General features: G+C 40.9%; 3 protein-coding genes across 7 annotated transcripts; 2 read left to right on the forward strand and 1 right to left on the reverse strand.

Moving 5' to 3' along the window:
- Window positions 1-971: 971 nt before the first annotated feature.
- Window positions 972-57572, forward strand: LOC139634469 (voltage-dependent calcium channel subunit alpha-2/delta-1). Of its 3 annotated transcripts, XM_071500935.1 has the most exons (40): window positions 972-1250; window positions 7551-7632; window positions 7845-7961; window positions 20614-20673; window positions 21424-21459; window positions 22385-22514; window positions 28279-28410; window positions 29398-29467; window positions 29801-29851; window positions 30061-30160; window positions 33793-33951; window positions 34799-34903; window positions 35626-35704; window positions 35800-35849; window positions 35961-36050; window positions 36157-36231; window positions 36325-36405; window positions 36788-36862; window positions 38479-38538; window positions 41077-41133; window positions 41353-41424; window positions 42048-42109; window positions 42553-42629; window positions 45310-45370; window positions 45464-45555; window positions 46655-46736; window positions 47265-47327; window positions 47927-48030; window positions 48560-48649; window positions 48743-48810; window positions 48907-48945; window positions 49141-49212; window positions 50287-50439; window positions 50757-50809; window positions 51203-51258; window positions 51411-51540; window positions 52306-52418; window positions 53245-53327; window positions 53649-53728; window positions 55471-57572. In XM_071500935.1, exons 1-40 carry the CDS (start codon window positions 1123-1125, stop codon window positions 55505-55507), a joined length of 3324 nt encoding a protein of 1107 aa, XP_071357036.1. In that variant the 5' UTR covers window positions 972-1122; the 3' UTR covers window positions 55508-57572. The 3 variants fall into 3 exon arrangements, with proteins under 3 accessions (XP_071357036.1, XP_071357037.1, XP_071357038.1); XM_071500936.1 differs by lacking the exon at window positions 38479-38538 and having other exon boundaries at window positions 41062-41133; window positions 45289-45370; XM_071500937.1 differs by lacking the exon at window positions 38479-38538 and having other exon boundaries at window positions 41062-41133.
- A 9136-nt stretch (window positions 57573-66708) lies between these two features.
- On the forward strand, window positions 66709-85006 carry hgfb (hepatocyte growth factor b). 2 transcript variants are annotated; one of them, XM_071500938.1, is made up of 18 exons: window positions 66709-66867; window positions 68411-68573; window positions 68841-68953; window positions 69611-69725; window positions 71529-71677; window positions 73116-73236; window positions 74294-74412; window positions 76777-76942; window positions 77044-77177; window positions 78036-78129; window positions 79352-79482; window positions 80118-80147; window positions 80704-80809; window positions 81400-81474; window positions 81734-81883; window positions 81989-82095; window positions 82608-82750; window positions 83279-85006. In XM_071500938.1, the coding sequence occupies exons 1-18, from the start codon at window positions 66819-66821 to the stop codon at window positions 83456-83458; spliced, it is 2145 nt and encodes a 714-aa protein (XP_071357039.1). In that variant the 5' UTR covers window positions 66709-66818; the 3' UTR covers window positions 83459-85006. The 2 variants fall into 2 exon arrangements, with proteins under 2 accessions (XP_071357039.1, XP_071357041.1); XM_071500940.1 differs by having other exon boundaries at window positions 66711-66867; window positions 68414-68573; window positions 83279-83597.
- Window positions 85007-121768: 36762 nt separating this feature from the next.
- On the reverse strand, window positions 121769-127877 carry lrrc4.2 (leucine rich repeat containing 4.2). Of its 2 annotated transcripts, XM_071500962.1 has the most exons (3): window positions 126707-127877; window positions 126493-126619; window positions 121769-126356 (listed from the first exon to the last, which is right to left on the reverse strand). In XM_071500962.1, the coding sequence occupies exon 3, from the start codon at window positions 126233-126235 to the stop codon at window positions 124235-124237; it is 2001 nt and encodes a 666-aa protein (XP_071357063.1). In that variant the 5' UTR covers window positions 126236-126356; window positions 126493-126619; window positions 126707-127877; the 3' UTR covers window positions 121769-124234. The 2 variants fall into 2 exon arrangements, with proteins under 2 accessions (XP_071357063.1, XP_071357053.1); XM_071500952.1 differs by having other exon boundaries at window positions 126493-127877.
- Between the last annotated feature and the right edge of the window lie 16302 nt (window positions 127878-144179).

Consider the following 144179-nt stretch of genomic DNA (forward strand, 5'->3'; position numbering starts at 1 on the left):
GATAACCAAATCCCCAAGCATCGTGCTTGTGCTGCCCTGCCCTCCCTCCAGGCCTGAATTACACACACACACACACACACACACACGGAGGGAGAGGGCGAAGATTTTATGTTCTTGCTTTGTTATTCAGTTATTCAGTCAAAGTATTGATGCTCCTTTAATTCAAAATGATAACAGACAGTGACTTTATATCCTGCAGTGGTGCAGAAGCTTTTATATATTCTGTATATTGTATAATTTATACATTCATGTTAGGATGTGCAGCACATAGCCACCAATTCAATCTTATAAAACAGGTGTGATTGATGGTCCTGCGATTTATTGGGCTTTTACTCTACTTTGCTTCACACATGTGTGAAATCAATACATCTGTCACTCTGGCAGTGATTCCCATGTGGGACAGTTTCTCTGCTTGCTGCCACTCATGCTACCAGGATGACTGGCAAAGACTGTGCTATCAAAGCCAGTGAATTATCCCATAGCTCCAGGTTGTAGGCATTGCAAGGTTGTAGGGTATTTTAAAGAGCAAAACCTGCATCTGTATTCAGTGTGCGTGCACTTGCGTGGTACCTGTAGTCAGACCCTTCTTTCAGCAAGTGTTTCTTTATAGGGAGGTTAAAAAACAATGTATTGCTCCAAACATGCAATGCTGTACATATAAACTATATATATATATTTATATATAGTTGTTTTTTTTATGTTTATTTAGATTTTTTTTTTTAAATCACGTGGTCCATTGAAATATCACAGAAAACATTGACACTTTTAGTCCACATAATATAAAAATATGGATAGTTTAAATTGCATTAGATTAGTAAGGCAGAAATGAGTATCACACAGAAGTCCCCATGACAAGATCTGAGGAGCATATGCGTTTTTTTCTTCACTCGATTGAACAGGAGGGGAGGCAAGAAAGAGAGAGAGAGAGAGAGAGAGAGAGAGAGAGAGAGAGACTGAAATATCCAGCTCCAGTACCTGTTAGAGCGCTAGATTGCCGGGTGATCAGATTAGAGGTGTCAGGGCTCGTTAATCTGCGAGGGAGCGACAGACTGCCGCTCACGCCGCTGCTTCTCTACACCGCTCCCATTCATCGGCGGCGAAGGGGAGCGGAGCACATTTGGTATGGACGCGCGTCGGGGAATTTCCCCCCATTTTTTTACAATGGATACCTGCAGGGTACGAGCCTGGGTGTTTCTTGTCCTGTTATGGCAGGACGGGTCCTTGGCATCGCAGTTTCCGACACAGCTCATGTAAGTACAGCCCCTTTAATCCCATTTCGAGCACTAAATGTTGTGACTGGCAGACTCCTTGTTTCAAGTGCTCGTCGTTTAGAGACAAGTGTGACATCTAATGAGCCACTCGCGTGTAGGTTACACGGTAGGCGCACGCTTAGAGGTGTGAGAGTGGGGTGGGCAGGTTGTTTCATTCATGCACCGGTGGTCATCTCGGGGAAGATTCGCCCTGCGTTTAAAGGTGGACAGTATTTCATCTTTTCTCTGGCTGCCCGCCTCCACGCGGTGATTAATGTTAGCTCCCATAATCAGCAGTTTGTCACCGCTGGATGACTGTGGCCACCGGGCGCCGTGACAGCTCCTCTGTGAAGTTGTTGAGGAGTTGGGCGACGGTGGCCTCGCCTGGTCCTGTTCCTTTATGCAAAATGACAAAAGTTGAATTCTTCACTTGAACACACAATTCTGAGGCTCTCTGCAGCGTTAAAGGCCAAATACATTAGAGGTATATTCATTCAAGAGTTAGAGTCATAGATGGAAAATCAACATGCTGTGTTTAAAACCTGAACAGCATCAGAAAATATTAAACTGTTGTTAAAAGACCCATCAGCCCAAATGGAAATAATCGCAGGTTTTAGTCATGCCTTTAGAATTTTGATGGGGCTGCAGCTTTACATTCGGGTCAGTAATTAATGCATATAAACACATTACATCTTTTACAAAAGAGACCTAACCAGAATGGCAATGTAGGGTTAAACTGTGAATATTAATTAATTTGTTCTGTTTGTTTTCTACACACTATAGCATTTTAACACTATTTACCTGTAAGTAATTGTATTTGATTTTTACTTGAATTAAAAGTTTGATCACCAGATCAGAATATTGGCAGCTGTCACACATTTCCATTATTTTGCCCAACCACTGAGGACGAAATAAATATAAGAAATACTGCTCAGTATAATGCAGTTCAAGAAACACTCTTGCTGATATTCAAATCTAAAAATGACAAGTCACCAATTCAAGCCCAATCTCCAGTGTCTTGTCCTCTGTAGGTTGTAACATGAAGTCCTAAAATGCTTACTTCAGAATCAAGTGCTAAAAAAAACCCTATAGGCTCGAGTATCCATTATAATTGCGCATTAGCTGGCAGGGCTTGCTTTGGTGATCTTTCAACATCACCATCTTTATATCTCTCTGTCCTTTTTTCCTCTTTGAATTGTTGCTATTTTCAATTTCTATTAGAGGTAGAGGAGGTTGTTCAGGGCTATCCTTTTCAATCCTCAGCAGAGGAAGATCTACAGCCAAGATCATCCAGCATATACTGTAGTCCTTCTTCATTACTGCTGCAGCCCAGAAAAAAAAACACAAGATAATCCCTCTCGCCGAACAGATATTCATTAGAACTAACAAGCACTAAATATACATGATTGTGTCCAAATTAATCTTTTAAGTTAATGAGCCCGTATGCCGGTCTGCATGACTAGATACTGAGAGGGATATATCTAATCATGGCTGTAAAATGTCTCAAAGGAAAAAGGTTTTTTTTTGTTTGGAGTGTGCATGTGTGTTTGAACATAGACAAAATGAGTGAAAAGAAAGTGAAATTAACTAGTAACAACATTCAAGTTCATCGAGTGCACCCCTCTGGATTACACTGATCAAACCAATGGAGAGAAAAATTATTATGTAAGGGCTGTTTAGTGAACAGTAACCTGTTATTTTGTCTAGTTATAACCCTAAATACCTGTTGTGAATTGAAACACAAACTGAACAAGCATGCGATAAAAGCTTCCTTGAAAGTAAGGCGCCATATCATGTGGGATTTTTTTGAGTTTATCACTCATGTTGGCTGTGCCAGGAATACGTTAGAGTCAGATCACCGACAAGCTGTACTACATAGAGAGACAGACGGTACTGGGCTGGTCAGAGCTTCATCCAAAAACCCTACACTTCATATCAAGCCATTTTTTAGTATCTGAACCAGGCTGACAAAGAACTGAATTGGCAACTTGGGTGTTAGCATACAGGCTACAGAGCTTGAACAGAGCACTGTGGGTTGTTTTGGTGCATTACTGTTGGTGTTTCCGTGCCTCATTCGGCTTTGCTGTCTGCACTGGACCACTTCTGTCTTTGCCTCAGTAATGATGTGTAATTAGCCTGTAGTTTAACACGGCCTCCCACTGAGGTACACACTACGGGCCGGCTCATTACTTTCTCTACTTCCAAAGTGATGTTACCACAACATCTGCCTCTCTCTTTCTTGTATTGTCTCTCCACCTCTCTTTCTGTTTTGCTCTCATTTGCTCTTCCTGTGTCTGAAAAACAATGTAGGGCAGTGTCTGACCCAGTTGCCATTTGTATGTGCATTTGTGTGTGTGTGTGTGTTTAATTATCCAGTGTTGTACCAGAGGCTGCAGTAATCAAAGCCCAGCAACCAGAGCAGAAAAAATGTGCTACTTCAGCTCAACAACAATGACTTTATGACTGTAATGGCCTCTCTGAATCATCATGTTATTTTAGCCATTGATAAGAATTTACAATATAGTGTACATGTGATAACAGTGTGACAGATTGCCATTAAACCGGTTGGGACCTCAAGGAATGCTTGGAAATGCATGATTTAAGGCTGAGGAATTAACATGCAGAGATTTTCAATGCCTGGATAATACCTCCGATCACTTATCGCCTATTTAACAGGCAAACGTGACAGCGAATATTCATATAGAGCAACAAGCTTTTAGCTTTGGGGAATAGCATAAGTTTATATTTTATAGTCCTTTACTGTATGAGCAAAGTGAGCACTTTACAGCCAAAGCTTCTTTGTCTGAACATTGCAGTGTTTGGTATGTGCACTCACAGGCGCACACACACAAAGCAAATACACATACATGAGATTCAGTAACATGTGAGAAGTAGGTTGAGATATTCTGCAGATCAGACACTTCTCAGAAGACTTTAACAAAATATTCTGAATAGATTTTTTTTTTTTAAAGAGAAAAGTTTCCTGTCATCCATATGGGACACGCAGAAGAACACATGCACACATATTGCACCACAGCCTGGTTTGTCTCATCCATTTGCCAGCACCTAGGAGTTTTTGTTCTAGAGATTTACACTGGTTGCAGTAGATTTCACAGAAGTTAAACTCTGGAGAGATGGCCCTCTCTTTCTCTGACTGTCAAGCCCCTGGAATTGCACACACACACACACACACATACACACACACACACACTAACTCACAATTGACTTGTCAATGCTTGGGGCTTTGAGAGCTTAGGGGTCCCAGGGTCCACTAAAACACCTTACAATCAGCTTGCTGTTAGTAGAGTTGGGGACACAGGAGAGTGGGACAGAGGAGGAGAGGAGAGGCTCAAGAGTGGAGAATGGAAGAGAGTGAACTAGAGGCCAGAAGAGCACAAAAGAGGAGAGGCAGTTTCTCAACACTTCACTGTGTAGGAATAATCATAAAGACTTTGATTTATTGGACAAGTTCCCATGCAAGGAATCTGGATGATCAAATTCACATTGAACATACAGTACCTATATCCCCATGAGAATTAGAGATAGGAATTCACAAGATTATGTTCAAATATAAAACACTCTTCATACTTTGGCTTGGCTTAATACATGATAGTTATTTATTGAGATGGGCATCCGTATTGCCCACAGTGCCCAACTAATCAACATTTTAAATTCAATATTTAATTAGTAGTCAATGTCAATCCATCTTACATTAGTCCAGAGTTGTAACTAAACTCTGACTGAGAGACTTGATAGTCATTGTCTTGTTTTAAAATGATGTGCATAGACCGGTCTCCACAAGTTGCTGCTGCTGGAAAGCACCAGTTTCATTTGGTGCAGGTGCTTACGGACGCATGTTCACGCGCGACGTGGATATCCTTTCTGAGCTGCAGTTTATAAACGCCGTTGCTCGTCGATGTTCGCTCTAACTTTTGCCAGGCATTAAGTCACAAAAATGCTCTGGAAGTAGCAGGTAAGCAAGACACAGACAGAGATGCACCGCAGGCTGGTTTAGCTTTGCAGACAGATGCACTGCAAGTTAGCACTTTAACGTTAGAATACTTGGTGACATCAAACTTGGAAAGAACAGATTTTCCTGATTGCTGTTCCTGCAATTCACTCTTATGGTGGTTTTTTTTTTCCTCTTTTCATGACCAGAAGGATAGTTCTCATCAAAGTTGTAAACATTTACTCCCGCTTTCAGACAAGGAGGATTCGGGGACCTGGCGTAACTTGTGGAGGCCTACGCAACTTGCGTAGTGAGCATATAGGCCCTGAAAAATATGCGGGTTGATAAAAGGAACTGATTAGATTGGAGGGTTATGATTCCGATAATGTTAGCCTAAATACAAGTGTACAGTACTGGGTAAACTTTGACATATGGCAACGAGTGGAAAAGAATCAGTTCAGAAAACAATCTCACCACGTCTTTTTAGTAGCTTTTCTGTCATATCTGCCACATAATCTTTATCAGCAGAATTTGCTAAACAGGGCTCTCTTTAAGTCATTGGTGGTCTTCAACATCTTAGAAGAGTATCAGTGATTTAATATTATATTTCCATAAAGTGGGGGACTCGCAAGAGAAAATCAGAGCAGCAGAGGTGAAGATAGCCTGATCAGTATATCATTATTGGCTGATAAGTAACAAAAAAGTTGCTGTATAGAAATACCAAAGACTGTAAATTAAGAAAATGTTGACATTACACATTTTGTCCATTAGGGAGCACTGACAAGTTTATTTTTCAACTATAAAATGCCAGTATAATTTGGTCACGACTCTTCAATCAAATATAAAGCATTGAATTTTTGGAAGTATTCTCCACTTTTGTTTCTCAGATGTTTTTGAACTGGATAAACAGAATGAAAAACAAATCTGACACTGCTTTAACGGTTGCCAGTCTCCTGGTGGCCAGCTTCTGGTCATCTAGCACTACTGATGCCTTTGCATTGGTTGGCAGCTAAATACCCAAACAATAGGAATAGTGGCTCTGACGGTGGCTCCACAGCATACAATAGATGGATGACTGTTAATTTTCCTTCACATAGCCCTAAGGCTTTGCCAAGTCTGACTCTGCAGTGTTGTTCACAACCCCTGAACCATCTGGCTTTGGGAATTAAAGGATAGCAGCTGAAATATGCCTGACCCTGCTCTAATATCTCCACCTATCCTTTTTCCTAAACAGATTCACATTGTACATAACCCTCTGGTATTCTCTCCCTTGCAAAGTGTCTCATCTTTCTCCACAAATCCTCTGAATTTCCCTTATCCACTGTGGATTTTGTGTCCCTGATGCGTCTTTCCCACTTCCTTTCTGGCTTCTTAATCTTCTGTACCTTTCTCTTTTTGTTTGTATCTTATCAGCTCCCTCAGCTGGATAGATGTTTTGCATAACTTGCATGACTTTCATTGCACTTCTGCATTGACAATATTTGGGGAATATTTTCTGGGTATGCCATTTCTATGATTATTTCTTATGTGTATGTCTCTTTGCCAGTGTGACTACATGACAATGGCTGCATCCCATGCCCACCTGTTTCCATTCCACCATTCTCATGCAATATTAATGTCATTTTCTCAGTGTCCGTGTGTGTGTGTGTGCACATATGGCAGCATATATGGTGAATATATGCGGCTACATGCACACAGGTGTTTTGCCACTGCAAGCCTCTCAAGTCACTGTGTCACCTAATGTATAGTGTCTTAGGTCTTTGTCATTCTATTCTTATTGATCTCTCTCCAATGCCACTGTGTTCAGGAGTCAAGGACTATGTCAGTATATTGTAATGCATGCGTGAGCTTATTTTGCTGTGACGAGATGATTGGAGGAGGATGAGAGGAAGATATAATGCAGTGTGTGGCACCAGCAGGCTGGACCTGATGTCCCTGGAGCTCTTTGATACTCAGAGAAGCACGTCGGTCCTGGCCACCTCCTACCTCTCACCTGTCCACTCACATCACCGTCACCAGTCACAACACTGGCTGACACTTTGATTTGATTGGTTGACTTCATGTTTGAACTCTGAGAGAGTAATGGTATTGGTTGACACCTAGTGACACGCGTTGAATTAGAGGACATTGTATTTGTTCCTGGTGTGATTGGTTGACACTTTGCTTGACCTATCGGAGCGATTCTCTTTGGCCTTGTTTGTTCTGATGCCTTGTGACTGGGTGGTCTCTTTAGATGACAGATGTAAGATAACTTGATTGACAGTTTAATTGCACGGTGAAATGTCTGTGATGTGTCAACTAAACTACATCTGAGTTACAAGATTTATTGTGTGCGTTGCTTTGTCCCGTAGGATTAAAGAATGGGTTGATCAGATGCAGAAAGAACTTGTTACCCTGGCAGACACGGCCACAGCTGGGAAGAGCCTCACACAGGTATAAACACTACACTAACACACACGCACAAAGAAGGAGCATAATCCAAATTTAACACTGCATATATCAGTGCACAAATATATTCTGAGTTTTCAAGCAAAGTTTGAGTTATCATCTAACTAAAACAACTAAAAATCTGACACGTCAGAATTTAATACATCGTCAAATGCATGTCTGATTGTGTACTATGTCTACGCCCTGTATGTGTCTAGATTTTTCTGAGAAACCAGCACCTCTACACTGTGGAGCAAAACGACGCAGAGGAGCTGGTGGCCAGAGCAGCCAGGAACATTGAGCAGCTGCTGCGGAAGAGGTCTGCTGCCTTGAAGGTACGACTCACTCAGAGGAACCAACTGTCAGTTTGTTAGTTTGAAAGCTGAGCAGGATGGGAGATTTATTAACAGAGGCTACGAGAGAGAGAAGTTTTCCACCAGTTCTTGCTGTGGTGAAAACTCTGAAGAAGGAAATAAGGAAGCGCTGATGCAGCTACTAACTTTATTAAATTTGCATGATTAAATGTAACATATGACATATTTGTGGCATTTAATCATGCAAATTTAATAAAAGTTGTAACTGCATCAAGCTTGAATGTATACATATGGATTCTTGTATTGAAGAAATAATTTGCCATGATGCCTCCTTTATTGAAACAAGCTTAGTACATTTAGCTTACATGTGAAACTTGGTGGACAGACTGTATTAACTAAATCATGAACTCTGTTGTTAGGCTGACAATCCATCCAAAAGGCTCTTGGGGAGGTGGGATAAGGAAAACCAAGAAAAGTGATTTAACTGTTCAGACTTGCCACTGGAAAATAAGCCTGTTGCACTTGGCTGTTTGACTCGGAGAGGATTGGATTGAACCACAACACTGAGCCTGAAGGCTTTAGCTGCAGAGCACAACACCTTTTATAATTTAGTGTTGGTGGTACATTTAGAGGGCATATTCAACCCCCCCTATTTGGATTAGCTATATTCAGATACATTAAATAAATTTGAGTTGAATATCTGCAAGATATCTGATTATCTATGAAGATCCTCCATTAACTAACATAATAAGATTTAAGATATTTTGGAGATGAATTATATATATTATGCCCCTTTAGGCTAAATTGTTTTTGCCCAAAACATAAAGTATCCTATTGCACCATCATCTGGCTATTATTTATGTTCTTAAATATTCATCTCACTGAGGTTACACACTTAGTTTTTCAATTGTGATTGGTGCGAATTGGGTAGAAATTATCCTTAAAAAGTAGGAAGTGACATTCAAAACACGTTTTATTTAATTAACATTTTTATGAGCTTAGGAATTACTTGAGATCAAGCAACAGCCTTCTAGAGGCTTTTACATTGTCACAGGTTACTAAATATTGTGTATTATTTATTTGAAGCTGTGGCCATTTTGTAACAGCCCACTAATATTTCAGTGGTGACGTGATATGTATAGAATTGTATAGAAATGTAGAATTGTAGAATTGTATTGTATAGGAATGTACTTACTTGTGTGATGTTATAGGTGATAGATATAGATTGTATGTGGGTGAAGCATGCACACAGAAGAGTAGAAAGTGGGGACTGAGGTCTTTCTTTTGCAGGATTCAAAGTGCTAATGAGAGCTTTGACCCTGGGGAGGTTCTTCTTTCTCCCCCTCTCCATTCTTTTTTAGCCAGAAGTGGGTCAGAGATGCTCATTTATATCAGGAGATTGAACTGTTTTTATACATTCAGAGGGAGTTCACAGCATCCCGTACTTTGCCTTTATAAGGCCTCATCATTGTTGTCTTACTAGGAATGGAGAAGGAGTATTTACGAACGTTCATAAACACATCTCCTGCCAAGTGTCTGTCTTGTGTATGTTAAGTAAACACCCTGGTGTTCTTATCATTTTTCCGAGTACTGGTGCCATGAGATGCGTAAGCAACAAGGAGAAAATTGGCTTCAGCGTGATACCCAAGTGATAGAAGGAAGAGGTGGTTGTGAGTTAGAAGTGTGTTGGTGTGTGTGTGTTTACAGTATGCGTGTGTTAAGGGTAGATAGTGAGTGGTAGTGGGTGAAGGGTCAGCCAGCCCGACACTGACAGTCCATCCAACCTCCGGACATCCATCCCTTCTCGCTCTTTATTGCGTCTATATGTCTCATGATCTCCTGAGTAACCTCGGGGCACAATGATATTTGATTCTCTGTCCTGAGATGTATGGATGCAGAGATAAAGGGATGATGTGAAAGAAGGGCAAAGTTCATGAACATGTTGGATGACTGGATTGATAAACAGATGAGCAAAGGAAGATGGGTGTACAGGATGGTAGAATGATAGATGAAAGCGAAAAAAAGGCTTTGAGCTCAGAATGTAATATGTCTCCTATTCCGAGTATTACTCCATGTCTTTCTAAGGCTTTTAGGATAAACTGCAGTGACTATAAACCACATGAGAAACACCAGCAAAGTCAAATCAGAACTTGATATACATACACTGTCCCAGCAGACATAGTAGTTTTTCTTTGAGCTGATTTTTGCTGACCAATCCTCTAAGTTAAATGGAGTGATTTGGTTGTAAAGTTTATCAGACAGAATACAGGAAGAGAACCTTCATTGCAATTGGGACTTTTCTTGTTCAATGCCTTTGATATAAGATTGGGAGTGACTTTCAATGTCAATATATTTGGAGATAGCCCAAGGCACTTGAGCCACTTTCACTCAGTTGTTGACTGCTTTCAAACTTTCATCCTCCCTTTGCCTTTCTTTCTCTCTCTCTCTCCACGTCCTCTGTCTCTCCGTCTCTGATCTCTAACTCTGTGTGATGGAGGACCTTTGAAAGGCCACAGTTTACCTAGCCACAGGTGTGTGACACGAGTGTGTGTCTATGTGTGTCTACTCATGCTTCCATAAATAAGTGTGTGGCAGAGTGTAACATGCATTATTAATGAGTACTTGGCTGCACACTGTTAGGGAAAGATCACTTTATCAAAGGTTTTACAACTTATGCTGTGGCTTGATCTCAACAGGGAACACTCACACACTCCGACACAAAGACAAACATAACACTTTCTGTGAGATGTGCACGCATAGTGTCCATAGGGCATAGAGCCACTTCCCTTTTCACCTCTCAGACTGAAGTGTTCTTTTTGACCAAGTAAATAATTATCACCTAATATTTTCTTGAAGTTAGCAAGGGTAAGGTAGCTTTTTGTTAAGGAGACAGTAATGGTAAGTCTTTTAGCCCAGTAATACTAAACGAGTTCAAATAGCTCTGTTGCTTTGCCATTTAATTTAATTTAACTATCCACTTGTTGTTATTATAGACCACATATAGTATATGCACATCTACTTTACATTTCTGGAATGAAATCCATTTACCTGTGGGTCCTCTCTGATTCTCTGATCTGAATCACATTGATGTCTTCCAACTCAGCACGCTTACAGTACATTTCCAGAGGCCCCAAGCCTATATTACAGGTTTAATTAGACTGAATTAAGTTGCCAATGTTATTAAAGAGTATGAATAGGCAACGACAGTAGACAGTACAGTGCAAATCCCTATACTGATATACACACATACATTAACGTGGACATGTTTAATTGTCCAAAAAAAGCACAGAGCTATACAGGGGTGAAGAGTCAATATTTACTTCTACCCAGAGAGAGAGAGAGAGAGAGAGGGAGAGAGAGACAGACAGAAAGAGAGAGAGAGAATAACCAAAAATGTTTGTCAAAAGTAGTCGACCACATTGTGAATGTGTTTGATGTGCCTGAAGCTAGATCCAATTATTTCAACGCATCTCTCCCTTCCCTGTCCCCAGCCTGCTCTTTCTTTGTCTTGCTGTCTGTGTACACTGTAATTAAAAACTCAATTATTGATGCTGCAGAACTGTTAAAGCAAAAGGCGATCTGATAATACACCGAAGACAGACATACACAAGCTCACACATCAAGGTACCATCCACAGTCCACCTCTCTCTCTCCCCTTCTCTCTGTCTCTGTCTCTGTCTCTACTAACAACCAGCAGCCACATATCTGCTGCAGTTGTTTGCTTTTGTTGGAAGAGTCTGCATGAGATGAATGTGTGTGTGTGTGTGTGTGTGTGTGTGTGTGTGTTTGGGCGTGTGCGTGTGCATGCGGGTGTGCAGTTCCATTCTCCTCCTGAGGTGAAGAGCTGCTCTGTCCAGTGACTAATGAGCTGGTCTTCAACATTACTTAGAGTAATACCTCAGCCACTAAAGCCACTAAAACTCTACAGGACACGGTTGGCTCACTACTCTGTGTCTGTGTGTGTCTTGAAAATGGTGTATTTTCCTTTTCCTGTGCTCGCATCATGATTACTGGTATGCATGTTACATTCAGTATTGGAAATTATTGAAATTGTAGGCTTTTATGGTGTTGTGTCATTTATATACTAAACATTTTAATGGATGCAATCATCTGTGTATTGAAAACATCAACATCAAGTGATTACTATTATTTCATGATGCCAGTCTCAGATACTGGCAAGCCTGCCACATCTTGCAGACGTGTCCTGCAGGAGAATTCACTTCTCAGCTTGATTCTCTTCTGAGCTGACTCCTCATGAAATCAGTATGTTCCAAACAGTCTTATTCACCAGAATATACATCTGCATTGCACTCCTTAAAGCTCTGACACTCAAGTGGTAGTGCATTTAGAAAAATACCGGCCAGAAGATGGTTGCTCTTCATTGTTTGTCATCAGTTTCAATCATTTATTCAATTTCAGCGATTCATGTCAAAGTACCGTCAGTTACAAACCACAACAGCAAGGCTTTTGCTGCACTGTTGAGATCAGTCGCAGGTTCTGTTGTACTATGGTTTATTTATGCCTTTCTAAAAGGCTTTAGTTGCCACCATAGGTATTTCCACAGTAGTGTAATAGACACAGCATAGTTCCCTTATATATTATACATACATGTGCGTATATATGCAATTAGTGCAGGTAAGGTCTCATCATTCACAGTTATTGAAGGCAGGTTTACTGTATGTAATGTACTATTCTGTCATAGATCTCACTATTAACCAGTGTGGCAAGCGCGTCAGAGACAGTGATCAAACCATAATATTGTGCCAAAGGCTTTGCTAATACACAGCACATTTACAAGTTCCTTTTTACTGGAGAGAGTAAGGTCATTATCACAATAAAACTGCTTTAAATATCTTGCAAAAACAATTATTGTCAGAAATGTCTGCAATGAAATGTTAATGTTCTACTGAATTCCCTACTGTTACAGACAATCTCAATGCTGATGCCCCAGTTAGCGTTCATATAATAATATAATGATGACACACATAATGTTGTGAAATAGTGTCTCTCCTCCAGACGTTCGACCTTCGTTTTCACTACAGTAGCTGATCATGAAGCAATCTGTTTTATCACCAATAATGTCTTTTACATGCACATTACATGACACAACCAGACTCATATTTGTTGTCTTTCATTAGATGGCCTCTCCCCAGTGTTTTTTTCTTTTTCTTTGTACACACTCTACTTGGATTTCCATTCATGATGCTACCTTAAAGTCTACATTAAAAAGGAAAGTCAGGTGAAAAATCTACCACCAATGTGTATTGTGGTTCCATGTAAACAACACAGTAGGATGTAAGGCAGTTCTTCCAGTATATTTGGAAGAATTCTATAAATTAACTTATATAATAGTACTTATTAGTAATAATAGTACACCTGTCAGAACACTGACCTAGTATTGTAAACCAGATACAGTACAGTATTCGTTTATCTGCAAATTGTAAGTACGTCAACAACTTTTTCCTCTAGTAGTTTTATTTATAATGTTATCATGTTCAAGGCTCCAAATGTAATGCTAATTAGTCCCTTCCCCTTAATCGGAGGTGTGTGTTAAGTGTTTCGTGTGTTATTTGTGCATGTGTTTAATAGAGTTGTTGTGCCCCAGGTGTTGGGCCATATTTTTATTAATCTGTTGCCTGCTGTCACAATGTTATAATAATGAGCGCAAGATGTGACTTTATGACGTTTTCATGTGTGTGTGTATGTGTGCGTGCCAATGTAAGGCAGTAATGAGCAGAGGCTCTGATACGATCAGAGATATTCCAGTCTCTAGAGCAGATGTTACTCAACCTCCCATCTCCGCTCTGCGCTGATCATACTAAGCAGACAAGAGGTGTCTGTGTGTGTCTCTGTCTGTGTGTTTGCGTGTGTGTTTGTGTGTGTGTGTGTGTGTGATAGACAGAAAGAGAGAGAGTGGGAGGGAGCAGTGCAGATGGGGAATTCTAACTAGACTTATGGTAGGCCAGGGGCAAGTGTCCAATACATTCATAGAGAAGAAATCCAAACAGTGTTGGTGGATCAGGACATTCTCATGTTGAATACTTGATTTGGAGACAGCTACGACCTTTTGCTATCAAGAGATGCAGTTTTCTTTTCAGATCTGATAATAATCAACACAAATTAAATGTGACATCTAGCATTTTTCAGAATCAATATTTGGGTACTCTGTTATAATTACAGTACTTGAGATGTAACAAGATAATTAGTAGTTTCTGTCTTACACCACTTTGAGATAATGTTTCTAAACCACAATCCATGATAACTTTGTGGCTTTCTGACACTGTTTCTATGCATTTCCCTTCGACTGGTTACATTGTTTGACCACTGCAAGAACTGCAGATAGTCCAATAAAATGCATTAGAATAAATAAAAAAGCATTTATTCACACCTTGTTAGAACTTAAAATCGCAGTCATGATGATTAAAAGACTATTTCATAGTGGCCATAAGAAAACTTTTTTATAGTAAAGTTGTATAAAATGAATGTGTGATGGTCCTGGAGATGAACCAAAAGTGAGTTTCGGACAGTTTCAGTTGAGACAGTCTGGAGCTAAAAGCTAAAATGAAGCTGTTTTCAGTGAAACAAACCCACTGTACGCTACCTACAGCATCAAACTGTTGGCAGACAAACTTACCAGCTAGGGAGAAATCTCGCTGCGCCACCAGGAGATGTACTGGGGTTAAAGGAGGGAAACATCAATGATTGGTGATCCCCAGCTGATGACGTGATCAGGCCCATTGCCAATGCTAACGCCTTTTGAGAAAGTGGTCCCGACTTTTTCCGGTTTTACATCAGAAGAATGTTGCTCTTAGTGTGTCAGTGTTGTTAACAAAGACTCCCTGTGAAATTTGATCAGGTGACATACTATATAATATGCTGTTTGAACAGCAGGAGATACACACATTTCTGAAACACTCATGTGAGAGCAAAAGAGTCAAAGGGAGGGGATGAAACAGGGAGCAGCTGTAGATTTACTGTTCCCATCGGAGGGTTTGGCCTCTGAGAGAAGCCATGTGGAGCAGCACGGCTCTCCCCTGGGCTCTCACAGCTGCAGATACCTCTGCTCTTTCTCTCTGTCTGATGCACTCTCTACTCTCTCCCTCTCCCTTCACTCATCTCCCCTCCTTTTTCAGTCCTTGCATCCTTTATTTTCTGACGCCCTCCTTCTCCAGTCTCCTGTAACTCTCCTGTGTCCAGCTCTTGGCCTTTAGCCACGCTTCTCTGTCAAACTGGAATTTGAAATCAACCTTTCTTTATCTCTTCTGACCTCTGTCTCTCTTATCTTACTGCCTCCTTTCTCATACTGAATATATCTTCCTTCTCCCTGCAACTCTCCTCTTTACTCTTCTGTGCTCTTTTGTATTACTCCTCTCTTACATTTCTCACTACATTTCTTGTCTCACCCAGGTTTCCTCTTATTTCCTTTTTAATCTAACAGGAGGGTGCATTTGTTTGTCCTTTAAAAACCAAACTAATGCATTGCTGGATAAAGTCTCCATCATTCTTTTCGTTAAAAAAAACCCACCCACCTCTCCTTTACATATCTGTATCGCTCTCTTCATCATCCTACTGCTAATTCTTTTAAGCTAAGTCTTAATGAGAACTACGAACACTGCGATTATGCTGAGTCTGAGTATTGTTTTTTTTCTCTTTGGGTTGTCCTTTCCGTTAATCCATCCGCTCATAATTTATGTCTTTCCCTCTTTCTTTTTCAGACTCCTCTATCTTCTGTTCCTCATGCAGACCATTCAAACCTCCCCCATTTTTACTTCCTTGCTATCCCTTTCAGTTCTGACTTATTATTGTGAATAGTTAACCAGCATTCATGACTGTAGACCCCCTTTCAGAAATGAAGAAGGGAAAGATAAGACTGGATGTGGGTGTTAATGATCTTTTAGGCTGTTACAACTGTTGTGAGTATTGCTTTGTTGTCTGGGGGAGAAGGCTGTGTGCTCTGAATGGCCCATTGATTTCAGGTGTGTGGAGCCTTTAGGGGCACACACACACACACACACGCACACACACACACACAGGGAGTCTGGGAGGCTCTGTGAGGTTTAGCAGAGCCTGTCTCATCTTCCCTGTCTATCCTTTAAGCTGTGCTCTGCTTTCTTACTAAATGCATGGCGGGCTGCCCTGGCAGAATGAGCTAAGACTGGTGAGAGCAGGGCAGAAATATCTCTCTGTGGGGCTAGCAGGTAGGACTCCAATGGCATTCAACACTCAGGCCCACTCCAAATGTTTCTGTGCTCTCAGTGGCTGCAGCATAATGATCTCATACATCTGCGTGTGTGGAGAGTGGAAGGTGCACGAAATGAGAAATACTGCATTATGCGCCCTATTTGGCTCTTGGAATATTGATAGGCACAACAGTCGCTTCGGTCATCATTTGGCCATTTTTATGTCCAACTGGGATTAAGACATAGCTAACCAACATGTAACAGCAATGCTGCCTGCAGACTGTATTGTAGGTTTTCGCCTCCTAGTAGTAAATTTCATGATTCTTAATGAATGTCTTTTTCTCTTTGCTCCTTTTTCCTCACTCAAGCTTCTCATTCCTTTAAACACCACCTCCCTACCTCAACAGAGCCAATTCCCAGTCTGCGATCTATGAAGCCCTCTTTCCCCATTAAGGCTGCAGGGGAGTGGTTGCTCTCCTTGGGGCTCCAGTGGTCATTCAGTGACACAGTAGGCTTATTATGGTATGGAGCTGGGGCATCTATATTGTAGTAAAGGAAAGGAAGACTAATGAGCAGTTAGATCAAGCGTGCTACAGGGAGTGTGTTATGTACTCCCATTAAATAAACCACTGTAGTGCTAAATTTGTGTGTTTCAATAAGGCAGCGCTGCCTTCTAAACAACTGGCAAAGACACCAACTTGCAGTAGCTCTGTAATGAACTGGTGAACTGTCACTCAGGAAGCAGCCTCATCAAATCAAGACTCTGTAGTCTAGAGAGGATTTGATTGTGCTGTTGCTTTCTTTGGGTAGCCTGATAACCTCTCTGTGTGTATGTGTTTGACAAAGAGAAAGACAGAGAGGGATACAGAGAAAAAGAGAAGGGTAATTAGGTATCTTTCCTCACACACTAGTCCTTAGCCTCCCCCATATCTCCCAGAGGGGAGAGGAGCCTCGTCGAAGCCCTGTCATGAATTTTTAACAACCCTGTCGGTCTGCTCTCGTGTGTGTGTGCGTGTGTGTGTACGTGCAGATTTGCATGTGCATGCTCATATACAACAAGTGTGAAGGAGAAGGACATTATGACACAAAATACTGTGGGCCTTTGTTCTCCATTAATGTCTAGAAATGTTCTGATCCCATTTTTTCCTCACTGATGATAAACTTACACACACACATTACACTTACACACATTAAACACACAGCTGTAGACTACTCACCCTGTGTGGATGCAATGTGATTGCTGTCATTATTGTATGGCATGGCAAAGGTTAAATGCTTTTAAACACTTTTTACACTTGTTTTACAGCTGAAACTGAGTTACCTACAGTTACAGTGACCATACCACTGTTTATATGGATCAAAAAGCTTGGCACAGAATCATTCATATACAAATGCTGTTAAAATAATTAGTTTGTAGTAAACAAATATCCCACACTTACAGTGTTCATATTGGGTCTTTTCTAACTTGACAACATATGATTGAAGAATTTTTAAAATTGTTTTAAAGCTGTCATGTACTCTCCAACCTATTTCTCCAACTATCCCTCACCTCACTGTGTGTATCTCCCTCACTATCTATAGTTACAATAATTGGCTGAGCAGCATCACATGACCAATGCTGTAAAGGCCAGAAAAGCTGGACCAGGTAAAACAGACACGCTCCGTCAATATGTAATAATTATCAATAATAATCCAGATAGGACAGTATCTGGGTCTGGACCCAGACCATGGTCTGCCTATTAGTGACCTAGGCCAATGGCTAATGGTATGCTGTTTACCAGAAATCAATTCCTCTTCACCACTCTATAACAGCAGCTGCCAGTGGTAGCCTGTATAGGCTACTGTGTTTTAGAGAATTGAAGAAGAATTTATTTCTAGGGTAACTGCCATTTAATCTGGGCGTAAAACCATAAAGTTTATCAATACATGATAATGGATTGGTGTCTGGACTTATTTCACATATAAAGACGCATTTCCAATCCAAGTATTGGAATTGGAACAACTATATTAATATCACACAAATTGAGACTTTGATGTATGATATATAAAGTATTGAACAGCTGTTGCTAATGCTCATGTTTCATATTACAATATAACATAGTGTCAAGAGAGAAGTCCAGAAGACCAAAGGAGAGATCTGTAATCAATATCAATATGTTCATGCGCCTCTGTACGTCTGTGTTTCTACATGCATTTGCAGTGGTGCAGTACTTTCAACATGCATTTTAGCAAACTGAACATATTGCAAGAGGTGGGCTTGATTTATGCCCAAGTGATAACACTCAATGTGTGACATAAACATAACTTGATGTTACACTGACATAAGCTGACATTCGACATTAACTTAATGACAAGACCTCCTGCAATTGGCCTTTTCAGCATGGAACTGCTGCCCTCACTCTCCTTCAGGTGGCACATTATTCTAGTTTTAAATATTACCTTCTCTTTTGTCATGAAACCACTGTGAAATAACTGAAAAAAACATGAAGACCCAGGATTTTCTTGAGAAAGTTGTCAAACCTTTGGCGTATCTGCAGCTGAGGTGTCACTGAATTGAAATATTAACAAGAAAACATTGGGATTTTATATGACCTCACAGTTCTACCTGGGTTCTTCTTGAATACCTTGCAAAATGTAAGTATTGGTAAAGCAGTCTTGTACTGATACCAGTTTTTGCAAGGTTACATTTTGTTTGGTGCAAAGTTACCAGTAGCAAAGATGTGGAGAATCTTATGAAGAACAAGACACTAAATATCTTTTGGCATTATATGGCTCCAAATCACTTGTGTTTTCAGATTAGTTATGAAATTAAAGATTATTTATATATAAAATTTAAAAATATTTTTAATTACAGCAATAGATTTAGATCTCCAGACAAAAATAACTGAAATTGTTTTAACACCATCTGTGTCAGGTGAAAACAAACGTCATCACCGGGCATTTAATCGACACAGATTGTAAATGGAAATCATATGATTCAGCACTTGACGCAGTGATAGAACATGTTATTTTTGTGCATGGTGAATATGGTGCGTAATGATTGCATGATCAGTATTTTGTGTTAGGGTGCGTGTGTGTAAGTGTGTGTTTATGGCTGGAATAGGGTGTATATTTAGCTGCTGACAGCCAGTGCAGAGGAGGTGGAGACAGGTCTGGAACAGAGCCCAGCACTGGAGGCCAAAGGGATGGGACTGTTGATCAAGAATGGAACCATTGCCGACAGCAGACACATGGCCACAGACTCACACATACACATTCATACCCAAACTCAGTGAAAGCACAGTATTACATATACTAAAGGCATCTCATCCAGGGTTTGCTCATGCACAGATCTGGCACGCCTGATGTCATGCTTTCCTACTCTGGCAGTCCAGCAGATGGATATCAGAATGACATTCAGCTGTAAATACAGGTTATCTTCATTATTTCTAATTGCTTTGATTAATTCCTAATACATCCCTTAGTGGAGTTTCTCTGACACTATTGTAAGGTGTGAAAGAAGCCGGTGTGTCAGACAGGTTGATTTATTTAAGGGCAATCCTTTCCTCCACAGGCTTGTCATTACCCAGTAGAGTCTGAGCAGCGCAGGCCAGGGCCAGGCCAAGGTTTGATCAGTGTAGATTTGCCTGGGTGAACATATACACAGAGTTGTTCAAAAGGGTTTGTTTTGGTTTGCTTCTCTGCCTTGCTGTCTTCCTTGGGAACAGACTGTTCTTTTATTCAAATCCTCTTGCCTTTTCCATATCAATGTACCTGCCATAAAAAGTGAGATTTGAGAAGGAAATGTAAGCAATAGTGGTTAAATTATTTCACACACCAGACATGTGTCATTTTGTTCTTGTAAAGGTTGTTCTTAGTTTTTGCCTTAGTTCCGTCATTTGTTCCCACACTGATACGGTATGTGCAGTTTAGTTTGTGCTTTGTCCTTTTTATTGCTTATACTGTGTATGATATTTTCCATTGCAATAAAATTGTATTATTTCCCAGTATGTGTGCATTGTAGAGAGATGTGTAGAGCAAAGGTGAAGTTAATTACATTTATATCCCCTTGTTATTTAGTAGTGTCCAATTTGATGGACTGCCTCTCAGGTAGTAATCCACTTGCTCTTTATTCAATGATCTGCCATTTCTTACACTGTTGACCTGTTGACCTCCTTTTCTCTTAATTCCTCTCTCTTTCAAACTCTCCGTCACACACACACACACGCACACACGCACACACACACTCTTTTCCCATAGTACAACCTTTTCATTCTGACATTATGACACTCTGTGGTGTGGCCTTTAGCGAACAGTGCTGTAAGACCGTGATAGTCCTGTGGTTTGAGCTCTGCAAGTGAGATCATCATCATTTCTCTGTCTCCGGGATGGTCTCCATCGTGCCTTTAAACGTTTCTCTTTTGTTCAGGTTTTCTATAATTAGACTGATGCAGTGAAGGAGGCATGCCTTGTGCAGTTTCCAATCTAAATCCTTGTCATATTTCACTCCCCAGAAACTGGCCACAGCTGCTGAGGAATTCCAGATGGAGCATCAGTGGAAAGACGAGTTTGAGGTAACAGAGGGACACAAAAATACAGACACATGCTCACACACATGTAGGACTACCTACATAAGTATGTCTATTATACGTGCGTAAGTTTTATGTGTGTGTAATATATACCGTATGGTGGTGAAACAAAGGGAGATACACAGACACACAAACATTACAGAGGCACGTAGTCTGGATTTACTGCCAATAAATTCATTTGATTGTCTGAGTAGGTTTAATATGTTTGCGTTTGTCATCAGCAGTGATTACAGCTCCATTAGTAAATAGGTTTATTGCACATTATACACTGTGTTATGACACACTGCGCCTCTCATTTCGGATGACAGATACTCTGCTTTCCAAGAATCACTGTGGCAGACAATTGTAGCGGAGATGGTCAGGAAAAACACTTGTCAGAGAGACAGTTATATACGTATTTGAGATGTGAATTACTATATTGCTTTCTCAATGGCAGGGAAATGCTTCCCTGGAGCATTGCAAATGGCTCTAAGCACATAGACACAGATGTAAAAAGAGGAACACTCTGCACACTCAGCTTAACTCATAAAGTATTCATTCGACTGGTGATGCAGACCAGTGTCTTCATTAACATAAAACTGGAGAATTAACTAATGGAGTTGCCTGCCAACAAAATAAAGAACTCTTTAGAAATGGATTAAGCATTTTGTTATTACATAGATGTTATGCTTCTTTGTGCAACACCCTAAAGCATCCACAAAGTGATATTTGTGCTTGTGTGTGACTTGTTTACAGGATGATGAAATCGCCTACTACAACGCAAAGGACAATGTGAGCGTGCTTTTTTTTTTCCTTCTGCCTATTTGCTCTCCTTCCATTTAAGCCCTTGCAAACACACAGGTCACACTTGGACATGGGCCAGTAATATGATTTTGCTACAAAGCACCCTCCCTCTCGTGTCCTCCCTTTCACCTCCTCATCCTCTCCTCCATTTTTCTTCTTCCATTCACCACATTCATGTCTTATTTTTCTCACTCTCGGTTTGTATCAAGGGCTCAGCCTTTTACTGCAACCCCTCCCTCTTTTGCCTCTTCACCACGCTTTTCTTACATGTAGCTTCCTCTCTGTCATCCCTCCTCCTTCCCTTTCTCAGGTGAAGAGGTTTCCGCCATGTTCTTCTCTAATTGACAGATGAGATGTATGAGCTGGCTACACTGCTGCTTTATTAGGAAGTAACTGTTCACACTCTCTCCCTTCCCCCCTCTTGCTCTTTCCTCTCTCTCTCCATCTTGCTACCTCACTCCCTCTCTACCGTGCATTCTTTCCCCCATATCTCATCATGCTTTTCTTCATCCATCTCCTACATCTGTCTACGCTGCTCTCATTGATGTAAATTGGTGAATGCACAGCAGGAGTTATAAATCTCCACAAGGTGCACAGACAATCTGGTTGTCTCCTGCTTCTCCTCCCAAGTGGTGATGATAAAAAAAAAAGGGGAAAAAAAGCAAGATTTCATCAAGCATTCAGTTGATGACGCTATCTTTTCTTAAACAAGTTGTGAGGGTGTGAAAAGTGCAGCGATGACATTGTCACGTCAGACTATCATTAAGGTCCTCTGCTTTTAAAGAAACACAGAAATTGTGGGTACCTCATTGCATGCTTCAGCAAACAGACCAAAGGGGCTTTGTACGATATCTTAACTCACGGTCAGCGTTACTGTCTGCATCCTGATTTTTCTTTTTTTTTTTTTCCCCAGCTGGATGCAAATGAGACAGAAGGAAGAAAATACAGGATTCGACCAGACTTTAAAGAGGACCCAGCATTTAGGCGTTTGACTGATCACAATCACACAGCTGTCCACATCCCTACTGACATCTATGACGGCTGTGAGTACACACACACACCAACACAAACACACAACCCCAGTGGTAACCATGGATACAATTGACACACCGACCCATTATGAAATGTTGTTTACAGACTGCGCCTCTAGCAAATTTGCCTGTAGCTAAATGATGGTTTAAAAAAAGTGATGCAGCATAATTGGATCTTCTCCTGTACTCTACTGTCTCACAGCCAAGCTCTGTGTCCTTGGGATGTAAATTAACACCCTCTCATTTCTCATTTCTAATGAAATAGAATGATATATGCTTTTAACCTCTGTCTCAGCAAACATCCAAACATAAGTGTGGCAAGGCATTTTTTATTTTTTTTTTTTTTTCAGGAAAGGTTTTGATAATGAGTCTTTTGATTCGGCCTGTTCATGTGTTCTGAAGTTTGTAATTAACAGCTTTGAAGCATAATGTATTCATAAATAAAAGCTTTGGTTGATATGCCCTCTAGCCAGTGATTTATATATTTTACACAGTTTTGCAGGTTTCCTTCATCTTCCACGAGTACAGTAGTAAAGGTTTTATTTTGAAATGCGTCTTTTCTCCACAGTATAATGCAAATACACAGTTTTATACTTCGTCATGGGTAGTGCTTATACTTTATACTGTGAAATCAGACAAGGTGGCTGCAATATTTTTCCTTGCACTGTTAAGATTTTTATGTAGTATGTAATATTTTTATGAGTAATTTCACTGTACTGTTATAAAGCAGGATGTTGGCCATTATATGTCTGATGGCCGTGTGCATGTTTGTAAAACAATGTAAGATAATATGAAACATATGTGCATCTGTTAAAGAGAGTATTTGTCCAGTTTTTTGTAATAGTACCTTTCTGATCATTTCATCATCATGTGCTGACATTTACTTTGAGTGGTTCAGAATAATTTGATACTCCAGAGTCCCTCTGACATTAGCAAAGCTCAAGTTGAGTGTAAATGACTTAAGGATGGTCTGTTGAATATCTTAACTGTGGCCTGAATTATATATTATATTTGAATGGCTTTCTTTTCTTCTATTTTTTACATTTTAAGGGTGATTCATTTATCATAGTGGGACAGGAGAGAGAAATAAAGTGTTCAGTGCCTTGCTTATGGATACTTCACCAGGACAAGATTAGTTTGAACACCAGACCAATTACAGGATAGTTTCTGTAACCACCAGGCTGCCCGTTGCTGCTTAGTTTGGGCTTGTGTATTTATGATCTGTGTCTGTGTGATACTGGATATCTGTGTCTGTGTCTGTGTGTGTGTGTGTGTGTATGTGTTTAGATGTCCAGTAATTAGTGTGCAGTAGGATGTGGTGCGTCAGCAGTGACTTGGAGGGACAGCTGAATGGAGTGACGTCCTCAGCATGGCCCTCAGCCTGCTGGGGAACCGTCTGGCCCCAAGGTTATGCACTTCACCTTTCCTCTGACCCCAAACACAGTGGCAGAAATGAGGACTGGGGGTGGACACACACTGTTGTTATCTGTAAAAGTGCAAGCCTGGTTTATTAGCATGCTTTTGAACTCGTTGTGACTTTGTCATTTTTTCCCTGAGACACCTCTTTGGCCATATTCTGGGCTGGATGCCATGACTCCTCAGACTCCCTTTCTCTCAAGGATGCTGTTTATTGGTAGTCTGTAATGAGTATGCATAGATGTACTGAGCTGCTGGGACATATCCAGGGTTGAAGTCTGATGTGAGTGAGTTGAAAGAAAGTTTAAGTGTGTGTGTGTGTGTGTGTGTGTGTGTGTGTGTGTGTGTGTGTGTGTGTGTGTGTGTGTGTGTGTGTGAGTGAGTGAGTGAGAGAGAGAGAGAGAGAGAGAGAGAGAAAACACAAAGCTGGTAATATACTCATGTTGTGAGGAACAGTCTCCATAACAGGGACTGAAAATCCAGTCCCCACAAGTTTGTTTTGAGTTTGAGACGAGGTTTATGATTTAAGTTGGAATTAGCTGGCGCTACAGCACGAATCTTCAACCTCTTCAACCCCTCTGAGACCTACTTTGACAAAATGACGGTGACTGAGAGCCACTCATGTCTTATACTACTAGTTATATTTATTCACATATTTTATCAAAACACTGAAACTGATCTCCAAACAAAACCAGCCGCATAAGCTAATTTCTTTCTGTAACCGGTTATCAAATTTCCATATCCAGTCTCACATTTTGTACCAAAAACACCTTAAACTCACATAAGTGTCAAAAATTGGAGACATACTTTAGTCAAACCTGAACACACAGACACGATACACATATTTTTAGATTCAGTGTGACTTAGACTTCCCAAGAATGCAATTGATGTCTGATGTCCTTTGCAAATGAACGTCCATAAATCTGCTTAGAGATCAGAGAAAAAAGAAGCTGTTATAACTGCAGAACTTGCCTGGTAATCCTAATGTTGCAGTTTTCTTCAGTATCAAAGTAATCCAGTGATAGTTGTCAGTGCATCCAATGGTACATAGCAAACAAGAGCTTATAATAGTTAATTCAGCATGCTTGGTTCTCCAAACTGTAAAAAGCCATAGAATAAAAAAAAACAAACAAAAAACACAGGGCTTATGTTGTCGCCCACAACATAACTCACTTAATCCATGGCAACATATTTACTGTTTAGTTTATAACTGTACATATAAGTAACTTTTAACTTTTAATATAACATTATTCAAAAGAGTTTGTAACACTGCATATCAACTACCGTATACCTGACATAAGCACACTTGACAGCAGTGTAACGTATTTGATAACTGTTTAACAAATAATTGTTTGGTGTCAGGGTGCTGTGGGACATCTGTGTATTTGATGTGATGGTTTCTGGAACATATTTACTGAGTGAAGTTATGTTTTTTAATGTTTGTACTATACATCCATGGTTTGCACATACTGTGTTCTCCGAACCTCTGAGTGATCTACTCTAAGACAGGACGCAAGCTACTGGTGGTGTTGGAGACCCCTGGCTAGAGTTAGAGTAAGATCGGGCATATAGTGCTGATGAAAAATTAATGTGCTTCCCACATGAACAGAAAATGCCTGTGTCTTTGAGTGTGCATGCACTCATACATTGTGTCAGATATGGACACACATACAGGAGAATGTAATTTGTATTCCTGGAGAAAAAAAGAGACAGACGATTCATACGTTATTGAGGTTTCAACTCTTCAATTTGATCTCCACCCTATAAATGTTCCAGGAATAGCCTTTGCTCAGCTGGAGAAAATTGGATTTTCTGAGTAAAGTGGAAGGCAAGTTTATGAAATCGCCTTCTATAGGCAGCAGCACATCACGTGTGTGAGACGAGCATCGAATAGGAGACAGAAGTTCAGATGACAAGAAGATCACCACGAAAGCCACATCTGTTGGTCTAGTGAAGGACAGACTATATGAGACGGAGAGAGGGAGAGATACACTGTGTGACAGACACACAAGAAAATGTTTCAATTCAGTGATGTTGCATTTGGTTATAGGTGCCAAAAATGTATGTATACAATATATATGTCACCCCAGGGCTAGATACAGTTAAAAAAAGAATTTTGAAGAGTAGATATGATATATTTCTCACCTTCAGGATACCCTGCAAGCAGCAGTTTTTCTCTTCCAGATGAACAGAACAAAACGGCCGACAAAACAAGACAGCAACCCCCAAAGTGGCAGAAAGAGAGACAGACAGAGACAAAACATATGAAATCTAAAATTAATTTTATGTCTTGTTTTTAATATGGGAAGAATGCAGTTTTTAATATGTACTTTTGCTATATATTATTCAGGCTGAGACAATATGATATTTACCAAATATTTTTTATTGTTAAAATGTAATATAAGGCAAACGTCCAGGCTATTGCCCAGTATACTGTACACACCAGCCTGTGCTGTGTGTGTTTTGTCACAGTGACATCACCCTGCCCAGGCTCCACTCCTCTCTGGTTTCCTATCGTGACCTTCTTATCACAGTCATCTCACGCTTCTGTTGCTTTTTTAAATGGATTAAACAAACCAGCTATAACATGTTCACTCTGAACTTAAGAGGTGCTAGCACTCAGACACCATTACCTTTGGACAGGCCCAGGTTAAATGATTCCCATTTTCTGTTTCAATGCTAAGCTAAGCAAACAAGCTGCTGGCTCTCGCTACACAGTACAGATGTAAAGGTGTGAGAGTGGTATAGATCCCCTCATGTAACTCTTGGCAAGAAGGTGAATAAGGGTATTTGATGTGGTTGAAATTTTGAGGATCTAGTAACTAGTTGAACTCACTGTCACTTCTGGATGAATCACTAGATCAGAGTGAGTGTTTCTTTCTCAAAAAGTAATATGATGACTCTTTCAGTGTATCAGAGATGAACTACTAACTCCTTATTTAAAGCAGTGCAAATAATGTAATATTTATTATTCAAGAAGATCCATGTTGCATTTGTGAGTGAATTATACTGCACCTATGATGTCCCAATGAGATGAAGTCATCACTGGGTGTAGATTCAGTGTGGCATCAAAGCCGTGCCGAGTGCAGCCAGGGAATTCATTAGTGTCAGTGGCAATATGTGCTACTGGAAGATACAGTATCCCTTATGAAGCAGCAGTGGAGTTTAGCTTATTAAATATTATGACTAACTCAGGAGCGCTCAGAACCACTGGAAATATTAAAGAAAAAAACACAATATATTACTACTGGGTTCAGTGTTGGCATGCTTGTTTAGCACTGCATTTTGTACCTTTGTGTGTTTCTTCTGTGTCTATGTAGCTATGGCTGAATATCTATTATTGGGCCTGTGTGTAAGTAGCTATCTACCTGTCTGTCTTCATCAGTCTTCGCTTAAAAGCCACACGTACAGTTTGTAATTTTCTCATTACTTAACAAGGCTTGTGGTGTTATTTTCTCTCCCTCTCCCTTTAAAACTCTACACTTAATGAGGAAAACACATTAGTGTGCACACACACTGCATGTTCTCTCTTTCTCCCTCCCTTTCTGTAATAAAAAAACATGCACTCCTGGCAACCGAGGCTTCATTAACTCTCCCCTCTAGAGGCATGCATGCAAATGAACAGTGTTTGCTTTGCACATCAATGAGCCACGTCACACTTAATGCAGGATACCAATCTATCTCACACATATGCACACTTACACTTAAAACCACATACCTATACAGTACATAGTAAAAAGAAAGAGAAAGGAAGAGGTGATAGTAGGGGGAAAAGAAGAGCAGCAGGGAAACAGACAGAGCAAAGATAGAGTTGGGGCAGCGTGTCCTGTGTCTCCATCCATCATTGTGAGTGTTATGTGGCTCTGAGCTGTCTGGGTGCTGTGTCATTACATCCATAATGCCTGTTGCCTCTCACAACACACACTATCAATCACACACATGCACACATACAAACACACACACACACAAGCACACAGGTTATCGTGTGTTTCAGGTAATATTAAACACAGTTTGAGTTTTGTCAGTACAAACCTTGCCAGAATGCCATTCCTCAGTAATTGTTGCTAAATATCAGCACTGGCTGGGTGCGCTGGCCTAATATTTGCTCATGTATCCCGTGGGCGAGTGGGCTGACACTGAGTGGGCCTGCGTGTGAATCTTAATGAATGTGTTAATCTAGGAAGTCCACATGTCTTTGACAGGCTACAATGCCATGCTTTACCTGCACTGCTTTGTCCTTTAATTATTTGAGGATACACACACTGACATGTACCAGTGTGTCCCAGATAGGTGTGTTTCTCTGGTATTATGTCTTTTCACAAATATGTTTGTGTATGTTTGTGTCCATGTGGATCTCCAGCCACCATTGTGCTGAATGAGCTCAATTGGACGGAGGCACTGGAGGACGTGTTTAGAAAGAACAGAGAGGATGACCCGACTCTTCTCTGGCAGGTGTTTGGTAGCGCTACAGGCCTGGCTCGCTACTACCCAGGTAAAAAAATAAAAAATAAAATATATATATATATATATATATATATATATATATATATATATAAATTTAAATGTGACTTCCTGACTTCTATCTCAAGCTTGGTGTGTTCTTCCTTGTCAAATTGCAGCTTCGCCCATCAGCTGATTATTATTTGTTGACCTAAGATACAGCATATAGCTTTTAATCATAATGAGGGAATATATTCAGGAGTTTGCTTTGTTTGCACATCAGTGGGCAAATAAACTCAATAAATAATCTCCATTGCTCAACTCACTCAGATTTTATACATGGTGCCATGGTGTCATACTAACTTTAACTGCATTAGTATAGTGCTGCTCTCTGTCGGGATTGTTTTCTCTGCCAAGCTATTTCTATTCATGAGATTGCAGTCATCATTGACTCTATAGCTTTATGGGAAAAGTTTATGTCTAATATTCAGGAATTTTCATTGCCTCTGAATTTATTCCTATCTGTTTTTTTTTTTACCTATTAGCATGCATGATAGGCAGTCACACTCTCTCACACTGGTTTGTTTTCATGGTGCCCCTCACTGACAGCATACTGATAGAAACCAACTGATCATTGTCAAAGCAAGTGAATCCAGTGCTCTGTGCTTTGCATCTCAGATGGATTTTTTTATCTTATTTCCCTGCTGTTTACCTCCTCATGAATAATTTTAGCAAGTATGAAATGTGTTATGACATAGATGGTGTAAGAAATGTAGGATTCTATCCCACAAGTCAACTGTCATTATGGAAGATATGTAAGCTTTTTTTTTTTTTTTAAATACTCCCAAAATGTGGCCTTTCTTATCAACATAATGGCTGACAGTAACTCCTCACTGTTGAGCTGAATATGATGCTGCATATTGCCAGATATTTGCAGATCAATGATGTGTCAGAAATCAAGCCAAAGTAGGAATTTATGTTTTATTCCCTTTAATTCTTAAGACATTATAATCGACGGACATTCAATCTGTTTCTAAAGCTTCACCCTGGATGGATGCTCGTAAGACTCCCAGTAAAATTGACCTGTATGACGTCCGCAGGAGGCCATGGTAAGAAAACTGGCACAAATACAGATGCAAGAAGCAAGAATATTTATTGAGCTTTTAGCCAGAATGCAATTATTTAGTTATAATAAGTGTACTAAACATGAGGCACCACTTTCTGTAGAATTGCATTGTGACAATACGCATGTTGGAAAAGTACTCTTATTAATATTGTTATATCAAGGCGACTCAACATGACTCGAAGTGTGTTAGTAATATTGTGTTACGTCAACATGTAAATCACTGGCCTTCAACATATTATATTAAATGCTGTTGTGCTGTGTTGTTGAGTGTGTGTCTCAGTCCAGCTTGTCTTTTCATTCATTCACGTCCATCTAGGTACATCCAAGGAGCTGCCTCGCCCAAAGATATGCTAATCCTCGTAGACGCGTGAGTTACATTATAACCTCATTGATCCATAACCTTCCCACATCAGTCATGACTTCCCTGGATTATAATGCATGCCATTTGCCACATAATTTCCCAAGGCAGAGGCATTTCTAATTACATTGAGTAAAATCTCACAGGACAAGAACTGAGGAGACAGATTGCAGTGAGAAGCTGTCAGGTATTTATTTATTTATTTATTTTTCTTGCAGGAGCGGGAGTGTGTCTGGCTTGACTCTCAAACTGATCAGGACCTCCGTCAGTGAGATGCTAGAGACTCTGTCTGATGACGACTACGTCAATGTAGTTTACGTGAGTATTATCAGATCTTCTGCTTTCTGAGCACTGGGTGGTCTGTTTGTGTGAAGCGGCGGGGGGCATGATGCACGCTGAGAAAAGGGACAGAGTGACAGACAGATTCAGAATGTGCGCATGAATGGGCTTGTGCATCTTACATGCCCATTCACGTAGTTTCAGATACATTTAAATGAAAGTATACACACAAAGACATTGCACACATGCTCACACACACACACACACACACACGTACACACCCACACACACAAGAGACATGGAGAGATGGATGACAAGTAATGAAATATGGATTTCTCTCTGGTCTGGCCACCCTGAAACAGACCTTTAATGAAATACCCACTGCTCTATTTGGTGCACAGGATTAAAACACTACATGCCCCCACCTCACCTTTTTACCTGTGTGTGTATGTGTGTGTGTGTGTGTGTGTGTGTGTGTGTGTGTGTGTGTGTGTGTGTGTGCGGGCGCGTGTGTGTACATTCCCACTGCTCCGAAATGAATTAAAGCTGCACCTCTGACTGGAGTGACTCATCCATCATGCTCTTGATATCGCCATCACTTTTTCCTTTCATCACTGAGCCATGCAATTCCTCTCAGCATTTCACCATATACCTCCATTCATCTCTTAGTGTCAATGAATGATCTCCCTGTACACTGTATGCCTCTCCACCTCTATACACAAAGCTGCAACTTTCCTCTTTTCACTGCGCCCACTTTCTTTCCCTTCATTTTTACTTTTCTCACCCACCAATCACTCCCATCGCTCTCCCCCTCCACCTTTTTATTCTCTGACCATCTATTCTAGGCCTTCCACGCTTGCGATTACACCCGGAAAGAGCCAATCAGGGGGCTGTGTGATGCGTAGATGGCTGTCTGTGGAGGTGTTTATTGAGATGGGTCTTTATAGAGACTGGAGCTGTCTTCATTCTCCTTGCACAAAGACAGCCATTCACAAGCTGTTTCCTCTCCCCATGGGACCCTTTGTCTTGGACACAATGTATTCTGTTTCATGGTGGACTTGTGATTCAGCAAAGACGTGCAATTATCGGAATCTGTCGGGGAGCTCAGTGTGTGTGTGTGTCTACGTGTGTGTGCTTAAGAAAGTGAGACAAAATGAGAAAGATAAGTTCAAAGAGTGAAGTGCGACTCAGTTTTGACTTGGAACTTTCTGGTTTGTTTGAATTGTTTTCCTACTGTTCTCTAAAACAGTAGCTGTAATGCATTCGTGGTGTGTGTTTGGGTCTTAAATTTGTAGGTTTTGCCAGCATTTCTATTGGCTGCAATAACATTGACCTAACCAAAGTAATTTCTGAGGTCTGGGAACACAGAGAAATCACTAGTGATTTCTCTCACTAGCGATTTCTCTGGGGCATAGGAAACATAAGCAGTTAGACTATAAGGCAGGGTTTAAATAGGCCAACAGTTTAGCCAGGTTATCCAGAGTCCTTTCTGTGGAAGTGAGCGCACATGGGAAATCTATGTGTGTGCACCACTATGGCAAGTACAGAAGATCAAAATTGATCAGCAAGGTCTGTAAACTGTGATGCATGTTTATAATAGACAGTCTGGGTCATAATTTTAATGTTCACTTTTTTTGTTTTCCTTTCAAAATAGGTTTGGTTAACCTGGTGGTTTGGTTACAACCTGTATGATCACATGATCATTTTTGTAGCAATATTGCCACATTTTCAGATGAACAGGAATGATCCCTTAATTACCTTCATCCTGCTACTCTATAGATCAGTCAGCAAACTATAAATCAGTGGAGGTCAATTTGCTCCTCCTCCACCAAAACTCATTATTCTTTTTCTCTGTCACTCTCTCTCCCTTTCCTTCTGTCATTGACTCACTTACTCACACACACACACACACACACACACAGATACACAGCGCCCTATGTCTGGTCCTGAGGGTGTTGTAACCTGACACTAAATCATTAATCTCTGATATTACCCATAAATCCCTCCTCATTAACAGTAGCCCAGGGACTAAGTTGGCATTTGGTCATGGAAGATGCTCACAAACTTCCTCAACAGCTGCGGTAGGTCAGGAGAATGCTGATGACTGTTCCTCTCTGCTCATTCTTTCCCTCTCCTTCTTCATCCTCTTTTTTTTTTTTTTCTCATTTGTGCTCTCGCCTTCCCTCATCCTCCCGCCTCACCGAGCTGCCGTCACTTTGATCCAGCCTGTTCAGCCGTGTTAGCCGGTGTCAGTGCTTTTAGCCAGCGTCAGTCCAGTTGGCAAGCCAGAGTACCAAACCAGAGTAGCAGAAAGTCCAGTGGGATTAGGGGCTTGAAGATTAGCCTTCTCTCTGGTGTCTTCACTAATCCATTCCCAAGGCCTGGACCATCACACACACACACACACACACACACACAGATACAAGAGCTATTGTAATAGGATCACGAGGGAACAGTGGAATTTGTAGTAGATTGTATTCACAATGTGTGCAAGGCCAATACCAATATCTTACAAAGCAATAATGTGTTTTCTCAGTAAGGTTTCTTCATTTTTTTGACATAATGGGCTTATCTACAAAAATAGTGCAACGTCTTTCTAATCAGTATATAATTGAATTGTCACATGTGGCACGTGAGCTCATTATTTTCTATATGAGATACACCTTCTCACTTTCCTGTTTTGTTTTTAAATCCTGCATTCACATCCCCCACCCCACCCTTCTCCTTTTCTGTCCTCTTCCTCTCACTTTCTGCTCGTCACCCTCCCACATTCCTGTCTCACCTTCCTCACTTCTCCTTTTAATAGATAATGTGATAAAAGATACCCCGTGTGGTCTACGTGGGCAATTATGTGAATTTCCGTTATGTTTGTGTGTGTGTGTTCATGTGCTGTCACCTTGATTCAGTCTTTTTGTTAAACCACAGCCGTCGTGACATTGCCTTTCAGTGCAGAAAAGATGGTTTATGTCTGTTACTGTCAAAGATAAATATAATCAGTGTTTTCAGCCTCCCTATACTGGCCATCTCACAGAGGCACATTGATTAGTTGAGATCGATGAGGTGCAGTATTGTTTTAGAAGAGTTCTGCAACACAATGGATGTGTTGGTTTACTACTCTGCTGTCCTGTGTCCTTCATGCACTCTTGTTATACATATTGTTGTCTATTAAATAATTCATTTTGTCATTTGTCATTTTGAGCTCTTTGAAAATGCCCTTTGTGTTCATTCCACCACAAATTAACATTTCCAGCTCAGATATTTAACAAAGGGAAATACGGACCATCAGTTTGACTTGTAGCACAACTCAGTTTATAAGGAGCCAGGCACGGGCATGTGTGTGTGTGTGTGTGTGCATATGCGTGCTGTGGGGTGAAAATGAGGAGGTCTCACCTTTAAAAAAAGATGGTGTTGCTGCCTAACCTCGTTCTTATATAGCAGAATCTTGTTTCCATGGGTACCAAATCGTTGAGCTCCAAGGATGTGAAGCAATTAGTGGGGTTTGATGAATGTGTCTGTTTACCACTGCCTGATAACAGCCAAGGCCAGGTGGGAGAGTTTGTGTATGTGTGCATGCGTTTGTGAGCCGCATTTATGTCATTTGTTGCGTCTGCATACATTTTGTAGTTGTATGAATAATTTGTAGGTTATACCTCCTCGCCCCTGCTTCCCAGTTTAACACCAGGGTGAAGAAGACAGCGTGTTTCGATCATCTGGTTCAAGCCAACGTGAGGAACAAGAAGGTGCTGAAGGACGCTGTACAGAACATCACAGCTAAAGGGATTACAAACTACACAAAAGGCTTTGAGTTTGCTTTTGAGCAGCTCTCTGCGGTGAGATTTTCTAATTTCCTATTTTTCTTTTTTAAAATGAAACAATGCTTTATTTTGTGTAAGTGAGAGCACCAGAGGCTGAAAACAAGTTTTAAATGAATGTGACTTGTGGTGCCTTCACATTTTCAGCAGCAGTAGAGTATTGTCTTTCACTTCCATCTGCTGGTTGAAAATATTACTGCAACTCAACTGTCCAGACAGTGACAAAAGTATTAGACTGTGACACCATGAAATGGCAAAAAATTATCATTGAGTGAGGTTATATAGCAGTACAGCTTTTAGATGCAAGTCTGATCAACTGTAAACCTGCTCTTTCACTGACTATTAGTGATAGAGAAGGTTAGATATGTTGCATAGTTATATGGTTTGGTAAGAACTGTCTAAATCTGAAGTATTGCAAATGGTTTCATGAGGCTGCACTGTTCAAAACATTGTTTGTGTTGGACTGAACAAACAAGAGCAACACAAGATGAAAGGCAGGTTTTATCTCTTGGGAGCTTGAATGTGTTTAAGATGTTTCATGGCAGTCTGCCCATTAAATTATGAGCAATGTTTTCATTTTAAGCTGGTGACAGAATAAAAGGGAAGTTGTGGAGGTCGCCAAAATAACTAGGATTCGTCCACCGGGGATTACACACTCTAGTTTTGATGTGATGATGGTGAGACAAGCTAAATCAATCAAAACAGCAAGTAAACCAGAGTTCAAGGTTATAACAGATATCTTTCAAATTATTAGATTGACCAAAAGGGCAGACTGACTGAACGTGTGCTCCTCAGGCCACGCATGGGCAAAAATAAATAACATAAAACACTAATAGTAAAATCATTATGTATTTCCTTTGACTAGACAAATGTTAGCAGAGCAAACTGCAACAAGATCATCATGCTGTTCACTGATGGAGGAGAGGAAAGAGCTCAGGCCATACTAGAGAAATACAATGCTGACAAAAAGGTATGTAGATCACACACACGCACACACACACACACACACACACACACACACACACACACACACACACACACACACACACACACACACACACATACACACACACAAAGGCGTATAATAGCGCAGTGTGAATTGTTTGCTTTTATCTATGTGGATGTACTCCTGTTTTAGTTTTTATTGGACTCAGCTTTTTTGAACTCCCTTTGGGTTGAAACTTCCGTGTGCGTATCCTCTGTACCCAAAAGTTTATGCAGGAGGCAGATGAGGTTTTCTGCATATCATGTGAAACAAAGACCTGTTCTCACACACACACACACACACACACACACACACATACTGTGCACATGCACAAGCTAGAAAATATGAGCAGGTTCTGCGCACACTTCAGCAAAAATATTAATATAAGTTTTTCAAATTTAAATGTATCACATATTTTAATTGTGACTGTTTGTTAATTGTAATTAATCAGAAGTGTGTGATGAATCATAATGTGTTAAAATAATCAAATACATTTAAATTAATCACTTGTTCAACATTATATTAGACATCAGTGTATCTAATGACATCATGTTGGGGACAAGACAATCATCAATTAGCTGAAATGAATATTAAATTAACACAAATGATGAGGAAAATATGTCAGTTAACCTACCAGAGTATTTTTTTTAACATTGTAAAAGGGTTATGTCATGATAAATATTGTTGAATTTAATCTTCCGCTCCAGGTGAGGATTTTCACCTTCTCAGTAGGACAACACAACTATGATAAAGGACCCATTCAGTGGATGGCCTGCTCCAACAAAGGTACAGTGCAGCTCCTAATACACATCAGCACTGAGTATTGTTGTCAGTTTGTATCTGTTGCCTTCTCAAAGCTTTGTGTCTGTTCACTTGTCCAGGTTACTTCTATGAGATTCCATCTATTGGAGCTATAAGAATAAACACGCAGGTGATTTAAGAAGATGATTTATTCATTTCTACATTTATCAAACATTAAAGATATGCATTCTGTCTGCACTGAAACATTAATCTGGGGAATGGTGTTGTTTGTCTAATTTAGGAGTACCTGGATGTTCTGGGGAGACCCATGGTTCTGGCAGACAAGCAGGCCAAACAAGTCCAGTGGACTAATGTGTACCTTGATGCTCTGGTATGGCATCACTTATTGTGTCATATAATTCACAGTTAAATGATGCAGAAGTTTAGCTCGTGCTTTGACGAAAAGTTTCCTGAGCTGAAGTATGTGTCTCCATTAGGAACTGGGTCTGGTCATCACTGGAACACTCCCCGTCTTCAATAAAACCAAGGCCAAAGATGACAGGAACGGCGAGGTGCAGACAACAAATGCTTGAATTGTGGGTGGAACCTGCAGCACGACTTGATAATTACATTTGCATCATTCTTTCTCCCTCGTTTTCTTTCAGCACCAGAATCAGTTGATTCTTGGCGTAATGGGGATTGATGTGTCTCTGGATGACATCAAGAAGCTCACACCACTCTTCACAGTGAGTTTAACACCCATATGTGATCACATGCGCACACAAAGTCAAACTTAAGTCTTGTGACTTCCTCACTTGAGAAGAACTTGCTCAGACTTTTCTCTCCAGGGAAATTAGTGAGTGATGTGATTCCATTAGATGTGTTGTTCTTTGTCTAATGTCTGTGTTAAATCACCCTCACATAAAAGTGTCCATATCATTAATTACAGCCCATTTGTTGCATGTTACACTCTTTTTTTTTTTTAGGAACAGTGAGGTCCCTCTTTTACACACTTTTTAACAGACATGTCCCATTGTCTTGCCATCATATCGTACAGAACTAACACCAGCACCTTGTGGTTTTCTGGACATCTAAATCCCCCTCTCCTCTGTTCATCTTTTGTATCAGATTGGTCCAAATGGATACTACTTTGCTATTGATCCCAATGGATATGTCCTGCTGCACCCCAATCTCCAGCCAAAGGTATGGCAGCTGGCCCTATGCATCACTTTGTGTAACTCAGCAGGTCTATGTCTTGAAACATTATATTATATGCTGACAATTCCACATGGTTACACAATAACTGCTTGCACTCAGTGAATAATACACAGGCTAGCAGATGGTGCAGGCTCTTTTCAAACGTTCTCCGTGTGCCGTCACCTCATCAATCTTCATAAAGAGAATTGATTCCGCAGTTAGAGTATGACTTGATATCGTCAGTCCTCATATGCCGGCTAGAAGGTCACTCATTACCATATGACATAAAATATGTATGTAGACAGGGCAGCGAACTGGCATATATGTTTATGAATGAAGGATAAAAAGAAGCACTGTGGCATATAGTACAGATAATGTGTTTTAAAGTGAAAATAGTATACCCCAGAATATAAATGAATTTGCTCCACCAATAAAATATCTCATACTAATGCTGTATGCATTTTCTTGCTTAAAGCTAAAACTAGAAATGTGTTTTTTTTTCAGGGCATACACTCTGTGCTTTCAGCTTACATTTAACCACTTTAGATCTTTGATTTTTAATCAAACTATTAAATGTGTTTACAAGGCTCACATTTGAAATATGGAGAAAATATCCAAAAATTCCACCACAAGTGGAAAAATGTCCCTGCGTTGACCTGCCAAAGGCCCCAGGTAGTCTAACTCCTCATATGAATGCAGTAGGACCTCTAGCCACTGGCAGGTTTTAAGATGCAACCCAGTAGAAATTAGCCATGACCCCAAAAGAGGTTCCAGCTTTCAATGAATCCCACCACAACTCACCGGCTTCAGCCCAAGGCAATGCAGGCTCTGACAGGCTGTGTAGTTGTCATGTGCTGCCCAGGACTGAGTTCTGTGTTTGGGGTCATGATGTTCACAGTGGCACCTCCCTGGATCTGAAACACTGGATCCCTAGAGACACACACTCATATCCCATGTATCTATCCACAGCTCTCCGCAGTCTAATCCATCAAGACAAAAACCTATGGATCCAATTATTTAATTCTCTGTTTTATAGCTTTTATTGGTGGGGTAATTCAGCCGTTGTCAAAGCACATTCAATCAAGTTTTAGTACATGACTATAACTCTAAGTCTGTGGAAGAAACATTACTTGTGCAGACAGTGTGGAAAAATTTGTCTATAAATAGTAAACAAGGAGAGAGATAAGGTGATGATGTTGTCAAGTGGATTATGGTCACTGGATATGCAGGGAATTTATAAATGTCAACATGTTTATGTCCCTCTGGTTTTCCCTTTTAGTGGTAAGAGATGCAAATAAAAGAGTGTATTCATTCTTCCTTTCTTTCTCCCTGATTGAAGGGGATTTTCCTCTTGGTTTTGTCTATTCCATCTTTTCACCCAGACTGGAAAAATGAACTCCGGTCAAAGCTGCATGTGTCTGTCTGTGTAGGAATACTTTTAAAGATTTTTGAGTTACAGTTTGAAATGGGGCAGTGTACTGTATGCAGTACAGTATTTTTTTTTCTTTGGTGGACTTTTATTATTGTGGTTATAGTAGACTTTGACAATTTCCCACTCCCACAATATGACATTTTGCAGACTTTAAAATGCATCACTATGAATCTGTCTATAATTTTCCTAGAAAAGGATTCGTAACAGGAAGCTGAGGCTCAATAATAAATATGCTGTCACTTTTCATGAGGTGAGACAAAGAAGAAGCACAGTACCGTAGATTGATATAGCAGTTCCTAAAGGTAGCCAAGTAGAGTTTACCGCTGTCCCATAGGTAGGATTTTAATAGATATAGTAGAAGCCAAGTAGGTAACATCACTATTTGCAGAGGCTATGAATTATGAGATCTGCAACCCTGCTTCTGAATTCCCCCACTCTGAAGTGATGGTGCTTTCCTCTGTTGCTTGTAATGATTGCCTTGGTCATGGAAAATTTTTCAAATGTGTGGGTTTTGTAACTGTGCGCATGTGTTGGTGTGAGTATGTTTTGTGACTGGGTTGACACTGAAGAAAAAGTAAGTGACAAATCCTGGTGATGTGTCAGTCACCTATTGTCACCTATACAGGTCATTCCTAAATGTCATTCTTAATGGACCAAGACGTTTGATGATAGTATATGATAGTATTCACACTAATTGGTTTCAGCATTAAATTATTAAAATAGCAAATCACCAATGGTCAATACCAACTCAGTGCAAAAGTATAATGGACTCCTAGGTTTCCTCTCAAATTAGTATACAAAGTCATGTCAGCTTAGAGCAACTTTAGTGTTATGACACGCACACACACACATACACACACACACACACACACACACACACACACACACACACACACATATATTCATAAAGGCATTCAAGCAAGACAGGATTGCTATTATTATTAATATTCTTCCACTTGCCCTCAGTACTGTATGTGTGTGTGTGTGTGTGTGTGTGTGTGTGTGTGTGTGTGTGTGTGTGTGTGTGTTTTTGTGTGTGTGTGTGTGTGTGTGTGTGTGTGTAAGGCTTGGGGGGGCTGCCTATCAATCACTCACTGTCTCATTGAATCAGCCAAATAGGAGATGTGTGTGTGAATGCTGATTCTGACCTTGGGCCCTTTGAACATTTTCTTCTCTCCTTTTCAGTTTGATTCATTTCAAATTGAATTCAGTTTAAATGCCTTTATAGGCATAAACAAAGGCATGTTGTCTCCAAAGTAGTTTAGAGATTCAAATATTACATATTACATATGCATATTAAATACATGTGTCGAAAACTGATGCTAATATACTGATGCAGTCCATTGTTTGATTTCTGTACAATAAAATGCAATACAATATAATACAAAACATTTTTTTCAGTTTAACACAACAATTTGATATCATACAGATCTCTGAGCCTGGGGATCTTGTTTTGAGTCCCTCACGCTGTGGCAGGCAGGTTCATATTTAGCTGCCATGGGAGCTGCTTCCAGTTTCTCCTCCTCCTTTTCTCTCTATCTCCCCTCAACAAATCCCTTCCTTACATACAGTATTCTCTCTCTAACTCTCTTATTCTGCCTTTTTAATCTTGTTGCTCTTCTATTCTGACTCCTTATTTCTTATTTGATCTTTTTCACTTTGGTCCTTTTTTTTTCGTCCTTTTCATATTCTGTACTTTCTTGTTTATGTTTGATGTTTCATTCTGTATCACCCAGTGTTGTCCCTCTTGATCTATTACTCTTTCTTTTCTTATTTTCATGTTGAGATGCATCATCTTCATCATCTTCCTTTGCTGCTCCATTTCATTTCACTTACCGCCAAATGTAAGGAGCTCATCTCACGCAACTTAATTGATTGTTTCATTTTTATTGCTTTTTTTTTCCCATGTAGTGAGTCACTCTTTATCTTGTGGTAGTTTATTTCAAATATTAAGCTTTGCTGTGACAAGAACCAAAACTTTATTCCTCATTGTCTCTCTTCCTTTGTAACTGAAATGCATTTCCGTTTATTTTTGGAGCCACTTCTTGCATATTTCAACATAAAAACAAGATACACTACTACTGCACTGCACTAGTATGCTCTCACCACATCACCCCACATTTTGAGAATGCTGTGGAGGACAGAGATGGTATCAGATTCCATGTACTGCTGTTTTATAGAGAGGCACTAGATTACTGCTACCATTTTATACTACCATAAAGCCACTCAGACGTATAGGGTTTTTAAGAGAGGACATTAATAGGGTCCAGTGTCACTTTGTATCAAATCCGATTCAGCTGTGTCTGGTGTCACAGATATGTTGTCAAAACGCTGCCATATGGTGCCCTCTATTTTTCTTACCCTGGATTTGATGAGATTCATGTGTTGAGGAAGATGATTGGCATTGCCTGAACTGAATACAAAAGAACACTGTGGCACAAATAATTGAAGTCCAGTATACTATGCAAAGGAAGTACTGAGATGCAGAGGGATGTTCCTCTCTCTGGCTGATTGCCATAGCAAGACCCCATCTCTGAATAACAACTGTAAAATGCTCCATTGCTTTTTATAGTATTTTACTGTATCAACTCAACAGGTTTTAGATAAAGTGAACTGAATGTGGGTTATTGCATAATAAACTTTAATTTCAGCCTAACTCAGGATAAGCCTAAAGTTCAGTTTTGTTCAGTGATTCTTTCGTGTGTCATTTAAATTGTGTTAAGAATTTTTAAATTGTGTCACACCTTAGACAGAAATACGATCTTTTCCACAGAATCCTAAATTCCAGGAACCTGTTACCTTGGACTTCCTTGATGCTGAGCTGGAGAATGACATCAAAGTGGAGGTAGAGTATGCAAACACATGGACACATACGCACAAATTCAAGAAAAGAATCACATACTTGCAAGTATCATGATCAGTCCTCGCCAGTGATTTAGTCAGTGACCCTAACATCTTAGTATGAGGTTATGGTACAGAATCAAATCAGTTATTATTCAGTGAATCAGGTCAAGTGTCACAGGAGCTGCATGTGCACTCTCTGCTTCTTTGTCTCTCCTTGTAGATCAGGAGAATGATGATCGACGGTGAGACAGGCGAACGCACCATTCACACTCTCGTGAAAACTCAGGATGAGGTAAGAGAAGATACTTTAATGCAACATATTGCACTAGAGTATGTAGGGGATCTTTTCGTATAGGTCTCCTGTCATGCTTCTGTTGTACAGCTGCATATTCTGCAGCAATGCTGAACAGTTGTTCTCCTGTGTCATAAAATACACAAACTGGGGCTGACATGAATGTATAAAAAAGGTTAAATGCAACATTATATCCATTGTATGGAGGAGAAAAGGACATTTATGTTACAGTAATATCAATATAATAAAGTCATGTAGCCAATTCATCAACTTATTAAGGTATATTTATTATCTGACATCTGTCTCCTAAATTGTTACATTTAATGCTCTGCTTTCCACTTGCCATTTATGTTTCTTCACATATAATTTAAACTTGTCATGTTCCCTGCTACAAGAAGACATGGTTCACTGCTGTTTGTAGTAATTAAGCTCCTCTTGTAGTGAGGATAGTCCAAAACACCCATTCACTAATAGAAAGGGAACAGAAATCCTGAGAGAAAACACAAATGAGCTGCTGATTATGTACCAGACTTCCTTCAAGAATATTTTTAAACTACTGAGCTGAGTTCCAATGACATTACAAAGTGATGAATGCCACTTCTTGTGTGTGTTATCTCTGGCAGAGGTACATAGATAGAGGAGTGAGGACCTACACCTGGGCACCAGTCAATGGAACAGATTACAGGTGAGCGAGCAATCTCAGCAACTTTGTAATATTTTTTTAGTAGCTCATTAAACTGTCACTCTGTCACTTCTGACTATTCACTGCCACTAACTACTGAGAGTGCTCCACTTGATGGAGGACACTACTTAAGCCAACAGGGGTCACTCTCTTGTTGCTAACATCAGGCTCTACTCAGTTACCGTGAGAGATTATGTTTTGCATTTCACTCATTGACATTAGTTGTGTATCTTTTTTTCTTTTGACAGATAGAAATTCCCTTTAATCAAATGCAATGAAAGCACTGCACACAACATTTTGGAAAACACTGAATGCTTTGAATGACCTTTGAATCGGAACTTAGCTGAGTTTGAGTTTTCCAAAACAAATTATTGACTCAAATGACTTGCAGCCACAAATTTCCATCATCATCATCATCACTCTGACTGTAATTGCCTTCTCTGCAGCCTGGCTCTTGTTCTGCCTAAATACAGTGAACACTTCATTCAAGCTAAACTGGGGGATGACATGAAACAAGCTATGTGTGAGTACATCATACACAACTCATGATAAACAGTGCACAAACAAATCAGTCAGATTTAAATTCTCCTCACAACTCCCATGCATACTTTCTTTGGGTCGAACTCTTGAGTATCTGCCTTCGCTTTGTATTTCTCGCTCCTCACTGGAACCACAACCACTCCTTTGTATTTGCTGCTCAGATCAGCGGATCCCCACGGTGCTTTTCTTTTGTAGTGTAACCCACTGGTCAGTCGCCCTGCACTCCCACACACACTCATCCACATGCTTTCCCTCTCCCACACCCAGCCCTAAGCACTGGCTCTTTTGATCTTGTCTACATTTTGCTCGTCTCTCCTTCTTTACTCCCCTCGTCTGGCCCTCCTTCTGGCTAAGGAGAAGACGTGACCTCCCTCACCTCTTCTCCCTGCTCATTATCGCCTCTCCTACAGTACCAAACTTCTATACTCTCCCCTTTTCAGTATATTTCAAAGGCTAATTCTATCTTTATACGCCTGTTTCCTTGCTTTCTTTCCTAATTTTTTATCTGGGTAACCCAAAGTATACACATTTAACTGTGTTTTTTCTCTGTCTGTCACTCTGTTTTATTTTGGTTTTTTTTTTTGTTTTGTTTTGTTTTGTCTCTCTATCTAATCTGTAAACCTGTCCTCACCTTGTTCTCTTTATTCCTCCCAACATCCCTCTCACCTCCCTCCCTTATTATTCTTCTTCATCTCATTTCTTTGCTCCGTTTGTGCTCTCAAGGCTGTCTCACTATATGATACACTCTGGCTGCTTCTCCTCACAGCTCAGAACATAACTAATATTTTCTTATATATACTGCACTGTACATGCAGCTGTCACTCTTTGTACAATGCTTTGCAATTTCTGATGCTACTTATCCCCTCCTGTCCTGCCTCCATGCTGGGATTTTACAGCTTCTACTTGGGGCAAGTACTCACTATTCTGTGTCCTCTGTCTGATGCTCGTCCAAGCATGTTTGTTCTTTGCATGTTTGCATGGTTATATTTCTCGAGATATTTAGCGCGGATGGATAAGGATGGATAGATGGATAAATGGAGTATGAATAATAATGACTTTATAGAAACATGGGTGGATGGGAGCTTCAATCAAGGGATGTAATCTAAAAACACAGGGTTTAGCACATAACCATCTGGCTTTAGAGGATTTTCCATAACTTTGATGTGGCGCCACAAAGCATAAACTCCTAATGGCAAAGTTATTCCAACAGATGAGATTTTGACTGAGTGTTTCGGCCTCTGTATCACTCCCTCTCTGCCATAACGAGTCTGTCACTGTGCCATAAAGGCTGTCAGAACGTTTACAGGCCTGTTAAAGAAAGTAAGACACCATGCCTTGCTGCCACAGACTACTCCGATAGGGAGTCTGGGACTCTAAAGTTCTTTGTGCAGCCATATAGAGTTTCATATTGGAGCCAGACCACCAATACCTCAATTCATCTTACCACTTTCCTGCAGTAGGTGGTTCATGCAGCCACCTGTCCTAATACATTAGGGACATTCCCCAGCCAAGGGTGTGATAGACAAACTTTTTTTTCTTTTTGTCCATATAGCAGGAATACAGTATTGGTTGAATAAATGACCTAATACTTGGGCTGGAGAGATGGTGACAGAGAAATAAAGAGCGAGAAAGAAGAGAAGGAGTGTTTGGTGTGGAAAGCAATTGGACAAAGAAACACCCTGCCTAGTCTATAGTGACAGAAGGACAATGAATCTGCCTGTTATGTTTTATGTGAAGGACATTGTTTCATCCTGCACCAGATTTCCATGACCCCGAGGAAACTCAGTGCTCAGTAATTGTTTTTGCAGACTGCACCACACGACTCAATATATTTTAAAGCCAATGTCCAAAATGTCTTCATTTTAAGAGACTAGTGAATGATGGCCATCGATGCCTGTCAAGTCATTTATGAGATAAGAATTACCAGACAGCATTTGAAATGAAATCCAGAGCCAGGGCAGACAACGCATAGAGTGGAAGGAATTTGCTTTATTACTATAGTATGTTTACATGTTGTTCCCTTGTATCATGTTGTAGCCCCCGTCCTATCATTTCATGTTCTGTGTTTCTAGAAAGTGCACTCCTGCTTTATATATATATATATATATATATATATTTAAACTTTGTCTATTAGATCCACTGCAGAATAGTACATTATTACCTGCTGTGGGAAATATTCACATATTTCAGCATATTTTCCAAGGTATGACATCATTTGTCAGATGATGAATGCATTTGTATCACCCTTTGTCTTCCCTACTTCCTTCTCCCCTCATTTCTTTCTCCCTGGGGTCACAACAGGGCAAGAAGGCAAGTATTTCTCAGTCACTTATTCTCTCATGTCTCCCCACTAGATCTACACTCTCTACCTTAATCCATCACCTCATATCTGTCCAATATTTTATGTGTGTGTGTGTGTGTGTGTGTGTGTGCATATGTGTGGGGGCCTTTTAGCTAGAGTATGTGCATTACTTTGTCCATGTAGCATTTCTCTAAACTTTATATAACCATCCACAGTACAAATGGCAGCGTATTTTCATCATGTCATCAATAGTAATCATACTTAATTGCACTTTATCTGCCTCCCCTGATAATATATAGCAGCATACTTCACAATTTTGTCAATTATGAGCCTGAACCAGGTGTTTTTGTGTTTTCAAAAGCTATGGAGACCATACAGCTGGAAAGGTTTGATGACTTCGGTTACACCTACATCGCTCCAAGGTGAGTGATTTCTACACTACTGCACAAACCACTTTCATGATAAAGGAACAGACAAAGTGCCCATATTGAAACTGATCAATAATGTTTCTTCAGGGAATACTGCAAAGAACTGAAGTTGTCACTCAACAACACCCAGTTCCTCCTCGACTTCAACCAGTATATTGATAGGAACACTCCAAATGCATGTGAGTCATGCATCTTTTTCACTCAACACACTTGCACGGGTTGTGAAGTTATCTGCAGGGTTTGTGTGTTCATATGAGTATTATAATACAGCTGAGCCAGACAGCTTCACCCTAATCAATATTCAGTATGTTGCATTCTGACGTGTGCAGAAATAAGAGTGGAAGTTTGTGAGGTTGTATACGTGCATGGTATATTTTATTTTCACCCATGGTGGAATTTTCCGTTCTGTTATCCTCACGATGGTCAGCATCTGAAAGTCAGAGTGACTTTGGTTGTTCGATTACTATGATCTAAGCACGGTGACATCAGCCAGACTGACTGAGTTTCCTAGAAGCGTGATGCTGTCATTCTACACGGTGACTCACAATGTTTGGTTTGTCATCATCTAATGGATATGATATGGTTTACCGCCATCATCCAGCTAATGGATCAAGAAATCCTCGACCCATTTTAACCCAAGGTCAAGTCATATACTTAGGCATTAATGCTCCTCTTGCTGCCATTTGTGCAGCATGTTGAGTCCATCAAAAGTTAAGGTTATGATTCAAAGCAACACTCACAAGAGGCTGTGTTGAAACCGTGCACATACTTACTACAAAATGTGCTCCCATGATTCCCTTTTTGGAAAGTGCTTTTCTTGACAATGGGGTTTAAACTCAATACTTGCCTCCCTCCTATAGCTACAACAACCAATCCATCACAGAGTACCTCCTAATGTCTAATGGTCACTCAGAGAGGACCTACAAAAGTATGTCTCCTCGCTTGATTATTTATATATATATATATATATATATATATATATATATATATATATATATATATATATATATATATATATATATATATATATATTATAGAACACAACTGCTCTTTTTCAGCCCCTGTCTTTCACCGTCATAAACTTAATCACTGGTGTTCCTTTACTGCAGAGATGCTGGGCTACGTGCATTGCTCAGAGGCACTAATTGTTGTGCAAGCCAGAAGCTGCCCTGCCCAGATTTGTAAACAATAGGTTGCCATTGCTTCCAGTATCATATCTCCATATGTTACTGTGGTGTTGTAATGTCTGCAACGTGTAAAATGTATCTTGTCTTTAAGGTAATGTGTCCCTTGTGAGTCGACTGATCCTGGATGCAGGTCTGACAGCTGAACTGGTTAAACTTTGGAATGAGCAGTCTGTGTGAGTGCCAGACCTTTCTGCTCTTCTCTGCCTCATGCAATGCAACATAACCATCCCCTTTACTCTGCACTATTTACCAGTGCTTGTCCCACCATACAGACGCTTATTTCATACACAATTTACTGATTGAGCCAGAGCCTTCTTTCTTTCTTTTCTGCCCTGGATGAATTGATCACATCTAACTAGTAAAACATGATGAAAGCAAAGCACAAAATGCATATCACAGCAAACCATACTGAGCTCTGCCAAGACATGCTGTTTTACGAAGAAAATAAAATAATTACATCAGTGTGTTTCCTTTCATGGCATGCCCACTTGTCTGAAATAATGTGAACACACACTCACACACACTGCAGGGTATCTGTTTATCATTAGGACATACTGTATAGAGACAAGTGATTCTGTGCATAAAACAATTTGTGTCGTGTCTGCAGCTCGGTTTCACAGTTCACAAACACTTTTTTTTCCTATAATCATCAGTGTGATTGACTTTGATGTTTGATTGGCTGTTGGTTTCCATGTCCTCAGGGATGGGATAGTGGCCAGGTTTGTAGCCACAGACGGAGGAATCACAAGAGTCTACCCGAGAAGGTACTCTTCCTTCCCTCTTCTCGGTTTCACTTCTAGCATTAGCTCTTGGGTTGTGAAATAGCACAGCAGGATTTGCCCAAATATCTGATGGTGTAAATGTGTGAGATGAAAATGGATACAGACCATGATACTCTTAGGTCGAGCGCCTTTGGCTGCTTCACTCACCTGCTCCACTGGGTTATTTTCCAGAACATGGAGGATTAGACACTTTCAGCTGAACTCTCGGAACTTGCCAGGCCAGTACAGGACATGGGTCAAAATCCACAGACCCAGCAGCCAAACGCGGCTCATTTTCCTCAGTTTCCTCCTGCTACTTTTGTCTGAACTACATTTCTTCTCAGAATATAACATTCCAACTGTAGATGAATGTATATTCCTCCTGACTATAAAACATGAAGTACAATCAGTTATTGCTTTTGCTGGATCCTTCCTTTGTCATATATCAGCTGCATTGGGTGTGACCCTCATTTCGATGACTAACATTTGGCTACAGATTAAAATATAAATTGTTCAGATAAATCAAACACACTTACTCTGTGTTTTATGCTTATAATTGTCCATATGTAATATTACGTGACTGACTGTATTAATGTTTTCAGCGCTGGGGAAGAGTGGACTGAGAATCCAGAGACATATCAGTCCAGCTTTTACAAGAGGACCCTGGACAATGAAATTTATATTTTCACAGCTCCATCTTTCAACAGTAAGTTTCTTGAGAGGGTCAGACATGTGTACATGTGCACATTTTTCTGTGTACGAGGATCTTCAGTGTGGTCTGGCACTGAGCCTATCCAGCTCTCTGCCTTTGGACGTCATCCCAACCCTACTGGCAAAGATCACACTCTCAGGCCTCTGATATCACTCTCTTTATCCTTCTCCTCTTCCCGCTGAGGCTTTCAGCGCTCATCCCCACCCTCCCTCCCTCCTGCCCTATACGCTTCCTGTTATCTGCACTGATCTCTCTAACACACCAGGACAGGCAAATGTCAGTGTAATGTAGCCGTGCTTATAGCTTCGCTTGACGGGATTAACACATGTAGCGGCTTCGCAGGCTGCACTCCACTGGCATAAATTACAAGCAGCTAAAAATGCGTGGAATTTCCCAAATTGGATAGTGATTATTCCCATTTAAACTGTGCTTCACATTCTCTCCATGTACTTTTCAACATGATTTCAGCAAAATTGCCATGATTACTGTTTCTCTTCCCTTGTGTATCCCTTCTCAATTGCAGCAGAGGGAAAGGAGCCTGTTTCTGAGTCAGGTATTCTAGTGAGCAAAGCAGTGGACCTCACCATTGACAAAGTCACACTCAAACCAGCAGGTCAGTCTTGCTAATGACAGATTGATTGAGTCTTGTGATGAAACAGAAATGAAAAGAGTTGTACCTCTGCCTGTTTTGTGGTTGCTTCTGCAGTGGTGGGAGTGAAACTCAATGTCTCGTACTGGATGAACATCTTCATGAACGCCACTCTGAAGCTGAATGTAAGTTTAATGTTTATTTGTATTGTGTACACCATCTCTCTATCTCTCTTTAGCTATTGGTTTAGGTTATTAATTTCTTCTTTGGTTCACTTTTAGTGCAAAGATGAGATCTGCGGCTGCCTGAGGAATGACAAGGTAACAGCCTTGATTAGGACTATTTCATTACCTTACAGAAGAAAACCTTTATGATAAGACCTACCATGTAATTACATAGTTAAGCTTGATTATTATCTCTTTTCACCACAATGACAGATGATTTTCAACTTGCACATTATTGCCACTTGGATTTATTGCATTTTTAATCTGTGTTCCTATCTTTTGACCCTGCAGCATGTGGACTGTGTGATCTTGGATGATGGAGGATTTCTTCTCATGTCCAATCAGGAGGAGTATATCACCCAGGTGAGCTACCAGCAACCATTCGCTCTACCTCATCATAGCCATGTATGCATCAACTACCTGTCATCTATCTCCAGATAATCAGCAATGACTAAATTATCAGACAATAAAACATCAAGTCACATAGTCAGTCGAACTCAAGCCTTTCATATACAACATTCATATTTCATACTTTTCTCTACCTCTGGCTTCTCTTACCTTTGTCACAGGAATCCATCAATCTCATATAGAGGTCAAATAAAGGGCTTATGACTCAGCTAAGTTATGAGAATGTTTGAAAGCTCCTGTAGGACAGCAGCACATCCATTTCTCTGGTAAAGTAAAGCACTGACCACTGGAGGAGGATCAAAGGCAAGGTTCTGACGGGTTTTAGTCAGTCATGGAAGCTGTAATGAAGTGAGTCCCCTGTGTGTCCAAGACGTCAGCTCGGCTCTCTCAGGCTATGCCCCTGGGTGTAGAATATACTGTACAGGGAGTTTTGCAACATTTCATGTCAGTCAAGACAGGACATCTGCTTTCTTTGATCCATTTGAACCATCACAGTGTCTGGCATACATACACTTTATGTTCTTCAAGCTTTTGAATGAGCAGCCTCCTCTCTTGTTTTCACAACTTGTGATATATTTGGTAAGACACTGTAGAACAACACTTACTGTATGTAGTTCAAGTATTGCAGCCACATTTTTACAAACTTTATGCTCAACCAGTTAAATACACTAATAAATAATGGATACCAGATTGCTCATCCTCCTGGTCTTCAGCTGCTTGTGAAATTAAAGAGTGACCAGTTCTGCATGGCACTGAGAGCAACACAACATCCACACATGTAACAGATAACAATGGAGCTGCCACTCTCCACCTAACCTTCTTGATCAGAGGGTTAAAGGGGACGGCAGCGGCATACTCTGTGACCTAAGCACAACTTGCTGTCGAAAACAACTGAATGGGCTCATCCTGATTTGCCTGTACTTTCTGTGTGCTCTGGTGATTGTCAAAGGAAAACAGCACACGTCTATATTTTTTTACATTGCCTTTACAGACTGGTTTTGTTATCTGTGTATGTGTGAACTCATCTAGATAGGTCAGTTCTTTGGTGAGGTGGATCCGGTGTTGATGATCAACCTGGTCAACACTTCCCTATACTCCTTTAACAAGACCTATGACTACCAGTCTGTCTGCGACCCAGAGAAAGACAGCAAGGCTGCAGCAGGACCCCGCTCCGTCTACGTGGTGAGCTACTCACTCACACAAGCTGTCAGACAGCAGCATTACTGTTTACACATTTATGCATTGAGAGTAACCCACTCTTTATTCCACATACTGGTAGGGCATAAAACTGTTTATACAAACTATATTAATTATTTATTCTTCTAGTTAGTAACATTGTGATTCTATATCACATTTGCTTTGGATTTCTGGATTCACAAGAGTAACATAAAATGATCAAATGAAAAAAAATCACTATTCATGACTAAAGTGATTTTTTTTCCATCTCTGCCTGCTTTACTTTGGAATTCACATGACTTTCTCTTCCTGTCACTCTCCAGCCTACCATTGCAGACTTGCTCAGTATTGGCTGGTGGGCCTCCACTGCTGCCTGGTGAGTGAACAGTGTTGCCTGTGTTTCATTTCTGTCACGTGTTGCGTTTGTGTGTGTGTTTTAGAGTGGGAGTACATTTGTACTTGAGGGTAGGAGTTTGTATGGGAGTGGGCTTGTATGCTGTTGCGGGATGAGGCTGGTGGGTCAGTGTAGGAAAAGGGCAGTTACACAACATTATGCTGCATCACCACCTGCATGACTTTCCAACTGTAATATAACCAGCTTTTAGAACAGAATGACCGATACTTCCCGTGACATTTACATCACCAGTGACTCTAGCCTCTAGGATTTCATTAAACAGTGTTTGGTTGCTCAATGTAAATAAGTTAAAGATGGTCTATTGACTCATATATGACTCATTTTGGGTTTTTGTTTTTCATTCTCTGTGTCTAGGTCAATACTCCAGCAGCTCTTCTTTGGTCTCATGTTCCCCAACCTTCTAGAAGCAGGTGAGCAACAAAAGCTGTGACTGTGTAAAACGTAATGATCAGCCTTATTTAGATAAGAAAACAGTATTTGGTACCCATCTCTTTGATCAATTTTAATCCCACCACGTCCTCACTAATCCATTCCTATATTTTTCTTTTTTTCATATTTTCAGTGGAGTCAGCAGATGAAGACATACCAGATGCCATGTTTAAGGAGAGCTGTATAACTGAGCAGACTCAGTACTTCTTTGACAATGATGAAAGATCCTACTCAGGTGTCCTGGACTGTGGGAACTGTTCCAGGTATGGGCACATTTCTTCATGTGACTCTATGTGTATGCATCTGTGCAGTATATACTCCCATTTCAGTGGTTTTGTTTATTCATATTGTAAATGGGTTGTGTTATTAAAGATTTTCCACCTCTTACTGTATCTTCTTCCTGAACATCCTTCTGTTTAATGGTCTGTGGGGATGAGTCCAGAATAGTGTTAGTTTCCTGGCCTCTTCTGTTTTCCAGCCTGAAATCAGGCAGCTGGTTTCTGATGAGTCCTGATCAGACACAGATTACCTTGATCTGTCAGTGACCGGAATTGCAGAGGGAAGCACAAAAGCTCTTTTATCTGTTTTTCTTCCTTCTCGCTCTGGCTGTACTTCAAACTCACAAATACACACATTCACGGACCACTGCACATTTACTTTGCTCTAACCTCCTTTTGTGTCAATTTGGGCTGTCTGAGGGGGTTAAATATGGCTGTAATTACTGGGTATTATGAGTCCCACGTGTCTGGTGCTTTACTCCCCAATGTTAACGACTGCAGACACAGAAACTTTCATGAGCACCATAAAAAGCCAATCCCAGAAGGAGCAAAGAGGCATGGATGTGTATATATGTTCATATCTGCACACATGCCCGCATGTGTATGCAGGATACACTGTGTATTCTATATGTAAATGCAATCTACTGTAGGGGGATTTATTATTGCATGTCAACTAGAGTTGCATGATACCCTTACAGCACAGGTATATTACTGTATGAATACAGACTGTGTATGTGTGTGGCTCCCTAGGATGTATCGCGCCGAGAAGCTGCCTAACACCAACCTGGTGTTCCTGATCACTGATGCCAAGGCAACATGCTTGTCGTGTGACCCCAGACCGCTACGACAGGCTGAACAACCCTGTATCCTTTCTCTCAACTCGTAAAAATCGAACACAGAGTTACACTTCCTTTTTACTCTCTAGCCCTCCATCCATCACCCATATGACAGCAGAGCTTTAAAGTCTCAATACAAGGACACACACCTAAGGAGTTTGCAGTAGGTCCCTCCTGAATGTTCACGGGTGAACAGTAAACCAGATGCACAGCATATGAAAGCCAGTCTCAAGTTACTCCCAGATTACATTTCTTTGTTTAAGTTCATCTGGGCTGCATGCCGCCATCAGGATGAATTAAGGTTAAGAGTAGGGGTGTGTTTGTGTGTATGTACAATGTGTGTGTATATATATATTCAGGATATCTGTTTGACAGATGTGCCTTGAATGTAGCTTCCTGCTGGTGTAACAGTAAAGGTGTCATCATCAGAGGTCGCCATGGTGTCACAACAGGGGCCTCCAGTTGCTAATAATGACACTACTCAACACATAAACCCTGACGCACATCCACATGCTGCTGTAGCAAACTAAATATAAATATACACATATGACATGGCCTAAATATGTGAAAATATATCGTGCTTGACCACGTAAAGTAGCATGTGTAATGATTTCTATAACTGCCTTTCTAAAGTATTTTATTTTAGCATGTCTTATATGTTAATAGAAGATTAGCAAATATCTGAAAAACAACAAATAAATCAGGGTATATCTAGCCAAGGCTGATGAGTTGGAACTGCATAAGACTTTTTGGCAGGGAAGTTAACACAGCACATCTTTTAACTGTTGTTGTTAAAAGTGTTAAATGTGCACTGGTGATTGTAAATGGTATTTTCCTGAGAGTGTGTGTTCAGCTGAAGGTCCAGATCCATGCATGCTGGCTCAGAACCCCAGATACCGTAAAGGGCCAGATGTGTGTTTTGACAACAACGAAAATGTAAGAAACAACCACACATGTGCCTGTGTAGATAATATTGCTGGAAACAGCTCTATAAGTGAGGTTTTGCAGTTGGCCTCTGTCAATTTCTGTCTGGTTTTAATCAGCATTGGGCTTTCTGCAAAGATTCAAAGAAATGTCGGCTGCCTGCTCTTCCACGTTGATTCATACTTGATTTATTCATTTAATTTATTTACTTTAACAGTTTTTTTCATCACTACTTCTTTTCTTTTCTCTTGCTTTGTATGATCTTTTTACTCATCACCTGTCATTCTTGTTTTATGATTTTGCATCCCAATGGCTGCTGCTCTTGTCTGGTAGGATGAGCCCCTGTGCCCAATCAGCAGAGGTTCTGCACTGAGCTCCACGCTGCTCTTCTTGTTTCTGCTCCTGAGTTCAGGGTTGGTGTCTCTAAAGCTTCACTCCTCACTGCCCTGACACGAAACACTTTGATCTTAGCTCTTCCTGAGCTCTTACACTGTGCCTGGCAAGGGCAAATCAGGCAGTACAGTGACAAGTCAGTCCTCACACATGGTTTGATGTCATGTAAACTTAATATTTATTTATTAATATTACTTATGTAATATTTGCAAGGTAATATCAGGGTCATTTAACCTATTTAACCCATTTAACCTATTTTACAATCATTGAGGCTCCACCGATCCCAGTAACCTGGACTCAGGCTGTTACACTTAAATAACTCTCACATACACATATTTATTTTCATTTACATATTACTTACATGTTGATATCTTTTATGTGGCATTTACCTTTTTGCTTTTTTTCATACACATTAAAATAATTAATGAAGAAGGAAATGGCCCACTATAAAAAGTAAATAACACACTGTAATAACAGCACAGTCCACTGGTCTGGATTTATTTCTTTGTTGCATGCTTAAGTTCCTAACAGAATGCTACATGTTTTATTTTATTGGCATGTTATTCTTTATTTTTTTTTTTTTCAGTTTTTCTTTTTACCCGGACAGATGGAGAGCAGATTGAATCTTGGCAGTTAAATGTGTTAAATCGTTTAGATATAATCGCAGCACACCACCACCACTCAATAATAGCAGCACAAAACTATGTATAAATATATCTGCTGCCATCACAATTGTATTTATCTGTGTCAAACAAACTTATCTCAGGAATATGAAAGCACATTTGGATATGTTTTACTTTCAACTGGGAAGGGATTTTGAGTTTCAGGGATTGCAATGCAACATTAAGATGTGATACAATAGCAAATGCACTGTTGTGGGCTACATTCCCCTGAAAAACTGATGTAAATTCTTGTGGCTAAATGGAGCTAAATTAGTAAAACAAAGGAGCAAGGTGGATAAATCGTGTGTGAGATCATTGCATCACCACCCAACTTTGAACAGTTTATAAGACGTCTAAATATTTTGAAAAAATATTTCCCATATCTTTGTGAACTCAGCCTTTCATTGTGTTGTGAAGGCGTAGATCACACACATAACAGGCCACTAATTCATGTGCCTGTGTGTTTATATTGTGCGGAGGCTGTGCTAGGAAGTGAAGGGAAGGGTAGGAATAGCTCAGGAAGTAGATGAACAGAGTAAAAGTAGGCCGCGTCCCTTTTTCTCTTTCCATCTGTCCCATTACTTTTGGCTCAGCTCCTCATAGGAAGACAGTCTGGTCCATTTTGTCACTGGAGTAAACAGAGGAAGCGTCACATGGCGTTCTTGCCCTTTGAGCACAGAAGACTCCTACCTCTTTCTCCAAGGCCTTTGGCATGCACGGATATCCTGAATACTCCCATCAAATACAGAGCAGCCTCACACAGCCATAGCCAGGTGTATGTACATACATTCACATGCACAAAAACCAAAATGAGGTGTGGAACACCTCTATTACTGCAAAAGAGCACTTAAATTAAGTTCTTGTGAGTCTGTGCTAGGCTGGTACTATGCCATTAATGTGACAGGGAGGCTTATGTGTATGATACAATACAATACAATACAATACAGTAGGATATAATGTGATAGGATATAATACGATAAAATATAAAATGATCTTGACCTGCTTAGAAGCAGAGGTAGTGATGATGGTGGCTGTTGCTTTAGAGCTACTGGATGTAGGAGAATCTTATCTAATTTATTGACAAGTGATTTGTCCAACAGGAGGATGATTCTGATTGTGGAGGAGGAACCTGCCTAAGCCCGTGTCTTTGGCCAATGCTCGGGCTCCAACTGCTGCTGCTGTGGCTCATCACATCTTTACAACACTCATGACCCCTACAAACGCACACACACACATTCATACACTTACACATATTGATCATCATCTCATTTCGCAAGAGGCCAGAAGACATTCCAGTTATGCCATTCAGGATGTATGCAGAGTATTTGCAACAGGACTTTTCTTTTTTTTTTTTTTTTTTTTTTGACGACCAGCATCAACATTTCCATTTTCCAATGCCAAAGGGTGCTCATTCATTTCCTCCTGATCATTTTCAAAAATAGAGACACATTTACTGTGCTCAGCTGCACTCATTTCCACAATATAGTCCTAAATACTCTCCAATGGTGCAAGAGTAAGAGCTAACCAAACCCTTTAATTCTGCCTCATTTGTTTCCCTGACTTATTTAGCGGAGGATGAAGAGTTGTCCCACTATGCCAACTAACTACCATTCAAAGACTGTATGTTCACTGACAGCGTTGATTTGTGTAGTTGTCAATATTGTTTGTTGCTTATTATATTTATTGCGTATGAATCATTATGCTGTAATGATCGTTTATTTCGACAACCTGTGCAACTGCGGTATGAAGAATATCCCTTTCGTTTGAGTGTTTTTGAAATGTACTGTACCTATCTATTTATCTATTTCAGTTTTTGTACTCCAAACCAACAAGCATTTCGTGACTAGCTAGGTGTTGTATTGTAGCAGCATGTGCTCAGTACAGAGCTAAAGACAACACCAATACTCTGACACCAAAGCTCCACACAGTACCAAGGACCATAGATGCACACAAACCCACTACGGAGAAGCTGCAGGCTAGTTTATTTTAACAGATTCCTCAGATGTGGGTGTACATCAGTATTCAAGTTACAGTGTCAGCTAGATATATAGATACCTCACTGAGAAATAAGTGAGGTCAGGGAGCACTCATGTGAATGGAAATCTGGTAGGATATTACAGTTTCACATATGTTTGTTCTTGGTCTGACAGCTTTGGTTGTCTTCAATTTGATGCATCAAATTCCCAGTGCCTAAATAGTAGCTCAAACAGTCTGTTATTTGAATGAAGCAATGCATCACAGTTGTATTCCTGCCATGTATGCTTCTATGCTAATGCTTGCTGCAAAATAGCAGAGAGGGTAGCCCTTGAAGTCATGTGTTGTGAATTGGGCGGAATCTGCTACAGTTATTCTTCTTTCTGTGGCCCAGACAACAGTAGAAACAACCAGTGATTTTGATTATGGAAGAGGATTATCATTTTCCTCCATGCTCAAAAGAAACCAGACTTGAACTTGCGTTCCAACACCTCTCATTATTAGTCCTGTTTCTGTTCCCTTTCTGGATCACCAGACTCAGGAGCCAAGATGACTTGTGAATGAGATCAGCATATCAAAATGACTGTTTCTTTGTTTTCTCCTCCTAGCCGTTTTCCTCCTTACGCTTGTTTCCTCTTTGTGTTGCTCTATAAGTGCTGTGAAGCAGACACTGAAGGCTCAGTGTCGAAACGCTGCAATGTCATGGGATGAGCTTGTTCTGTGTTTGAACACTGTCTATGCCCATGGTCAGCATCAGGGCCAGCTGGAGAGAACACTGTTGCTACCAGTAGTAATTTTTCATAGCCTTACTTTACCATGAGTCATAAAGATCACACATAAGTGTTTTAGTTTTCCTTTTGTTTTTTGCTTTATTTACCAATTAAAGTTGATCTCTCTCCGCCTCGCCCTTATGGTGACCTGCTGGTATTGAGTGGTCAGGTTATGCCTGTCTATCAAAGTCGCGTGTTGACTTGTGTTTTACCCGGGGGTCCCGTGTCTATGTGCAGGCATGTGCGTGTCCCTCCGATATCTGATTGTGCTTTAATACTGTACATGAATTACTCTTTTGTGGAACTTGACTAGCCTGAATAAATTTTGTATACATTTGTACACTAATACTATTTACTGTATAAAAGAGAAAATGAAAGAAAAGAAAAATGTTTATAATATGGTGTTGATTATTGTGCAAATATAATATATTCACAATAAAAGTGTTGTATTGTTATGACCTGAGGGGCTCCTTTTTATGCTGTCACATGTCCAGTTGCTCCACTGGAAGCAGACCAAACATGTCGTCCTTCCTGTAGAGAGAGCCAGCTGTTGAAAAAGGGACAAGTATCTGCATTTCACGGTGTCTGTGTCTGTGTTTGTGTAGAAATTAAAAGTGTGGGTGATTGTCAGAGAGGCCTCTACATTCTGATAGTTTGTCACTGCCCAGTAGTATCAAATAATAAAAATTAAGATTAGGACGTAACCTAACATCAGGCTGCAAACCAGTGTTCTGTTACCCTCTCTCATGTTTCCGGTCTGTGTTACATCTGCCCTCACCCAGCATCACTGATAGGTGATGATGACTTGTGGTTGAGTGTGATCAGAAATGTGCTATGTTGCATCTGTAACCACGCAGAACAGGGATGTCACAGTGTATGAACACGCCCTGAAGTACACCTACACTACATTGCTGCAGGAAGGTGCGAATTTAAACCAATGAAGGTCAGCAGAAATAAGAATTTAAGGGGTTGTTAAGTTATTCTTTAAGGTTAAGTATTCATTTACATAATGAACTACAGTGTTTGCAGTTTCACAGAAGCTGCTACCCACCTCCCACCCCCGTGTTATATAATGTCAGTCTAAGACCCACTTGGACGCGCACATGAGGGCATACAGTACATACCCACATTAATGTACTGTAAAAATGGCCTCCCTGGTGAATACTTAATAGCTCTTTTAAAAAATCCATGCACTAGTTATTTCCTTTTTGCAGAGCCCCATGACCACCATCCTGCAGCGCAAACTGGTTCACACACACACATGTATTTTCACATGATTCAGAGTAAGAAGGACAACCAGAGCTCCCTCCAAATTAAAAGCAATTAACTGCTTGTAAGATGACACACGGCACAGCAGGGTGTCCCATTGAGTTCTGCCTGAGGACTTATCCCTGTGTTTTTAATCTAGCTATGCCTCTGGTAACATTATTGACACAGACAGCTCTGCCATCTCCTACCCAGAGCAGCAGTGGAAAGCCAGATGCTAACACCAGAGTTTCAGGGTAGTGGTGCATAATGTGCACTTCACTTGATGGTATTTGTGTTTTTTGATGGTAATCTAAGAATCAATATAGCCACAGTTTGGGGTGGAGAGTATAAAGACGTTTGTTTTTCTTGGGGATGTGTCACACTGGGAGGTCTTCGTATGTGTTCTATATAGCAATGATCTAGAAGGGAGGTTGTAACAGGATACTCTTGTAAATGGGGACGAGGTCGTACCCTTTAACATGCCTGGCTTAAGAAGTTACAGACGCAGGAAAAAGCAGGGACAAGTTCTACAGCTCTTTTCAATTTGTTATTTGGAATCATTCATACATAAGGAAACCACAATAAAAGAATTAACTCCACTTTAAATAAAAGCTGCATTGTAAAAATGAAAATTTGGGGCTTTTTATACAACTTGTGCCTTATTTTTGTAGCTTTAAGCATCAATCTTCTTAATTATGACAATTTACCAATTTAATTTCTGACGTATGGGATCTCTTACTGTAACTATGATAATTACAGTTTAACTAAGTCAATTCATTACATGCAACAACTCCCCTTTTTTCTCTTTTCTATTCTCCCTTACTATTATACCTTTATTAAATAGTTGACAGTCAAAAGTAAGAGGAGACATGGTGGGAGGGGAAGAGGGGAAGAAATGCAATGAAGGTTGCAGGCCAGAATGAAACCATGGGATTACAGTTATGGAATGTGTCTTAGACCCCTGGCTGAACACAAAACAAGTGCATATTATTACCATGTTTTTTAAACTTCTTGTTTGGAAAAAAAAAATAAAGTCGAATGTTAAAATCTCATCTGTTTGTTAAACATTCATTTATTCTATAATTTTTTTTATCCTCTGGTTTGAACTGCACCACAGCAAACTTGTGCGCACACAGCTTTCTAAAATCCAAATGAATGGTTTAGATGATTGGATTAAATCAGGGATTTGTTTAAAATTTGTCTGCCAGGAAAACTCCGCTCTGACTCAATCAAGTTGTTGATGCAGTTGTTCTGACATTGTTGTGATGTCAAACAGAACAGTTGACTGATACAAGCATTTTGATTTGAGGGATATGAAGTTTTTTTCAAAACGTCATTACAAAATTCCTCTTTTCAAACACAGTTTTGATGTTTTTCTGCCTCAGCAGCTTTTCTATTCAACTGCTGATCCAATACACCTATTTCTGCAAAACACCATTAGTGTTGGGTTCCCCAAGGAAGAGCGTTTCACCCAGTCTAAAGCCTTCAAAGCTGAAACCGTATGACTCACTGGTGGTTAAGTTAAAGTCTGAGAGTGGCTTTTTGGGTTTGTTCCACTAATTGCAGGAAGTGACACATGAGACTGATGCTGCATCAACAACATGACCCATGACTGGATCTGCAAGGATCAGCACTAATAAACCCCTCCAAAGTTCATTAACATTATTTTGATTGTATTATAACATCCATTTGTGTAGACTTTTACCAGCAAATGCTATTTTTGGAAGAGTATTGCAACTCAATGACACTGTGATTCTACCGTTAGTGCTAAAGTTAGCCCCAACACTCTCAGCAGCCTCTGGGTCATGACACTCATGGGGCAATCAACCCTCTTAATAAACTTCCCATAATCTGGTAACTATAATGTGGTTTACATCAGTTGCAACATTTTTAATTGGCATCATATTTTTTTTAATTATAAAAAAAGAAAAAAAAAATTCCTGTAAGTTGTGACAGAGAGGTCACAGTTTTCCGTCACCATAAAACACAGCAGGGCCAGGGCATCAGGGTCACCAAGGTTCTGTAGTGGAGCTCTGATGTCCCACAAAAAAACAAAAAAAAAACAAAAAACTGAACCAATCCCTCACTGTGCACTGAAGTCCTCCAGTATTTGTCAGTGACTGCTGCCGGACTGAGTGCTTAGGTACACCTACTGTGTGTTTTCCTGTATGAGGCTGACTCTTTCTCCCCATGCTTGGATCAAACAGTGTTTGTAGATAAATCTTAATGTTTTTACTAACCATTATGGAACTCTGAATGGGTTTTGATTGCCACAAAAGGAAAACACAGATAGCGTCAAATAAGTTGTTAATCACAGAAAAGGATTCTAAATAGGCTTCAAATATTTTCCTGTGATTGTTCAGGCTTTTTGGCACCTGTTCTTATAAACCCCCACCCAATCTGGCAACAACATAAGCCAAAGAAAACCTTTAAATATATTTGAAAAATGGTGAGAGAGAGAGAGAGAGAGAGAGGAAGATGGTGTTAGACAAAGTGAGGTTGGAAAGAACACCAAACACACATTTGGCATGTGTTATCAGGAAATGCCAAAGGCTTTTCCAAACCTATAAACATGACCACACACTTGTCTGTTCTCACTACCTTGGTTTTTCTCTCTCCTCTCCTCTCCACACCCTTCCTCTCCTCTCCTCTCCTCTCCTCTCCTCTCTTCTACTCTGTGTGTGTGTGTGTGTTTGCTGTGTGTGCTTCTGCGTGTGTGTGCACTTAGTTTGACTGGCAGGCGTGACACTGGAAAACTCTGTCCAGGTGAGCAGTCTCTACGGGACACATACCAGTCCAGCCTAGATTGGGGCTTGATTTGTGGATTTTCTCTGTCTTTAGAGTGGGGCCTAACATGCATTAGCTAGAAACATGAGGTGTTAGTTTTGTGGGTGGCATGGCCATTCATCAAGGTTTAGAAGTTTATGTCATTCTCAACACAGGATCAGGTAGTTTGTTCCGACACTTTATATAAAAGCCTACATTTTTGTGAATGACATTAAAATTATAAGGTGTCTTGAAGATATCCCGTGGAAGTTAAAACCACTAACTGTGGTCTGGAGCAAATGTTTTTATTCGTGCACCCCCATGTCGTTTGTACTGTGCATGCAAGGATGTTCCTGCCTTTGGTTATTCCACTGGTCGACAGTTGGCAGAGATGAGAAACAAGCTTCTAAATATACAAGTAAATGATGCAGTTTTTCAAATATTCAAAAAAATTGGTTTTGTGTATGTTTTGTGCGAGTGACAGTGAATATAAATGTCGCTTTTGTTTGTTTAGTTGAAAACTCAACAGGGCAACTTGATCATACAGCAACAGAAGAGCAAAGAGCAGTCGTAAGTTGTAAGTAACCATTTTGTTGATATTTGAAAAATCACATATTAATAACTTACAGATCAGTAATGATCAAATAAGAGGCATTTCATTATGAAAGTTATTTTTGGCACACTGTATTTTCTTACAGCTAGTATAAATTGTTTTGCCATTTGAATTCTTTCTCCAGCCAAGGTTAACCACAGTTATGTTGAGAACTTTAGTTTGTTTAATTGCTTACTAAAAAGGTTGCACTGGAGGAGGATATACACCAGCTAAAGGGATTTGTGACAGCCTGGCAACTCAAATATTGCTCTTATGGTTTTATTAATAAATCACTTATAAACATTAAGTATTTATTCACAACTTACAGACACTCAGAAGTATTTCTTATAAAAATTGTGACATCCAGTCTTATTTTTTGATTTTTCTTTGTTTTGTTTTCAATGTCCCACACATATGCTGACAAAACCAAGAAAGTAGGTGAGAAAATCAGTTACAGTTAAGCAAAACACGTTAGATCAATAGAACGAGAGAGGGAATAAACAAAGGAGGAGTAAAGACTTATCATCTGCTTATAGACCCGTGCTGTCCCACTGACAACTTTGCTGCGTAGGCCCTCTGCAAAGAGAAGCAGAGTGGTAAAACTTAACCAGCTATCTCTTTGTGTGTGTGTGTGTGTGTATCTCCATGAACTTTTTGTGTGTGTTCATGCTTCAAGTTACCTGTGTGCGCGTCTGGCGAATCACTCAGGTGGGCTCTGAAGACCCAGGCTGCATGCAGTCCAGCCTGCCCTACACCATGTTCACCATCAACACGTAAATTACACGTATGAGGTCTGACACAGACCCATGTGGGATGAAATGTACCTGCTGCCCCAGAGCAGCTTTTTTCCCCTCTGTTCTTTAATTTTACCGACCACCGTGCCTCCCCTGTGTGTCTCCAGTTCTACGTGAGTCATGCAGGGGTAAATTAGCAGTGAGCAGCAGACAACACATGCTGACTGTTAGCAGATGTGTAAGAAATGAGGAAACACAGGTTTAGGCACTATTTTAAGACCTGCTCACCCCTTTCCCCTTGTCCTGAGGCAGTGTTTGGTTTCCTATCTTGGCTGTATGTTGTGACCATGCGGTAGTTATTCTTTTGTAGTTACACGTGCTTGAAATTTAGCAAAGTGTTTCAGTTGAGGCCAAATTCCAGGTTTTGGACAAAAGAAAATTTTTAAAACTTTTCTGATTCAGATCTTATCAGTGATTACACTGGATCTTGAAGTGGAGTTCAATTCATTGTATGTGGTGCCAAATTTTATTTGGAAAAGTTCTAAATTTCTAGCTCTAATTAACAGGTACTAAAGGGAACTGTAAGTACTATTATAAACCACGCTGTTCAGGAAGGTTGTTTCAGAAATAAATATAGTAAATATTTGTCTCTCAAAACAAGACAATAGCACAAAATAATCCTCCCTTGACAATATAGGTTGTGCGTCTAAACATGACCTATTTGTGTGTATTTTCCAGCTTGTTTCAGTGTTGTGCACTTTTGAGTGACTGACATCTACCGTCCAAGGGCCGGCACAATGGAGTGCATGTGGGATGTTGATGTGTTTGTGCGACACACTTCATGTGTAGTATGCTAAAGGATGTGTCATTTAAACAGTTATGGTTTGTGCGCATATACAAACTCACCAGGCCATTTTGTCCATGAATTGTTCCAAAGTTCTGTCTCAAATGTTCACATCAACACCCATAAACACAGGAGGAGGGACAGACAAAAGGCTGAATGAGAACTGTGCACTGAACTAGGCGTGCTCTGTTGAATTGAAGCGGTTCATGTGTCTTAAGGCTCAATATCTCAACATAAGAATTAGTTTGTGAGTGTGAAAAGTTGCTGTCTGAGGAGAAAATGACTGTTGACTCAGAATTTTACTAACACATCTGCAGAAATGACAACTTTGTTAAATTTATAAATGATTCAGCACTTCAGTGATGAGTCATCAGTCTCTACTTTCTGTGATCGATAGAGAAAGTTTCAATATGTCAGTGACAATGACAAAAGCAGTTGTTCGCTGTTAGGGAGTGAATTATCTGAGAGAAAAATCAATGGCTTATTGAGTGGTTTATATCTGTTAGGGTCCTCTTTTAAACTATTTTAGGGGATGTGTTGGTGACTCAGTCTGCTAATGTGCATGATAATGAACTGGTGTGTTGAAACTCCACTTTTGTATTTCCGCCTGCTGCCCACTCCCCAGCTTTCTTTCACTGTCGCAATCTGAAAAATCAGAAAAATCAAATGAAACAGTAACTTGAAGGCAGACCACAGGGCTGCCATGAAAAAGTGTTATCCGAGAAGCCATATTTTTAAACTGTTTGTATGGACAGACTGTCCGTATGTGCAGTTTATTTGTGTTACCAGTAACTGTCAGCAGATCTCAATTACGAGCAGTGACTACAATCGCATGAACTGACAACAGGAAGTGTGTGTTTGTTTAAAGGAGGATCTCTTGACACAGTATCTGTGTTTACAGTGTCTATCCACACCACTGTCATCACTAACCCCAACACACACACATACACTCACGTACACACACACACACACACACACAAGTCGTAAACGTCTCCCTTTTCTCATTAGAGAGAAATACCTGAGCCACCTCTGCTCTGTGCTCCCACGCTTCCTCAGTCTGAGTCCTTTTCCACTTTCCTTATCTCACCGTGTCTCGGTCAGAGCATCACACTCTGTCCCCTATTCCTGTCATCCCTTCTTTCCATTTTCCACTTCACTCCATCTCTTGTACATAAGGTCATATGGATGAAGTCTGGAAGAGAGGCTGGAACGATTAGAGGTCACAATGAGGTCCAGCTAATTTGCTGCAGCTGAAAACGTGCACAAACGCACGCGCGCGCGCACACACACACACACACATGCACAGAGAAAGAATAGCATACAACACATGACTCACACACAATGCACACATTGCAACTTCCAAGCAAATCTGCAGGAAGTCTAATAATACTCCACACACTCCACAAATATGCACTCAGACAGAGCAGCCTTCACTACACTGCTCTGTACTGTACTTCCCTGCTACAGTCAATCCATTTTTCTCACTTTGCTCATCATCTACACTCTCTGTGTATCAACTTATTCATTCTCCATATCATCTCCATCTCCCACTGAACTTCCTGCCTCCATTACCAGCTGCATGAAGATATGAAGTTTCTGGCAATAACCGAGCACAGATGTGAGGAGTCTTGAATGGTGACGGCACTCATATGAGCGAGGCAGTGGGCTACTGGGTCTCTCTAATTTCCATCTCCTAGCAGAAGCCGTGGCTCTCAGACGCAGTGAAAACACCCACTGGATTCTTGCTGGGAGAGTCAGTAATGAGATTGTGGTGACGAGGGCTTTTTGTTGCGAGCTCAAACTGGTGGTGAAGGTTATCCAGTCATCTGCTGCTCATTAAGTGTGAGCATGCGTGTTTATGAACCTGCGTGTATGTGTATTTGAGGGGAGAGACAGGAGTCTGAATGCACGTTTGCCTGTAAGGGACGGCATATGTGTTTTTGTTGCATGCGTATGCAGGTGAGGGAAAGTAGAGAATGAGAAAGAGAAAAGAGAGACAAGGAGATCTGCGCTCTGCTCCAGTGAAAGTATCTGACTCACGGCTGATTGTTTATAATTGCGAATGACTCTGTGGTCTTCTCCGGAAGCCACAGGAGCATTACTCACTGAACCAGAGAGAGGATAGAGATGGACTCTGCGTCCTCCTACATATTTATCCATCTGTGCCTCTGTTTTGTTTTGCGCACATGGTGTGAGTTTAAAGAAAATACTGGGAATCCCCACAATGCAGTAACTCAATCTGCCCTGTGATAACTATTGTGATTTCTGTTTACTTTGCACCCACTCGCACTGTCACTGGAGGACAGGAGTGCTGCTGTGTGACTGCCGCATCAGAGAAAATGCTAAGGCCAGCTAAGTGTCATGTCTCCTATCTCATGCTGTCATCGCTGGAAATAGAGATGACACTCAGGAGATGGATAGGGATGTCTTGTCCTCATCCTCCACCCTCCCAACTGGTAACTTCACTCCTTATCTAACACAGGGGGGAAGAAGGAAAGTAGCATAAACAAGCCCACACACTCCTCCCCCCTCTTTTACATCCCCACTGAGTTTCCCATTGCTGACAAGTGGCTGCTGATAGCTGTTTCGTTTTGCACACTGTGCTGCTTGGAGATCTGAGAAATAAAAAAAAAAAAAAAAAAAAAAAAGATACATGATTGAGTGGGATGCTGATGTGTGACAGAGAGGGATGGACACAGAATCTGATGAATCAATTCTAATCAGAATCTAATTTTACCGCAGGCACATATGCAGTATGTATGGCTCAGTCAGACATGATCATAAGTGTATATGTGGTGTCCTCGCTGTATTTTGTGACATTTAGCAGTATTCATTTATCAAGACAAGCTTTATTTTTGGTTCTCAACAAGAATTAGTGTTGCAAAGGGTGCAGATGTTTTTTTTCCCCATATTTAAACATTGAATCTCAGCTTGAGCATCTCCAACAAGCCTTTAGCTGACAGTCCTTTTTTTTCTACTGCCATGATGAGAGTCCAGTATGTTGACAACGGTTTATAGCTCGCTTTGTTTTTGAAAAGTACCATTTTTAAGATTGTGTATTTTTTAGAGGGAAAGAAATCGGGAGAAGAGAAACAAAATAAAACGAGACAAAGGCGAAGAAAGAAAGAAAGAAAGAAAGAAAGAAAGAAAGAAAGAAAGAAAGAACCACAATTTGCACATAAATGTTCTTGTTATAGGTCATGTTGCCTGAATACACAAACATGGAAATATGAATATGCACGAAAACTGCAACTTGTTTGTGACATTCGGGTCATTAAATAACATAGAGAGAAGGAAAGAAACAGACAGACAGAAAAAAGAGATAAAAGAAAGGGAGAGGGAGAGATAAAGTCATACACACGCACAGAGAGGGAGGGAGGGAGGGAGGGAGGCGAGGAAGTACTTAGAGAGGAGACGCATCATCTGTGCAGTGGTGGAAGCAACATCTCCTGGTTGCGGTCCGACATCACAGTAAAGCAGCGTTTTCAAATTGTTTCCGAAACTGCTGTGTGAAGCGGCGATGTGGATTTACCAGCTCATTATCGGACTCTTCGTCGTTTCTTGTTCTGGTAAGTTTGAAGAAAACTATTTACTACTGGTCGAATAGCTGCCTGCCGCCTGCCACCGGGCTGGAGCTGCTGTCTGAACGCGCTGGTCTGCGCTCCACAGACTCGCACACTGGCTTCATTAATACAACTTTAGTATCTTCTGTCGTAATATCAAAACTCTGCAGTGTTCAGTCTTTGCAGCATGTGGGCTGGTGCTTTATTTGAACTGTGATGTATCCTCTTGGAAAATTCTTTGTTATTTTTCGCATCTATTTCTAACAGGACAGTGCAGTGTCAGTGATTCTTACTTTCAGAGCGCAGTCATGACAACATTGCTTAAACTGGGGGAAATAAGCAGCTTTTGGACAGAGATGAAAATGATGCTGTTGCCATTGTACTGACCAGCCAGCACGGGGTTTTTTTTTTCTTCTCAACTCTTGCCTTAGTATCATTGCAACCGCGCATTTCCCCGCATAGGGACGCATTAGGACATATGTTATCGGACCGCCGGATGAATCAGTCCTATGATAAAGTGACTAGATAAAAGCCACTGTCCCACAAAATGACCCATATTAAAATCAAATTAGTGAATCAGTCATCCAGGAGTCCTGACAGAGTGCGATTTCGCGGCTCATTGCTCTTCGGCACTCAGGCAGAGAAACTGCCGAGCCGGTGATGTCAAGTTGAGGATTGGACAAACATGTTGCCCCGGGTCCTCTGCGATCCTCGGGTTGCTCACCACATCCCCCAAGCACCCAGATACTGAATCTGAAACACCTGATGTCTGATGGTAATTCCATGACACCTTTTCAGGCAACGATCCAACACAAACACCATGATTTCTGTGTTGATGAAAGCTCTTGAGCTCTTGAGTAGACTGAAGTGCAAATAGGCAGAAAGTTGAAATAGGTAGGAGGGGGAGAAAGGAGGAGGTGAGTTTTCTGTCTAATTGTAAATGTCTTAACTACAAACAACTGAGGCATCATACAGACACACCACTGATTCCCCTCACCCTGTGTGTGTGTGTGTGTGTGTGTGTGTGTGTGTGTGTGTGTTTCACTGGGGGCTGTGATAAATGACTGTGCATCCCATTAGGTCCTGTAGATTAATAACTGTTGAAGCAGACTAATTCACACATTGTAATGCTGTTGCCCAGTGTTCTCAGTCTGGCTGGGCTCATTAACAGATCATCCACTGTGCCTCCCAGACCACAGAGTAAGGTTTGCTCGTGTGCATAATGCCTGTGTGCATGTTTAATCGTGATGACTAATAATAAAATAAAACTCACTATAGACTAAGCACACTTGCCTGTTCTAATGATGAGGCTTGTATACATTAAGGTCATCAGAGCCGTAAGCTTAGTGGTGGCAGAGTCGAGTTGTTAGACTGTCACCGCGTCCAGGATGTCTCTGCTGTGATCCAAACAACAGCTTGTCTCCTGCCTAATGTGGCCTTGAGCAATGTATGTCTCTAATTTACACTATGCGTAGATAAGTGTCAACTAAATGTACATATAAAATGTAAAATAAACACTGCTGAATGGCCATGTCATGTAACTGTGTAGCAGAGGGCAGACGAAATGCGCTGCAGGACTATCAGAAGACTGATGGCATCCGACTGGTTGTCGTGTCTCCTGATGCCTCCCACCTGACCAAAACCAGGAAGCTGAGCATGGCCAGGTGTGCCAAATCCTGCAGCCGCAACAAAAGGCTCCCCTTCACCTGCAGGTATGTCTGCCCTTATGGCCTTACCCTTCCAGTTTCATGGTAGTGTAACTCCTCCTCTCCTCTCTCCTCTCCTACAATGTGAAAGGTTGTCAAGAGTAAAGTGGTGGTTCCTCAAATTCCTCCTCAATTATGCTTTTCAAAGGTGTAATCAATTGTTGTCCGTCTGGTCTGGCAGGCCTTCTAAGTGCTTTGCATATTTATGTAGCAGTTGTTTTAACTGCCCTTCCTTTTCCCTCTGCCTCTTTTCTTTTCCTTCTTATTCCCCAGAGCGTTTCTCTATGATCATAAAAACAGGAAATGCCAATGGCTGTCATTTGACAGGAATTCATCAGGAGCTCAGATCCAACAGGACTTCAACTACCAACTCTATCAAAAGAAAGGTGACCTCTCCTGTTCCACCTTGTCTCTCGACCAGCTCATACCAAAGCGGTGTCTCCCCCTGTCACCATGTCTTTCCATCTGAAAAACTTCTTTACAGAATCTCACTTCTAATCAGCAGCACTGCTTCAGTATATACAGTATACTCCTTGTTGCTTTAAGATATGTTTTATAGATTTTATAACTATGAATATCCATTTTCTTCAGAGTGATTTAGCTTTGTAATGATGGCAGTCCTCGAGAGGAAGCCGAGGAAGGGCAAGGACCATTGTCATGTTTACGGTGTCGCAGCACATTATGGTTCATTTTCTGTCATTAAGCAGTGTTTGTGTAAACGATGGAAACCCCCACCCCACTTGACTCTGGACTGACCACAACACTGAACACACAAGCTGTGTAGCCTATTTTACTTGATCCAACTGTTTTGCAGAAGATTAGGAAAACAGATTTGGCTTTTGGCACCGTCATGTCCTTGTTAAGCTCAGTATTATAGCTGAACATCTCCTTCTGTCTGTTTTCTTCATCATCCACACTGGCTCTGTGTACAAAACAAATGCTCTCAGGTTGTTGGCTCATCACACCCACTCATGCTCTTGTACTGTCATTTTGCTCTCGGCCTGTATCTCGTCTCATCTTCGCTCTTTCTGCTTCTCTTTCAGACTACGTTAGAGAGTGCATTGTGGGTACAGGTCAGAGCTACAGGGGGCGGAGGTCAGTGACAGTGAGCGGGATCCTGTGCCAGGCCTGGGCTTCTCCCATTCCTCATGAACACAAGTAAGATTCCCACCATCAACGTCAAACAAAATAGTATTAGAGCTGCTTCTTACTGTTAGTGTTGGCCTGTTAGTGATGCAATCAGCTAGGAGCTAGAGGCTAGTCTGTATGTGTTTGTATGTGTATATCAGTATGATATATTAAGGGTTGATTAGGCTCCTGGGAGCAGTCATTCATCAGAACTGACATCATTGTAAGGCTTTACACAGTCACAGATCATTTCCTGCTGTGGCTCTACTGTTTATCAAGGCATGTGTGTGTGTGTGTGTGTGCTCACGTGTGTGTGTTTTACCAGGATTAGCATCATATCTAATATGCAGCTTTTGGTTAAGCTCTAGGTATATCCCTCAGCTAAATTCCCAGATAAAGTTCATTTTTCAATAGGCAGACATACCTTCTGATACAGTGTAGCTCCCAATAGAAAGAAGAACCAATTGCGTGGAGTTTGAAAACATAAGATGCAAATAAGGCAATGTCTAGTATAGGATTATGAAAGGGAAATTAAGACTTGCGTTTAGTAACTACCTGGTAAGTAACAAAGTTTTATATTCTGTCCACTACTACTAGATGTAGTTTGGCTTGAGTGAAAAAAATCCCATTATGAGTTTAGAAATATGACAATATGACACAAATGAATCCTTCAGTAAACAGAAAACATATAACATTTAATTAAACTGATTCAAAGGTTTTCCTTTCCTTATCCTTGCATCTTTGCTCTTTTCTATTGTGACTTTGCTTGCAAGGAGATATTTTGCATCAAAGGAGGGCAATATTGGAAAAACAACACTGAGGAGAACTGAGGAGAAAATATCAATAAAATAAGGAAAACTTTTATCTTGTGACAGATATTCATAACTTTTAGATAACCTTATACACAACAGACACACACCTCATCTTAGAGCTTTATTATCTTTGAATCTCATGCCCTCCCTCTGTCTGTACTCCCCTCTCCTCAGAGGTATTAACTAGCTTTGAAAGGCTTTGTAGTGAGTTGTCACTGCAGCATCAATCAAAGAGGTGAATCAAAGAGGTCAGTGTATGTTTGTACCTCCAGTGAACCTGCTTTATCAGACCACTGTTAATGTCTGTAGATCAGGCAATTAAACCCAGGCAATTTATTTGTTTTATCAATCAGCTTACAGGCATGGGAAACTGACACACACACACACACACACACACACACACACACACACACACACACACACACAAACACAAGAACAAATTGCATTTTTATCAGTAAAAGGTTTCTCCTCTTTTGTGATTGCCCTGCAAAGGCCATCTCATTTCTGTCACTGTCATTACCCACTCCACCGAAACACTACTTCAGAACCTCATCTTTTCATCATCATGTGGAAAAACACAGCCTGACTCAAAGATTACGCTATGTCCATCATCACAACTGGTGACCACAACCATGTGCTTGCCTGATGTAGAAGATGTGAGTCACTTGTCAATGTGTTTACACTACAGTCAGAACCTGCCTCATGGAAAACTAACATTGTTCCTTCATATTAATGTGTTTTCGCTCATTAATAACATCATGGCACCAACGGCTTGATCCTTCAGCACTGACATCAATTACTTTTGCACTTGTTAACTTCCAGTGGTCATGTTTACTGGCAGGTTTCAGCTGTCAGAGTTAAGCAGCAGGATTCGTTTTTCTGTCAGAGATAAAAAGGACAGCAGAAACTGTGGCCTTGGGTGTTTTTCAAAAAGAGGTTGCTCTGCATGCTAGCTGAAACATTTGGAAACCGGTGTTGGTACATGTGTCTGTTTGTGTAACTGCAGCTCTGCTTCTGACAGATTCATGTCTAAGAGGTTCAGGAAGAAGGACCTCCGAGAAAACTACTGTCGTAACCCTGACAACTCCACCGTTGGCCCGTGGTGCTTTACCACTGATCCCCGGCCCCACCTCAGACACCAGGAGTGTGGCATACCACAGTGTTCACAGGGTAAGCTACACACACACACACACACACACACACACACACACACACACACACACACACACACACATACACACAAACTTTGTCTGTATATATCTGAGCACACATTCATCTTAACATAATGCCCATTCCACATTGCAAATTGCCTCACCAATTCAGGCTTGACAGGCTGAAATGAGCTGCAGCATATTAGGCAATCACATAGTACCTTGGACTAAGCATCGCTGGCTCTAAATGTGCTCCGTTCTACGGCTGTGTGTGTGTGTGTGTACATGTGTGTGGGTGCACAGGTTTTCTTTATTTACTTAGGCCAGCTGCAGCTGTTTCCAGGTGTGTGGTTCAGCTTATGCTGTCCTCTCTCATTCCATCAGGTTCAGGTTTTGTAAATGGTTTGAATCTAAAGAGTCTGGTGTTGGAATGTAAGAGGATATTAATCCCTCTGTCGTCTCCTGTACATAAATTGTTAGCTATTTTATATCCCCGTGGTACACATAGAAGGAAACCGTTGAGTTCGAGTTAAGAGTCTGTATAAACAAAACTTTGATATTTATCCGGTTGTGATGAGAGAAAAGCACTTTCCCACCGGTGCTTCAGCCTCTATGTTATATCACACAATATTACTGTCAGAAACTGATGTCTCCCTGAAGAAAGGGATGGTAATGACCTCTGTTATCTAATCCCTGGGGATTCATGCTGTCAGAGGGGCTGTTTCCTCTGCGTGTATGACACTGGATCACGTTAATGAGGAACCAGGCTGTGGTTCGATAAGACAGGGCGGGAGTCCTCCTTGCTCTCTGGCTCACATATGTTGTCCCACTGGGTTATCACAAGTTGTACAACGGAGATAATGACTTTTTATTGTGATAGAAAGCCTGTGAGCGCTCAGAACAAAATGACTGGAAGGGTTTCTCCAGAAATTAGCTGGTCCTAATAGGAAACATACACACAGACACGCAAACATGGCTTGCGCAAGCACACATACACATGCAGCCAGTGGTATTAAATGTGCTCTGTCATGACAGCAGTGGACTCATAAACATCTGTTTCTAATCTGCATGCTCTCTGTTGTTTACACTAGACAGTGTGTTCTACTCACCATGCAACCTATGGTGTCTTCTCTACTTCAAAGCGAGCTGTGCCTTCATTATAACATGTGCTTCCATACTTTAAGTGCATGTGTATATAAAGTCTGTACTCAAGGGAGATCTCATATTTATCTTTATGAAGTATTTATGAAAAGGTTTATTTCAAAATGTTGAAACAATTTTGGGGCAGAAATTATGACACAAACTTTTGAAAGTGGATGATGCATTTTGTTTGAGTTTATTGCTTTTTCAATTTGTCATTGTGAAAGCAAAACTCTTACTGCTGATAGCTTGAGTCAGTGTTTCTCTAAATGGTGTGTGTGTGTGTGTGTGTTTGTGTGTGTGTCATCGCTCCGTAGTGGAGTGTATGAATTGTAATGGGGATGATTACAGAGGACCCATGGACCACACAGAAAGTGGAAAGGAATGTCAGCGCTGGGACCTGGATGAACCACACAAACACCTGTACCACCCCAAGAGGTAACCTCATGTGCTTATGCGTGCACACACACACACACACACACACACACACACACACACACACACACACGGACTGCATCACGCTGCATCACACTAAATTGTGCATGCTCAATCACACTTAAGCACATGTATATATATAATGTAATAGCAAAAAGAATACTTTATATAATAATAGGTTCAAACAATCATTTCATGTGGTTGTGGTGAACTAACTAAGGAGATGAAATGATCTGGAGTCAGCCAGTGCGCCTTTCCCTGAAGGAATGCCATCAGATCCAGTGTGTAATTTTATGTTTTTAGCAGCGCTATGCTGGGAAAACTCTTCATTCTGACTTAATTGGCCCAAATTCCTTTAAGCTCTCTGTAGATTATAAAGCAGACTCCAGCCATGAGATAAGCTTATACCTATTTTAGAGAGGCCATAGTCTTAGTCTGTAATATTCCTTACATGCTTTTTGTTTAGGTATGTGTGTGTGGCTGTGTGCGGCTGTGTCAAGAGAGTGTTCCAGCTAGGTGGATGGCAGGTGGTCTGGATTAGTGAGGACTCGTTAACACATCCTTAATCATCCCAGTGTTTGTGTAAACGAGGTCCCAGACTGCTCATAGCACTAATGTAATGAGAGGGTCCCACAGCCTGATACAGTACGCCTGGAGGCTGCAGGCCTGGAGGGGATGTGGGACTTGGGGATGACTTACTGTAGAACACCTGCAGTGGTGCAGCTTATTATCTTCGTCGCTCCCCTGAGCTCTGAACAGATTCACAGATGGAGTTTTTACACCATTCCAGTTATTAATGCTTTAGTTGCATGCAATGCGGTGAATTGTCTCCCCGCCTCTACTCTCTTCTCATAAGGATTCAGTAGGAAAATGGAAACATGATTCTCTTTTCAGGTACCTCTGGGCTTCAAGAATGATGTTACAATTAGTGTTTTGTGCCACTATTACTTAATTTCAAGTCAGAGAGTTCTGCTGTGGGTCGTGCAACAATGTGATTTTCTGCTGTGCTTTTCACTCATGTATACACTGTGGTTGTATTATGCTGCATGTTTTGTGTTAGGTACCCTGACAAAGGCCTGGATGACAACTACTGTAGGAACCCAGATGGACGCCACAGACCCTGGTGCTTTACCACAGACCCAAACACACCCTGGGAGTACTGCAACATCAAAGTTTGTGGTAAGCATGCATGCATGTTTGTTTGTGTGTGCTTGAATGCATTCACATTTATCATGCATGTTAAGTAGGGGTCTAAACATGTCTCTGCACGAGTTTGTTTGTGTTCTGAAGTGTGATTGACTGCGCCAGAATTTACAGCTTCCTGTACCTTTCATTTTACCACTCCTCTCCCTCTCATTGGCTGCTGGTATTAAATACACACAAACAGACACACACACACACACACACACACACACACAAAAACACACAGAGTAGTTCCCCTCTTAGGTTTGGCTCTCTGTTATGTCTTCTCTAACAGCCTGAATGTTTATTTTTCTCCCGCGCCACTGGCCTGGTGTTTATTGTTCTATGCCAGCTCTTATGTGTAGTGTTCAAACTGCAAAGGGCTCAGTTACTGCTCCACATTAACTTCCTGTTACACATACAGACACTACACAAGGGTCATACACACTACAAGCAGATCGCTTTCATCACAACTTATACACTTAGTGCAAGGAGTATGACGGATGTGTAAGAGCAAGGTGTATGTGTCATGTCTGGCTTTGCATCGTGTGTGTCTAAACCAACAGATAGTGTACGCTCTTAGTTGAGCCTGCAATCAGTGACGAGTCACTGAGACAGCCACTGTGGTCCTCGAGAACATAAAACAGACAGAGCAGTGGTGTTATTGTTGGACTCAGCTGCATTCTCCTGAGTCTGTGACTGGCCTGTTTGCCTGCTAGAATCATCAGCGGTCCTGGCACCATGTTTACTAGATGGCACTCCTCCATTTGGACCCAGTGATTCACTGTTCCCCCCTTGCTTTTTCCCCTCTAAAAAACCATCTCCCACCCTCTGCACTCCCCATCTCTCTCTCCCTCTCTCTCTCTCTCTCTCTCTCTCTCTCTCTCTCTCTCTCTCTCTGATATGGGAGTTTGTTGGGAACAGACCAAGTTTACGACCCAGTTAGCCTTAATCAAAACAAGGCAGAGAGGAGACAGCAAGAGACAGAGAGACAAAGTGTTCTTTTGTCAAGGCCTGCTCTTTTGTTTACTGTCACAACTAGTGCATATCTATTTTTAGATATATTGTATGGGCAGAAAACGTCTGTTTTAGGGTCTTAGGATCTGCAGCTTCACACACTGTTGGATACAATCATGCACGATGTTCAGGCTAATGAACTCGTGTAACTTGTGCGTAATGAGCTGCCTTTCTGTTAAAAAAAAAAAAAAAAGTAGAGCAGATAAGATTTCCTCCCTTGTTTTTCCAATGTTGGCTGTATTAGCCTCATTATACTGTAGGTCTTCTAAACCCGTAGAGGGAGCTACTCTGAGGAAAGCAGGTGGCCAAGACATTGAGGCTGCTCAGCCATTCATCACGTCAAAGGCACTGCCATACTAAATGTTTCCTGAGTGCTAAATCAATTCATTATTCTTTATAACTGTTTGTACATGTACTACAACAACCTGATTATAACCAGATAAAAAGAGTATTTGCAACTCTCATGTTAACACTGTAAGGCCTGTAAGTGCACACACACTGGAATATTTGGGCCAACTGATTTGGCCGTCACTCCTGATCGGAATAAATTGTCTGTGACAGTCTGGACCATTTGGTGCTGAGAGTTGGGAGATAAAATCCTGCATTGTGCGATTGTTACAAATGGAAGTGGGACTTGAGAGAAATAATTGAAAACTATGTACAAATGGCAGGCAAACTGAAAACTGTGTGCTGTGCCATGAGTGTTATTTTATAAATCTACAATCTAGTTCATTAAGTTTTCATTGCAGTGTCACAGTTCATCTGAAGTTGGCCTCACTCTGATGAAGTTCACTTACCTCCACCTCTCTTTGCAGTTCCCCCACATTTGACTTTTACCAATTTCTTTGCCTTAAACTAGCAAGACTAACTATCTTTTAGGGATTTCCTTATATATTTTTGGTACAGCCACATGTGAAATGTTGTCTTGATGTGGGATTTTGGGGGTCTATAACGTCTATAATAAGACGACTGTATTGAAAGGCTGCCTGTTGTTTAGTGTGATGTCCTGTTCAAGATTTGTGCATGCTGTAAGAAATAAGTAATTTAGTGTGGATATTTTGGTGTTTGTAGGTTTCAATAATCTTAAAGGATTGTTTCCATTGTAAGGTTGGCTCGAGCTTAAATTGTCTTTAAACATTCAGAGAATAGCCCCAATTATAACACCACAAGACCTAGAGCTCTAACTGCTATCTAACTATGTAATACAGTATTTTCCTCAACCTTCTCCAACAACCCGAGCTCACACAGTTTTATTTTTATATTGTTGGTAGAGGCAGAAGAACTATGTCACACACATTGTTGATCAATCTAACCCACCCCTTAATATGTTTTGCTCTTTCACAGAAACACCTCCAAAAAGTAATGTGGTGGAAACAACCGAGTGTTATCAGGGCAGAGGAGAAGGTTATAGAGGGATGGTGGACGTGACGCCCACTGGACTTACCTGCCAACGCTGGGACTCCCAGTATCCCCATAACCACACATTCTTACCTCAAGCCTACCTCTGCAAGTGAGTCAGACACTCACATAAGACAACCCTCCACACATTCACCCACCTGCATGCACTTATATTCAAGCAGACTACAGGCGGATTCTCTCTCTGTTTTCCAGGGACCTGAGAGAAAACTACTGTCGAAATCCAGATGGCCAAGAATTCCCCTGGTGCTTCACTACAGACCCAAGGGTCCGTACAATGTTCTGCACCAACATCCCTCAGTGCGGCACCCAGAACAAGCCTGTCAGTGGTGAGAGACTCAACAGCTTTAGCTAATACTCAAAACAGCAAGGAAAAACTGATTTTCCCCCACATCGGAAGCAGAGAAATATTTGGCATTTTCATATTTTGTGGACCGTGGAGTTCACATGAGACCCTGTAACCACACGTATCGTTTTGTAACCACGTTTACTCCGTCCCTGTGGAAAACTGTAGCCCTATAGGACTGTGGGAAGGACTGACCACTATGCCTCACATAAACGAACTCTGACAGCAGCTCAGGATCGTCAGGTCTCACTGGACAGTGAAAGATGGAGTAGAAGGATTAGTGCTGGATGGGATTCCTTCTGGGGGTAGCAAGTGATTTGGAAGTAAAAGATGTAGATCTATGGCTGAGTACACAAATTCAAATTTCCCAGGGGATCTTAGGGGTATTTCTTTGAGATTGTGTGACCTTGCATTGGGATTATAAACCCTCTCTGAGGTTGTGTTGTGGTCTGCCCTAGAGGGTTGAATATGTTCCCATATAGAAATGAGATGCAGGGCGACAGACAGCTTCAAAATCTTATTTATGACCCATGTTTTTCTTAGATATCATTGTGGATGGCTCTTTTGTGTTCCCAGCTGTAGATCCAATGAGAACCATAACAGCTAAGAAACTAAGTTGTTTTGATTCTTCTGCATATAACTGATGAGTCCCTAGTTTTTTTAGAAGTAAAACAATACTGTATGGCAATGAATGCACAAGGACAATTGTGTTGATGCAGTTTTATAGAAGCTTAGCAATCTTGAGTCCTTTGTTCAAAGCTATTGTTTGTTTGAACAGACATGGAGTATGTGTCTAGAATGTCTTTCTAATTTTATTTCTTCTTTTTTTGTCCAAATCCAGACTGCTATGAAGGCTTTGGGGAGAATTACCAAGGAGAACAGTCAAGGACTAGATCAAACCTGCCTTGTGGTCCCTGGACAGACCACAACAACAGGTCTGCCCTATGGATTCGTGTTACTTTTTAACCTGATAACTTTACCAAACTCCACTAAAATGTGCAAAACAGACGTGCACCATCAATAAACTGCAGACAAGTGTGTCTGCCTAAAAATAGAGCTCAAGATGTCACACAGCTCTTGCACATGCAACCCACCAGAGTCTATCAAACTGTAGAGGTTTTTTAAGAGCTCAGTGGGATCAAAGGAAGCCACTGATAATGAGCAGAAAACATGCAGATTTTATGGGTTTAATAGGAGAACGAGAGCTTGAGAAATTAGTTCTCTGTGATACAGGCTTGTGCATGACAGTGTGCAGGAGAATTCATTTGTGTTTTCAAGAACCATGTGTGTGAACCTGATACATGCTAGTTAGTATGGGGAGGTGCCCAAATATTGACCTCTAGTTAAGTCTTATTGTTGTTAGCGGATCAAGTTGGGCCTCTTGATTCTCAGAGGAGAAAACAGCTCCTGTGGGTGCCGTGACTAGCCTCTTCAGCATTTCCCAATGGCTAGAGAAGTGTTTCCCTGAAGATGACCTAACTCAGCAGGAATGGCTCCCAGTGATAACTTGGCCGGAGGATATACACTTCACTCCTCACCTTTGACCCCAAACCCCTCCTTTGTAAGAACACCTCAAAGCCAATCAGCTCCACTGCTTGGCTCCTGCCCAAAGTCAAAAGTCAGGGTTAGGGAGTCAGAGTGAGAGCTGGCTGTTATGCTAACACACACAAACACAGATTTGAAAGACTGGATTGTGTTGATTTCATATCCAGCATCATCACCCCTTCTGCCTCCCTTTCTTTTGCAATTTTCCACCTGATCAGTGGAGGAATTCAACTGAGAATTCTGTTTGTGGTTTTGAAATTCATATGAAAATACCCTGAAGTGTGGGATAAGTCTACATGAGCATGCATTAGGTATGTGAGTGTAGGTGGGTGCATACTGTCTCGGTGAGTAATTCCTTTGCAGATCACATCCTTATCTTGTCTGGAGGGAGAGAGCCTACACAGCTGTGTAGTTTGACTTTCCAGATCCTATCTGGCTAAATTTGCTCAGCTTAATAGTTATAAGTCACTGGCAAATCCTTTTTACTTTCATCAACAGCTGAATTATCTGTTTAACAGGGAAAAAAAACAACTTCTTTTTGTTTTGAAAATTGTCTTCATGGCTTACTGAATGTTGATGAAAGATTAGTTATTGGAGCGTTTGTGTTTCTAGTGGCGAGAGGGGTATGCTGATGGCTGGCCTGGAGCGAAACTACTGCAGAAACCCTGACAAAGACAAACATGGTCCGTGGTGTTACACCAACAACTCTGCCATACCCTGGGACTACTGCGCTGTAAAAGCATGTGAGTGCATGGAGTACCTTTACAGATGCACACAATCACACAAACAGACATCTCATTAGGGGAAACAATCTGTGAGACTGTGTGAAATTAAAAGTTTTTATACCTCTGGATCTAAGACAGAGCGTAGTGTAGATTTGTTTGCACTCTGTCTGGTTGTCCGTCTCACTTACACACACACGCACATTATTTGCAGTGTGTAGATCTGTCTACACTCACAGGTCAGTGTGTGTCAGAGGAGATTCACAACTCATCAGGAAGACAGAGGAGGGTTCTTTCTAATGATTCCCACATGGACCCAAGAAGCATCATGGCTGTGTCTTAGTTTATGTGTTAATGTTTATATAAAACTATGCAGATATGCAGATATATATATATATATATATATATATATATATATATATATATATAAATGGTTTATCTTCAGCTACTGCTACAACTTGCAGCCACACAATGCTCGTTACATTCAATGAAAGCTCTCCAGATTCTGAAAAAATTATTGTGACAGACAGAGACAAATACAAGGGCCCTGGTGGCTGTGGCTGTACCATCACAGTGAAATTTACACCCTTGTGTGAGGTTACCTCTTATCTTGTATCGGTTAATACTCACTTGTTTGTCTCCTCTCGTCTCTGCAGGTGATGCTTCACAGAACACCATTCCATTGGGTGAGTGTCTCTGTCAGATTGTCTGTCTGACTGTCTGTGTTTGCAAGTGGCTCTGCTGCTGATCTGTATTTGATAGCCTCCAAGGAAAGGTGATGTTTCCAGAACCTGATGAAGTCCTTTTTATGTGCAGTTCTTATGGTACATGATGCAGGGCATTATGTTGTCACAGTGGCATCTGTTTTTGTGTACGTGTGCAAGATAGGAGTGTGTGCGTATGAGTTGGTGTGTGTGTGCCTCATTCATCTCCACATAATAACTCAAGAACAGAGGAGGAACCTCAGTCTCTTGACAAACAGAGTTTAAATTACACTCATGTGTTATATGAACATATTCAATGATTACATTAACTAATGGCCTCATCAGCATAACTCTTTATGTTTCTTATATAATGATGATTATGGTGGATCATTAGCCAGCTCAAGTGTATTGAAACAACAAACAACATTTCACCTTTAACGACAGTTAATCTCTGTAAATGCATATTTATGTCTTAAATTAAATATATATGACATGACAGGAGGTATTAAATCATCTGCATGTGTGTCTCTGTTTCCAGGTGAGCTGTCCTCTGTGGGGTGTTTTGTCCATAAGAGAACCAGAATCGTGGGAGGAGGTCCAGTGAACATATCAGATGGCAGCTGGATGGTCAGCATACAGAAAGGGTACAGCATTGCATTTAATATTCTACACATCTTCTTCTACCACTGAAGAAGAACAGGAAGCCACCCTGCCCAGACAGCCTTTGAATTCATAAAAATTCTAGTGGAACTCTTCATTCTTTTGGTTTTGTTGAGATCTCTAGTGCCGTTTCAGAACCCTTCCCAAAAATGCAGGGATTTCTGTGAGGTTTTAGCACCCTTGATGCCATGCATTTATGTTCCATCAGTAGCTTCACAACTCACCTCACCTGTGGAAGAAGCCTGTTGTTTAAGTGGGGACATAATCCTGCAAAGCTGACATTCACAGTATCATTCAGATAGAAATGTATTAAACTCTTTCTTCTTCTCCATACAATGCAATGAAGCAGCCCTTCACGGTAGAACTCTAAAATACACTTATCTGATAGTTAGCATGGCTGTCTACACTGTAAATGCTATACATCGCTATACACACTCAGTCATGCGCAACTACCTCTGTAAAACTTGAACTCCCAGTACACACTTCTTACAAATGACAGCATTAGTTCATGCACAGCTGCTGATCTATAGGTTTAGTTCTTTATTTGCCATTTTTGTTTTTGTGTTCTTTCCAGGTGGGTGCACTGGTGTGGGGGCTCACTAATACGAGAGGAGTGGGTACTCACGGACAGACAGTGCTTCTCCTCATGGTAAAGCTCGCTGTCTATAAATGGGAATTATTTCCTTTTGTTTGAATCTGGAACTGTCAGTGCATTTCTCTTTTATGCCCATAGTGTATTCTTTGCAAGATTTATTTGTTCAGTTCATATGTATCACTCTATATTCAAACGTAAGTGACTCTTTTCATTTGCTACTGTGTGCCCTGATCAGTCTGAGCAAGCTACTCAGTGGTGAGTTATAAATGTGGAGTATTTTATGAAGTATTAACTCTGTCTTCTGCCTCTCCAGTGTTCCAGATCTCAGTGAGTATCGGGTGTGGCTGGGAGTCTCTGATATTCGAGAGGGTCCTCCTGACTGGTCCAAGAGACAGGAAGTCACCATAGCTCATGTGATATGTGGCCCTGAGGGCTCTAGTTTAGCCCTTATAAGGCTTTCCAAGTGAGTGCCTGGAAGAAAAAAATCTCAAAGATATATTGATATATTTTTGTGTGTGTGTGATGCTGATCGTGCTTTGTGTTTGCTGTGTTCATTAAATGTGTCCAGGCCTGCCCTTCCTGCAGACAATGTCCATACGATTCAGCTGCCTGTGGCTGGGTGCTCCATCCCAGAAGGAACGATATGTAAAATGTATGGATGGGGCGAGACCAAAGGTACTGATATTGTCTATTCTACATTCACTACTTCTGTCGTATGCATACATACTGCCCAGGTCTCCCAGGTTTGCAGTACATTGCATTTATATTGCATTTTTGCTGCAGCAATCCTTCTATATCCTTTTTTATTTTGTAATGATGTCAGGTGGAGGAGCAAAATTGCATTGTAACACCATTCTCTCTAAAATAATTGGTTACCGTATATCTTAGGCCATATGTTTCTAAACCTTGGATGGGTACTGCTTGTTGGCTGGTCTGATGGACAGTGTGTGCAGATGTGGGTTCACGAAAGACTGATATTTTTAATAAAAATTCAGATGTGCCATGTTTTCTGTATGAATTATTCAAACTTGCCTCCACACACATGAAAACAGGAATTTGCTAAATATGATATATCACTATATTATATTTATTTTATATTACAAGATAATTTGCCGTAGGCAGCATCTGTATTGCATATGATACAGCAGAACAATTAGACAATAAAGTGCAACTTTGAACTCTTTCAGGCACTGGCCATGATGACGTACTAAAGGCGGTTGACCTGCCCATTGTCAGTAATGAGAGGTGTAGAGAGATGCACAGAGGGAATTTCCACATCACCAACACCAAGATCTGTGCAGGAGGCAAGAGGAACGAGGGAGTGTGTGAGGTAAACTGTTGCTTGTGCATATTATTTTCCTAGCGAGGTGTTTTATACAAATAACTGTTTCAGTGATGAGAAGGAAAATCCCACTCTAGAATTCATATGGTGTGTTCAGTGCTTGTTGGTAAACAAGAACAAGCCTTTAGACCTTTGGATAAAGTAATTGTTCCCAGTGTGAATTTATGAGGATATTAGCGCCTTGGTTCTACATAGCGCTTTCAAAGCTCAGTTTGATCTAAATCTCAAACAAATGTTCTCTGAATCCGCAGGCTTAGTATTCAGTCCATCGTAAATAGAGCAGCTGGAGACTGTTGCACTAAATTTCATCAGCGATTAAAGCCTTGGTTTTGTGGTTTCTAGCTTTGGAAAAGAGCTGTCCATATATAAAAAATACTGCTGGTAGTGTCTGTCACTGAGAGCATAAAAATGTATTTTGCTTTCTTCTAACTGTCAAAAATGTAAACAGTGATGACAGGACAGCCATGTCTTAACCACTAATACAGAAAAATGTGCTATCGATTTCTTCTATTGCAGAGGGATTATGGTGGCCCTCTTGTGTGCCAGGATGGTGACATCAGGGTTATTGTTGGAGTGAGTGTCCATGGCAGAGGCTGTGCTCGGGCCAACCAGCCTGGCATCTTCATCAATGTGCCCTTCTACACGCAGTGGATCTACAAGGTCTTCAAACATTACCCCAACCCTGAGACTGTTTAGCCAGACTCAACAGAGGATAAACCAGAGCCAGGGGACAAAATCAAGCCTAGAGCCTCTATTTCTGTAAATCCAGCGGTGCACTCAGGACACCTCGTTTCTATGTTGTCCATACTTACATAGCCCACAGATCAATATGGGGCTGATCTGAGGAGAGATGAATGGATGATAATACCGTTCACTAACTGCTGAAGCAGTTAATAGTAAAAGAAATTTGTCTTCGACTTAGTTTGAAGAACACCAGACAAACAAATATTTGGCAATATTTCATCCATTTTCATGGTTTTCTCTTGGTAGCAAAACCACCAGAGTGGTATGCATGCATGTGAATACTCTTGATTCCTGGCATTACTTGAATGTTTTAAAACACCAAAGAGCAGTGGTTCAGCAGCTCCCTCTTTAGAGTACATCAATGGGCCACTTAGAAAACTATCCAGTGGTAGGGCAATGTTAAGGGCACTCTTACCAAGCTCCATGCATCCCCAGGGGCTTAAATAAAGTGGCTCTTACTGTACATAGTATTTTAATGGGTGTATTTGTGACACTCTAAAGGTGATTTGGGTCTTATAGATCTATGACAAGAGAAAATGAATGTCATGTTAGGCAGATAAGTGATGTACAGTGTGTTATCTACATTTCAGTTTTCAGTCATGTTTCTGTCTCATAATGATGTCAGCTGTATGGTAACACCAAAATTAACTCCATTTTCAGTATTGTAATGTTATCACAATGCCACTGACTGTATATATAAGGATGCTCTTAGCACTCTGTCTAGATAAAAGAAATGTGAGGCTGGTCAGCCTTTATAGGATTTGGAAAAAGCAGAAAATGTAACATGCATGTGTACACACAAGCTCTTTCTATACAAAATCTCATATTTCTTTAAACCTATGTGTTAAATCATCATGGGTGTGTATGTCTGTGTGTACATCTGTTTTTGTACGTTTTTCTGCATCAGTGTCCGTATGCAAAAAGACAACTGCAGAAGGAGAGTGTGTATGTGTGTGTGTGTGTGTGTGTGTGTGTGTGTGTGTGTGTGCGTGTGCCCGTGCATGTTTGAGCCAGAGCTGAATGAATTATCCTCTCCCCACACTCAGGCCTTGGCTGTCCTCCAACACCAATCCACTCTGGATATTAGCGTCACAAAGTCTGTCACTTCAAACTTCGTCATAGAAAAGAAGGGATGGTCTTTGTAACTGCATTGTCTGTCTGAGATGACTGAGAGGCCCTTGAAACAAATTAACACGCCTCTCTTACCAGTGTAAATGATTGAGATCGCTTTATATTATAACTACATTATGTTTGTGTAAGAGTGAGAAAACGATTGTGTGTGTGCACGTGTGTGCATGTGTGTGTATGAGCACTGAAAGATGCTGCAAGCTGCTATACTCTCCAGGTTGTACAGTACTGTCTCTTGTTCTTTGTATAATGTAGATTCACTATAAATGTCATGCCATCTTACCCAATATGTTAAATGTTAAACCTAGTTTCAGCAATTATTTGAAAAGTTTTATGATGTCTGTTACTATATTAAATGTTTTTTTTTTTTTATTCTTTGAGTTTCTTTTTCATTTTTCACATTCTTTGACCGCCCTATTTGAGTGTTCTGAATGCAAATGTGTTCAGTCTCAGTCTGTTTTCTTGCCGGCTGTATAATTAAGTCAAGGTTGTTGTGCTTCCCGACCAGAAGATGGCACCACAGCAGCACACAGACTGTAAAGACGTCTTGCTAATCTGACTAATCTCCCTCTCTCTCAGTCTCTCCCTCTCTCTCTCTCTCGCTCCCTCTCTCACACACACATACATTTTCCCACATCTATGTTTACACTCTCATACACACACCTACACACACCGCAAATTTCAGCCTTGTAGCTGTTCTTGATCTAATACGACAACGGAATGGCAATATTCTGCTGTCAACCTATTCAGAGTTTAATAGACGGAGAGTGAGAGATAGGTATGAGGGGTGTAAGAGTGCGTGTGTGTGGGTGTCAGTGAAGGTGAAAGAGCACAGGGGAGCAGGGACTGAGAGCTGGAGATTAAACGCTGAATCCATTGATGCTGTATTAAGGAACTTATGGAGCAAGCAGAAAATACACAGGGATCGACATTTTCTGTTGCTATGCACATTGTGTGTGCTGTGCACTGATGCTGACACAATGCACACATATACACACGCACACACACACACACACACAAACAGAGCATTATGTGATAACAGATACTGTAGAAGCATCAAAGGGAGATGAAGCGTAAGAAGTTTGCTTTCATCTGCAGGTCAGCTGGGTGGACAGAAAGACAGAAAGTGTAGACATAAACAAGAAGACAGACTGCAGGACAACTGCACACATACACACACACACATACACACACACGTATATACACACATACTTGTACTTCTAGCTTTGTGAGGACACTCATTGACATAATGCATTCCCTAGCCCCTTACCCTAACCTTAACCATCACAACTGAGTGCCTAACCCTAACCCTGACCCAAACCTTAACCTAAACCTAATTCTAACCATAACTCTAAAACCAAGTCTTAACCCTCAAAATGTGATTTGAAGGTGTCTCAAAAAGTGAGGACCGGCCAAAATGTCCACACTTTCCCAAAATGTCCTCATTCTGTTAGTAAAATACTTTTTTTGGTCCTTACTATGTAGCAAGTACAAGTATACACAAACATACACACACACACAGACTGAGTGGCTGATTTGACCCTGGCTCAGTGCACCGTGAGATCTACAGCATACATGAGGCTAATGATCCAGAGAACATGGCTTGTGTCAGGGCTGTTCATGCTGGCGTGAAAGCACTTGTGTGTGTGTGAGTGTGAGTGTGTGTGTGTGAGTGTGTATGTGTGTGTGCATTATAAAGAAAACAGACCAGTAAATGAACATTCACTCATGACTCTAAAGGGCTCTGTCTTTCTCATGTTGCACAATTCACCAAAGTGGTTTGATTACAAATATATTTAAAATCATATATTTGTAATCATTCAATATTAACATCTATTATATCAGGATAAACCCCTTTAGATGGACCATCTCATATTCAAAGAGGGTCCCAAAATAAAGCAGACAAGTATGTTATTATTCAGAATAATAGTCAATTTCCAAACAACTATTTATGCTTTACAACTTTCATCAAAGCAGTTACTTTTGCAAAGACAACATCCAGACAAAATGAATTTGCAGTGCTGCACTATGACAAATTAAGAAGTAAAGGTACTGATGCATTTTCTGCAGCATCACAGCTGTGAATTTTCAATATTTTGACACATTTTTCTTTCCTCTTTTAAACCTGTAATGCTGTTTGTTACAGAGGGGACATGTACAGCCTGTACCGGAGATGTAAGGGTGCAAGAACAGATTCAGACTGAGTTGGTGTAATGGATAAATGTGGTATTTCCTGATATATTTCAAACTTAATCTCTAGCTGGCTGGCCATTGAAATTCAAACACAGTAGCAGGGCACTCTCATATGCTGCTGTAGTTGGCTGATGACTGCATGCAGAGATCTAAGTGTGACTGTTGGCGTCTTGATCCCTCTGTATGTGTGATACGTGTGTGAGTTAGTGACAGAGAGAGAGAGAGAGAGAGTAGTTGAAAGTGAGACAGGAAAAATGAGAGAGACTGATTATTGCAGGGAAATGCTTTTATAAGCCACAGGACTCCCATTACAGATCATTGGGTTACAGACTTAGTTAAGAATATCTTTCATAATTTAATTAGATTGTCTTTGTAATGTCATTTAACCTCTTTTTAGGCACTTTCTCTCCTCTCTGTGGGCTCTTTTAGGACTCTGCTGTGTGTGTGTGAGAGTATATGTGTGTGTTTATTACCACATGTCATGTGTAGGATTACTGCAGTTGAGGCAGACAGGAGTGTGTGTGTGAGATAATAGCAACCCTTTTTAAACGATCCTTCCCGTATCAACATTTCATCCTGCAACTTGACACACCATCTTATCCTCGCACTTCGTTTCACACTCACACTCAGTTTACCACAGTGTGTTCAGTTTAAAAAGAGAAAGCATATACACTTCAAAAAATAAAGATACTACTTGACTTCGACAATAACATCAACTTCATTTGATTGTAGGTATTGGGTATATAGGGAATTTTCTCACAGCTTGAAATATATTGTTTCAGCTTGTTAGAAATTGTAACTCAAAAAACTCAGGAAGCATATGCAATACATCCCAATGCTCATGAAATTAATTGTCCAAGTCAAATAAAGTGTTCAATAAACTGCTGGACTGCTAGAGACTGACTAACTGCCTGACTGATGTTTCACTGTAGAATTACTCATGTGAGAGATGATGTGTGATGCAAGCAAGCTCTAGAAGAAAATACACAACCAATTGTCACGAATCAGATGAAAGCTTTTACTTTGAAAAATCTTAGTCCGTGATCTTGTTCTACTTTTCTTCTCACTTCTCTTGTTAACCTTGCTTCAAGATGCAGCAGGCACCTCCACTCTACCTTATCTGTCCAGCACAAAACATCAGACACCATAAAAATACTGGTGATAACAGTGGAGCATTCAGCAGCTGAAAAGCCAGAAACTGGTAGAGGCCGAAACAGGGCTATAGGTAGAGTGATTATTGAAATAAGATTATATTTATATTATAGGCGGCCAGAAACGCGACTTCCAATGAATGTGTCTGCTGCTGAATGTGTGAACAATCAACTTTTCCAACATGTAGCAGCACTATGTCAACTGTTTTCTGTGTAAGGTTGCTTAGTATTTTTTGCCATACATACAGGATGACATTTATATGGGAGATGATGGCCCCTCCTATGGTCTATTGTTTCAGTACTTCAGCAGTAGTAGCCTTTTAGCATCAACATGTTAGCATGATAGCATTCAGCAATGTTATCATAAGTACAGCTATCTCTAAGAACTGCTAGGTCCAGCAAACAACAGCTGATGGTGATAAATAATAGGTAAAACTTAAGGATACCTAACTCCTGGCAAAGCGCAGCCTGATAAAAGTCTGATAATGCTGAGTTTAGTCTGATGAGCGGAGCCTGATCTCCTAAAATAGCTACTGCACAGGGGATAAAGCTTTGTGATATAGGTCAACTCTGGAAATACCTTTTGTGTGAACTTCCATTTTAGATCTAAGAATAACAAGGTTGATTCTACATTTTTCGCTCATATAATAATTTTGTGTTCTGTTGTGAAATTACTTCTTAATATGATTGTCATGGTAGGACAGCTTGGACTGATTGAAAGGTTTATGCCTAGACACATGCTGGAAATATTCACTACTCTCTAATCATTATCGACTCTATACAACGGTGCAGAAAATATTTGATTAGCTGAGAGAGGCAGAGAGAAGAAAGGGGACGGACAAGCGAGGGTCAGTTATATCTGCAGAGATGAAAAGTGAGCAATAATTTGCTCTCAACAATTGGATGTGTAGTCACAAACATTATGCTTCCATCATATTCAGGAGTGTGCACATTGTAGCTTGCTTTCTAATCATGTAGCTGGATTGAACCAGACTTGCCAAGTCCTGTCATATTTTCATTTGGAAATCCAATTTTTAATTTTACTGCAAGTCAACTCCCAGTCCCAGTTCTGATAGATCTTTTAGTAACAGTGATGTGTTACCTCAGTGTGGCATTATCCTGATGTTCAGAAAAGCTACCTTGTATCCAAAAACTCTCTGCCTCATATTTCTGTATTTAGAAAATCTGGCAGAGGGAAGTATGAGTAAAGTGCTCTATCTTTGCTCAGCAACTGCTTTGCAAACACCCTGGAGAAAAGCAGTTAATCCCCAGCAGCAAATGAAGCTGCTCATTGGCCAATAAATTGACATTATATTCATACTGGGCAGCAATCAGGTGTGAGTACATATACAGTCCAGGACGTCCAAGCCTTTATTTTTCATAACACACCTGGTTAAATAAAGGATTTGATGTCTAATGCTTAGAATAGGGGAAGAAAAGTTCTGTCTTGTGCAGCATTTTCCCCAATGCACACAGAATTTTGCTTGTCAAGCTCAGATAATTTAGTCTCACAAAACCTTGCCTGTGGGTAAATCTGTGCCTTTTTTTGTGACATCTCAAGGTCCGGATCAATGGCTACGGTAAATCAGTCGCTGTGTCAGTGGCTGTGTTGATATTAATCATTAGTTATTCAATCTGGGGCCCCGGGAGCAGCACGACAAGCTGAGAGAGACAGACCGTCAGGCAAGCATACACACAGCAGGGTGAATCATCAGAGGTGGGGGACAGGCTGGGGGACATTAAACAGCATCGACTGGAAGATCACTAAATTCTAAAGTGACAAGCAACTTCCAAGCATATGCCCAGAAGTCTTTCTCACATCAAAAATGACTTTCCATATGGAAAACTTGATGTGTTTTGGGTTCAACGATGATCCCCCTGACTGCTGCACACTGGTGAAAAACAGGTCCAAAATGTTGTGTAAATACATATAAGCAAACATAAATGTGCACAACTCACTGTATATGTTTACACGTTCAATACTGTGCTTTCATCCTTCATTTTATGTATACAATTTTAACACACAAGTTGAAACTATTTTAATATTACACACTTTGATGTCTGCTGGGACATCAATGCCTGCTCTGTCATGTAATGTAATGTTTGACGTAGGGATTTGCCAAATGTTACATTCTGCATAATCTTATCCATTATTCTGTAACATGCATTTTTAAAAAGGAAGTGACGAGCTATTGCACTTGTCTGTCAATCTGTCTGACAGTCTTTCTGCTTCTTTCCCTTTCACCTTGCCATTATCTGTCTGAGTCTTTCTATCAGAGACGCAGGGATGTTTTATCTGGGTAAAGTACACCACAGTGCAGTAATATCTCCCGAGACAGCCAGGGAGCTGATAGGTATCACTCTACAAACAGGCTGTTCCTCCCAGGACGCTACACAGAGATAATGTGCTGCTTTCTCTTCCTCCTATTTTCCCTTCTGTCTGTCTCTGTCTTTGACTCTGGCTCAGACCTTTTTTTTTTTCTCTCAGTCTATCTGCATCTCTCTCTGTCTCTCTCTGTATGTGTCTCTCTGTCTCCATCTTTCTATCTACCTCCCTCTGTCAGGATGATCTCATGGGGATAGAGGTGTGTTACCTCTCCCAGTTGGAGATTCTGCAGATATTAGCCTTCTGTGTTCTCTCTAACCCAGGATGGAATTAGAAACACCACTCCCCATGTGAGCGAAACGTCAGTTCTGTATTCAGGTACAGTGGAATTGCACTGGTGTGGGTATAGGTGTGTTTGCGTGCATTTGTATTGGGTGCCAGCTGTCCTGTAGTGTGTGTGTGTCTAGTGCGTCACCCTGCTTTCTCTGGCCCAGGTTCCCAGTGGTGTTCGGCATATGGTAACCATGGGACACAGGCTACAGATAAGGCTATGTATGCCACCAACTACCCTTTAACGTCATAGGCCGCCTCCTCTCTCCTCCGTAAACCATAGTTTGTTTTTTTAACCCTTCTACTATGTTGAAAACAATTATATTCATCATGTTTTGGGACAAATTGACTGGCATTATTGAATACACTCAAACAGGCAAATAATCAGTTTAAATCGGTGCAATTTTATTGTGGCTTCTTTAACAGCCGTAAGAGGAAATATAAAATTTTGCAGCTATTTGATGAACATTTCTCATTTTACAAACCGTGTCATTCTTTTTTTTTTTTTTTTAAAGTTATTTTTTTGCCCTGTTAATGCCTTTATTGGATAGGTCAGTGAGAGAGTGACAGGAAAGTCAGGGAGAGAGAGGGGATGACATGCAGCAAAGGGCCGCGGGTCGGATTCGAGCCCAGGGCCGCTGCCTTAATGGTACGCGCTCTACCAGGTGAGCCACCGAGGAACCCCCAAACCATGTCATTCTGACTATTCTTCTATTAAATTAATGCAATGTACAGTCAATGCACCAATCACCAGAAAAAATTCCTTGTATGTGAAAACATACTTGGCAATAAAACTGATTCTGATTCTGATTCTGATTCTGATTCAATGTTTAGTATCTTAGGTAGGTTCTGCAGATATTTGGTCATAAACCAAAATATTGGACAAAATAAAACTATGACCTGATGATGATGCACTTAACATATTTACTTGACATCTTTTTATTAGATAAATCATTGATCATTGAAAAAAAAAGGCTTTCATTTAGTGTATAGAAAAATTCAGTTATGTATTTAAACTAAATTGAAACTGCATTGTATTAAACAGGCCTTTAAATAAAGAAAAATAAAAAAAATGGAATTAACTAAACCATACTTAAAATATGTATATATATATATATATATCACTGGTCATCATGGGACAAAGGAGCAGGACCCTCATCTCCCTCCCCTGCATGTGCATTTTTATGACTATGTGTTCTATCTGGAAACATTTTGTATTCTACTCACTAATCGGTCCTTTTAGTTAAGGTCAAAGTGTGCTGGCCCAGCACTGCTCTTTGAAATGGCTCAGGGCAACACACTTTTGTCTCATGGCACAGAGAAAACTTTTTCTTGTTCTCCTTTCTCTCTCTCTCTCTCTCTCTCTCTCTCTGTGGATCTCACTGAACCCTTATCCCTGCTGAATGATATTGGTCGGTGACCTCTGGACTTAAGTAAAGAGAGCAGTGCTGTGTGATGACTGTGTTCCTCCCATGTACCATTGCATATAATATGCGACTTGTGGGTCTTGGGGTCACATGGCTTCATCTCCAACTAAAGCAAAGGGGACAAGCTATGGATCCAGCTGCTTAAAGCCATTATGCACCTTGTCTATCCCCACAGCCACAGAAAAAATGAGCTGAATGATTTTAGCTGTTAATATGATAATCAATTATACATGTGTCAGAACTAATGGCCTCAGCCAACACAAAAGGACATCAATGTTGAATTGAAAGACCAAAGGAATTATTAGAGGAAGCATTATTTCCCTAGGATGCGAGAGAGGATTAAACTCCAGGGCTTCTGGGAGCCTGGAATTGTTTTTCATCTCCCTGGGGTTATCTCAGGTAACAACTATTCAAGTATTATTAAAGAGCTAAAAATGGCCCATACTGTTACAGCAACCTGAATTCAGGTGCCAAGGGGTATTTGCCTGTGTGTGTGTGGGTGGTGTGTATGTCTCTGTGCATATGCCATGATTGTGCATGAGCCTTTGCATGAATGTGTGAGAATACCCTTGGAGACGTGTGTGTGTGGTGATGTGTGTGCTGACGGAGACAGTTGGTAGCTGCATGTGTCTAAGAAGAAAGCGGGGTGAGAAGACCTCCTTAAATGTGCACCGCTCTGCAGAAAACAACTTCGGCATTTGTGCTGGAGCACTGCAAACACGCATCCGATAAGTAGGTCTATTTTGTCACTGCAAACACTGCATATATTCCACTGTGTTGAGCAGTATTTTTCAATGATATTGTGTTTGTTTTGCATTTGGAATGCACAATCTGCTCTAAATGTGGTTTGTGTCTGTCACAGCACATGTTATCAAATCAAGTCCTTTATCTCTCCCTCTGCAGTTTCTCCAAAAGTCTAACTAATCTCATTACATCTTTCTGTTTTAAATGTAGCTGCTAACAGACATGTGCATAAACGCACAGCCCCCCCCCCCCCCCCACACACACACACAGAGCACATGCACTAAGAGACAGTTTTAGCAGTACTCCACTGGAGTGGTGGATTGACCTCTTTCTTTTCCTCTCCGCTCTGCTCTCTCTTTTATCAGCCTCCACTTCCACCCAGCCACTCAGTCCTTCATTGTGGCACTGACTGTGCTCTCTTTACATGTAAACAAGATTTAAATTCTTTTTATGTATGTTCATGTGTGGTGGTACCGAGGGGCACAGTGCTTTGGACATGGGGAAAATCAGGTCAATCACCAATACTGCTCATTATCCTGTACTATAATGGCAGACATCCACAGACATGGATGGCATTTATTGCTGCTCTGATGATAGTTAGAGAGCAGCGCAGCAGCGGTGTCTTTGTGTCTGTTGAAGCGTGTATGATCTATTAAGTGTCTCTTTACATCAATGGCTGTTTCCTTGTGGACATACAGCAAATACAAGTAATAAGGAAATAAAGTAAGTGCATGTGTGAGCATGTCCTCTGATCTGTCTTGGGCTGGTTGGAGTGTCTTCATAATGCCCCTTCGCTCCTGCATGCTGCTTTGGTATATGTATGTGTATGTGTATGTGTATGTGTATGTGTATGTGTATGTGTATGTGTATGTGTATGTGTATGTGTATGTATGTCTCCCCCTTAAGGGCAGATTCTCTGTAATCTCATCCTTACTGATCTAATGCATCTTGAGTGCTGGTGACCTTGTGGAGTCTCACTGGTGTCTGATGGTAAACGTGCTGCTGGCTTAACTCACATCTTGGCCACATTCACACTGCTGGCTGCTAACCTCCCAGGTCTGCTTCATGTCCTCCAACCAAGGCATCATTATGGGGAAGACACCACAACATCTGTTGTGTGCCAGTGAATCTCCCACCAGTGGATGCAAAAGTGTCTCATCTTGTTTTAACTAAATGTATTTTTTGATTTGAAATGAAATAGCTATAAACTAACTAATACTGCCTTACCTTAACTGTGGGTAGACATGTGTCCCACTGATTGCTGACTGTGTGTGGGTAAAGTTGATGTATTACTAGACAGCTCCACAGCTACCTATGTTCTTGTCCCTCTTCTCTGGCCCGTTCCCTGGAGAGAGAGAGCCATGGAGTTCACCTGAAGTTCGCTGCACTCTCTGAAATCTTGTCTGTTGGCGTTTGTGTTGCGATTAGTCTGCCAGGCTGCAGAAAGACGCAGGCCCTTGAGTACTTGACTGCATTCCAAATTAGCTTCCTCTGGGTTACTTTCCACCCACCCCATCCGCTCTCTACTCTACTTCCTCTTACAACATTAGTTCTGGTTTCATTTTTTTTCATGGAGTATTTGTTTGTGAGAGGGTCTTTTAGCCCCCCAATGAGACTGTCACTTCAGTTCATACTACTCAGAGAAAGTCATTCACGGTATCCTTCTTAGGGAATGGGTGGGGGGAATAGAAGAGAGATAAGCAAACATTGCTTAGACCTGATCATTGTCATGCAGATCAGATCTGTGTGGATGTTATCTCTAAGATGAAGATAAATGTCTACATCTTTATTTCTTCAGTATCATTTATTCAGCATCATTCAGATGGTAGGTTTTGAGTGTCAGTGCTATTTAATTTGCATTAGATGACAAATGACTATGACATTGTGGGATCATATAGCATTATTAATTGTATAATTTGGAACATACTATCTGCTTACATTTGTGTTTCCACTAATATCAACAGAGAATGTAAAACTGGATCAGCACAGCTCGACCTGAGTGGGTCCTATGTTGAGTTTGAAAAAAAAAAAAACAAAACAGTGAAGGGCCTGGAGAGGGGTTAAAGGGGAAAAGGCAAACACCAGGTCAACACCACTTGCGTTCAGCAAAGAGAGCTGTTGAGGTAGGCATACTGTAAGTGAACTGCAACCTCAGGTGTAGGCAAACCAGCTCACAGGCACGTGAAATACCCTTACATAGCCACTGAGTGAGTCTCTGTTTGGACAGAGGCCGACCACGCTTTGTGTCCCTGAAGCAAATGAACAGCTCCTCTGAGCGTCTTACAGAAGCTGACTGTTCCACATAGCATGTTCTCCAATGCTTATCTGTCATTTTAAGGTCAAGTGTGGGTACATAGAGATGTGATCTCACAAAATCCATTTTTGGAGAAGCGATTTTAGAAAGAGGGCTCAAACATCACAAGAACCTTATCACAGTGTCTTAGAGCGCAGCATATTAAAAAGAAAATGCACAGAGCATCTTTGCCAAGCTGGTTTTGCTCCCTTAAACTGCACACAGGAGCTAACATGATCAGCTGGGTTCTGAAGGCAGCTGTGCCTTCTATTTGTCCTTTGAGTCACTTTTCACAAGAATCTCTTTATCTTTGTGTGTGTGTGTGTGTGTGTGTCTGTGTGCTTCTGTTTGTGTATTTGTCTGTGTACAGTATGTCTCTGCCTTTGTGGTGTATTGATTGGGATTGGGCAGTTCTCTCAGTTCATGTTTATCATAGTGTTGCTGGAGGACTCACATTGGCCCACTTCTGTCCTCTGACCAGCGTGCACCCTGATGACCGTTTGCCTCACATCTTTCATGTCATGTGTGTCTCTGCCTCTGCCTCTCTGTCAAAATAGGCCTGCGCAGTCTCCAGATAAGTGATAATGTAATGCGTTATACAATATCTTTTCAACAAAAATACCACGCTCAAATTCAGCTGACCTTCAGAAATAGCAAGACATAGGAGGAGATGGTTATGCAGGAGATTTGGCCACTCTTAAAGAGCAGTACATTTCTTTAGCAGTAACAGACACAACTGCTTCGGCTTTGTTCAGACCCACCTTGAGTGAAAAAAAACACAGACCCCTTCATCTGTTAACCTCACAATCACCTTGGCAAAAGATGAAATAATTCTCGCTGTTATAACTTTACGGACTTTCAGGGTTGTATTTCATGTCTTACTGGCACCTGAAACAACACATCCACCACTGCAACGCCTTATCTGTACTCAAGGCTGTTTTTGGTCTGAACGCATGCCTGGGTGGAAACTATCTCACAATATCTATATCTAATAACATCACATCTTACTTCTAGTCCAGTAATACAGCAGGTAGCTAGTTGCTCAAATCAAAGGCCAACTTAAAGTGGGAATAGAGATGTGAGACTGAGATGTTTAATACCCTTAATGGAACTTATTCTTCAAATGAAATAATTCAAAGACATAAATGGTGAGAATGAAGCAACACACGCCAATACCGTTATCTGTGTCAGTCTTTAGAGCAGTGTGATTGGGATGGATACAGGCTTGGTTGCAGCAGTTGCCTAGTAACAGTGTGGTTGATCTGGGGGTGTGTGTGTGCGCTGGTGGGGTGTGGTCGGGGCGAACTGAGGGTCAGGTCATCCAGATAATGAGTGTGCTCAATAGTCTTTACTGCAGCAGTCAATTGTTGTCAATTACCTCTTATCCGTGCTTCAGCGCTGCATGATGGAACGTTTCTGTGGAATCGCACAGGTGTAATTGAATTTTCTGCAAAATGAAATGAAGTTTTCTTTGTTTATGCTAAAAACGAAAATCAAAAACATTTGCTTCTAGACATTTAGAGCATGCTTTCTATTCATCATATCTATTCTTCATTTGAAACAGTATATTGGATCCTCTCCAGACCACTGTGGTGATATTGACTTAAAAATGAGAAATTGTCAGCTGTATTGTTGCTTTTTATTTTCAGTCAACCTGCACTAAAGTCAATCCATCATCCCTCTGTTTGTTCCCATATAGTCACACCTTGGGATCCACAATTGTCATGTGACAACAGATCAGGCCTTAAACAATGGAATTCCTCAGTGAAATATACACAAAGGAAAATTTGTGGTAAAGATACAAAAATGCAAACACAAACTAATAGATTGACATCAAATTAATTAATTTGCTATGGCAACTAACATGAGTTAATGTAAAATTCTGGTTTTCTAAAGAGCAACTATGGATCTTATAGCCTTACCCAATCAACAAAAGGTAATCAATCAGGCAATCACTTCAATCTGTGGCTGTATTTTCTTGGTTTGCTGCAAAGAAAAGGTCAGTGTCATTCAAATTGGCTCAAAAAGAGAAAGAGAAAAAACACGAGTTGCATGCAAATGATTTGTCTTGTTAGGGCACAGTCTCAGCCACTCTAACATGGTCTCTCTTTCGATCATATGCTTTTTTTTTTTTTGTCCTATTTGTGCTAGGCTGTGAGCTAATGGTACAACTGCATAAACAGTTACACTACTGATAATACTGTATATCATGGTGCTCCTGATTTTCATCTGTAACACAAAATGTGAATATTAGCTTTAGGAGTACAATTCAGACATGCATATTGATGGATGATAATAATAATCTTGCTAATTCTGCTTTGTGAAAAACCCCTTGGGGATGCTCTTTGTTTTTGATAAGTGTGGTTTCTCTGGATAGGCTCAGTGTTTTGTTTTTGTATGCTGTTTTAACTGTGATGGCTTTATGCTATTATGAGCATCCTTGAAATTGCAATGCAAAAACAAAAGCACTGTTTTTGTCGGAACAAAAGCGTTTTTGTTGTATTTCACACATTTTGCCCTCTAATAGATGCTACATACAGTAGACTTGAGTGCTTACTCATGGTGGATTTGTTGGGTCTCTGTAAATAGTATCGTAAAGATTACAGTCTAGACCTACTCTATATGAAAAGTGCCCTGAGATAACATCTGTTATGATTTGGTGCTATATAAATAAAATTGACTAGACCTGACCATGCTCATGCATGTGCTGTACATGCCTGGCTGATCAGGATAAGCCTTTCAAACCTGTGAGGGCCGCTCCTATAAAAGAGCAGTGCTGGCCTTATTCCTAATTCACTCTTCTTCAGCAACTTCAACACAATGGGCAACTGGCTCTAAAATGTCAGGACTGGAAGGATCTGGTGGATGCCCTGCTCTTCCTGAATGGATTGTTCGGTGCCTTTATCTTGGACTCTATTCACTGGTGCCAGAGGCTGGAGCTAGATTCAGCACAGCTGTGGCATCATCTTCCCCTCACAGTAAGGCCCCCTATCTCCTCACCAGATACCAGTACAATAAAACTGCATGGTGTCACTGAAGAGCAGAGAGAGGCAGAGGATCCTGGCTGGGCCTGCCTCGGTGGCTTCCAGTGCACATCTGGTTGAATGAAGACTGAAGTCGCCTCCCCGATGGCAATGAAGGTGATAATGTTTTGATATGGTCACCACAGTTGTCTGATGTTGTGACTTGCAACAGTTATTCTGAAAACCTGTGTTTTAAAATAAAAGCCCTCCTCTGTATTTTTTTCCAAATGGCACATTGAAGTGAAACTTTGACCCACTGTTAGGTTGCTGCCAACCACTTGAGAGAGATCCTTTATTCAAAAAGAACATTAGTGAAACTAAAGTATACATACCACAGCTATGGCACCAACACTTGCAAACAAAGTGATTTCCCTGTGGAGCCACCCTTGCTAAAAAATAGAGCTAGTCCTATTTTACTGTCAGGTGGTTTAGATTAAAGCATCATCTAAATGCTTTGCATTATCATCATCATCCAAACTTCTCTTACCTTTCTTTGTTTGTGAATAATGGAGGCACATAAAAGAGTGTTTTTTTTTCTGTGATCAAACAGATGATTCTTTAAAAATAAATAGCAACAAAATGTCTTCAGATACTAACAATGTTAAGGGCACCTGTACCAGTCATTTAAAATGGGGCATGCAGCCAGCCAGTGATATTTAAAGCAGGCTCTGGGATGCTGATAATGCCACCAGGATCAGGCTTGTCTCTACCTGGAGACTTGGTTTGAGGCTGAATCTATACATCCCTCACTTTCTGTGTGCGTGTGTGTGTGTGTGCGTGTGTATGTCCCACTCAAAAGATTATTGACCTGATACTGCTGTAAACACTGTCTAGTCCCTTTTGTGTTTGCGGATGTGGGAATGTTTGTGTTAAGGGTAGTGAGCATGTGTGTGCATGTGCGTGTGTGTGTGTGTGTGTCATTGGCAGAGGTCATGTCAGAGAGGTGATCTTTATCTACTTGTGTGTCTGCCTGATCGTGTCCACTTGTCCCTGTTTCTGTGTCACTGCTAGAGATAGTGCCTGTCTGAACGAAGGAAGACAATGTGGCTTAGGCTGCATTTATAGATCAGAGAACAGAGGACACTTTGGATTTACCAAGATTTATTCATTTAGGCAGACCAGAGTTTGACCTTATGTTTGACATGACGAAACCAGTCTAGGCCAGGGGGAAACTTTTTAGAGTAAACGGTTCAGACTGTACATCACAACAGTGAAGCTGCTCTGAGACTGAAGAGTTGTCTCAGGAACACACACATTCACAGTCCACAACCCAATAAGAAAAGCCCTCATTTGTTGGAGGTGTGCTTGTGTGTGTCTCTGTAGCAAGAAGTTCCCATGTCCTTGTTAGCAGTAATGAAGAGTTATGAGCGTGTGAGTGGCAGTAGCCTACAAACATGGATGTGCTATTAGGCCACCAAATGACAAAGTATAACGTGAATACAAATACAGCTATCAGTCCCTTGTTGCTACAGTGTTATGATGATAATTACATTAAAGAGACAGCAAGCTGCCCTGTTTTCATGAAGTGACTGCTGACTGGATCTCAATGACCAATGTGTGTGGAGGAAAACTCATTATTATTCATAAGAGAGGAGGTCAGCTGAGGCTGCAAAACACTATTGAGGGAAATAGATAGTGAGAGTGGGTGGAGGGACAGAGAGAGAGAGAGAGAGAGAGAGAGAGAGAGAGAGAGAGAGAGAGAGAATGTTTTGAATGAAATACAAAAGCTAAATTGCAGCTGAGCCCTAGAGTATGGTGAGTCATACATCTAGGCAAATACAGCGGGAGAGAAATGAACGGGAGTAAGACAAGGCGGGTGAAAGGGAGAGAGAGGAAGGACGGGGGGGGGGTTAATTGAGGCAGGAAGGTAGCCTATGGACTTTTCAGAAACACAGGTATAGGGTTTCCCTGAGCAGCACATGGTACTCTTACAGATCAAAATGAAGAAAACAGTCAAACAAATAAGTGATAAACAATGATGTAGCACGTAGCACAAGTACACATGGACTAGGGTATTTTTAGAACACTGGAAAACAAAATATTTGTTCTCCATGTTTGTTTGTCAGCCACATTTGGATTCATGTCAGCTTGTACATATCTGAATTTTCCAGACTGCAAAGCTTTAACAGTTCACACCATTCTAACAAGGATTGTATTAAAAATTCTGGAATGGTTTTAATTCCCCTTTGATAAGTATGTTGCTCTGATCTAGCGGGTGGATTTATAGTGGAGACACACAAAGTAGTGGTAAGGTGAGGAAAAACCATCAAGTGTTCTTTAAATCCACATACAACAGAAAAGGACAGTTAAATTTTAGCTTGATACAAATCTTTGTTAGCTTTGTAACTGTACATGAAGCAGCTTCAAAATATTTTGCAGGTTTAACACCTAGAGCGTCATCGCAAACGTGAATCTGTGTAAAATGTGTCTGATCAATAAAGTGACTGACATATTAATGACTGATTCAAATGAGCTGATCCACAGTCATTCATTTCAGGTTTCTCATTGATTACCAAACCGCACCACTATCTATAATAAAACTTTAAATCTTTGTGTAGTTTTACAGTAGAAAGTGAAGCAATTTAGACTGAATTCATTTGGAGAAGGGAGAGAGAGGAAATAGAACAAGGAAACTGTAGGATTACAATGACACTGACACATTTAGATAGGGTAAGGAGCTCAGACCTCCCGAGGCAGCTCGGAGTAGACCTGCTGCTTCTCTGTATCAAAAGGAGCCAGTTGCGGTGGTTTTGGTCGTCTGATTAGGATGCTTCCTGGGCACTTTCCAGTGGAGGTTTTCTGGGCATGTCCAACTGGTAGGAGGCCCCAGGTAGACCAGAACATGCTGGAGAGACCACATATCTTATCTGGCCCGGGAATGCCTCAGGGTCCTCCAGGAGGAATAAGAAAGCATTGCTGAGGAGAGGGCTGTCTGGACTGGCTTGCTTAACCTGCTGCCACCACGCCGATAAGTGGCAGAAAATGGATGGATGGATGGATTGATGGACATTGACACTGCCAGAAAACATAGTTTTAAAATTTCCAAGCAGTGAATTATTTTGCAAAACAGCTGCTTGAGCTGGTTCCAAAAAGTATCCAGAGAGAAATATGCTAACACTGGAATACAAATGGTCCCCAGTAGCAGGCTATTTGAAACACTTTGACATAATAATGCAAGTCAGTGTACACTGGTATCTACATAATCACCTCTAACTGTGATAATTATTTTAGAGTTGTCATATTATATCATGTGCTGATCTCAGAGCTGTTGTCTATTTGCAGTAATAAATGCATGGTTTGGAGTAAGTGTGTATGCGTTGCTCTTTTCATCAGGGCTGTTTTCCAAAAGCCCTGCACCGTAACATAACTTCTCGAATTATTGTCCTTTCCATTAAGTGTTTGCATTATTTCTGTAGACAGCACAGATTAATGTGGTTGAGTGCATTTTCCAATTTGATCACACTTAAAATAATTGTCACTCTCACAATCAGTGATGAAGAAAGGGAAAATGACTTATTTTCTTTCTTTCTTACGTACCGACTGCATTACATAGTAAGCAGTCCATTAAATATATAGACTGAAACTGCAATTTTACTGCCATTATTGTGAATGATACTTCAATTTTGATTTTTTTTTTTTATGTATAAGAAATCGTCTTCTTCAGGGGTACTCAGTAATGGTGCAGAACAATTTTCTATTTACAGTCAAGTTTTTTCAGCTGCAGTAACCAGCAGCCGGCTTTTCATTGCAAGCACTATATTATGAGCCTTGAGCTACACACCTCGGCTGACACAAGAACTATGGCTCTGCTCAGCTGCTTTTTTTGGATGCTGACTTTTTTTTTTTTTTGGACCTGTTTGGGGTGGTGCTTTTGTTTGCATGAAATGAGCAAACATACTGTCACATTGCCTGTTAAAGAACAAAACAATGACTGAATTAATGGCTGAACAGTGACATTTGTGCAGTTCTTAGCTCTGCTAATTGACTACAATAAGCAACTATTTACTTTCATTAACACTGTAACCTAGGAAGAAGGCACATTATTACATTGCTATTTTTAAACAAATGAGTTCAGTTTCTCAACTCTAGTTTCTGTTAGCATTGTTTTTTTTTCAGGCTATTTTTACAGTTGCAGTACAGCTCAGAATAGTTTAGATATTCTTTATAAATTTGGGCTTAAGTATTACTTTTATCCCGTAAGTTAAACTTGTGGTAGAGAGAAGAGCACAGAATAGAAAAATGTTCTAGTATAACTTGGTGTGTGTGTGTGTGTGTGTGTGTGTACAGTATATGTGTGAGAAGGAGAAAGAGAGAGATACTAGACCACTATAACTTGGGAAGATTTGGCCACTGTGTTGGACAAATAGCAATTTATGCTTCACCAAGATGTATAAATGAAATATGGGTAAGAGTTACCTTGTGCTTTCCCATCTCTCTCTGTCTCCTCCTCCCTCTCTCCCCTGCTCTCTCTCTCTTTCCTAGTGATCGTGACTGTACTGACAAAAGCTCTCATCTGGGGAAGTTGGTTGCTCTCCATGTGCAGACACCCTGGTTGCCGGGGAAACCAGTCTAAAGTTGTGAGCAAGAGGCGGTGCAGGCCTCTGCAGTGCAGCAGAAAAACAGCAGCACAAGCCTGAACTTGGAGTGACGGCACACACAGCAGCACTCATCACGATACACACAGTCACACAGTTCTCCAATCTTGTTGCGTCAGCATGTGTCTCTCACCTGGAGAAATAAAACACAAGCTCAACAGCTGTATTTGGTGTGTAGGCGGGTTTTTCAGTGGGTGGAGCCCTTTGCTGGTTACCAGCAACAAGTCGCTTGGAAAATCAGAGTGAGAGGAAGTCCTCAAGTAAACGCTTAATGTTCAATGTTCAGTGTGTAGCTGGAGGGAAAAATGTACTAATACACAAGGGCTAAATAACACAAAATCTACCAAATATATGAGACCAAATAAACGTATTAACCCAAGTAAAACTGAGCTGCAGGGCACATGACCACATTTTTTCGAGGGATTCAAATCACGACACTCACAAGCCCACTTACAGTTCCCTGCAAAAGTGTTCAGAGAGTCATGTACATGATCTATAGAGAAACATGTCATGATCTAATGATCTCATGTACATGTTTCTGAAGGGATTTTTACAGGCCGAGTGTGTAGGTTATCTGCCCATCAGCCATCATGTTGTTACTGGCACCAGAATATCCACATAACTCCATTGACTTCCCCTGATATCTTCTGTCAGAAAGCTAATAAGGCACAGACTTCACAATCAACAGGACTCACAATCTAATCAAAATAAATAGAAATATAAGATTTTATAATAATAATATATTTTATAAAATAAAATATTCTTGGAACAAAAGCTTGGGAAGGATATGTATTTATTGATTTATTGATTTACACATTCATGCATTCTTTGACTTAAAATTCAGCGATCCTGCATTATATTTCATTTTATTTCCTTTAACAACAATATAATTTAACAATTTTCCAGCATCACAGCATTTATAGCTACTGCAAATTTCCAAGGCCTGTCCCTAGAAGGGCCTTTAAAGTAAGACATATGACATACTGTATGAAAAGTAGGAAAAAACTTTGAAGACACTGCCCTTCTATTCTACACATTCACATACAGCCAACAGACACATATTCACCCTCACATTACTCATCAGTGTGGGACTGATATTTATCCATATCTCAATCGCAAAGTCACTTCAGACCCTAATGTCGGAATACAGAGTGTAGAGCTGATACTTGGTGTCCAGGCTCTGACCTCCTAACTACTCACCTCACAGAGCTCAGCACAGAGAATACCGGGGAGCATCACAGGTTACAGGGATGGTGGGATTTATGAGTGTGAGTATTATGTTATATGATCAGCAGTAGCAGCAGAGGTGGAAGGATGTGCATCCAACTTTGAGCAGTGAAGCGGCAGGATAGGCTTTCACATTAAAAGTGTGAGCAGTGAATGTCAGTGTAAACAGACTGCCTTTTTGCCAGTTATTATTATTGCAGTGTTTGTCGTCTGTGAGTGGAGCAGCACAATTCCAGCTGTCTGCCTGAACTGGGCTCGCAGGCTTTGGTCCATTTATTGTTGTTTGACTGGACAAACTGCATACCCACAAATCTTGTTTGGCCCAGTTTAGCACTCCCTGTAAAAAAATGTCATATTTCCTCACAGATTCTGTATCTAATTAAATGCTATAAACGGCCTGATGTATGAAATGTGGAAATGTGACTGTGAAACTCTTAAATTCAGCCAGATGACTCTTATGGTGCTGTGCAGTCATGAAGAATCCATATGTCCTGCTTAGCATTTTCTCAGTTTTCCAGGTTAATCTTATTTCTTCCTAGAAGGTAATGCACTCCAACCAACTGATGCAAAGACTGTCTCTATGTAAAAACAAAAGTACTACCTAAAAAAAAACGATGCAGTGACACTAACCACCGGTTTATTGTAATGTGGAACACACCTAATGTGGCTTAAATCTTCATCCCATTTTGCTCTCCTCTGCTTGTCACCACATCCAAAGTCTAAAAGAGTCTTTTGTCAGTTTCATATTTGACTATTGTCAAACATTTGGAGGCTACTGTCTGCCATGGGGGGGGGGGGGGGGGGGGGGGGGGGGGGGGAGAAAAAAATAACTCAGTGGAAGAGTTATCATCTGCCCTGTCAGAAGTGCATCCATGGTGATGTTCAAGTCCCTATTATGAGCCAGAGAATCTAAAAAAAATATTTCAGCTACAGTAGCTTAGAGATATTGTGTCAGCTAACACTCAAGGCCTCCTTTCCTCTCCTCCTAATTTCTTCTTCCTCCCTGCCTGACTGCCTGCCTGTGAATGTGTGTGTGTGTGTGTGTGTGTGTGTGTGTGTGTGTGTGTGTGTGCGTGTACGTGTGTGTACATGGTATGGAGCTTTATAATGCTGACGGGCAGAATGAGAGCAGAGGGAAACTCAAAAAGGATACAGGGAGGCTGGGTCGCCTGTCAGTCAGAGCCCAAACCTTATCATTTACAAAAAGACAAAAAGAATGAGAGAGAGAGAGAGAGAGAGAGAGAGAGAGAGAGAGAGAGAGAGAGAGTGCCTGTGTGTGTAAGTAGGTGAGAGGATAATTAATGACACAAAAACAGAGTTATAGCTAAATTAAGTCTATTTGTCATTGCATGTGGCCCTTGGCATTGTTATTGTGAGGAGCATTGCCTTGCATATTTTATTTGAGACTGATATTGTTTGTGGTGATTGAGATACATGAGTCTTGTTAGCAAGATTGTCTAGATGTGGTGTAAGGTTTGCCTCCCTCTCTCTTTTCTGTACTTTGCATGATCATTTAGCGAGACAATTAGGATTGAAAATCAGAGAGAAATAGAGAAAATTACAGGCGTAATGAGAGCTGCTGTAAGCTGGCTTTAATATGTCGGGCAGGAAACTCTGACATGTATCTGCACTTTTCATTCAAGAGGCAAAGTAATGCACATACTGTATACTGCACCAGCTGACACACAAACTCAAATCTCATTCAAAGTGACTGACCATTCATGAATCTGTAGAACTTTCTTTGGGTACGCACACCTAACGAAAATCTGTCTGGAGCCTTGCATCTGTTAGCAACTATTAGCAACTTTCTGCTAAAGGGGGTTTGTGGCCTAAGAAGGACATGATTGGCTGACCTTGACCTTTTCTTACCCATTAACAGCCTCTCCTCCTCCATTAAGGGCAGGATGAGATAGAGGAAAGGGCAGCTTGGGGGAGAAGAGAGGTTGTGGTGTGGGTGGGTGTGAAATAGGAGAGAATCAGTGTGTGTGTGTGTGTGTGTCCTGCTGATCAGCAGTGTTCACTCTGTAGGAGTCCAAAGTGAACAGTGTTGCCTTCAGGAGCAGAGTAATGTATTCAGCTGATGAGGTCTGCTGTGCACTGTAAAGCGTTCCCTCCGACCTGCTCCTGCGAGCTCTCCCAGGGTGCTACATGAATAAACACTCTCAGTGCTCCCATGACTCTTCCTACCGCAAGCTGAATATTTTATACTGTGTTTTGTTAGGGGGGGGGGGGGGGTAGTAAAAATGCTAATACTAATCTGATCAGCTGCAGTTTTAGAGCAATAAATATTGAACATAGTGACTCATTCAGAATAAGTGTATGAATTGTGTGTTAGGTGTGTGTGTGTGTGTGTGTGTGTGTGTGTGTGTGTGTGTGTTTGAGAGACACACAGAGATGGGTACAAAGGGCTGGCTATGTTTCATGGGCTGGTCCTTATTTCCTGAATGTAGCAAGCAGCAACTTGGAATATCAATGACGCTTGATTCCCCACAGTTTTTACACACACAAACCCCACTGAGTTTGTGGGTGTGTGTGTGTGTATGTGTGTGTGCCTGCGTAGGAAACTGTACATTATCAAGCTCTAGCCTGCAGTCTCTACCCAGCTGCAGCCATAGGCCAAACACCAGTTTACAGTTTATAAACTAAATTACACACATACACACTCTTGCTTGGGGCGAGCTCTTAAATTGGATTGAGACTACAAACTGATCAAAGCAGTTTGTAGCAGGATTGATGCTACTGGGAGCCCTAACCTGCTTATAACCCAACCCACCCACCCCACCCTCTTCTCCCCAAACACACACACACACACACACATACACACACACACACACTGTTTGCTCGAATGTTCTTTTCAGCACTGTGTTGGCGTGTGATTCATACACTGAGCAAAGACTCATACAGCTACAAAGAGGGGGTGAGTCTCTGTGTGTGTGTGCGTGTGTGTGCACATGGCCATGATAATGTTTAATACTCAAATCAAGCTAGCTGATGTCTGACACTCTGGTTGTGTGTAGGCTTTTGGCTCCACATATCAGTACACATTTTCCTGATAGATTTTGTTTACCTCCATTAGGCTAATGCTTACCTAATGAGGTTATCTCCTCAGATAAAAAGTTCAAGGAGGAAACTGTTATTTATATCAATGTTACTGCTGGATAATTATGCGTACTATAGACTAAAATAAGCTCAGTCTCTAGTATAAATATGTTCTTTATTTTAAGATACAAACCTGCTGACAGACTCACACAGGTATACAGTACACATTATACACACATAATCTCTTTTTTGTTCATTAAAAACACACCATCACCTGAGAAATATTGCCATGGAGATAGCAAGTCTTATTTCTGTCTGCCCATCTGTCTACATCCAAGCAGTCATCATGTATTAAGTTTCTATGACATCTACTAGGGTGATAATTCTTCAAGCCCACATACAGTATATAATGATGACACTGAATTCTGGGTATACTGTATAATTTTATAACAGTCTCTGAAGTGATGCCATTGGCCTGATTTCCAGCCTAATTCTAACAGGCCCCAGCCAGCGTCTCCCCAGAGAAACCTGGCCAGATCAACCATGAGAGCATGAGCGACAGAGTTAGCCTCTGTGGCATACTCTATGATCCACTGCTAGAGACTCCGTCTCAGACTCAGACTCAGCTACACGGGCTTAGGACGGGCTGTCAGTGTTTATATCTTGACATGTTTTCAGCTTAATGATTCAAAATGCCTATTCACTGAGGGCAAAACAAGTCACATTCCTTCTGAACAGTGCATCAATGCAGTATGAAATGACTTTTAGTGGCGTCACTACATATTCAGAGCCTCTTTACTTTTTGCATGCTTTATTGTGTTGTATATTTGATTTTCAATGGATTAAATTGCCATTTTCATCAATTAAGACTCAATAACCCATAAAGACAAAGTGAAAACATGATTTTAGAAATGTTTTCAAATTCCTGAAATATCAAAAAAATTCTACCTCTTTTACTCCCTCAAAACCTTTGCTGTGACAATTCAAAGGCAAAACCAACATAAAGTCTTTTAAGCCTGGTTTCTACATTGAATCAATGCCATAGCCATGCCGTGGTCCCGTACCCTACACCTTTGAGTGTGCCACACATGCACTCGCCCACTTGTCAATAATATAATTAAGGATAATGCATCTGACCAGATCACTTTTCTCTTCACTCTCGTCCACATCTCTGTAGACCAGTGCCTATGGTTTTTGCACGGCTGAAGTCTCAAATGTGCCTAGATTTTTGCATTGAGGGTTTAAACACTGCAAACCTTCTATAAAATCCCTCTCAATGTAATTGTCGATGGACAGTTCCTGCTGAATTCCGATCACGTCCTATATTGACATTCTCAGTCACCTGAGGAAAAGTTCTGTTTTTCCTTAATACCAAACTAACCCATGAGCATCATGGTCATCAAATGTGCTCTGCTGCTACAATTACCGATCCTATTTACTGATGTCTTTCCCACAGATTTAAATTCAGACACTTAGTCACTGCTCCAGTGATACTAGTCAGTTGAGCAGTCTTTGTGACTGAAGCTCCTGCCATCTGTGCCCCAACAATGAACCCTCTTTCAGAGTCACTTAGATCTTTTCCTCATGCCATCTTGATACAAATTCAGAATCAAGGGGGCCCACTCAACATTTTTATTCCCACTACAGAGGATGGATGTCACTTGCTTCATTGTACCATGCAGCTCACCTGTGTGGAAGCATTTATCTTTCTACACTCATTTATTCAAGTATTTTCTTTTAATATGTTAACTGTCTGTAGGTTCTCTCTGTAGACCTCCGTGATAAAATTGTGCCAAAGTGTGGATCAGGGCAAGGGTATAAAACGATTTCTAATGGTTACAGTGGCCTCGATAATTGTAAAATCTAAGAAGTTCGGAACCACCAGGACTCTTTTGTTGGACTAAAATGATTAACCGGACAAGAAGGGCCTGAGTCAGGGTCCAGTGGTCATTCTGGCAGAGCTTCAGAGCTTCCTCCGCAGAGACATGAGAACCTGCTGGAAGGAGAACCATCTAGGCGACACTGCCATCAGTCAGGCCTTTATGGTAGAGTGGCTACATGTAAGCCAGTAAATTCCACACCCTCACTGTCGAAGTCTTTTATGAGGTGAACATTTTCTGCTGGAGTCAAAGGAACTGAGAGGTTTGATGCAGTTCGTTGGTCAGCCATGAATTTTATAGTTTGAAACTTTTACAGTTTCCAACAACTTGTGGGAAATTAGTCCTACTTAAGATAGTGAAGAACTACACAGTTTTAAAACAGATTACTTTAGCCATCAGTCTGAAGTCTGACTTCTAAGCCACAGTCAGAGTCTCTGTGAAACTTGTCCCAGGTCTTTTCAAGTCTTACACTTGCTCCCCAATTCTTATTACTCAAGTCAGGTTTGGTGTCTGCAGGCTTTCACCTATTATTTCACCTTGTGAAAGGACTGGTCCTAGAATACACATTTCTCATTGAGTGATGATTAATTCATTTCAGCTTTGTCACCTCAAAGATTGTGCATCAAGGTATCAATCATATGACACTTGTTCCAGCTTTCCCCCACTCCACCAGTCCTTGAGTATAATGTGACTTCCGTATAAACTAAGACCTATATGTCACATACTGTAGGTATTCCACATAAAAGTAGGGATGATGCATGTGATTAAGGTCTCTCAGTACTTTTAAAGCTACACCTGCAGTCTGTTGGGATCTGTTCTGCTGTTGCTGTTGTATACACCCACATTTTGTTTCATTCATAAGCATAGCACAATTTATATTATTCTTGGCTGGTAGCCAGGCACGGACTAAAAGTGGTGCTTTTAACGTCAGTGTGTTTGGCAGGTAAGACATTGCGGTAGCGTAATACTTAAAGTACAGATGTGGGACCTATACAATATAACATTCCCATCAATCTTTGTTTTTTTGTGTCTCTAATCCAAGTATCCTGATATTTTAAAAATAGCAGATTGGTATAGACCATTTTGTTGCACATAACTATTGCATGCACAACTTGCGTTCCTTGTTGCAAGATGCACTGGCAACTTTTACCATAAACAATGTGTGCCAACTATATCTTAGAGAATCCTCCAGCGATAGAAAGGGAAGAGAAAAATGATAATTATGCACCAGAGACCTTCTATTTAAGTACAGAAAATAAACAGATGGTTAAACTGCAGAGTGGTTGCTTTGGAAATGGTGGTGTATAGTATTTTTTAAATCTTATTTTCACAGAGATTTTAATATTTAAAGAAAATACTAATAACTTCCCATATAAAAAAAAACTGCAGTCTGGCAGGAACTGACTGAAAGCTACTCACAACTTCATGGTAAATGAATAAAAATGTGTCTGTGTTGGTTCTCCATGGTCTCTATCTGTCCCTGCCACTTAATTTTAGCTCATCTCTTCCTATCGATTCAAGACTGAACATGGAAGTAAATATACACAAAAACACAAAGATATTCATACACACACATACTGCAAGTTTGCATGCCATGGCATCAGTAAAGGAAAGTTTGGTATGTAGCCAGCAGTGATGTGATGTGATTTATTCAGAATTTACTACCCAGAGACATTTAATCTGATTCTGTGTCTTAGTGGAATGCATACTAACATTTTAGTGGGTATTATGCTCAATTTTCTTCAATTAAAGTCGTGATCTGATGCCATTTAACATCCAGGTGATATGGTATGGAATAGAATTTACATTTTTGATGGTCTGCCAATTAAAGCCAGTCTCCACCCACACACACACACACACACACACACACACCATTCCTCTCTTAATCGTCACTCTCTCCTTGCTCTGTGGTAGAAAGATGCGTCAGTGGAACAATAATGGCGCACAGAGGCATATGAGTGAGTCCTGAGATGACAGAGAGCCTGGTGTCCCCAAATCCCCCTCTACTGCACCATGGCTCTTTGTCACGGTATAATCCTTCCTCACTCGCTGAGAGGCCAGGAAAAAGAGTCAGAGAGAGCAAGAGGCAAGAGGGAGACAAGGAATATAAGGAATATGAACATATAACAGATCTACAGTTATAGCTGATCAACAAATGGCAGAGGTAGTTAAAAGAATAGAGAGTGACTGTATAAGAGGTCAGCTAAGCTTAGAGGGAGTCACTAAAAGAAAACAGCTTGAAGGAAAAGGTATGACTCAGCTGCATAGGCAATTAGGACAAGGTACAATTCTTAGACAGAATCCAAATTAAAGACAGGCATTTAGAAACTGTGCATGCGAGACGGAGTGAGAGCAAGGGAGAGTGAGAAATGAGAGAGTGAGAGAGAGAGAGTCAGATTCAGTGGCCGTTGTGTGTGGGTAGAAGAGCGAAAGAAAGGGAAGGAGCCAAAATGAAAATAAGAAAGAGTGGAAGACTAAGGCAATTAGCTCATTCGAGTTGACAGAGCTGAACCAGAGTGTTTGGAAGTGATAAGGTAGTGAATGTGCAGCACAGGCAGAAGGCGAAAAAACTGCATCCTCTCATCCCCCTATTAATACCACTGACACGCCATTGAACACTCTTGTTTCTAACTTAGTCATTTCTGAGCAAATACACACACACATACACACACACAGGCCTGGAGCACATTTGCTGGTGCTAATGGTCTGCGTAATTCAAACACAACAGAATTAGTGTTGGAATAAAAACACATTTATGCCCCCCCCCCCCCCCCCCCCCCCCCCCCCAATGTTTACCAGCAGTTTATTTCCAAGCTTATAGTTTAAATTTGAGAGAGTGATTTGAAGCGTAATCTCCTCTGTATTAAGATAAATACTTCTCCTCAGAACACATAATTATCCCCTATACAGTTTAAAACCTGCACTAAGACTTCTAACCTCTCATTCATATTTTTTGTATGCTGTGAACAAATTGGGCTCGTATGTGTAGTTAGTTACACAATGTGCATAATTGCCATTCATCATGTTTTTATTCCCTGACAGACTCTGTGATTGAGTGTCTTTATTGGCTCACTGAAAGAACATACACAGGCCAACAAATTCAAACGTACACACAAATGTGTGTGTACCATGCAATGGGAAAAGACATTTGTTCTGTTGCCATACCTACTGAACATGTTTACTGTCAGTGTTTGAGTTGCTTTGTTTACATGAAGAATGTGCTGCAGTGACTGAAAACAGATGACAAACTGATGAAACTGACCTGTGCTGAACTTTGTCTCTGCACAGACACTAACAGTTGCGCTATACTTTGTTCAGATGCAGCACTTTGCATCATATTTTGAGCACCAAGCCACTCATACTTTTCACATGATCTGTTGTCAAGGCAGCCGGTCAAATCCAACAGCTGTCTGACGACAGAAATTCTCTGACATGATGGATGAGTAATCAGCTAGCTAGTTTTCTGAAAGGTTTGAGATGTTCAATTCACTGCAGCTACACTTTAGAACACATCCTTGACAAAGTCCCCGTTTATCAGTGCAGTTATTTTTCTTTTAAAAATGTTCTCTTGCTTTATCATACCTTTTAAAAATTAAAGGAATGGCAGTCATACACCTGGAGAAAGGAGTTAGTTCAGTTCAGCTAAAACTATAGGACAGATTTGTCTGTAAAAAGCTTGATGAAGAAAGTGCCACGGTGTTGTTGTACTGAACATGTGTGTGCTAAATTTATCATACTAGTTGCAGTTATTGGTGAATGTTCCCTGTATGTTGTATTGGCTTTAATTTCAGAAATAACGGCAGCTGTTGTGCTTGTGCTAGGCTGACATGTGAGACAGCGGCGTGTATCGATATGATCAGCAGAGGAAATGTCACAGAGACTCGGCCACACATCTGAAACCCTGGTTGTTTGAATCAGTTTTTCAGCTCACTGCAGCTCCAAGGTGGAAAGATGCAGCTATATCCTTGACCGATTTCTTCGCTCATGATATGCCTTGTATTATATATATAAAAAAAACATCATATGGACATGTCAAAAAGGTTAAAAACTTAATTTTCATTGGAGGATGTTTTGAAGAAAATTACCTCTTCTGTTTACCTCTCCCCACGCTGATATCATTGTGAAGAGTAGGTTGTGTGAAATGCTGTAATGATGCAGGCTTCGCATTACCAAAGTAATGTCTTTAAAATGGGTTTTTACTCATTCTATTCACTAGAGATCAGCTCATAATTGTATTTTTTTGTTGCAGTATATGCAAAGATTTCTTTAATTCATTATGTGCTAACCACTAGTGGAGTAATTGGCAAGATATTGGCCAGTAGAGGAGGAGGACTAACTAATGTGTTTGGCATCTATCTCGTGTAAACTCTTTCTTCCCCAACTCCAGTAAACAGCAAAACAGCATATTAATATTGCCATAGTCAGTATTACTACAGCCAAGGTTTGAAAATGACCACCCAAATTCATTAGTAAATACTAATGTTAACAATCAATCTTCATTGCTACCTGAGTGAAAAAAAACATGAAATATTTATTGTGATCTGAAACCAAAGCAACCCCCCCCCCCCCCATTCCTGTTTTGGGGGTGAGGTTGCTCAAGTCTTTTCCAGGGTTCACTGGCTGACAGGCACTGAGACCTCTTCAAGAGGTCACCAGTTGATGGGCACACACGCACACACACACACACACACGCACACACACACATTCTCATTCATATTCACACCTTCAAGTAATTTGGAGTCTGCAGTTCAGCCTTTGTTTGGACTGTGAAAGGAAAGTGAAGTACCCAGAGTAAACACAAACACAGGGATATCACACACTTCACACAGAAATGACAAAGGCAGCGATTCAAACCTAGGGCTGTTCTGCTGTGAAAAAACTGCAACCTGCTATCATAGCTGCGCAACAATATTTGACCCTTGACCACCAAAATCTAACCTATTTTTCATGTGATAAAGCTGAGCAAGTTGCACCTGCTAAAAAGGTATATGGGATATGGCAGAAGGCTTCAAAAATAGTTCAAGAACCTTCGTATTAAGAACTTTAACAATGAAAAATATTAAGTAACACAACTCATGGCGCATGGCTATCTGGCTAGAAACCAACAGGTGAGCACTATGTGCAGTCCTACACAGTATCTGTAAAATCCATTGTTTTAATTATTACCAGTAGTTGAGGCCTGTCACTTTTTATATAAAATATTTTTTTTCCATTAAATTTTGTAGTAGTGCATCTACCCAGTTTTGTCTACTGTGCCTTATATGATGTCTAAAATTTCACAGAATGCCTTTTGCCAGCTTCTAGTAAAACATGGTAGAACTACAAAAGTGCAAAGGATCACACGCGACAAAGAAATACATCTGTACCACACCATAGTGTTTTATAGTGGATTTTCCCTTTAAGAGAGATAGCACCACTGTATTAAGTTGTCAGACCTGATAATCTTGACAAATTGCTTCCAATTGACAATGCAGTCTTCACAGATCTGCTTGTGTCATTTGCGAAACAGCATAAATTATTTTTCTCCCTTTTTCAAATCAGTCTCCTCAATCTGCCACAGCATGAACTCAACACAAACCAGCCAATAAATAGGCCCATTGTGCTTTATTTGGAGTGGCTGTCTAACCAAGGTCCTCAAAGTAAATATGAATATAGTACATTCTGTCAGGGGCACTGTAAGCTCCCTATTCACACAGCACCATGTCTACCACAATTTCCTCAACAACCAATCACCATTGCACTGGAAATCAGGGAAACCATAGCAACCCTGAAGCCTTGGATGTTATTGGCAGGGTCAATGGGAATGAAAGAGAAAAGAGACGGAAGTCAAGTTTGAAGAAAAAAACAAGTGAACCTATGCAACTGCCAAAACCGCCACTGAGCTGTTGAGATTTGACAGTGAGTCTGTTGATAAACCTACTATGAGCTCAAATAGAAACTGTTTCCATAGGTCATTGGCTTGACGCAGCTCACAAAGTCTCTATGTACTGTACCAAATTTCACTGAATTGTTTGTCTGAGTCTCTTCTTCTCACTCCCAGTTGGTTGATGGCGAGTCACCAATCTCTCACTCTGAGAGAAGGAGAGTGATGCCAGTGTAATGTTTGCTGTATTTTAATTTACAATAGTTTAATTTCCTTTATAAAGCCTTTGATAAACATGAGTAAAGCACTGGTTCATAGTTTAAACTTACTAAAGCAAAGGTGGAAACTACAGGGGCTAGGGATTAAGACATGACCACCTGTTTTATGTAACACTGTCCAATACAACAGCAATCTGTAGCCTCAAAACTATAGCTACAGCTATGTGACTTGGGTTTTTTATCGTGATTCCAATTCTGTCTGGATCTTATTGATTCCCTATTTCGATTCCAAAGTGGTTTAACGGGTCAGATGTTTAGGAAAAAAATATATTAAAAAAACAAAAATTCTTTAAGCGTTAATCAAACATTCACAAAGTACATATAATTTACTATTTACCAGTATTTACTACAATATAAACGTGATCCACAGATATGCATTAAAAAATATTAAATAATAGATAAAGATCAGTCCATAACCATCAGTTAAACTAACTCCTATGTCCTATGTTTTACTAGTCAAGGACATCACTGTCCCCTATGTCAACAGTTTGTCCAGTTTTTTAATTTCAACAGTCAAAACAAGCAAATGTAAAAATGTATACTCTTAAAACCAAGGTATTCAAGGAAGAAAACAATGCTCTCTAAATATTTAAAGAAAAAAAAACAATGGTGGCCAAAAATCCATCCATTAGCCATACCACTTGTCCTTATTGGGTCGGGGGGGGGGGGGGCTGTAGCCAATCCAAGCTGACACTGAACAAGGGCAGGGTACACACAGGGCTGACACATAGAAACAAACAACCAGTCACGCTTACATTCACACCTATGGGTAATTTTAGAATCGCCTGTCTTTGGATGGTGGGAGGACGCCACAGTACCCAGAGGTAGCCCACACTAACACGGGGAGAACACCCAGAACCTTCCTGTTGTGAGGCGCTGTTAAATTGTAATCAGAAGTAAATCCACTCCAGCAAGAGAAAGACGAAACTGAATGTCGAACTGCACTGTAAATTGAGCCTCAGTAGCTTGGTTTTATGTTACTAAAGGACAGGAGCAGCATCAAACGCTGCACTGTCTTTCAAATTGACGCTGTGCTACCTTAAATGTTTTCTCTGTTTTATGTGTATAATTAGTTCACACTTTTGCGATGATGTTGTGCATGTTAGCTTGTGTTTTACGAGTTAATTGTATTGCGTAAATTTTAAACTGTTAGAGCTGTCAAGGGTGCGCCAGCTCTGCTCTCCCTCACCTGACACCAAAGCTACATGGCATACCGACACCACTGTCCCTCACCTGATGCTACATCGGGCTCACCCTCCACCTGACGCTGGGTATGCTAGCTTGTATTTAACCCAACAACATCATTGCAAGAATGCCGCTCCTGATTTTGAGACGAAGCTGCTGTTGTGTTGATGCCTGATGTAGGACGTAGCCAGGTCCTGGCAGATAGCTATGTACATCTCTGTAGATGTGAAGGAGCCGATAAGCAGAACTGAAATTAATTTTTTTTTTTTTTTTTTGTCATGTACTCGTTTCTTGAGATTTTGTTTTCGATCCTCAACCCTATATTGGACAGTAACCTCAAAAAAGGAAACGTTCAAAGCACTGAATAGTTCCCAAAATACTTCTCTATGTATTCATTAGGGCAGGGAAATCACCACTGATTTCCCAAATCCATTCAGTTCTAATTCACAAGGTCGCAATTTGATGCGATAGCCGATTCAAGTCAGTGGTGTTGTGAGTGCATAACTGCGTGAAAGTATAACGTATGTAAGCATTAAAGTGACAAAATTAAGCTAACCCAAACCCAAAACATAACCAAACTTCCTGTGTAACCCCGTCTTGCTGGGATGGGGGAGAGAACTGATTTGTCCAGGCCTCATAGAAGTAGATTCATGTGTGACACCTCTATCACTTCCTAAACAGGAAAACAAAAAACAGAGTGGGAGGTGTCTTCACAGTTACAGCTAGGGTTACCACCTTCAGCGTGACAAAGGTGCCCCTGGGATGCCACAACCATACGCATATTGTCCCACAGCGCACAGTGTTTGTCAGCCTACTGCTCATTGATAAACTTCTCCAATCCACTTGTAGGCCATAGCAGGTTTGGTTTTACTTGACATTACATTATTCACAACACTATGAGGACAGAAGTTTAGAACTGAAATTATTTGAACAAAAATATGGGACGAATTGTGGGACGCAGCATTTTATTTTCAAATATGGGACAATTCCGTGTTATATAGGGACGACCCCGTATTATATGGTAACCATACATCTACCTTTAGACTTGCTGAAGTCGCGCCTGCCATGTTTTTAGCTGTGTCCAATTCAGGGGTTACATCCGTCAGAGGACCCTGTCTACAAAGATACGAAGATGTGGCCTTTGTAGCCTTCACAGCTGTCATAGACCACGAAGGCCATACCGAAATGAAATGGGCTGGCCTATGGAGGATTTCTACTTTGCCTTATCAACTGTGCCTGCCCTTAAGCTGGAGACACCCCTTAATGCGTTGTGTGTCCTTGCGGCTGCAGAATGTCTTGGGTGTCATTTTGGCACCCATGTTAATGGATTAGAGCTGATACACTGCCTGCATGAGACACACATCTCTTGCTTCACAGCTGCATTGCTAATGTAGAACTTCCGCATCTCGCCTATTTTTCACATATGATGCGTAAGCCCTCTTTCAGACAAAACTGACAAGCCTAAATGTGTTGATACTTTGGCACCATTAAAATATGCCAAGCTACACATTCATGTATACTATTTGCATTGTATACATGAATGTATACACAACTATCACTGGATTACTTTATATTATTCAAAATCTTGATTGAGTTATGATTGTTTACTTGCAATGGATATTATTATAGATAATAAAATCCTCAAAAAGTGTAAGTCACACTGAATCCAGAAATATTTGTATAGTTTCTGTGTCAGATTTGACTGAGTTCGCATTTGCTGCATTCAGAATACCTTAAATGGCTCATGAAAAAGTACATAACTTCTGGACCAGCCATGGGCCAGTCCTACATTTGTAAACGTCTGTAATTGAGTGGGTGAGTGAGTGATGAAGGTGAAGTTACACCATTGGTCAGCTGAGTGTTAGACCTCTCCCATTTTTCTTTCCATTTTTCCCACACTTTCTGTTATGTCATCAGGGCGCATTTACAGTTTTCAACTACCTCAACTGCAGGAGGTAACAGGCCTTTAAATGAGGCAGCCATTTATTTATAATTCACTCTCTTTTATATGTAGAATTGGTTGTATCAGTATTTTAGATCCACTCCAATTTGCCCTCTTAAAGTTACTGCAAACACTTCCTGTTACCATTTCAGATTAAAATCCCTCTCGCGTTTCAGTGGACAGAAACCCTTTATATTTAAACAGGGCTTTTCCTCCTGTGCTGAAGTGCTGCAGTAGGTGTATTGTCTCCTTTCCAATTGCTGGTGTTTGTGATACTTTGACTGGCCCACCGATGTAGCAGCCTGCCGGGATTTCTACAAGTGCCCATGATGGCCAGTCCTGCTATGGAACAGTCTATGGTGCAGTGAAATCAGCAATTAACTTTCACTATCAGCACTGCGTTCCTGTGATAATAGCCTTTTTCACTTACAATACATTATGCTATCACATTTTGAGATTATTTTCTAAACTAAATATTAAATAATATTATTAATTCTTAATTTGAATGTTTAAGTTATAAATAAGTGAACTTATGGGTGGCGTTTATTTTTAATTTTTTGCTTGTTTTTCCACAAATCACATTCTACACACGCACACACACACACACACACACACACACACACACACACACCACACACACGGTCCAGCCATACACTAGGTTTATACCCATTCTTATTTAATTAAAGGTACATAGCTTATCCACTGCTTTCTCAAGTGTAGAAAACAGAATGCAACATTTAGTGTAGATTATCCTTGATTCTGCTTTCATATTTGTTTTTGCATTATTTCCACTGTTTTGTTCTTGTTCTTGTTTGCCTGCCAGCATGTGTTAGTGCATGCAATCTGCTTTAACCTCCTCAGCAGTGAATGAGAGAGGTTAAAAGAACAGAACAGTGGTTGTTGCTGCCATGGATGACACTTTCTTTCTCTCTCTCAAACACACACAAGATAGAGACAGACAGACTGACTGACTGACTGACTGACAGGAAAAGAGGCCTCCAGGAACAACCTCCAGCTGCCACCCCTTATCCAGAGCTGCACTGGTCCAAAGAGGGCACTGGTCTACAAACAAACTGGCATATACAGTATAATATATCAGTGCAGAATATGTCTGCACTGATATATTATACTATACTGGCAGTGAAATATTTTGTAATATAACCATAGGATATTAAATAATGTAATATTAAATTTTATTTTACTTTAAGTTCATCACATACGCATAAAAGTGGACATGCATGCATGTGTATGAGGGCTTTCGTGTTCATGTTTTGACTTGCAGTGAATCAGGGCAGAGATTAGTGGTTCAGTGTGACTGTCCTTCCAATTACAGTAAAGTGAGGTCAGTCTCATACCTCCTCCAGCATGGGACAAAAACTAAATCAGCCACCTCTCACAGGAATTTTATTCTGACAGCATCATCTTTTGAGAAGAAGGTCACTCACCTGGTGCACGCAGCCATGTCGAGGAATTAAAAATGAGCAAGGTCCCGTCGTTTATCTGTGCTGTGATTCACAATGTATAAAAGTATGTTTCTCCTTCCTTCCCTCTATATTTCAAATTCAAAGAACTGCAGCGTAATTAGATTAAATTTAGTTCTTTGTTCTCTGACTTAACGTGCTTGCAATATTTCTTTAGTTAATCATTTATAGGAAGTGTTTGGAAAATTGCATCAATACTTTAAAAAAGAAAAGAAAATCAAGCAAGTTTAAGTTGTAACTGGAAATTATTTCTGTAAACTATTTGTAGATTTTGTGTGTATGTTGATGTAGAGTTGATGAGTGAGAATAGCATTTACCTCTCCTGTCTGTGTTGTTTTGTTTAGCCTTGACCCAAAACCAAGCACCGGTCTAGCTGATAAAACATGCACCACATAAAATGTTTTAAGCTGTGATTCAAGCATATTCATTTTTTTTTTATGACTTTTTTGGTAAATTAACATCCCATTAAAATCTAACAAATCTAAGTTTGTTTTTGTTTAATTTTACTTGAAATGACATGGCAAAAATGTCAGGGTCATTTTATAACACAACAAGCAAAATTAATTAGTCTGTCCTATTCTAGTTATGAAAAATTTAATTAATATTTTGTTGTTGAACTTTCTTAGTAGCTAGAGATTTAAGAGTGTGTCCACTGGCTCAGATTAGGCCAGCAGTATGGTAAAAGTGTGCAGTCAGGAGTAGGCTGACTAATCAAGCATTGAGAGAGGGATGAGAATTGAGTCTAGGCCATTTCTCACTTCTAAGAGGACCATGGATCATTTCTTACAACCCCTTTGTGGGCGCAAAAACGCATCAGTCAGTGGAGAAACTGTGACAGAATTGCTGTGGCCTGCCACCTGACCAACACCTTTTTACTGCTGGAGACTTCATTAACAGATATGGATCTTGAGGCTCAAGGACTTGTTTCCAACAAACCCTCAACCTCGTAGCACGCCAACCGTAGAGTGTCATCCCTGCCCCTTTCCTGTTGTTTCTCGGCAGATCCTATCAGGCTGGAGTGAGACAAACTATATATTGGCAGCTTAGCCATTCTTTTCACCTTTTCCATCCCCTGCCATCATGGATAGCATGAGCCTCTGACACACTGCTTACTTCAAAAAGATGCATCACATCTCTGGCTGAAGCTTTATCGGTAACCCATTGGCTATGAATCAATAGGAGGGAAAAAACAGGTGGGCATTAGTGAGCATGCTCCAAAAGACTATGCAAATCTGTGACAGTTGTTGTGCCAAACAGATAATAGGAGAATAGGAACAACATTGGGGTGATGGAGGGATTAAAAGGCTGCCTTAAAACATAACCTGTCCGTGCTATATCGCGGGGATTTCAGTCAATAATTTTAAGTCAATTAGTGAATGATAAAAAGGGAGGGGGGCAGAGAAAGGGAGATGGCAGCGGTCATGACAAAACACCTTCACAGTTCATTTGCAGCAAGGCAACATACAGTCAAATTCAAAGCATATGACTGACACAGCTGCTGGAGATAAGACAGCAGCCACCCTGGAGAAAGATTTATGTTAACCCTACTAATGTTGTCAGGGAAGGACTATTGTCTGGGCCTTTGTTTTCAGCAGTTAACACAATGGTCATTCCACTCCAGCCCACAGCCACTTCACCCTTGACACTGGTGCAGCAAACTTGAATTGACTGAATGGTTGATAGCATTATGTTAATTCCAGACCTGCCTCCCCTTATGCTGTTAACACTGAAGAGGAGGAGGAGGGAGAAAGAAGATGAAAGGAAGTAGTTGTCAGTGTTTCTGTATGTGGCTGGTTATTGGGCACAGAAAAGGCTTTACAAACAGCCACCATCCTCTTATGAAGCCTGTAGCACGGCCAGAGCCACGCTGTGCTGGGGAAATAATAAGAGTCTGCTCTTTATCAACCCACACATACTGTAACAACCAAGAACATTCTGTTTTGTCAAAGCAAAGAGCAGGCATCACATTCTGGCGGTGATTGAATATTCAGCAGTGTATCATGCTTCTATTTTCTTGAAGAAAATGAAGAAACACTTGAAATAGTCTTAGGAGTTCCATCTGCTTGTTGAGGCGCACCTGTACTCACACACTGCCAGATGTGCTGGCAGAAAACACTAGCAACTCTTCATCCATCCATTCAGAGCTGAGGAAACCTCTAAAATGAAAAAAATTAATTTAATGATAATGATTAAATTATGAATTTGTTTATACTGTATGTACAGTACATCCTATTTAAACAATACATATATTTCAAAAACTAAAACAAACTCCTGACAGAACTGACTCAACCCACTCAACCTGTATTCCAGACTGTTACATAATTGCTGTCCCTGTTTTGTTTTACTGCACCACAAGTACTTACTGTAATGCAGTCATCTTATTGTGAATGTCAGAGAAATTATGCATATATACAGTACATACAGTAACACAATGCTAGTCAGTGTCACACAGTACATTATTAACCATCTCTTGATGGTACAGGAAGTCTTGCCAGGAGGTTTTAAATGGAGCCTTGGCGTTCCTGTCAACTCACCATAATTATCACAGGGGTCATACTGTAATTTCCTCTTTATCCCCAAATAGTCTCAGCGAGAGCACTGTTGTATTGCAACATGAACCTTTTATATTACCAGCAACCTGCAAGGCTGAATAGCATTTGTCAAAATCAGTACAAAATAAGGAGGACTGGCGAGTGGTTGTATGAAGGGCAACAGTATAAGGTCATAGGTAAGGCGTCTCAGTCACCACAGAGACTAGGCACACCTATTTATGGTAGCTGGCCTTTTAACTGCATGAGGTTGAGATAATTGAGATTGCTCAGAAATGCACTGACATGTAGACCATCTGTAAAAAAATAAACAAATAAACATAATTTGTTCAGTGATATATTTAGATTGCATTCTAGAAACTTTGCTGAAGTAGACTTGTTGTACCTCATGTCATGACGAACCACCCACAACTGTTTTTCTGCTTATTAAAAACATAATATATAGTTTCTTTGTTTTTTTTTTCACTTGATAAATGTCAGATTCAGATAGGAACTAGAACCTGCAGTTAAGCGTACAAGGAAAAGAAACCCACAAACTCTAGAACTGTGGGATACATGTATTTTTCCCCTTCACAGTCACTGAGAAATCAATGTTAAGAACTAAGCTGAGGCATCAAAGACCAACAGCCTATCTGACCTGCATAGAGCCCCACTGTGGGGTATAATGCAGCATTGTACACCAGTTACTTAAAGACCCATTCATGCAGACACTAAGTAAATGCATAGGACCATAAGATGGGGGGTTTAGGGTAAGATACGATTTACAATACTGCCTCCAGCCTTTACGATTAAACAACTTACACACATATGGAAATATATTCAGAGAGAAGAAAAAACATAAGATGAAAATGTTTCTGATTAGAGAAATACAAACCAAAGGTTTTTATTTTCATAGCCTCCTTTGTCTCTCCATAAAAATAGTGTTGCTCAAAATAAACTGTTACAACAAAAAGAAAAACAAAGTCATGTTTCAATGTAGTCCATGGAAAAGCCCCAGTATCAGACATTCATTTTGTTTCTTTTCAATCCTCTTGTTTTTTTCTCTAAAAGCAGAACGGTCAGCAAAGCCCTGTATCACTGCACCACGTCTGTTCCTTTGAAAAATTAGCATCGGAATGAGCCCTTGCAGAGACAAGTCAGGCAACTGCTGTAATGCATTACTAAATTAGCCCTAAACACTACACAAGCCATTAAGAAGCATGTCAAAACCTAAGGGAAAAGAAAAAATACAAAATGCAACCAATAACAGAACAAAGTATTTGCAACAGCTGCTATTAGCCTGCACTTTATCTTTGCCAGTTGAGCCAGTGGGGAATCATGTGCACACTAAATTAACATGTTTAGATACGCTACAACTAAGAAGCATTGGCACTGTCAAATAAACGCAGCTTAGCTCCAGCGAACAGAGGGTTAAACCTTAGCTGCAGAAATTCACTGCAGTCCAAAAGCATTTGGCTGATAGCTACTGAACAGCACATTCTATCTGTGCCGTTATGCTGCTATCCTTGGACAAATATTTCTATCTATCCAGATTTTGCTTGTGTGTCTTTTTGTGTTCTTTAGTCTGGAAATACCCTTTTATTGCATATAATATTTGGCACAGTAAAAACTGGAGCTTACATTGGGGGCTGTATTTATAAACTGTTGCCTGTATAAAGAGTTTTTTACTGCATCCTAAATATGGTCAAAAAACAAACTAAATGCCTCTTTTCCTACAGTACAGTACCACCTTCTATTATCAATCACAAAAGCAATTCATTATCTTTGTTTTTTTTTTAAATAGAAGTAACCAGTTATTAGAAAATAGTTTCAAATTACTTTCTTTTCTAATATAATCTGCATGTCCCACCACTTCCTGACAGTAGTTTCATTTATATATATTTGTATTTTTTCATATTTATATACTTATGTGTAGGCATGTACAAGAAACAAAAAACTGTCTCTGTTTTGCACTTCTGTACAAAAGAAAGTTACCGTTTTGTTCTTTGTGCATTCTATTGCATGGACTGATGAGCAGATAGGTGGAGAGGAGAGGTTGGGGCAGAGTCAGAGATAGATCCATAAGGAGCATTTCTCAGATTTGGGTCTCTTGAACCTTCTCCTTGCCGTGAGTAGTCTTAATGACGTAGGGATCAGCAATGGTGCTGATGTGGCTGTGATGCTGTCTGACTGAGCGATGAAGAGAGTTGTTCTGGGTCCAGTGGGCTCCATAGCCCCCTTGGCGTGATGAGGAGGAGGAGGACACATACCCAGGCTTAAAGGTGTTGCTGTTGTGTTCCACTAATGTAGGCAGTACCAACATTGTGTCATCAGAGCCACTAGATCCAGAGGTGGGTGGTGGAACAGGAGGAACTTCTTCCTCCACCTGTATGATTTCTACGGTCCTGACTGCTGCCACCGTGCCCCTCTGTTGATGCCGCTTACGTAACTTATAGAATGCTATCAACATGGCAGCTGAGAACAAAGTAACAGCAACAAAACAGCCAATGATGATTTTGGTGGTTTTCATCATCTCATCCAGGCTTGCAGCTGGCTGAGTAGTGACTGTGACAGTGGGAACTGACACCTGCCTTGGAGTCTGAGTATTTTGGAACAGCACAGTTGGTGTGGAGATGAAGACGGGCTGAAAGACAGAGGGCGAGGCAGGGACAGTAGGCTTGGGTTTAGGGGTCTCCTCCACTGTGGGCTCCAAAAATTCCACTGTGACAGTGGTGAAGTAGGACAGATTAGATGTGTTGAGTTCGGCATTGCTGACGTTAAGGTAGGCTGAGGCATTGGAATTTCCTGCCATGTTGCTCACCATGCAGGTGTAGACCCCTGTGTCAGATGGGAGAACGTTGGAGAAATTGAGTGTCCCATCATTAAGGACGGATATCCGAGGGTGGGCTGAGCCATGTGTCAATACAGTCCCATTGGGGAGAAGCCATCGGACTGAGCTCATGGCAGCTGTGCGACACTTCAGTTCTGCCACCCTCGCTGCTGAGATGTTCAGATCTCTGGGAGCATCAAGTATGAAGGGTGCCGAACACTGAAAGGTGGTCTGATCAACTTCCACCAGATATCGTCCTCTCATGTGGGCCGGGGTGTGGCAGCGTCCACAGCAGGTGGAATTTGTGGGAATGTATTCTCTGAGCCACCAGGAGAGCCACACTACATCACAGTCACATCGCCAAGGGTTGTGGTGCAGGTGTAGCTCCACCAAGTACTGCAGAGGGGTGAAGAGGTTATGGGGGAGGGATGACAGGTTATTATGGGCTAAATTGAGCTCCACTAAGGCTGTGATGTCATCAAATGCATTCCTCTCAATGGTAGTGATGGCAGAGTTCATAATCCACAGTTTACGTAAACTCTTGAGCCCACGGAAAGCCCCAGGCTTCAGTTCAGGGAAAACATTCTCTGATATTTCTAGCTCCTCAAGTCCCACTAGTGGTGAAAGATTAGGAAACTCCCTCAGGTTGCACATCCCCAAGTTGAGATACTTGAGGTTCTGAAGGCCCTCGAATGCCCCATCGGAAATGTACTCCAATTTCCTCAGCTCTCCCAGGTCCAGTCTCATAAGTGAGGGGACCCGGTTGAAGGCATAAGAGGGGATGCTCTCAATGGGATTGTTTCTAAGCCACAACTCTCTCAACTTTGACAGGTACTCAAAAGCTCCACTAGGTATGACCGTCAGTCTGTTGTCGAACAGCTCTAGAGTATTGAGACTGGTCAGGCCATTGAAGGCCCCCACTTCAATCTGCCTGATAGCATTTCTGCCCAACTGCAGTACCTCCAGGTGATGTAGGTGTCTGAAGGTATCTGCCTGTATGGTTTCTATGCTGTTTTCCATCAGATTCAGGTACCTGGTGTTGGCAGGGATGTTCGGAGGAACTCTAACCAGGCCTCTGCGGGTACACACCACCTTGCTGAGCTGGTTAGTGCAGGAGCACACACCTGGACAGTTCTGTGGGTTAGCTGAGCCCAGCGCAGGGCCTGTGGACTGGCACATACTGAGAGCAGGCACCATGAGGGAGAGCACGGCGAGCAGGGCTGCGTTCCAGGTAGGCTGCACACTAACCTGGCCCAGAGGACTCATGGTGTGGAGGGCTCATTATTTTGCATGGTGGGGGGAGACGGCACACACCAGAGTACAGACCACCCTAGCCTGGCTGGAGCAACTGAAGGCTCCCAAGTTCCATCGACAGTGCAGGGAAACGCTGTATCAAAATTGATGTGTGAGAAAGAAGGGAAAAAGAGGGACAGAGAGACAGAGTGAGAGATTAATACAAGAGAAGTAGCAGAGAAAAAGCAGCAATGTAAGAAAAAGGTTGAATAACAGGATCAGTGACGTACCTCATTAGTTTGAAAGTGGTTCTTTTTGCCTCTTCCCAAATGTTAAAAGCAACAGCCGTGCATCACGTTCATTTATAATTCCTTTCCATGGAAAGACATCAGATCAATGTTTTCTTGTTTTTCCTTTCTGAAAAAGTGAGGTGGCCCTGTATTAGCCAAGGGTACAAAATGGCTCCTGGTATTAAAGACTGAGAGCAGCATGGAAAACACTTACAGGCAGAGGTAAGGCCATGAAGGCTTGGCAGGTGCCTGGATCCCTTCTGCCCCCACTAACTGCCCCCCTGCCAGGCTGCAGGCTCCAAATTGCAGCTCCAGTATGGATAAATCACAATGATCCATGATGCAGTTAAACACAACAGAGGAGGAGAGAAGAAATGACCAACTGAAATAAATAAAAATCCTCAGTTCTGTCGGCTCCTGATACATGTGTTGGTTCGTCGGCTGGTCGCCTGTTTGGTGGAGAGACCTCCCTCACTGTGACTTTGCCAAAGGCTAGTCGGTCGCTGATTAGCCCCGTTGTGACAGGGACTGAGAGACAGAAAAAGGCTAAAGAACTCCCGGCACAGTCATCCCCCTCTCCTCTCCTCCTCTGTGTTCCTCTTGCTTCCTCCCAATGTTGGGCTGGCCCTGGTCAGAGCAGCTGCAGGCTGCCGTGTGCACAGTTAGCAGTAATCCGTCTATTCCTCCCGGGGGGCGGGGGGGTTGGGGGTGGTGGGAGAGATGGTGGCGCTGGGTGGGGGGTGGAGAAGAGGATGCGCTGCACTGTTGGAGCTTCGCAAAAGGCTGTCGGAGGAGAGAGAGAGCACTCTTGTCTTCTTCTGCAATGAGAGAAAAGAGTAAGGATGACGCTGAGAGGATGTGTGTGGAAGCTGGCTCCGTATCTGTATCCATAAACAGAGAAAGGTATTGAGGATTCTTCTCTCCACTCGCTGTTTGTCCCCCAGGCTGTCTCCTGCAGTGTTCTTCTGCTTGCTTATTTGTTAGTTTTTCTCCAGGGCTGAGGTAGTAAGTTGTGGCAGTTAGCCATGTGTGTGGCTGTCAGACTTGCGGCTGGCTGGTGGACTACTGCAGTAGCCAGAGTAGAACAGAGAGAGAGAGAGAGAGAGAGAGAGAGAGAGAGAGAGAGAGAAAGAGAGAGATTGAGAGAGAAGGCGAGCGAGAACCACTGACAGATCAAGAGCATGAGAAAGATAGAGTGCGCGAAGGAGAGTGTGTGAGAGAGAGAGATGGAGAGGAGGCACGCGAGCACTCAAACAGGCAGCCCACCGTCACAGTAGCAGCAGGAGCAGCATTCTAATCCGCATCTCCTCTTCTTGTTTATTCTCCAATCTCTCTCTTTTCTCTATCCCCCCCCCCTCCAATGTGTGTCGGTGTTGCAGGCAGCTAAGATGCTCGCTCTGCCCCCTCCCTTTGTCCTTCAGTGGGAACGTGAATGTACTGCTGACGCACTCCTCTCAGCTGCTCAGCCAGCCTCAGAGCAGTGCATTGGTTTGATGCAGTGTTCCTGTGTATTAACACATTCAACCTCCCCTCCTCCCCTATCCCTCCTTCTCCCTCCCCTCACTGTAACTATCTTCTCTTCTCCGTCTCTCGTTCTTTCTGTCTGTTTCTCACGTGTTCTGTCCCTTGCCTTCTTTCTTGACTCTCACTCACTAGATCACTTCACTTGTGCTGATCTTCCCCTCTTTTATGCTGTCTGTCTCCACACCACCTCCCCCTGAACTATCATTAAAATTAAAAGCCTCCCATTCCAATGTCTCATACACAGACAAGAGGTCAGACTTTCTACTCCAACTCCAGAGTGGTTTTATCTTCTCTCTCTGTCTCATGAGCGCAGCAGTGCGCCAGTGCTTTCCAGTGAAAATGCGGCTTGCTGCTATTCCTCACCTCTTGTAAGGCACAGTTTGGTGAGTGTTCCCCATGCATTATTACCATATGGGACAAACAGACAGAGTTGTTTGCTTTTCTTATTTTGCCACTTGAAGAGGATTTATTGTGAGTGTGAGAAGAGTGTTTTAAAGGTTTGGGGGGGTTGGGTCGGGGGTCCGTGACATCATGGAGGACTGAAATGCTGACTCTGCTTCTCTGTGTACTGCTGGGCAGTCTTCTCTTCAGGGAGGAGAACGATGAAAGAGCTTGCACACAGTTATCTCTTGGAAAGATGAGAGAGAAAGACGGAGAGATAGAGGAAAAGAGACTTACCGAGAGAGTGGGGGAGAGAGATGGGGCCGGGTAGGAGGAGATATATCCACGTCCTTGATAAAGTAGGGGGAAGGAGCCTATAGAAGGAGAAGTGAGAAATGAGATAAATAGGGATAACGGAGAAGAATGAGGGAGACAGATGAGGGAACGTACTGCATAGTAGCCTCCTCAGTGAAATGGCACAGAAAGGCAGAGAAAAAGAAGGATGAGGATTAGGGGTGAGGCGTAGGAGGGACGAGAGGAGTGTTGATAGTGTTGAATTAAGCATCATTTGAATGCAGGACAAGGAGTCTCCCTCTCTGCCTTTGGTTAATGACCACATTCTCTCCCTCTCTTCCTCCTCTCTCCTGTCATATATTTGCTGTCGGGGATGGGGTCTAAGGAAAGAAATAAAAAAATAAAAAATCACAATACCTGCAGACATTAATGACTGTGTCTGTCAATTGCAATTTTAATTCCAATTTATGAAATCAATAAATTAATGGAATTTTAGATCCCACTATGTAAAGATGTTATAGAAAAATTCCCGCACCATGTCCATAATAGACCATAAAAACGAAAAAGTGATACTGAAGCTAATTTAAAGGGATGCAAGGTACAGTTTACAGAAGGAGACCATGAGGACGAATGCATTTGTGCTACTATATGTAATCCCTTGTCTGTGTTAACATATAGGAATATGCATAAAATATCATACTAAATAAATGATGAAGCTCAGTATTATCTTCTTGATACTTCTAAAGAAAGTAGTAAAGGATGTTACTCTTCATTATGCATTTTACTTGCAACACATATTTAATTCTGCTGCATTCATGTCACCAGTGAAAAACAATCATCTTTTCTTATTAGAAAACTGAAATAACGTGGACGTAATGTGAGTTTGGGGATTATGTAGAGGAAATATAACATTTCTAAACTGACTGACAGAATGCATTCCTGTTCGATGCTTTTATATGCTTTTTTATTACATTGTGTGAATTTTAAAGCGACACATTACTGAGAATACACCGGTTACAATTTTATTGTAATTTTTATACGATGCACGTGGTTTATGTCTTGAGGGGTTTTTGATGCTTGAAGATTAAATAATATTCCATGTTCATCAACACAAAATAATGACGATTACTCTCACCCTTACTATTATCAAATCTACAATTTGGAATAAATAAAAATAATCTTTGCACATATCTGAAATATTCTGCATGAAATTGCTTCGAATAAAGAAGAACGCAGACTGCAATATTTTGAGAGAGAAAAACCACTGTGAGCAACAATGAAACGTATGTCTCACAGTTTGTTTTTGCCATAAAAGAATGACTGAGAGGGCCGAAATAACGGATAAAAAACAAAGGATGAATGAAAAAAACTCACTCACATCTGTGTTTTGAAAAGGTGGCATGCTGGAAAGACTCAAAAAGCATTTCAAAACACATGCCAAGTGCAGCTCATGTACCTATTCTATTCCCATTAGATATGGTGCTTTAAAGTGAGGAGTGGAGGAGAGAAAAAAAAAGAGAGAGAGAGAGGAAGAGCATGACGGGAATCGGGGGGGTAACTATTAGTTAAGGTGGTACAGGCAGGGTTGGTCAGATAATTGATGGCCATGGATGTAGCTGCTGTGTTAATGCTATTACAGGGGGCATGAGCATGGAAAAGGTCAGTTAGCGCTCTGAATATATGACATTTCCTCCTACTGTCTTTATGAGTCTCTTCCTTCCTGTCCTCACCTCTGGTCTTTTTTTCTGTCCTTGTTTTGTTTACATGGATCCATAGTCGAGAGTCATAGAGTATGGACTATAACCCACAGACTTTGTAAACCAGTTCCACCTTTAAATATGTGAAGTGATGTCCAGGATAAGGATTTATTGCCTTCTGAAAATAAATATATGGTGTGTGGTAAATCATTTTATGGAATTACTCTCTAGTATGTCATCGTATCTTGTGTTACAATGAGCCAGTTCCACAACATGAATACATTTTCAAAATCTGTCTTGTTGTGCAAAACATACATTAGCCTATAAACTGGCTGGGTTATCTGTTTTGCTAATGTCTCTTCAGATTAAATGATAAATGCCAACAGTGGCCACTGATCACTGATGCAGTGTACCATATCATTTATTTTCACATTCTTTCAACAAGAACACAGAAATATGACCATGACATGTCATGGAGCAGTCAGCTGCCTTTTCTTCATACAAACTCTATGGTGTATGTTGCTGAACAATTTTAGAACCATTCACTATAAAATCTTATCATAAACTAGGTATTATGCTGTATGCTTAGTTTCCTCTTTGGGACATTATCTCTAGTTTTAATGCAAGAAATATTGCAGATGAACTAATCTACCAAAGTACCAATGGTATTATAAAAAATTAAAAGTATGCATGGCTTTAAGGCAGAAAAATTGAAGAAACAACTGAACATCCAAATACTGATAAGAGTTGAACAGATATAGATGAGCCCTTAGAAAGGACACAACTGACAGTCTCTTTTGTCCACTATTAGTCACACATGATCAAAAATGGACTTTCTGTATATAGTGCAGGTAACAAATGCAGAATTATGCTCTGAAGAGCAAAGTCACTGCTGGTCATATAGATCCTGAGCTGTGTTTGTGTTTTCTCAACATAATACTATGTATTTGGCCCCTGCAACAGCTGTCAAACTTCAAAAGACCAACACTTACCTCGTAAACACAACAGACAGGCCATGTCCACTTTCCTGGAAGAAGGGGAATCTTTTGGCCACAACACACACTATAGTATCGCCCCAGAGAGGCAAAAATTGAAACACATTCAAGACAGACAAGGCTCAGTACCACAGAGGGGTTGAGTGTGTGGTTAAAATCTTTGGAGAGTTTGGGTCAATACCGCAGCAGGATGGATGGGACTGGTGCTAAACATCTGCAGGCCAAAAGCAGTGTGGCGTAGAAAGTGTGGGTCAGGTCAATACTGAGCGAGTGACATCCTGCCCTACAATGCTGTGTCAGGGTTAGAGGGGAAATTGAATGTAGCTGGAAGTTGAGCCTACGTGATGATAAATATGTGTATTAGCATGTGTGTGAGAGACCCAATTAATCTGTGTGTGATCATCACGGAGGGTTCAAGCTAGGGCATGAGGCGGCTCTGGGACTGCCGCCAGTCATCTGTGGTGATTCTGTTGCTTCACAGGTCTGCTGCTCTTGGGGTAGATAGCCTATAATTTACACACTTTACCTTTTCTGACACTGCTCACTCTCACTGCTGACTGCTGAGGTCTGAAACAACATGATGGCAGGAAGCAGCTGTCCTTGAAGTGAGTCGGTGTTAAAAGCTGGACATAGGCTGACCCTGTGGTCGCAGGCAGCTTCACCTCTCTCTGTAGTTAGAACTGACGGATCTAATTAGCTGCTAGCATTAGGCATTACCTTGCCTTAGCTACTGCTCGATGTCTGCTGGCCCCTGTGGATCCTTTGCCACTCAGCCTGTGCTTAGTGTGGCAGGTCAGCAAAGTGCTGGAGCAGCATTTGGCCTGAGAATAGAGGAGTGGATGGTGAGAGAGAGGAGACCGGTGGAAGCAGATCGATGTGGCCTGTATTCATTAACCCTCGCTCACGGCTCCCTTCCCTCCCCAATCACAACCCCGCCATTTTAGGACGGCAGGAGGTGATTTATTAGCTGTCCTGGCTCAGTCAGCACCATCGACCCACAGTCTGAGGAGAGTTGACTCACACCAGGATATACTGATTCCCTCACTGTGGGCTGAACTCACTCAGTGATCCGACACCATTCAAAAAGGAACCACGCTGGAGGAAGCAGGATGATCAACATATTTATTTCTATTTGCTGGCTTTGTCTGAAGGCATGAGGAGGCGGCTACAGTCCATACAACGTCATAATAAGGATAAATTGTGTAGCAGTTTCAGTGCGAAAGACAACAACAAAAAAATTCTCCCGATGTTAGTACGAAGGCTGGTAATGGGAACTACTAGCTGACCCTGTGGTCAGAGGCCAAACATACAAGCAGCTGAGTTGTGAGAGTCAAAACTCCCACAGGCCAAGATTCAATGTTGTAATATTGTAACATAAGGATCACCCATGCTGCTGAGCACCTGTATAACAGGAGGTAGCATTTAGGTTCTGCAGTGGGTCAGTTTCTTCAGCAATAAGACCAACTGTTTTAAATTTTACATATTTTATATACGTAAAACAAACCTAAAGCAACTTACAATATACAGTTGACATAAAGCTCTGATTTAAGTGGAAGTATCTGTCGTGCTCTCTGATTCATTTGGCTTCTTGTAAGCCAAGGCTACATGTAAAGCTATAAATAAATACAATATATTATAAGTAAAAGTTGGATCATGAAGACAGGAGTGGACAGAAAAGTGTTTCTTACTCTTGTTTGCTAATGCTGTGGAAGCAAACTTGTATTTGAATAAAGGAAATATGGTATGCTTCTATTTTAAAGTGGTCTCAATATCAATTTCTCATTCAACAGTCATGTTCATCATTTTCTGATTTTGTTTTCTGGAAAAATACTCTACTTAAAAAGAACATCAGTTTAATTTGATTTTATCCATATCTTATGTCCCCACAGGCACAAGCTGCTTTTCTCCCTCTCTTCTCTGGCCTTTTCATCTGGTAAGTTTATTAGACTTCATTTCAGCACCAGGAGCTGTCCACAGTAAGACCTTTAATACATCCTGGTGCAGAATGAGACAGTTTGCATGCCTCTCTCTTCTTAGAACTCTCTGATTAATTAGACGGTAAATAAAGTAAGTCTTCCCGCAGGCCTTGGATTTATATTGTTAAAAGTACTGTAGATTTATTAAAAATTCTGTAAAGGCTGTAATGTCAAAGAGAAAAGGTTTCAGGTTTCACTGAAGGGTCAAATAATTTTGGTTGGGACTCAGAGCAGTTCTTAAATGAGAAATATATCCACTGAATGTAAATTAGGTAGAAGGGTTTGTTTTGTGGTTTTGTCCTGCTCTCACTTTCCTGATGTTTCCTGAGTTTTCCTACAGGCTTGTTTTACACCTGCAGTGTAGATTGTCAGTGGTTTCACGTTTGCATAAATACAGTGCATTCAGAAAGGGCTCAGAACCCTTCAATTTTGTCACATTTTGTTATGTTGCAGCCTTAAGCTAAAATCAAAAAATCATTTTTGCCTAATCAATATACACTCAATATCCCATAATGACAAAGTGCATTTTTGCTAATTTAATAAAAAGGGAAAATGAAATATCCCATTCACATAAGTCTTAAAACCACAAGTGTCTCCCATATCTCTTGATCATCTGTGAGATGTTTCTACACTTTGATCTGAGTGCACCTGTGCTACATTCAGTTGACTGGACATGACTTGGAAAGACACACAACATATAAGATCTCAAAGCTGACAATGCATATCAGAGCAAAAACCAAGCCACGAGGTGGAAGGAACACCCTGCAGAGCTCAGAGACAGGATTGTGCCGGGGCACAGATCTAGGGAAGACTACAAGAAAATTTCTGCTGCATCGAAGGTTCCCAGGAGCACAGTGTCCTCCATTATTCTGTGGTGGAGTGTGTGGAACAACCAGGAATCTACTGAGAGCTGTCTGCCTGGCCAAACTGAGCATTTGGGGGAGAAGGGCCTTGGTAAGAGTGGTGACCTGATGGTCAATCTGACTGAACTCCAGAAATTCTGTGTGGAGATGGGAGAAACTTCCAGAAGGAAGTTTTTAATTTTTTTTATAAAAACGTGTAACATGTAACATTTCACTTAAACTCTTTGTGACCTTATAGAAACGTGAGAACGCAGCTTTCTGGTTGTTTCTAACGTGTCAGAATTTATCCATAACTCTAATTAAATAAATACATATTGTGTCAATATATGTTATAGATGGAAATCTGTGACATATCATGACAAAGAACAGAGTGCAAGTCAGGCATACAGCATTTTGGCAATGCAAATGGGTGCATCTGTCAATTAAAGCGTTGTGTTTACATGTTGTCTTGCTAATCTTCCACATACACTCTAATGGCTGACCATTTTGTTTTATAAATCCATCATCCAGGAGTCTCATCTTGTCTGACAAACAGCTCTTAATAGAAACAATGGGGCTCAATGGATTTTATTGATTTTCCTCAGAGAACACAGTAAGCATTTGGTAGTTTTGACAAAGAAATCCAGTGAATGGGGTCAGATCCTGATCACATGATTTTTATTGTTGTGTCCTCATCATCGATACACATTGTATCACTGTTTTCAATAAACACCATCAACATTATAGGATATATTGCTGCCGCATGATCCCTTTGTTTAAAAAAAGTATTAGGTAGTGTTAGGGATGTGAGAAACGCTGACAACAGAGATTATGACAGTAAACACTATCAATCAGAGCTGTGGGAAAATAAATAAATAAAGCTCCCTAGGAAATTAGCCTTCAACAGGTTGCAGTATTTATCTATTTTTGTTTTCACGTCTGGATGCTCAAACCCAGTTAATTATATTTGTGTATCCCATTAGTGATGTGATTGATTTTGTGAGGTTGAAATAATAATGTGCCCATCCTTACTTCCCATGTGCAAAGAGTGCATTTCTCAACAGAGCTCTCATTGTTTGCAGACTGATGACCTTCATCACCCACACTCATTTGTATGTGTGTTGAGTGTGTATGTGCTGCACCCTGTCTTTAAAAATGCAACTTGATTATAGCCACCACAGATGATCTCTGTCATAAACTGCAGTCCTCGGTATTGCACTGAGCCCAGGGGAAGGGATGAGCGGTGTTGCTCATTCAGATTTTAAAAGACTGGTGAGCCACATTGGTTTAAATGTTCAACTACACTCACGTAAACCTGGTGCACTGAGCCGCAACCCTGAACCCAGAGGTGTTGCTCGCCATGCAGAACCGGGGAATTAAATTTATTTCCCATAAAAGATTGAACAGCCCTGTCTACTTCACCGGGAATATTTGTACTGATTTGAAGGAAGTTAAGTTGGCCCTCTCCTTTGAAAAAAAAAAAAAAAAAAAAAGATGAAGAAAGACCACTTTTACAAATGAGTAACTAAGCAAATTTTTGCCAGCCCCATTTTGTGACAAACGTACACTCAAGCGTGCACACAGATACACATCCCACTGTGCTGGAGATGTATGAAGGCAGTGTGTTGGATGGACTCCCTCACCTCTCATATGCAAATAACTTTCCCCCATGCAGCTCTGTGATTGGCTTGCTGTTATTAATATTCTGCCAGCGTGTGACTTCGTTAGCCCGGAGTTACTGTGCCAACAGGCAGCACTAAAAAGGGACTTTGTCAATGTTTGATGTCTCGTGAAGTGATGCAGTGTGTGTGTGTGTGTGTGTGTGTGTGTGTCTGTGTGTGTGTCTGCGTGAGACTGTCTTCTAAGGAGATTCAAATTTGGGCAGTGGGAGACACTATTCCCCGCTGACATCAGATTGAGGAGGAAGTGGCTATCTGCCTCTGAATATGATTGTAATAAAATTCTCTGTATGAAACACCCAGTTTGTAGGATCTCTGTAGAGCAGCCAGCTACATGGCAGGCTTCATCCGATCTCCACAAATTCTAAGTTCAGGTTTATCTTATGGACGCTGTCAAGGCGTAATCTCAGCCTATTGCTTTTCATCCATTTAAGTCTGGCCCACTGCCAAGTATGCTTGTGCTTGTAAACAACAAACATCTTTAGCTGAATCATACCAGCCAAACTAAACCATGTATACGGATGTGATAACTAAACTAGCTGTGACATATTTGCCCGTGGCCAGCCTTCAGTCACCCGTCGTCACACTAAGTCGCTCTGTCACTGCCGTATTTCAACAATGACAGCATGAGCAGTGTGTTCTCAACACAGATCATAGGGTTTGTCATGACAAGTGTAGAAGGACCTAGTGTGTGTATGTAGGTGTGTAGTGGGTGTGTGTTGGAGTGTGTGAGGGTACAGTAAATCCGCTAAACTGGAGCTTGTGACCCTCAGTAATACATTTCCTTTGGCAGAGCAGTTCTGGATTTCCCCCCAGGTGCCCCAGGGTTTCGTAGAGAGAAAAGTGTAGGGCAGCATTTTCTAAATTGAAGTCAATACCAATCGGCCATTTATCTACAAGCACCCTGACGCTAAGGGCATCTAAAGGCGCATGTGTACACAAACACACACACATACAGACACAGCTGAGCTTTCATTCCAGAAGCTGAATAAATGATTTACAGCCAACAATAATCTTAAAATGAAACTCATTTTCTTAATCCTAACTAATTCAAATATTGCCCATTTTCTAAAAGACTCCTATTGTATGTGGGCTTGTTTGTATCAAGCTCCCAAGGCCAAGTTTCTTGGGAAGGGGATTGTTTCTTAGAGAACAAGAGGATTTTACAATACAGAAACTAATTACTCCTCTCTTGAATTCCACAGACTATTGGAACTACAGCAATAAAAGGGCACATTATGCATACAGCATCAGTCAGCTTTCATACATCTTTGTACTCCATACATCCTGAAGATGTTGAGTCATCATGATGGAACTCGCTCTCGTTCTCTCTCTCTCTCATGGGTTACATTAGACAGTTTACAATCCAATTGGTTTACCTAGTCTGAGTAATGCAGGATTTATTTAAACACAATAACTTTGATGATCAGCTGTCTTTGTTTTGAGCAATGGTTTGTAATCAGATTTTTTAATATTGGACAGTACTGGACTACCAATTAGGTAGCTTCCTGCGTGGTTTCTCTGCAATCTACTTTCCCTAAAAGGAGTGATGAGTCAGTTTTTTCTATGGCTTCCCATTCAGGATAGGTTTAGAGTCAATGAATGAATAAACAAACAAAGAGCTTAAATTTATATATATATAATTGTTTTAGTTAAGTATGTCTTTAATTTTTCTATCTCCCTTGTCATTAAAATCATTCAGCCAAACTACTTTCTTCTTGCACTTACCCCAGCTAGGATTCTAGTGATTTTACATTTTGTGCTGATTAGAAGGGACAATTTTGTTTTTCCTGGCTTTTAAATAAAGGGATTATAAGTCACGGAAGGTTTTCAGTCAATTAGTTACCAAAACACCCCATTAGTGTGAGGAAATAAAAAAAGAAATATGATGTAAATAAGACAAGAAGAAGAATAAAAAGAAGGAAAAAAGATGAGAATAGGGAGATTGTATTTCTCCTTGTCTCCTAAAGTTGCATATATTGTTGATCTGATATTCTTGTCTTGCACTGACTGTCTGTGAGTTGTACCATTTGTATTTTGACTTTTGGCTTCTTCCCAGAGGATGGTAGCTCAATTTCTGAATGATGTCTGACCCAATTACCAGCAGAAGAGCTGTGATGCCAGTCTACTGGAAACTGAGGAAACAAAAAAAAAAGACCAAATAAAAAAGATGAAAAATGTGACCTTGAAATAAAACAAATAAACAATTACATTAAGATTAAAACCGATCCATATAGTATATATTTTTGTATTTATATTATGTACACCAAAAAACTGTATTGCTAACCACACACTTAAACTCTCTCTCTAACCACATTACACTACATTACTTGTCAGTGTAAATGAACCATTTTGCAAAAAAATTACTATTGATTGTATGACTGTATTCTGTACATGTGTCTCACATGTTTCTGCAGAGTGCAACTACTTCTGCTGTGCAATTTCTCCATCAGCTCCTTCATTATGTGAGGCACTCTGCATGTTCTACCCTGATCTATATTCAGGGCCTAACCCTGCTCTTTGTGATGGGGATTACGCGCTCTAGAGGCAAGGTAATTTGATATCCATTGATTGAGTCAAGAGCCAATCTGAAATTGAGGAATTGTAGTTATTGCTATTGATTTTAATAACTAGGCTGTTACAGTTCATTCAGTGCAGCTCTAGTCAACGCAGAATGAGAACTATTCCCTCCTCTGAGAAAAGGACAGCGCTTGATCCTGTGGTATTGTGTGTTATTGTGAAATATGCTGTTGTACAGTTATAACAGTGCCCTCTGCTATTATTTATTCCAGTATGTTGTGGCATGGCAACCAGCAATGAAGATAGTCACAGCAATTACAGACAATGAAACATTAACTCCGATTAAAAATCCCAGTTTAGAAAATGAGCTATTGTGTGTAATATTAATGGCTGTGATGTGTATGTGAGCCATTATCACTCCCCCAGCATGCATACTTGACTACTTACTTTATAGTGCCGCACATAGCCAGTTTCAGCCCTTTCAGTAACCCCACAAAGCCTGCTAATTTAGTTTAGTCTGTGGAGACCTTCACTCAAAGTTTCTACTGATCCATATTTAACTAGTTATTGGTTCCATTCTCCCTCAGGAGGCTGTATTTCATTAAAGATTTCATTCTGGAAATATAGACCATAGGTACCACATGAAACTGTAAAGAATATTCCAGGCTTACATTTAACACTTAACCAGGATATCTTCATTTTAGTTACGGTGATGTCAATTGCGTGGTAACAGCTTTGTGTCATGTCCTTTTTAACTAAATTCACGAGTTTTACTGAGCCATAAACTAGTGCAGTTGTAAAGGCTTGTTAAAAATGTATCATCATTAATGTTAATTGTTATTATTGATTATGAGCTGAATCCCTGGGTAATACTAAGAAGAGTATTTTCTCTAGCATCTAGCTGTCTCTGTGAATTTGTATGTATTTCTATTTTATAGTTTTCACAGCTCTAGAACAGAGAAGAGGAAGTCTGAGCCTAAAGCCAGAAATTTTTGGCAAACACCAAAGCATACGCCAGAATACATGTTGGAGAAGTTGAAGACAGTGTTGACTTGGTTTTCAATAATTTTCATAACAGTGCAGAAAGTATTTGACGGGGTGAGACAGGCAGAGAGGACAAACAGACAGTAGAGGGAAGAAGAAATTATATCAAGTGTGAATGATGAGCAATCATTTGTTTGTAATAATCTGACATGCAGGCACAAATATTAACCTTCTATAAATTTTGAGTGATTTTTTTTTTTTTTTTCATTTTATAGCAGTTTGTCTTTCTAGTCATACAGGTAGTGGTAGTTTCCACTACAGTAGGTGTCTCCTGGATAATAAAACACACACAAACATACACATACAGCAAAAACAAAAATACAAAAAATGGCCCCACTGTCACTGTTGGTGATATCTATTGCCCAAATTTCATTTGAATCTTGAACTCTACTGTGTTCTCTTGCTGCAGCTCCTCCCCAACACATGAAAACTCCCCTTCCTTGGGCTCTGCCATGGCCTCTTACTTTCATGAAATGCTTCTGGCGTCTTTAATTCCATGCTTGCAAATAGTAACACATCTTTTATAGATGAACAAAGACTGATTGCTGATTGAAGACTTGTACAGGAGCAGGAGTTCCACAAAGTGGCATTAGAAATTCATAATAACAAAGAAGTAATTTCCATCAGCTGTGAATAAATGCTCTCCTTTTGTTTAACAAATGGAGTTTTTGGGGGTCTTTCTATGGGATCTGTGTTAACTATTTGGAAAAACTGTGTAAAAACTGGGTGAAAGGGGCTGAAACCAATGAAAAAGTGTTAAAACATTTGTAAGAGAAGACTTGCTCTGTGTTAGGAAGCTTATGAGTCTAAAATTAGGCACAACAGTGCTATAAGCTAAATGCATCAGCATGCTAACATGCACATAATGATAATGTCATTGCAATGATTTTTTGCAGGTATAATGAAAACCATCTCATTTCAGTATTATAATGCTAACATTTTGTAAGTAGCACATGTAAGCCCTGTGCCCTGTTTGTAAGCCAAACAGGGCAGCCGTAGGCTCAGGAGGTAGGCCATGTTTACACACACACACACACACAAAAAAAACACAGTGTCACAAATCACGCATTGTTAGGGGCCTGTCATACTGGGGAAGGGAAAATTTGAGTGTGAATACGAAACATTCATGAAACATACATAGCAGTCTCCATAAAGTTTTGGTTAGCCATGCTGCAAGTATTCAGGCCAGCATGAACACAAAGTATAAAATATTACTCAGAAATTTCACTTGATGACTGATAAAACAACAAGAAACCTCTATGGCAGGGATGAGTTCTCTGCCACTTTCACGTTTTTTTGGTTAACAGCAGAATGCAACAATGGTAAAGTTTCTTCTTCCTATGATTGACCAACATAGAGCCTTGCCCGATGACATCACGTTGCATTGTAGAAAAAGTTGAACCAGCTGTTTCGGAGGAGCCCCCCGTGGTGCCAGCCCTCCCCCCTAATCACAAGGATGGCAGTTTGGATGGGACACTGCCATCCCTAGAGCCACGTGACCAGCATGGCTAAAAGTCCAGCTACATCTGACTGACACAGACAAATTACTGTAATTTTCCACATCAGAAACAGATCCAATACTGCAGAAAACAGACGTGGAGCTATATGGTTTTAGTTTCTGCCAGTTTCCAGGTGGATTAAAGAAGACGAGCTAAAATAAGATGTCTTGTTTTAACACAATGGTAAATATTTAAATAGTCAATGAGGAAATTCTAACAAGGAGAAGACTAGTCCATGAATAATTATATCTTTAATAACCACAACAGTCCGTAATTATGCTTTTTCCAGTATAATGATGTTTAATATGACACAAATGATGATTACCACAAAGGTAACAATGGCTGGTGTAGGGATGATAATGATGTTAAATATAATTGTGACAGTAGTTGTATTCATGGCGGTGGTAACAGCAAAGACGATGTTTTATGCAAAGAGCCATATTCAAATCACCACTACAGTACATACTCATGTTAAATGTGACATTTTTCTGACATAAATTTTTGATGCTCTTACTTGAAAATCATATGCATGTGTAATGTGAATATGGTCATTGTTGACTGCTCTACATGGAGCAATGCAGAGATTGTGTTTGCGCAGTGAGAAGCAATCCTTTCTAAGGAGACGAAGCGTGGCTATTGCAGCTCTAAGTGGGAATGAATGGAGGGCTAATTTGATGGGAGCCACTTTTCTCCCCACCACATTTAAAACCCCATTACTCTAACATCCACTGTGAATACCCCACAGGTCCTTTTGAGATGAGTGAGCTGCATAGGTCACAATCTCATACAAATGCATATACTGTGTATGCTGCAATTTACCTCAACAAGCAGTGTTAAAAAAGGCCAGTATTGAGATGAGTGACTTAAGTAAATGTGCCGTGGCATTATGGTTACTAAACCATGAACAATTCTCAACATTTCAAAGGTTATAACACACACAAACAGTCTCTCTCTCTCTTCCTCCCTGTCTTTTCTCTTCTCTCTCTCTCATGCACACACGCATCCACACCCACCTGTCACTGAGGCCCATTAGCACCCCTGCTGAGGTTCTGTTTGGCTTTTAGACTAAGGCACAGAAGACCCCCCATGAGGAGAGGGACTGGCACTGTCTCTCGCTGCCTCCCCTTCTCTCCGGTAAACGGCAAGTGGAACGACACTCAAAGAAACGCAACTGCACCACGAATACGGTCTGAAGCAAGGCATGTGTGTGCATACACTCATACAGAGCAGCTAGGAGCAGCCCTGCAGTGTGGGATCACCTTCACGCAATTACAACAGGTTGAACTTCACTGAATTTTCATCTAGTGCACACAGACCATGTGGTGATTGATTCAGCAGTATTAGGAGTGGCAGTGACGTGGACGCACAAATGACTTGCTCGCACATGCGTGTACTTCTGCACATGCGTGTTGAAAAGTGTATGCTTGGGCGTTTGTGTTTGTGTGGGTCTTGTCTGTGTGAGATCTCTTGTGTAGGTGTATGTGGAGAGGGAAAATATCAATATGTTACAGGATTGTTTTTTCTCACCGCTGTTATCTTTGCTTTCCCACCTCCATTACACCCCCATCAGCCTTGGATGGATTAAATCAGCAATAAAAACGTTTATCCATGTCTCTGTCAAAGACATGAGACACATTAACAGCACATACACAATAAGCAGTCTTGTATCCAGAGGCGGGTTTTACAGCATCTATATATGTTCTCCGTGCCATTTTATTGTGTTCATCTTTAGGTGTGCATGTTTGTGTTCTCACACATGCATCCATGTGTTTGTATGTAAAAAAAAAAAAAAAAAGGCTGAGATGTAGCAGGAGAGACAAGGAAAATGTGTTAGTCACAGCACCTTGGGCGGTGCACATTCACATGCCCGGCAAATGATTAGGAATGGTTTTTATTGACACTGTAAATGCGTTTTACACAGGAAATAGGCTGCCAAGGGGATAAAAGACTCATGCTATCAAAGCCACGTGTGGCAGGCCTCCCACAACGGAGGACTGCGTGTGAGCGCCACTGTGCGTGTGTGCCTGTGTTTGAGTGTTTTTCATAGCTTTTCTTTTAATTACCCCCCTAGTGAATTAGCTGATGAATAGGAGACTGGCTATGCAATGTTAAGTATCTTTGGCTGGGAATTATCTGTTTAGTCTGTTCTGTTTGATCTTCAGGAATAAGTCATTAGTTTGCAAGCAATCTTCTGCCTCTCCATCCCTCCGTTTTACTCCCTTTCTCTTCTTTTACTCCTCCCCTGCGTAGTGTCTTTATTTAGGCAGTTTCTCAGGAGCAGGGTGACTCAAATTGCCTGGTTACATAACAAAAAGGGTATAATGTGTTAAGGAGATGTTGTGAAGAGACAGGAGGGTTTGGTAAGGACATGGTTAAGAGAAAAGATAGAACAAGTGAAAGACAGAAGATGTTTACTTCCAGCTGATCTGGGAAATGAAGGGGTTCATTGTACAGTACATTGCACGTGGTGAGCATGGGCCGGTTCCTTTTGCTACAAGGCACAAGCAAAGATTAAAAGTGTGTGTGTGTGCTGCTCAGACAGGGTGCAGATAAAAAGATTGTTAACACGGGATGAAGAGCAACTATTAGATGGTAATTGGCTGACCAGATGCTCTTCTCCCTGCATACAAATTACAGTCTTTAACTTCACCATGCCTCTGGCTTACTCCATGCCATTACTGGTTAGTGTATATACAATTGGAGCCTTCACTCACCAGAAAAACCATACTATTTTTAGGAGCGCACTGTGTCGATCTTCCTTGACCCAAACAATATTTGTATTGATGCATTTTGTTCTGTTTAACTGGGACAGTTAAGTGTTTACATATAATTTTATTGTCTCTGTAGTTCAGATACAAGATTTTGTTATCCAGTTATAAAGGAATGTTTCAGTAAAAAACATTAAAAGTGAAAGTCTGTCTCTCTCCCTCTTACTCTGGGCTGTTTGCTTGGTGTTTCAGGGTTACTCAGAGCACTTTTCTAAGTCTTTTTTAGACAGGGTGCCAAACTGTGTCAATGCCAAGAGAAGCATTAGCGGACCCTGCACAGTCCCCCCCAAATGGATATTAATAAACCCTGCTCCGTCTAGCATCTACTCTCCTACCAGTCCCACTTTTTCTCCTTCTCCATCCCCTCTAATCCCTTCCTATCTTGCACTCCATCCTCCTTTTCGTTTTCTGTCTCCAGTCCTTTCCCCCTTAAGTGTCAATAACTCTTGCTTGCAACACACACACACA

The sequence above is a fragment of the Trachinotus anak genome, unplaced genomic scaffold (genome assembly GCF_046630095.1).
Source record: "Trachinotus anak isolate AG129_WGS33_773 ecotype Australia unplaced genomic scaffold, CSIRO_AGI_Tana_v1 ptg000002l, whole genome shotgun sequence".
Taxonomy (NCBI): Eukaryota; Metazoa; Chordata; class Actinopteri; order Carangiformes; family Carangidae; genus Trachinotus; species Trachinotus anak.

Excerpts from the sequence above, each read along its gene's own strand:
- lrrc4.2 (XM_071500962.1), bottom strand. The coding sequence starts at position 126,235 with ATGAGTCCTCTGGGCCAGGTTAGTGTGCAGCCTACCTGGAACGCAGCC.
- hgfb (XM_071500938.1), top strand. The coding sequence starts at position 66,819 with ATGTGGATTTACCAGCTCATTATCGGACTCTTCGTCGTTTCTTGTTCT. Across the intron at positions 66,868-68,410 it reads CTTCGTCGTTTCTTGTTCTG|CAGAGGGCAGACGAAATGCG; the intron begins GTAAGTTTGAAG and ends GTAACTGTGTAG. Across the intron at positions 77,178-78,035 it reads CCAGAACAAGCCTGTCAGTG|ACTGCTATGAAGGCTTTGGG; the intron begins GTGAGAGACTCA and ends GTCCAAATCCAG.
- LOC139634469 (XM_071500935.1), top strand. The coding sequence starts at position 1,123 with ATGGACGCGCGTCGGGGAATTTCCCCCCATTTTTTTACAATGGATACC. Across the intron at positions 36,232-36,324 it reads AAGATGACAGGAACGGCGAG|CACCAGAATCAGTTGATTCT; the intron begins GTGCAGACAACA and ends GTTTTCTTTCAG. Across the intron at positions 49,213-50,286 it reads AGGAGGAGTATATCACCCAG|ATAGGTCAGTTCTTTGGTGA; the intron begins GTGAGCTACCAG and ends GAACTCATCTAG.